The sequence below is a fragment of the Nesoenas mayeri genome, assembly GCF_963082525.1.
Source record: "Nesoenas mayeri genome assembly, chromosome: 4".
Lineage (NCBI taxonomy): Eukaryota > Metazoa > Chordata > Aves > Columbiformes > Columbidae > Nesoenas > Nesoenas mayeri.
Genome location: NC_137540.1, coordinates 11,692,780 through 11,836,958, shown reverse-complemented (window position 1 = coordinate 11,836,958; position 144,179 = coordinate 11,692,780). Strand labels below are relative to the sequence as shown.

The 144,179-nt window shown below is 38.3% G+C and overlaps 2 protein-coding genes across 2 annotated transcripts; both read left to right on the top strand.

Annotated features, from left to right (window-relative positions):
- Positions 1-4,510: 4,510 nt before the first annotated feature.
- On the top strand, positions 4,511-21,527 carry NDNF (neuron derived neurotrophic factor; the record flags this gene model as incomplete). The annotated part of the gene is given in 4 exon segments (XM_080343728.1): positions 4,511-4,576; positions 17,869-18,062; positions 19,093-19,217; positions 20,131-21,527. Coding segments are annotated over 4 exon segments (1,782 nt in total).
- Positions 21,528-51,199: 29,672 nt separating this feature from the next.
- Positions 51,200-133,362, top strand: PRDM5 (PR/SET domain 5; the record flags this gene model as incomplete). Its single annotated transcript, XM_080344311.1, has 14 exons — positions 51,200-51,292; positions 56,295-56,378; positions 64,190-64,312; positions 75,466-75,637; positions 76,340-76,514; positions 78,070-78,191; positions 81,974-82,053; positions 88,867-88,951; positions 90,257-90,414; positions 95,587-95,680; positions 99,809-99,969; positions 103,274-103,367; positions 117,053-117,138; positions 133,155-133,362. 14 exons carry the CDS (start codon positions 51,200-51,202, stop codon positions 133,317-133,319), a joined length of 1,692 nt encoding a protein of 563 aa, XP_080200437.1. The 3' UTR covers positions 133,320-133,362.
- Positions 133,363-144,179: the final 10,817 nt, after the last annotated feature.

Below are 144,179 nucleotides of genomic sequence, written 5' to 3'. Positions count from 1 at the left end.
GCTGCGGGAGTCGAGCTCAGAGGGGAGGCCAGTGTAAATACACGGATCTCCCTGGCCTGGCTGTCTGTCTGCGAACAGATACCAGGTGACATTCGGTGACACAAATGTGGCAGCCTGTCTCCATCAGGGCATCCTACAGCCGGGCTGTGTTGGCAGCCCCACCCAGAACTGTCTTCCGATGGGCTTCCAGCTTAAGTCCACTGTTTTCATGCTTGTTCAAACTGGTGGAGTTGTATCTGTGTAAAACCGGAAGAGAGGAGAGCAATTTGAGGGTGAATTCCTCCCTGGGCAGCTGATGGTGAGTGATTTATATGCTGGTAACCCTGGCAAGGCACTGCTGGCTTGGCTATAACCTGGTTTCCATAAAAATAGCACTTGGGCATTAGACATCCGCAGCACTCTTGGCCGTGCTGTAAGGCAGTGAGGAGAAAAACTTTATGATTCTACTCAGCCTACTTTGAAAATCGCTGATTCTTAGCTATTTTAGGAATGGCGTTTTGGATTGCTTCTTGTCAGGAATGCTTCATCCTCCTGGCCCCGCTCTCCTACCTTCATAGCAAAACACATATCTGCAAGAGGAGAGCTGCCCAGGTCAGCTTTCTAGTACCACTAAAAGTTTCTGTGAGTACTTAGAGTAATGTTGAGAATGTAAAGCTTGTTAATATTTGAAGGAGGAGAAGACTTTTTAAAAACACTGAGAGATTTTATGTTCTATTTTGACTGTAAAGAATGTGATGAAGCAACAATGTGCAGTGGTGTATCGTGTGTGTGTATTGTATGGATGTATTTGGGGTCCTCTGGCTGTGTGTCATCCTGTTGTGAGGAGAGCGATACCTTTTCCTTGCAGACTGACTTTCTGCATCAGCAGATAATGATCCCCTCTTAATTTAAAAGAGCTTTGCAATACATCTGAAAAACTACTTCAGCCTTGTCACATTTCTGTGATGAGGACTGTGGGTGCGTCACACTGTGCCTTTTCTGCATGGCCCCAGACAGAAAACCCATTGATTTTTCTGCTGTCGAGGGTGGGCACCTCAATGTGTTATTGCGATTCTGCCGGCAAGGTGAGGTGTGTGTCCTGCATCTGCCTGGGGATGCATCATGCTTTGAGGTGCCTGTGAGAGCAGCCAGTTCTTCCCTGGTGACAGGCAATGGCACACGTGTGACGTGCTGCTGGCACCATCAGCCCGCGGGTTACCTCGCACCACAGCCCACCGGGGGAGTTCAGGGTTTGGTGATCAGGTACATAATTTGAGAGGGAATTAGAATACCATGTAGGATGCTGACCAGCTACTCACGTGAATGATCCTGCAGAGATTAAAACGGGCCCCTTTTTTTCAGATTTTAAGTAGGTTGTCACAGAGGTCAGGCAGAGTTGTGCAGGATTGCCCTGCGTGCCTGTTTTGTTGTGGATAATTACTTTGGATACACCAAGGAAAAGAGTTTAGGTTTCTAAAATGTTTATGAATACAATATGGTGCAAACTGTCAAGCAAGCTGTTCAAAATCACGTAACGCCTATGCTGCCTTCCCTGTTCGGCTCGGATGCCTTCACCGCATACTCGGTGTTCACGCGACGTTTAAAGCTCTCAGCGTGCAGCTATGGCCCATCTGCCACAATTTGTCCAGCACGCCTCTCATCCTCCAGCGAGCTGGGCTGGGGATGCAGTGATGCAGGCAGGATCAGTGCCAGGGCTCTGCTTGTGCCGTAACCCGCTAATTGGAGCCCTGGGTCTTGTTGAGCACTGCGCTGCTCGGAGCCAGGCGGGCGAGAGCCCGGCTGCCCCAAAGCATCCCGGCTCATCAGCCAAAACTGCGTGTAGAGGCAGAAACGGCGTCTTTAAGTTCGTTTTGTCCTCAGCTGTGGTGTGGGCTTGCTGGAAGCTTTGAGGGTCATCTGTCTTGCCTTGCAATGTGAAAGGGTGATAGTTTATATTAAATTAAATTTAATTGGCATGTACAAAATGGGCGTGTAAAGCACCTTAGAAATCCTCATGAAACAAAGCAATAAGCCCTTTTCTGGGAGATGCCCTGAGAGCTAGAGCCAGTGTTGGGTGGGTTACTGGAGCTGGAGGAGCGGGGGCTCACTTTGGCTGCACAACGTGGTTCTGAGCCTCCCAGATGCACAGTGACTTTCCACTCCCCATCCCATGGCTTTGGTAGGGCTGGATGGAGCCTGCTTGCAGGACGTTCCACTCTGAAGTGTGCCAGGGTCTTCTGCCTAAATATGTAGAAAAGGATGAGATGTTTATTAAACTCAGACCCTGCTTTTTCTTATAAAATTTATGTTCCGAAAGGCTGGTAATAAACAGTTTATTAAAAAGAAATCCTGATTTATTTCTGCAAATGGTTACGTTTCAAGCTGGTATCAAATGGTTTTGTAGGAGACCACCTTTTATGCTTCCCATGGCAGTTTAAAATATTGCTAGAAAAATAATCCAGAACCTAAGTAGGTTTGGATAAAGGCAAGCCAGGACTGTACGTCAGGGTATGTGCTGCTTTCATGCAGCCGAGTGGCGGATTTTTACCAGAGAACATCTGGGTACTGGCTTCAGTTACAGCACGGATTTTAGTGGGATAACAAGTGTTGTTTGGCTTCGTGTTCATTTTGAAGTCACTAAACTTTATACGAATAATAAAACCGTAAGCCCATTACTTCACTGTTTTCAAGGGGCTATTTCAGTCCTTCTTCAGGGTCTTGCATCTTTCTAGAGCTTGTTTTATTTTGTGTTACTAAATGGGTTTTTATTTTTTCACTCCCCAGCTTTCCTTCACAGGAGAGAGATTTACCAATCGATACTGACGGCCACACTAGAGATGGCAGGTTTCTATTCGACCTTGCCGAACGTGCATGTTTTCTGCATTAAGGGCAGTCTAATGAAAACTGCACTTTTCTTATTCAAAGGGGCTGCTGATATTAATGTGGAAAACTATATAGCTGCTCTGGGCTACCAGTTCAACCACTTGTGATAGCTAAAATAATGGGAGATGTTTATGTTACAACCACGAATACACTACTTCTATGACAAAAATCTTCATTAAATCAAACGGGGATAGTTTCTGCCTGAGAAAATAACTCAAGCTAATTTGGATAGATGGAGCTTCGAAGGCTGAGGACATGTTAGGTTTGAAAACTTTAACAAGATGTCATTAGGAGAGAAAGTATTTGCCCTCACATTAGGAAACGGGTCAGGGTAATAAATCATAACTCCAGAAGAAAGTGCTTAAAGCTGGAAATAAACTAAGAGTAAATATTAAAAAGAAGTTTATTCCTTCAGAATTAATTTTCTAATTTGCAGTATATGAGGACACCCACTGAACTGGGGAAAGATAAATGCTAACACAGGGCTGTAATAAGAACCAACCAAAAATCTCATGACTGCATGGATAGCTTTGATTGCACCCCAGGGAGCATGTTGGTTGCACAGGACATGTCAGAAGCAGGCAAAGTGTTGTCTTTTTCAGTTCATGTGTGTGATAGCTGGTATTGTGACTTCACCAAAAATGCAATGATTGTCTCAGGGACATTTTGCTGGATAGGTTTTAAATGCTGTTTGAGTGATCGGGAACTCAAGAGCTCTGAGAACCCAGCCCCCAGTCCATGACTGCTCCAATAAACAAAAACGTACCTGTGTTATCAGAGGGACGGAGGTGAATCCTATGCCAGGTGTCTTTTGATGGGCTGTGTCCTTCCACCCGAGCAGGGGCGAACGCTCAGGTAATCACAGCATTTTCAGTGTTTTTCCCACGTTACTCAGGAGTGCACAGGATTGTTGGGGTTTTGGCCTGGATTTGGCCCATTGTGTTGCACACCAAATGAGACCGCTCTGGTTTTAGGGTAATTAAATTCAGTAGTTGGAGAGATGTTTGTTGCTTGCGTGACAGCTGAGATAAGAAGCAGTGGTACTTACTGCGAGCACCTGGAAACCTGAAAAACAAAAGGCAATAATTTATCTTTCCTACTTCATTCCCCCTCCACGGGTCCGGATATGAGTGCCCCTCCAGCGTGACCCTCGCACACTCACAACGTGACACACCACTGAGGCTGACACTTCCGCTGTGATTTACAGGGGAAAAGCATTGTTTTCCTAATTGAGCATATTACTTTTGTGTGTGTGTGTGTGTGTGTGTGTGTAAAAGTAACTTTAAAGCGGTTGAAACTTTATTAGGGTGTGAGAAAAATAATGCTTTTAATCTTTCTCACTTTTAACTTTTTTCAATATAAAAATAGAGCAGTGCTAGACCAGCTGCTGCTGCTGCTGCAGAGGCTGGCGGGGAGGCAGGAGGCACAATGGGATTGCAGACTCTTCGCACACGTCTGCAGGGACTGGCCAGGGTAGACGGCTTTTACAAATCAACCCGAATATCATGAAGACGTGAGCTCGCTCTCCCTCTCTCGCTACTTTGTTTAGATGCAGAAGATTTACCGCTAATGTGTTTATATTCAAACAGTCTCAGCATTTTGAAATCCAGAAACCTGATGGAAATTAAGCAGTTTACAGATCAAGATGATGATGGTACAGGAAAGCCAAGTATCTCAGAGCTGCCAGCTGGTCTCTGGATGCAAAGAAAAACATTAGTGAGCAGTGTTAACTGTTTCTAGTCCCCAGTCTTTCTCTTCCTCTGGCTACTAAATCTGCATTTAATTCCCCATGGGCTTTTTCTCCTGAGTAAGAATTACTTACTTGAGTATGATTTGCAGGGCTAATAGGATCTTATCCATATTTGGGGAAGACCCTAGGGGCTCTCAAACTGATTTTTCAGTAATGAGAAATAATGAATAAAAATCTAATAGTCCTAGGGGGTATGAAAGTTACAATTTTGTGGAGAAGATTTAAAGTCAATCGATTAAAACTTTTATAATCCTGTTATAGTACAATTGGTGAAAAAAATAATATCAGGAGAAAAGAGCAGGTCTTAAGAGCCTTTCATATCACATGAACAAGTTTTAATTTAACATTTGAATTAAGCGGGTATTTTAAAGCAGAGGATAAGAGACCTCTTGCAAGTGTGTGATAGCAGGGTGGTAGGCTCAGGGAAAGAATGGTGCTGTGTTAATTTATGGAGAATGTTCCAATTTCCACTCATTTAGGCAGAAGTAGTTGCAAGATGTTTATAAGAAAATCCAGGCAATTAGTGCTTGAACTAGAAAATGCAAAATTTGAACATGCCAGTGAGATGTTTTTCCAGGAGACCAAAACACGCCTCTGGCTCAACCTTTTGCTCACAGGGTTCATGGCTGTCCCCCAGTAGACATTATGGGCTCAGTGTGGTTTTGTGCAGCTGGAGACTGTGCAGACCCTGACTTGCGTCCCTTGGTGAAACACGTGTGCACAGAGAGAAGTGGGACCCAGGAACTTCATGTCCATGAGCAGAGACCCTGGCCCGGCTCCAGCCCAAACCCTTTGTGCTCACTGAAATGCCTTGATTGGTAAAACACCGAAAAGCTGATACTTTTCTGAATTTGCAGCTTTTTGGTCTTTACAATGCAATGTTAACAGTGATGTTGAAATGATACTTGGTGCTCTAATAGTAGCTTTTATCCAAGGATCTCACAGGCATTTCCAGTCACTAGTGAAGGGACAGCTCCAGAAGGCAGCACTGGGTCCCACACCACAGCTCTCCCACGTGTCCCTGCTTTGGGAAAGGCAATGCCATTGGCACATGTTTCAGCCATCTCTCAATGCAGAAATTCCTTGTTTTTCTCTTCTTTTCCCTGCTGCCAAGCAAGGAGGTATCATTACCATAAGAAGGTCTGAAGGCTTTGGGGTTGTTTGGATGTCCACTCACCCATAACAGTCTGACCTGTGTGCCTGTATGTGTTCCCTCTGCTTTTGTTCGCTGTAACTAGATAAAGGACTAACCTTTCACCTGCCAGTCTGGACAAATAAACACTGGCCCAGCAGTAGAGTGGAGCTGAAACCGACCCTTTCAATAATCTGATGTTTGAAATCCCTTACCACAGCTCAGCAGTTGACCCTGGCAGGTTTGAAACCCTTGCAGCAGTTCCCTTCAGAGCACCCATCTTTTCACACTTGGGAAATACTTTTCAGCTTTGTCATGCAGAAGTCCACCACTTAGAAATCCCCCAAAGTATTAGAAAGCCACCCTGCAGGCTGGCAGCTCCCAAATGCATTCTCATCCTGCTTCAATATGATGGGCTGGTGAGCTGTGCTTGGATTCATGGTGTCTTGTAAGCTCTTCAGACAGATGCATGTGTCGCTCTGACCATAGGCTCACCTGTGGCAGCAATCAATAAGAAGTTAATCTCTGTGGCCATACTTCACCATCTCTCTGCACATTTACGGTCTCGCCCTTTGGACACAAATCCTTTCTCAATTGTGTGGCTCATTCACTCTGGAGATGTTCAATGGTTCTGGCCTGCCATGGTTCTACCCTGCCATGCCTGCTGAGCAGCTCAGGGCAGGCACATGGGCTGTGTGGATCCGTAGCTCCTCCACTGCCTGGCCATGCTTGTCCCAAATCTGTCGTCTGCTTCTCGGCAGCTACAACAGCCTTGAGTAACATTGGGAGCCATCCCACACCATATGGATGCTCTCCTCCTGCAAGGGGCCCCACTCCCTCATCAACGTGGGGCACGCTCGCTACTGTCATTTGTCCCTGTGACTAGTGGGAGGATTAGGGAATTGGGGCCAGAGCCTCCGTGCACAGATTTGGGCAGGATGAATCCTGCCCATCTCTCTGTGCAAAGGTCAGGCTGTTGGGGGAAGCAGAAGTTCAGATTTTCTCTCAAGCTGGTGGGAAGTGGCAGGCACTGCAGGGGGGGTCACTGCAGGTAGCTGCATCGAGAAATTTGGAGCAGCTAGCATCTTTTGCTAACAATTTTTACTAATCTACTGAGTTGCCCTCTATAGGAATCTGTGTCTTTTAGATCAGGATGCTAAGGAAATAAATGCTGGTAGGCAAAATATAACTGGCATGAGCATTCCTGCTTTTTCCTTTTCCAACCCGCGTAGTGTATGGAAGTGAGTGTGTGAAAGAAATGATTTTCTCAGTGAGATTCAGAAGTCCTGGTGAGGCTGATCGTCCCACCGTGAAGTGGTTCACTTGCGGGGAGCCATCCTGTATTCTCAGCCACCACGGCCTCTGGGGAAGTCACCAAAGCTAATGCTGCGACTAAGGAACTGTGTGTGCCACTTTCTAGGAATGGTGGAGATCAGTGTGGGGGACGATACTCATGCTGGGTCTCAGGAAGTCTTTGGTGCTGTAATTGTGGATAAGGTCTGCTAGCTCTAACTCACAGTGTGCGAGTAGAAGTATGTAAATATCAATATCTTTAGCACTACATTTGATACTTTCAATTTTCAAACACTTGACAAATGTTTACATATTTTCAGCAACGCTTTTCCAACTAGGGAAAATTAGTCCCAACGTCTGTGAATTACTGTGCTACGTAACAAATCATTATGAGGGAGCACCTTAAGGGTTCATTAAGGACTTGTAGGGCCTAAGATTACGCTTGCATGCCTTCAAAGCTGAAGGCAGATAATGTTAAAACTGAATCTAATTTTGGACAATAAATTCAATCAGAAAAAGTTGGATTCTGATGATAATTAAGAAAGTGGAAATTTTAGGGGATCACTTGTCAGCATTACATGTATTACTGTGGTCATAGGTAACATGGACTAGACTCCTAATTCAGCAGAAAAAGACATAGCTCCTTTGAAGTCAGCTGAGGATCTGGTTTACATGATTTGGGTGTAACTGAAAGCAATGCAGGGGAAATAAGTGTAAGATCGAAGAAATATAGGAAAGAACAGAATACAACAGAAAAAAAAAAGTTTTTCCTCTATTTATATAAATTGTCTAGTTAACTACGAATGTTCCTGGATTGAAAAAGCCTAGAATCAAGCCTTACAATTGCATCTGGTGACGGATGTCTGCTAGTTTCTATGTGAGTTCCTGTTGCTGTATCTTTGCTCCGAGATATCTCCCAGCACTGTACGTGCCTGTGGGACACCCTCCTGCCAGCAGCGCAGGAATGGACTTAGAGATTTGCCTGTTGGGTGCAAATGCCATCATAGGGGTTGTTACTGGAGCAGCTGTCCTGCTTTGCTCACACAGCTGCAGTGCAGCTTTCTGGAGAGCTGCTATTACCTCTGTGATGCTGCAGGCTTTGGCAGTGGCGGTTGTTACTGGTTAGACTGGGAGCACTGAGAAAGCCTATACAGTATAAAGAAATATATGGTAAAATTGAGAATTTCTGAACACTCATTGTGGGAAAACTGTGTGTAGAGGTAGGGAAGCTGGTGTGAATACTAATGTATTTTGGCTGGCTGTAGCCTGTAATCCTATGTACATGTGTGGTGGTGTTTCTGACGCTGAAGAAAACTGCATGTCTGATGGAAGCTGAGGGAAACAGCCTCTGCGTGCTTAAAAGGGTTCCAGAGTAGTCAGCAATTTTCCCTTTTTCAGTTGTACACCAAAAAGCAAAAGGGAAGAAGCATGCAAGCAATTCCAGCATGCTCACAGCACAGCTTTCCACAGAATGTGCGTGCTGTGGTTGTTGCTGGGGCCACTGAGGGCTCGGCTCCCCCCTGCTCCTGCCTGTGCACAGGTGACCCGCAGCCCCTCGCCTGTTGCTTCCTCTTCCCCAGCTCCCTGCCCTGCGCCAGCCCCGGCTTTTCTCCTCTGTAACAAACACCTTGTCTGCCACAGGCAGCTGCCAGGCCCAGGGTATTCCCCAGGCCTTAGGAATTGCTCAAGCAACTTAAACTCTTGTGCTAGTTAATGCAGTTAATTACTTTGTTGTTATGTTTAGCACTTTCCAAAGGTCTTTCTGACCTCCAGCTGTAAGCTCTGGTGGTCTGAGGATGTGACAGCAGGATGCGAGGACCCCAATTCTGCTCTTACACCACTGTTCTGCTCTTCATCAGACCCTGACGCTTCAGTCATCCCTGTCCCTCGTGAGTTTTGGCAAGGGCAGTTGCTCATAATGTCATTCAGAAGTATTCCAGGGAAACAGTGGGAAACTTCGTAGCAAATACCAACATGCTTGTGTTGGTTGTAATTTCTGATTGTTCATACATTTTCCTCCCCGCTAATCCCCTTGCTGAAATTCATTATGGAGAGGGAGCAACACGCACTCAGAGAGCTGTGCTGAAGGCGGAGTGACTTGGCCGAGGAAAGTAGCTATTGTTTTATGATTAAAGGAAGGGATTATATTGGGATTTCCTTGAACAAGGAAAGTCGCTGCCCCACTTTTATTGCTTGTAACAAGGGGATAATAATTACTCTCCACTATAAAACACCTCCAGATCTTGTGATGAAAGATTTGTGGTAGAGCTGCGTGGCATTCAGGGTTGGTTATCTTAAACGGCCTGCAGTTGTGCAAACTAAGATTTCTCTGCCTTTTATCTTATTTCTCCTACTGGGGCTCAAACCCTGCTGAAACTATGGAAAACATTCCCCTTCTCTGAGCTGGGCTTTGAGTCAGGCATCTGAAATCAGTGTTTCCTGTGGTAGAGCTGAAACCAGTCACCCATGCTGTGACACTTGCCATCTCTATGAGCAATGTCCAGTCTCCCGGGGATTTTGTAGGGGCTTGGGAGGATGAGTTGGTATGATGGTAAGGACACAGGCCAGCCTGTGCCAGAGCAGTAGAGGGAGGCAGAGCACGGCATGGGGGATGAGCCGGCAGCTGGCTGCCACCCAGGGCTCCAGCGCATCATCCCTTCCCGTGCCACTGCCATCCCCTTGCAAGGAAAGGTACGAGAGAACAACTGAGCATTGTAACAGAGACCGCTGGGGGCTTGCTGTTTGTTTGGTTTTGACACTCACCGATGAGATGCATGGGTCGAGATGGCTGTGAAGGAGACAAGTGCTGGTGTGTGGTCTCTGATTTAAAGAAGAAAATCTACTTGGCATTTCCTCAAGTGTCCCAAATGGCATCTCCTGGCTCAGCTGCTTTTTTGAAGCATCCGGCTACCACCAGCTCCAGGATGGCCATTTCGGTGTAATCGGAGTTGAACCTGTTTCCACTAAAAGTAGAAAAATAAATAAGGCTCAGTTTAGAAAAAAAATAGTCCATGTAAAATTTGATTTTTGATACCATATCTCCCCAAGTATGTTTTCTTTTCAACATACACAACTTGAGATGGTTTTACATTTTACAACGTTATCCCTTCAAATTTAACCTCTCCCCTAAGTTGTACTTTGTTGCCACTGCTCGTCATTAAGATTTGGTAGAAATTCACCCTTATTTCTTCATACTGTCTTATTTTTACATAGTTGGATTTTTTCCCCATACTACTGAGATTTGATTTTCTAAAACAATACCCCCAGCAAGGAAAAATCGTGGGTTGAATTGGAATTGCAAGAGGCGGTCGGTTAATCCACAGATTACTGACATGGTGGACCTTAAAACTTCAAAGACACCATTATAGTCCATCGTGTCTGTGCGTATTTAGGGGGCTGTAATCCACAGATTACAGGCGTGACGGGGTATAAATGCTCCTGCCCTCCTAGTGTCTTGCCAGTGGGAGCTGCCATGTCAAACCAGCTGTGGTGCTACACCAAAATATTTCCTTAAAATCCACAGAGACAGCAAAACACACCTGTGTCCCTGTCGCAGCTACGTTCCTCCTCATCCCCGCTTTCCATAGGGAAAGGCTTTGGGCTGGTGTGGAGGGGCTACCCAGGCTCCTGGCGAGCTTCCCACAGCCGAGCGTGGTCCTTGTTTTTCCCCAGGCATGCTGCAGGACCAGACACCAAGTTTTCAAGAGGGCTGCAAGGCATACCAAATGTTTTCCAGATCCCTTAGGGAATATTAAGTATTAAATGGCAGACCTTCACTTTCCCCCTCTAGCCTCCCCCTAAACAAACAAACTGAGCAGCTCCTGGTAAATATGTAAAATTTCAAAGGCATTATTTTCACTTCTTTACATGTTAAAAATAACTAACTGTCTTACAGTTGAAATTGGAGGGTGCTTTCAAACTCCTCTGTTGCTGAGGTGATAACTCTATGCCAAGGTGCATATATTTGTGCTATGTATCCCCAGAAATGAAGGCTATGATGGAAAAGCTCACAGCTTCTTTACTTGTAGTGTTCCTATAGTAAGTCAAAGAAGTCACACAGTGCCGTTTTATTTCTGAAGCTGAACTTAAATCACATCAATAATTTTACAGACTTATTATGAGATGCAGCATAGGTAAAGTGAACAACGCAAAACCTCCCCAATAGACCAGAGTTTAAAAACAGGATGTAAAGAAGAAAAGAAGTTAACCATCCATACAGTAAAAATAGAAGACATCTAACACAAAAACACTGTCACAGGCAGTGCCTTGAAATTATCCTCACTAAATTACAGTCATGCACTTTCCACTCTCTGTAATTAAACATTAGGGTTTATTTATTCCAGATGCATTTGCTTCAAGTAAACCCAGATTTTTAAAAACTATTATTTTTTGTTATTGTAAATCCTTTACAGGTCTCTGTGACCAGCAGACAGCTGAGAAGTAGAGTAAATTATTTCCATAGATCAAGGCACTTGAAGATGACTTGTGAATAGTACTGGCATTGCGAGGGCTGAATCTAATATTTTTGCTTCCTTTTTACAGAGCGTGGGTATAATCAGTGATGTGGAGTCTGTGTGAGTACATGCCTCTGTGCATGAAATAAGTGCAGAATGAGATCTGAACAGGAGTACTCAACTCCTTGTTTTCCAAGCAGCCAAACAAAATGGATTCTCAACTTTCTGGGTGGGATTTCTGTGATGGGATGCGAGTGAGGGGGCTCGGTTATGTCATGGGGTGCACCCTGTGCAACTGCTGACAGGTCAGCTTCTTCTACTAAATTTAATTTATCATCCTTGGTGTACTATTTTGCTGGAAAAAAGCTGCTTGCTTAGAGTAGAGAGAAAATACCCAAGACTTGATTGGTAAAATAAAAATTAAGTTATTTTATCTCAAACAAAACAGAACTCCCAGGTATGTCTGTATGTATTGCTGGGCAGGTCTAATGGCAGCGTGCATAGGAAGTGCTGTGATGTGCTGGGGTGCTCCTGCCTGATGGCTGCTGCAGACCCTGCACCCCGCAGGCTGCCCTCTCCAAGGCCACCCCTTTTCTGGCTGTGATTGAGGGTTCACTCACCTCCCTGATCCCACATCCTGCGGGAGGAGGGTGCAAGGTGCTGCTGCAGCTCCAGCTGATTTGCCTGTCCCCCAGCTTGGAAACTAAGCAGGTTGCAAATGCCTTTCTATTCACCATTTCTCCTTATAATTGCAGCCACACAAAGGTCTTAAAGGCCGGACAGAGTGGTTGTGTACTTGGGATTTTGGAAGGGTCGGGAAGGCTCACTGCCCCAGTGTAAATCTTTCAGAAGGAAGGAATGAACTGCAATCATCATCAAATCTATGATCCAATTTAATGATAATTTTCACATACGCACTTATAGCTCAAATTTTAAAAATGTCCAGATCGCTGCTTTTGTTTATATTTTCTCAAGGACAAAACCAACTTCTGGCAAGGTGGTAAATTTTCAGGTGTTGAAAGTAATTTGTATCCCATTCCAAATGTACAGCATGCATTTTTGATCTGTTGATCTTCTTAGATGAATACAAGTAGGTTTATTAAGTAAACCTTTTCTGAAGTGTGTGCTGTTGCTACTGGTGTGTGTGTGCAGAGGAGCAATGCAGCCCAGGAGCTGCTCTCCTGGGGCAGTGCCACCACCTTCCAGGTTAAAATTATGGGAAACCCCGGCTGCTTGCCATGGCTGTTGCTGCCCCAGCATCACGCAGCCTGTCCAGGCTCAGCGGCCCTGTGCCCAGTGGGGCAAAACCAGGCGTCCTGTCCTGCTGGAAGCCAGCCTGGGAGCAGCCCTGCCTGGGAGGAGAGGGGGACCCCTGGGTGCTCCCTGCTCACAGCCTGGCTCCCTAAAGTGAGTCAGTCTATCTGCAAAGGGGGCGGAGGAGAAGGGGGAAAAAATAGAAAAAGTAGAAAAGGAAGAAAATAGAAACCTCTTTTTTCCTTTCTTTTTGAAATAGAAGAATATGCAAGCAAGTCATATTTTCTCAAGGATGTTTTTCAGTTTAGCCCTTGTTGCTGGTCGAGAGCTGCTGGTGCCTGCGGTGCCGTCCTGGGCTCTCCAAGCTGTGGTGGGTTTTTACCTTTCTCTTCGTGATGCGCTTGTGGTTGCTGCTGGGTATCTCCCTCCTCCTCAGTGGCACAGGGAAGGTCGCTCTCCTGGCACGGCCAGGCTGAGAAGTTGTCCCTCTCCCCATGCCAGGTGTCACCAGTAGCGCTGCCAGCTTTGTCCCTTACCCTCTGCTCTTCCCCCTCTCCTTACCCTGAAGCAAGCGCCAGCCTCACCCAGCAGGACAGGGCAGGAGGTTTGCCTTTGCCACTCAGGTTTAAGACTCTGTTTAGAGTTTGGGGAAAAAGTGAGAGGTAAAGATGTGCCATTAGAGGGCACTTTTGCAATCCTGGAGAAGGAAAACGGTGCTTATTATTTCACTTAGGACTGTTTACTTTGGCGCTCTCTAGAATTCAGTGATAAACAACAGGCAAATCCCTCCAGTCAGCAGGAATATATCAATAAAATATTGACTCTGAGTTTAAAAGAAAAGAAAACAAGACAAACTTGTAGAAAAGGGAGTAAAAGGCATTTAGGAGGTGGCACAGCCTGGAGAACAAAAAATCACACAGCATATTTCACGTAATTTGTATGGCTTTACAGCGCAGCGCTTAGGCCTCAGCTTGTACCTGGCTTCTAGAATAAAACCAGCTTGGACCACATCACGCTGAGACAACAAATCGCTTGTTCGAAGTTTCCGAAGGCTGGATGGGAGAGTATGAATTCATATGCTCCCACCCAGCCAGCAAGGGCATTTCTGGCAGACTCTGTCAAAGTCTTTGCCCAGAAAAGAACATGGGGCACATAAATTATTTTTTTTGCTTTCCTCTTGATGTTTTATGTGACTAGACTGTAGAGGATTTAGATTAAAATTCAGCCAAATTATAATCAGTGCACTGCAAAAAAAAAACCCCAAAAAACCTGTTTATTAATTGCTGTGAAAGGGTGTTGTGACACTGACAGCATGGTTTTCAAAACCTGTGAGTCAGTTTTAGATGCCTCTTTGCTGTCGAGGTGTCTCACTTTGGGAAGTGTCATGCATGAAAATTGGACCCATTTTAAGCCTCTGAGGTTGGATGTGTGAAAATGAAAACACTCAAAATCCTATTAATTCGTAAAGGAACAAGGATTATAAAACTTTTGTGTTAACGTCTGACAATTTTGCAAGCTGTTTAATGTATAGAGTGGGCTGGGGGTGCTGGGCAGGGATCTCAGAATAAACCTTAATGCATCTTTTGTGGTCATTTTTAAGCCTAATTGTTTTTACAATTAGATTCAGGAATCAGAGACAAATCCGTACCTTGTTGCTACACTGCAGTTGTTACTGGGGACAGAAATGCTGTAACAGGAGTTTTTAAAGTGGATTAGCTAGTGAAATTATTTAAGAAATGAACTTTAGCCTGGGTAGTCCCGTAATCAAAAATAGTTTATTTTAGTAGAGGTTACATCGTGCTGGACCAGACTATGGGAATATACAAGATTGCAGTTTCAAGGGGTTCATGTGGAGGACGCTGTCTGCTGAAAGTGTCAGTGCTTCTTACCTAACCAAATAATCTCCTGTAACTGTTGTGATTAAGTTGGAAAGAATTTCTTCCCTGTTGGCCAACAATAATACCTGAAGAGTCAATAAACATTGTGTTACAGCACACAAAACTCATCCTGCCTTGTGTGAGAGGAGGTTTCTGCTGATTTCAGTGACTCAAGTCGGCAAGTATTTTGACTTATGATCTTTGCTCCAAAAGGTCAAATGTCATTAACTTTGCTGATAAGTATCAACACTTCGGTCTGAATTTGAGGAAATATGCCTGTTGTCATCAAAAGCTAAGCCAGGACTTGGTTGGGATAAATTTTGACAAATGCTGGGAGAGCCAAGTCAGTATTTAACTAGCAATTGTGTATCTTAGGTAAATCCCTTTACTCCTTTCCCTTCCTTAGGGCAGAGCACTGCAGTAACCTGTTATTAAAGCATCCCAAACGCTGATGAAACGCACAATTTGAGACCTGTGAGTGCCCGATGTGAGGCATTACAAACCCTGTGAATGGGGGAATACGGCTGTGTGTTGCCGTTGCCAGGTTATTGCAGAATAAATAAGGATGCAGTCTTTTCCAACTGCAAAATAACTTTTGGAAGCCTCGGGCTTCCTCAGGAGACAGCAGAGCCAGGTGTGCTATGGGGACCAGTGAGCTGGCTGTGGGGCTCCCTGGCACACTTGCTGCTCACTCTCAGGGACATGGGGCTCCTCCACAGTCACCTGCCCACCTGAGACACGGCTGCAGGGGAAACTCTGCCAGATGAACCTCAGGCATTCGCTTCCATCTTTCCTGTGGTTTTCCACTCAGGAAGGGAAGGATCTGGATGCAAATGTGCAGTGAGTAAGGGAGTGAGAAAGCTCAGGAAGGTGCAGCAGCCCTTGTTGTGAGGGAAGGTGAGAGCAGAAGGAGGTGAAGATAAAATTGCATCCTAGCAAGGGAGTTTTCAGTATGTGTCACTGGTGGCTTATAGTTCTGTCAGGATTTGCTGCGTATTTTCTCTGCCCTCTTGCATTGCCAGTTTCTTGTTTGTGTGGGAAAATACAGAGCTGAAGGACAAGGGCCAAGCTGGACAGAAGATTGGGAGGAACCAGTCAAACGCGGGGTGGGAATGAACTGAGGTAACGGGGCCAGGGATGGCGGAGAGGAGGGAAGGGGGTGAGTGTGGGGGACCTGTCCCACTGATGGTAGAAGCAATTAAATAATGATGATGTTATAGGCAAAGGAAGAAATAGAGGGTGAAAATAGCTCTCAGTGGGCCTTGCTGGTGTCAGGAGACCTGCTGTCCTGCACCTGAACAGCTGTGTTTAGACATGTGGGGCGCAGGATGGGCTGCGGGACAGACAGATGCTGTGACCCCTTCTCTGCACACAGTGGAAGGGGAGCTGGAGACAGCAGAGGGGGGATTTGGGAATATTTTTGTCAGGAATTTGGGGTGAAAAAGTAGGTGGGACCCCATGCAGCGTATTCCCACGTTTGGAATACCAGCACCCACAGTGAGTTTTGGTGGGAACACAGTGATGATGAGAGGGGCAGGGGCTGGCAGGCTGCTGGCAACTTGCCCCCAGAAAGAAAAGGGTGTGAAAGAGCACATTGGAATTTTGTGGTTGCTGAGGAAGGGGTCTTGCTGCAAGATCCTGAAGGGCTGGAGGGCTTAAACTGGGGTGGGAAGGAAGGTCCCAACATGTGGCCACACTGGCTTCCAGCAGGTTGCTGCAGGTGGCTCCTATTGGGTTTTTGGAAGGTAAAGCCACAGGAAAGGGAAGGAGAACGCTGCTGGAGCTTCCCTCAGAGCACCTGGTTATATTTTCATGAGCTGCCTGAAGTGGAAGAGCAATTTTATTGTCTTATACTACATCATGCCACTTCTCAAGGAGCTTTCTATTTACTATTTCTACATAAAAGATTAGAGAAAGGTCAAGCAAAGTGGAAGATAAAACAAAGCCAACAATCTCAACAGCAGATTTAATCTTAAAGGTAGAAAGAAATGATTTGTTATAAAGCCATACTCAACTTACACTGCAGTATAAGGACTGGTGCATGACTTCACATTCAGCCAAGTAACAAGATAAAACTGTTCCTGCCAGCTAAGCTTTTATTGTGCTTCTCCTCAAAGCCAATGGCTAACACAGTTTAGGCAGTGGTCTTAAAATCGTTTTTCTAATTTTAAAAAATGTTATCATTTAGCAGTTTAAACTCACTATACTCATACCAGAAACAGGCTTTGTTTCCCTCCCAGCCCCCCCAGCTAGAGCCATTATGTATGAGATCATCTACTGTACTGAAAGGAGATTTCTAGCCTGTCCCACTGTATATCTTAGGGTAGTCATTACTGACCTAGTTGTAGACATAATAATGAAAGGTTGAGATTATGAATTATTATGCCTAATTTGTAAAGGATTCTCTGCTTTTGTGTTTTGCAATTCCCATCAGACTTGAGGATTAAACCCTGCTGAATTGCATGCTAATACCAATGTGCTTTGAATATGTGTGGGTTTATATCACATGTTTTCCTAATTCACTATCTTTTGTAAAGAACAATTTCACTGGAAATATTTACTTTTCAAAGGATTTTTGGAGGTCCAACCAAAATCTTCTTAGGAAAGTGAGGGCAATATAGCCTCCATCTGCTCTGTGCTTACTAGAGCTCCCATGTCCACCAAGTTCTATTAATATTCTGCTATGGCAAAACATCCAACTGTAGCTCTAGCAAAGTATGTGGAAAGCTTTTGCTCTTTGTTCATGAGAGGGAGAGATACCAATTTGAAACCAGGCTTGCTTTCAATTACAGTTCAAGATGGAAAAATCTTATTTACATACTTTGTGCATGTGCTGTGATGATGCAAACTTAGTCCTTATGTATTCCCAGTGCTTGTATGGCAGTACAGTGAAGGTGCCATACAAGCACAAAGTGCATGCTGTGTTATTGTAGTTATGACTGCATTTTGGTGGTGGAGCAGACTTACCAGGCTCCTATCTCCTTTCTAAACTGTCCCTGTGCTCTACAGCTTTGAAATGCATCTAGATATGAAGGTTTGCTGGAGGTGGTAGTAAGCCCTCCAGCAGCGGTAGATCAGTTGGCAGGAGCTTCACGAGTGTGCAGCCAGCCGAGTCAGTGACCATGGGTCACAAATAAGTGGGTGCTTGGCCAGGCTCTCGCCCACCAGCATGAGAGTGGCTGGTGGCAGCTCCTGCTGCCCACGGTGCAGCTCTCCTCAGGTGGGACTCCCTGTCGTTGCTGTAGGATGCTCCTGCTGCGCTGCCCACCACTGCCACTGCTGCTGCTGCTGCCGCTCAGCTCGAGGCCCCAGAAGTTACCTACCAGAGATGAGGAGCTCTTCCAAATGCAGATCCGGGACAAAGCGTTTTTTCATGATTCATCAGTCATCCCAGATGGAGCTGAAATTAGCAGCTACCTCTTCCGAGACACCCCTAAAAGGTATTTCTTTTTACATCAAGTGAAGAAGTTGTACTTCGAAAACAGTAGCTTTATTTACTGGGTGTTTTGAAGTCAATATTGGATCCATGTCACAAAAATACAAATGCCAGAGTTCTGTCTGGTGAAGTAAGTAATTATGTGAGTTTCCACCCCGATCTGGACTCTCTGACTGTGGGTCTATCCAATTTATTTAATTTATGGGATAAGCCCAGAGCTCCCAAAAACCACAGAAGTTCCCTGAAGTGGAGCCACTAACCATGTCTGGAATAAAAAGGAGCAGGAAGAAAATTAGAAACTATGGGTTTACCCCACCACACTTGTTTCTTTTCATTATTTCATATTGAGCTTTGAAGAAGCAGGGTAAGCCCATCTGTTTTGAACTCCCCACTTCCCAGCTTCAGCCTTGTGGGTCAGAAAGTACTGGGTTAGACTGGGGAAAAACCTGAGGCTCCAAAGAGTTCAGGGAAGACCACCATTACTGCCTTCCTTCTCATATCAGACACCTCCTTAAGTCTTCATTGTTGAGAAATATTTTGTAGTAAATAACGTGGGGAGCTTGGGTGTAAGTGGGGGGACAGTTGAATGTATATGTTTCTATATGTGCTTCTAGGGCCCTTACCTGGACATAACATAAAATGTGTGTCCTGCTTTGAAGTGCATACACTGGAATTCCAGGAAAGATCATGTTTCCCTCAAGGTTTACTTGGTGACCACTTGTACTGTATATTGTTAGTGTAGGGGTAAAAAGTGCAGCTGATGGAGGGGAGGGCAAGAGGCCAGAAACTCCTCTGCCATGTCTTGACAAGCAAAGCATGAACTCTGCAGCACTGTGTCAGTGGGTGGGTTTCCCTCACCTCCTTAGCTCTTGCCCACTGTCCTTTCCATGTTCCCTCTACACACGCTTGTCCGTAAGTGATACTTTTGTCCCTGTTGCCCCACTAGGATCAAACTTGATCATGTCAAGTCAGTCCCTGCTGGTTGGCTGCCATCAGGGTTTATTGATGTAACGGGTCTTTTAACTTTCCCCTAGGTATTTCTTTGTGGTTGAAGAGGATAACACTCCCTTAGCAGTGACAGTGACACCATGCGATGCCCCTCTGGAGTGGAAACTGAGTGTGCAAGAACTCCCAGAGGAAACCAGTGGAGAAGGTTCAGGTAACAAACCATCAATGAGTTTCCTTGCACCCCAGAGAACTGCTTTTCTCCTGGATTTGAAGCCCCTCAAACCCATCTCAGTGTGATGCCATCTTGCAGCAGGCCCATCTTTATGGCCTCATGCTGTTTGGATCTTCAGCCCCCGTCCTGCCTTTGTGCAGGAAACTGGCAGCAGATAGCGGTGTGAGAAGGAAAAGAGCTGGAAAGAAAATAAAAGCTGAGGTTATTGTTACAGATTGCAGTGAATGCTCCCACAACAAACTTCTTGCCCAGAGTAACTTGGCTTCGCGGAGGCTTTGCTGTGAGCTGTTTGTACAAGAACCGAAGAGACAGGGCTGGCATTGCAGCAGGGCTGAGCTTGCCCCTCTGAGAGGCCTCATCTGTAGATGTGGAGCTGATTTGGAAACAGCTGTATAATTGCTACTCAGGAGAGAAAAGGTCCCAGGATTCCACTGCTTGTCACAAGAGTGCTAAATGTCATACACACCACATGGGATTGTATACACACCTCTGGCCCTCACCCTGTTTAGGCACATGGCTTTGGAGGGACTTGGAGGACCAAAGCTAAGGGCCCAAGTCCAGAAACGGGCAGTGGGGTCAGTTCCCCTGGGGAACTGTATGGCATCCCCAAGCTGGATGCTTGAAGTAGTCTAGTGGAGGGTATTACCTACCATGCACAAGCCTCCCTTAATGCTGGCCAGGTGCAATTTCTTTTGCATTTCATTTTAACCTGAGTGCCAAACCAGTCACCCTCTCCAATTTGACAGAAGTATTGGTTACATCTTCCCCAGAAGATAAAACCTTGCTTTTTTGTCTCACTTTTGTATTTTATGTAGAAGTATCTGTTGGGATTTTATTTTCTCATATTGGCAGATTGTGTCTGTATAAATGCTTTTCTTTGCTTATAATCTAGGCGAACCAGAACCTCTTGAGCAACAGAAGCAGCAGATTACTAATGAGGAAGGCACAGAGCTGTTCTCTTACAAAGGCAATGATGTTGAGTATTTTGTGTCCTCTAGTTCCCCATCTGGTTTGTACCAACTTGATCTGCTGTCAACAGAGAAGGACACACATTTTAAAGTGTATGCAACCACTACTCCAGAATCGGACCAACCTTATCCTGAATTACCTTATGATCCCAGAATCGATGTCACTTCTCTGGGACGTACAACAGTGACACTGGCATGGAAGCCAAGTCCCACCGCCTCCTTACTGAAACAGCCAATTCAGTATTGCATTGTCATCAATAAAGAACACAATTTCAAAAGCCTCTGTGCTGTGGAAGCTAAGCTCAGTTCTGATGATGCCTTCATGATGGCTCCAAAACCAGGTCTGGATTTCAGTCCATTTGACTTTGCCCATTTTGGCTTCCCCTCAGACAACAACTCTGGCAAAGAACGTGGTTTCCTAAAATCATCATCATCAAAGTTTGGGAGGCAAACATCCTCAAAGCCGAGAGTTGATCTGCATAAAGTTTGTATGGGGAACAAGAACATATTCACAGTGTCTGATCTGAAGCCCGATACGCAGTACTACTTTGACATGTTTGCAGTAAACACCAACACTAACATGAGCACTGCGTACATTGGCACCTTTGCCAGAACGAAGGAGGAGGCTAAACAGAAAACAGTGGAACTGAAGGATGGCAGGGTTACAGATGTATTCATCAAGAGGAAAGGAGCCAAATTTCTGCGGTTTGCTCCTGTTTCATCTCACCAAAAAGTCACCTTCTCTGTTCATTCATGCCTGGATGCTGTTCAGATCCAAGTGAGGAGAGACGGAAAACTTGTCTTGTCTCAAAACGTGGAGGGTGTGCGGCAGTTCCAGCTTCGAGGAAAAGCAAAAGCTAAGTATCTCATTAGGCTGAAGGGAAGCAAAAAAGGTGCTTCTATGCTGAAGGTCCTGGCTACAACAAGGCCTAACAAACAGTCATTTCCTTCTCTTCCTGAAGATACACGAATCAAAGCCTTTGACAAGCTCCGCACATGTTCTTCAGTCACGGTGGCGTGGCTGGGGACACAGGAGAGAAACAAGTTCTGCATCTACAAAAGGGAAGTGGATGACAATTACAATGAAGAGCAGAAGAAGAGAGAGCAGAACCAGTGCTTGGGTCCAGATACGAGGAAGAAATCAGAAAAGGTTCTCTGTAAATACTTCCACAGCCAGAACATCCAGAAAGCAGTGACCACAGAGACAATCAGAGGCCTGCAGCCCGGCAAGTCCTACCTGCTGGACGTTTATGTGATAGGGCACGGTGGGCACTCCGTGAAATATCAGAGCAAACTGGTGAAAACAAGGAAGTTCTGTTAGTGCCCTTGTACATAGAAATATATGGAACTCTGGTCTGAACATTATCCTACTTCCAGGTATTGACTACTTGCACAGCTGAGAAGTTGTGACCTGTATTTGTACTGTGTAGAAAAGATATCAACTTGTATATTTATGTTTACATAAGTAATTGTTTGGAGGAACTGAGGTTGGTGCCCTCTGGTAGCGTCTGGCAATGGTGTTCTCATGTGTCCGGTGACTCACATGTGATGCTCAGTAGATGTCCAAGGTAGCAGGAAACCCCAAAGGAACTTGCACTCCTTTGTGTCCATATTGCATGAACTGCTTCTAAATTATTTTATACTTAAAAGGCTGAGATAAATTGTTCATCCACCTTGTTACTCACACACCAAGCACACAGACATACACCCTTTCACTCGGCATAGATGATAGGATTTCTGTAAATTATTTTATAGAGTCTTGTTTTAAATGTTTATGTTTCTATGATTGTAAACTATTAAAATCTGTCCCTGTTAAAATACAGATCTAAACTAAATATTAACTGGGCTGCACATGAAGCAGTTTCATTGCTAATGTAAATTCTTACCTAGCTGATTTTCATGTTTAAATACTGTATTATTTCATGTAAAAAGTTGCCATAATGTTATATTCCTGTATATAAAATTAAAAATGCTAGATTATATATTGTTTCCTTTTTTTTTTCCTTGACATTCTAAGGGGGCAAACAGACTTGGGAACAAAAGAGGCATTCTGAAACTTGAACTGAACGCAGCTAGAATGTGTGCCTTTTTTGTTCTTCATCTTTTTGGGTGAGGTAACTGAAGTCCAGTAGAATTACTGATGTTACTGAGTTAGTGGTTAAAATCTATGGGGGAATGCAGGCCACTGAAGGGGCATTATTTGGGGCACACTCTCGGTCTACAGTGATAAAAGCACCAAAGGAACAGGAGAGCACAGAGGAGCTTCGTTTGTCCCAGATGAGAAGCCATCTTTTTTGGTTGTGGCTGTGAGTGCCACCAGAGTTTTGCAAGGAGTTCACAGTCTGACTGAGGGAGACCACACAATTCAAACAAATAACACACCAGAGAGCCAGGTGGTTGGTTTTTTTTTTAGATTATTATTGAAAACATTTGCTTTCTAGATGCTGCTGGGTTTGATCACAGTAATAATAACCTGAGAGGATTATCTTTTTTCCATTGACAAGAACAGTAGTACTAAGAAAAAGCATGTACTTTAATGTAAATTACAGTTATTTCCATTGTGTAGATTTCTTTAAAATATTAAATGTCTGGATCTTATATTTTCTAAATTTTCTTATTTGTTTTTCCGTGTGTCACTTTCATTGACTCAAAAACTTGTATAAAGCTGCTTAATGGAAAACATGCTTCTGAGAAGTAACTAGACCAGCCCCATTGCAAGCAGCTAAGAACAGGATACACCCACCTCTGCCCCAATATTATAATGTAGGACCTCAGGACAGGTAAATGATACATTTTCTTCTTGGTCCCATCATACGTGTCAGTCTGTAGCACTTCAACTGTGGATGTCAGGACTGCTTAATCAAAGACAGTCTCTGTCTCTTCCTTAGGTGCCTGTCCACAAAACATCTCACTGCTGGGACTTTAGCACTTACAGCCCGCTCTGGGCTCTGATGATACATGTGAAGAAACAGGCATGGGGGAAATGGACCCAACCCACATAAAGGCAGAAAGCCGATTCCTCTTAGGTTGCTCACAGGGAAAAGAACTCTCCATCCCTGAAGAGCTGATCTCCAGTTTTCCTTGGGCCCATAGTGCTGAGCTCCCCAGAACTTCCCTTTGGCTGCCCCTTGCAAGTTTGGATTTGCAGCCTGCAGGATGGCAGTGGGGTTTTGTGGCTGCACAAACTCCCACATGGGGCATATGCTAAGTTCATTGTGAGAATTCTCCAAGAAAGAGACAGATATTTTGTGAAGACTGATCAGAAGGTGTCTGCTGTGTTGAATGCAATTGTTTAATAATAATTGAAATTTAGACGACTTTGAAGGTGATCTCCTATCCTTGTTTGAAAGCATCTCTCTGATATCTTAGAGCAAATGGCTTCAGTACGACATGCCTGCTAGATGACCATGCCAGGGTGTAGGTGAGCAGTGGATAACTACAGCCGGCAATCCCTCAAGAACAGGACTGTGGTACCAGTGCTAGATCACTGGGTGCCAGGGAGATACTTTCCCCATGTTTCACTGTCCAAAAAGCTATTGAATCCTTCAATTGAAGGCAGCACTTGCATTTTTAAGCATTTCTCTGTTCACTGGTGCTCTTTTTCTGGGGAATGGTATGCCTTCTATTGGCCTATTACAATGTTTACTTGAAAACATATGTTTTATAACCATTTGAGCTCTATTTGTTTCCTTTAGCCAGATTTCTCTGGATATTTGTCCAGCTCACTTAGCTTTTCTGTCTGCTGTCCAGTTATGTTTGCAGTACATCAGACACTGAAAAAATTACCCAAGATGCATTCGTCTTCTATTTCTGAACACTACATTTTCAATAAAAAATGTCACAATATTTGCCTTTATTCCCACTGGAATTCTTTTATTTCCCCAAACAACTACCTCTGTTTATTCTTCTGGATGAAGCTGAGACTATACTAGTATCACTTTTACTAATAATCCTGTTATTATTCAGGTCTTAATGGAGTCAGGTAGATCTGAGAGAAGTCTGAGAGATGTTCTTTTTTTTGAATGATGGAGTAAAAATGAGGGCACTAGCCTTTATATAGTGCAAATACGTCACCCTGAAGTGACAGGTGATTGAAGTGGGTATTAAAGTAGAATAGGTATTTACTGGGAAAGCTCCAGACTGTGTGTGAAGCACAGAGCCCATATAAATCATAGCATGGGTGACCGAAAGGCTTTCCCCATGCCCCATGACTGCCAGTCAGCCTGGCCACAAATGCAGTTCAGACTGTATGTGCCCTTCTCTGCTGGCTTACCTCATCAGTCATTTACAGCTTTCTGTCCACCAAGAAATAAAATGAACATATGGACTCATTTCACATTTCTACAATAACTTTGAACTGATGCCCTACCTTGGGTGTTAGCCACAGATCTGGATCCTGTTCTTAATCCACTGTCACATCTGTATCCCTAGTTTCACATCAAAACATATATGAAGAACTTCTTAAAGAATATAATAGATGGATATGTGGCATAAAAGATCAAAAAAATATATATAACATATAAAACCATTTTTAAGCACAGGGTTGGAGAGGTAATAACAATTGAAACATAAGCTTAGAAATAGAAGGTCAAATGGAGCTCAGCATTCTTATTGATATGTGTCCCACTGGGAAAAACACGCCACGCTGGAATACACAGCTGAGGAACATGCAGGGCCACAGGAAAGCAGTACAGGGTGGCCCACCCTGGTGGCAACTTCTCACTAAGGCGTTACCTACTGCAGGACTTACAGAAAAGGGATCTTACACAGATTTTTGTTTGTTTGTTTCAAAATGAGTTGAGTCATTGAGCCATTGCATACCATGGTGAGATAATCTTCAACACCATCAATCAAAGTGGAGCTTATCTAATTTTACTGATTTACTTACTGAGAAATCTGGCAGCAGCCTTACAACATAGGCTTCAAAGAGCCAAAAGGACAGAATGGTCCTTGAGTTACGGAACACAAAGTTATGATGGTAGCAAAACTTCAGACTCAATAAGTCAGTTATACACAGACATACAAGTTCACTTCATGAACTCACTTGTAAATACATGTATAGTCTCAGAGCCATGTTTGTTTGGGTTCTAAGTAGCAATTTTAAGACTGATAACATACCAGAGAGAAAGTAAAGCCTGATTTGGAACAGCAAACATATTCTTAGCACCTGGCACAAACTGCAATAGTTGTGGTTGCTCAAAGTCCTTTAAATATTTAGCTTTGAAATACATCATGTTTCAATACATTCAGTTAAATGGGATGTGAAAATGCATGTTGTCTCATTCACTACATAAACAATGATGAGCAACTCTGTACCAGGAACCTTGAACCTCTTCTTTCTTCCTCACTCTCTGTTTGGAAATGTATCTGTAAATCTTTGCGAAAGCAAAGATCAGCACTCAATTTTTGTGGCAATACACACATCTTTGGGCCAACTGACCACACAGAAGTTATCCCAGATCTGTACAGTGCTGCAAGTAATGTGGCTTCTCAGTACTACGTCTATTAATTCAAATTACTGTGACTTCAGAATTTTTTAGAAGTTTCTTTTATTTTTTTTCTTTTTATTTTTTTTTTCCAATAAAGCAAATAATTTACACTTACTTGTATTAAGTGAAGAACTTGAGGCTGAAGGCTGCTATATGCTATGAAAAGTTTTACTGTAGGTTAAAGACTGGCAGTCATCAGATGTTATTCATATACTAGTAAGATTTTTGTCCTTCACAAAGCCTTAGAAGTCAGTTTTCACCCACCCCTGTTTGACTAAGTTAGAGAAGCTATCTTTTCTGTTTTCCTCAAGAGGTACTCATTTCTATCTTGTCTTATAAAAAATATGCTGCTAATAATAAAACCAGCAACAAACCTTGTACTTGTGAGTGCAGTATTTAGTTTCAAATTCCAGTTGTCAGGCCATTCTACTAATCTGGCCAGCAAGCCTTCTCAGGTTTTAAAGCTACTTTCAACAAGTACGTCAGGTCAAAGAGTTGCTCCAGGGAGACCTTCTTTTTATGTCTCAGATAAAAGAATTCAAACCCATGGTTTAGGTATGAATGTGTATTTTATCTTCCTGCTTGGCCAGCACCAGGAACATAATTCATGTTTGAGAAGCGCGGCGTCTGCTTGCAGTGGTGCTTCTCTGCTTCAGAAGAGCAAGTCCATTTCCCAGAGAAGTCAAACTCACTCTTAGCTTAATGAATGGAATTAGCAAATGAAGAAATTATACTGGGAAGGGTAACTCCTCTGAAAGCACTGCATACTAGGTTTCAGTCCAAGGGACTACTCTCAAAGCGGTCGGTCTGGCAATTTCCCCTGGTTTGTGTATCAACTTAATTAGTGGCTACCTGGTACAACTAGTGTCAGTAGGGTCCCTGTCTCATAACATGATGGTGTGTGTCCACACAGGGACCTGTTGTGGCTGGAAGTCAGCATAGGGGCAGGGGTTCCCCTAAGCAGATCTCATTTCAGGATTTGGGCTTAAAACTATGAGGCCCTCTGGAGACTAGAAAGATCATGCAAATTGACAGCATTTGATAAATAATGTGTATAGACTAATTTAAATTATTTCTTTGGTCCAGAATATATTTAACTATTTGGGAAAGTGAGGTTGTTTGGCTTTTTTGTTTCCCCAGTAGTAATCTATATTCTTCTTAACTGCAAACTAATTGCTTGTGGTGGAAAGAAGTGGACAATTTAACTGTATATTTCTACACTTGTTCCCCTTTTGCAATTTCACTGTGCAAGCATTCCTGCAGGTCCAAGCTTAAACAAACAGATAAAGTCTTGGCATATGCAAAGAAAATATTTGATAAGATTCTGGATGCCAAAGTATACATGAAGTTTTTGCCCTAGCATGGAAAGTAAGGAAGGACCAGAGTACCCCTGAGGTATAACATTTTCTTTTATGTTGTCTTCCATTTCATAATGTTTGCTATTACTTAAAAAGTCTCCTGGCATCCCAGCGATGATAAAAGGAGGGTAGAGGAATGTGAATGTTTTTCTTGCCTGCTACACACCTTTTATTTTTTTGCCTGGTGCCTTCCAACCTGGTGTTCTATGATTATATGATTCTAGTCCCTGGTCTTCACTCAAACACATCTGCTTCAAACGTGCAGCAGAAGAAGATGCAGTTTTGTCCAATAAACAAACTCGGGACAATATCACTTCCTCTTCGGGGAGGCAACTAACAATGATCACGCTAAAAAAATGTGGGACTGCGGCATATCAGCAAAGCCACCTCTTAAGGTCATAGAAATCTGTGGAAAACCCTATAAAAATACCCTCTTTCTGCTGGCCTTCCCTCTTGCCTAAACATTTTATGGTGATATGAGTACCAAATAAACCACACCAAAGAAGAAGGCTTTTTCAATCTACTTTTACCTTGCTTTCTCTGATGGGAGTGGTTACAGAAAGTGTAAGCCAGTTCCACAGGGAAACATCAGCCTGTGGCTTCCTCCAGCCCCACAGAGCCAGGGAGGATGCAGCTGGGCTTCATTACCAGCCCCAGCCCTGGGGCCAGGTGACCTCATTGCCCTGAACAAGCCTATAAAAGATGTCTGTCCCTCTATGGGGGAGGGGAGGCTGAGCTGTTGGAGGTGGGTGAGTATGTCTTTGGCTTTTTTTTTATTTTTTTTTAAAAAACTTTTTGGGTATGTAGGACTTTAGTTTTGTGGCTTTGGCTCTATTAGAGAGTTTTTTTTAATTTTATTTTATTTTTTTAATTTCAGCCAGTTGTTTAAGAGCAATTTGTAAATGTGGCCCTATTAAAGAAAATATTTCTGCATTCTTCTCTCCTTTTGTCTGAAAAGTGCATGTACTTCTTACCTGTGTTGGGTTTTTTGAGCCAGCTAACTTCATGCATAAGAGATGTAATATAAATTATGATGTCTGCTTACTTTAGAACACAAATGAATTCTGGGAGTGTTTCTCTGCTCTCTGAGTAAACAATGAGGAAGTACTTTGTGTCATAAATGTGCCTTGATAATGCAATGGCAGAACTGGCTTATGTAGAGGAAATAATTGATTGCTGTTTAAGTTTTCTAATGCTCCATCTATATGCATCCTGGTTCTCCTTACCTGTTTTCTCTGCCACTGCTATGCTTGGACTTTAATTCTGGATTCAGATGGTAGTTTAGGCTCTCCTTATGTTGTAGCAAGGAGAGGCTGTAGGCTACTTAAGGCTACAGCTACTTAGAGGCTTAATTTATCTTGATCTGAATCGATATGAAGCATATCTGTGTTTGCATTGCTTCCTTGTTTAGTTACAATGCTAACTGTGTACCTAGTTCTTGAAATAAAACAGAAATATTTAAAGCAAATTTTCTTAAAAATATAAAATTTGTCTTAGTTTTTGCTGTATTGAGAACAGGTGTGAGCACTTTTCCCTGATGGTCTTTCAGCCTGTAAGTATTACTGGGAAACAATATCTTACTCCACACAGCTGAAGAGAAATCTTTCACCTTCTGAAGTCAATGTATTTTTTTCTTGACTAAATTAGTCTTGTATGTCTATAAATGGTTTTAGTGTAAGCAATCTATAAAGTCCATGTCTTAGATTCAGTGAATGTATCTACCCACTACAGCAAATTGTGTTTGGTATGTGTGGGCTAGTTTTACGTGAGGCTTTTCCAGAAGGTGTTAGTTCTCCTCAAGCTTAATTCTACTGATTTTTAATGATAGGAGTGTCTGGCCATTACTGAACACTTTTGAAAAACCTGCCCCAGGTACTCTGGATGTAAAGTAAGTGATGGCAGTTACAGAATTTGACAGAAGAGTTGACATGCTATTTGTGTCATGCTGTAAGGGAAATCTTTTGGTCATCAGTAATATGTAGTACAAGACCTGCTAGAAGTAAGCAGGCATGTACTTAGTCGTTTCACTTTATTAAGAGAAATGTGCATTTGTAGCAACAGGCAGCTGAAATAACTGTAAACTTCTGCTCCCATGGCTTAGCTTAAATGAATGTTGACAGGATTATTAACTATTAATCTTAGAATACATACCTTCCAAAAGTACCTTAATTCTCATTTTAGTTATGTCAAAGTTATTTTTCTAAGTCTAGCAAGTCTAGTAGTGAAGTGTCTGACCATGTGAAATCTGATCATAAGATGGGGTAGGACTGCTTCATTAAATCACTGTTGTGGTTTAACCTGAGCTAGCAATGTAACCATGAGAGCTGCTTGCTTGCTCTCCCCCACTCCCACCCCGAATAGAGGAGAGAATTGAAAGGGAAGGGAGAAACTCGTGGATTGAGATAAACACAATTAGATAAAATAACAAAACAATGCTGATATACTACTAATAATATGTCTAAAATGAAAATTGAATATAAATGCAAGATACTCAATGCAATTCCTCACAAACTCTGTCCACGCTGAGCAGCCAGTCCCAGGCAGCAGCACCTGGTCCCAAACAGCTGATCCTGGGGAGAAAAGAGAGAAAAAGGCAGAAAGGCCCAGAGGTCTCTGCAAAATGGCAGGATGGCGAATGGCCAAACTAGAGAGAGTCCCGAACAGGTCTGTCCACGCTCCATAAAAAAACCCCAACAAACTAACCGGAAGGTCCTGACTCTCTTTAAATATGAAGTGTGACACTAATGGCATGGAATATTTTTCTTGATCAGTCTGGATGTCAGTCAAGCTCTGCCCCATCCATGCCCCCCTTCCTTGCTGCCTCACACCTGTGGGCAGAGAGCTCAGAAGGTCCTCAGCTCTCAGACCAGAGCAATTAAGAACACAAACTCTTTTCAAAGTGTTATCTTGTTTGCAAACTAAATTCAAACAATGACCATGCTAGCTACAGAACAGAAAGGTTTCTAACTGTGTGAAGGGTAATTAACTCGTTTTCAGTAAAACCAGCACAGCATCACAAATGGGAAACACTGATTTAGCTTGCTTTGCTTCTAGAATGAGCAACCAGAAGTTATTCTGCTTATTCTTAAAAGCATGCATATTTCAAATGGTGGGAAAAAGATCACAGTGTCTGGATTAGAAAATGATCTCATGTCTGGTGCTCAGTGGTTTAACGTAATTTCTAATTCATACCTGTTTTATTTCCCTGTGCTGTATCACACCCTGGATTACACACTATTTCAGCTGAAACAGGGATATAGAAAAAAACCTGAGATGTAAATGTTTTGGAAAGCAAGACTTTAATTTCTTTTTTTTTTCTTGTCCTAATTGCTTTAAGTGTTAATGTTTATAGCACAAATTTCTATGTGCCTTTCCCATCCCCCTGCCCTTTCAAACTGCTGTTTTACAGATGTTGCAGTCTCCTGTTGAGTTTGCAGCTCAAGTTTCTGGCTGTGTAACTTAAACCTGTATGTAGAGGAGAAGATGGGCTTTTCAAATAATTTCCATATTAAACCTCTTCCCCACTAGCTCTGTGTTGTTGAGGAGAGTCTTTTTTGTGTGTGTGTATGTATTGGTGCTTTTATTAAGTACTGTATGGATTTTAGAGTTTCAGTGAAAGGCTACAATAGTAATCTAAGCAAGTGTCTAGACTTGTGGTAATAAACTTGTGGTATTAATTGTGTTGGAGATGCAAGTTCTTGCTTCATTTCAGCTGTTCAGTCATTCTAAAGTCTAGAGAAGTGATAAAAGCATTCTTCCAAAATCAAGTTGAGGTAATTAGTCATAATAATCCTAATTCTTGGCTTGTTTGGACAACCACTGCTGATATCGGGATATGTTGGTCATAGTCCCCGGACGTTTCTTTTTTTAAAGCCATTTCTTTTAAAGATAAATGTTTATAAATGCAAATTTATGTGGCCTGGTAACACTGATAGGTTTTTGAATACAGCTCCTTGGTACTTTCAGCATAACTTGCTGATTAGTTGTAGGTATCTGCCTGTTTGATAGAAAGGACCTATCTATTTCATAATAGATATGAGTGAATAATGAACACATAGCTGGCATTCTGATCTTGCAGCCATTGATTTACAATTTGATATCTGCCTGCTGAAAAGCACAGAGTTGAGGTACCTTTTGATGAACTGTTAGATAAATGTTTATCATTCACTTCAAAAAGCTACCATGTCCTCCTCTGAAGACTTTCCTTATGTTATTACTTGAATACATGTTGTTTATAGACACAAAATAATATGCCTGTTAAAAAGGGATGGTGCACTTCAAAACCGGATAACTTATCATTGGGGTGGAGGAGTATGATGGTGGTGGGAAGGTGTTTCCTTTCAGGAAGTTAAATGTGGTTCCTACTTTGCTGCTTGTTGGAATCAGGACTTAGTCATCCTCTGTGTCTAGGAATTAATTACTGCTTTGAGGACACAAGGATGAAGACCCTGCTGAGCATAGGCAGGACTTGCACATAGGCTGTGGTCATTGGTAGTTTTTCTCCCACACATGCATGCATATGCCAACAGCAATGTGGCCCTATTATTGTGTTTCTTCTCCTTAATCACCCATCACACAACTGGGAAGCTGAATGCAAAATAGACACAAATACATTCACTTCAAGTTGTTTTGGATCACTTTATAATTAGAAGCTGGAGACAACTCTCCCCCTTCATCATTCAGTAGCAAGGCATAGTTCCTCCTCTTGGTTTTTCTTTTGCTGAGTACTGTATCTTTGTAGCCATTCTTCCACAGATTAAAAGATTTTTTTCCAATGTGTGACATGTTTAAACTAATGGCCAGGCAAGCTACACTAATATATGTATTGTACTGTTCTAGACAACTGGTTTAGTCTGCCTTGAGAGCAGCAGTGGCTGCAGGCTGCCTGCAGATGTTGACTGGATGCACAGTTGCTCATGAGTGATTCCATTATGTTTCCTCAGATTCCTTTTTGAGTCATGTTGGGCAACTGCTCCTAAGCTCTAATGGCTTCCTTATGGTTTTTCACCCTCTCTTGTTTAAACTGTGTAGTCAGCTGCCAAGGAGGATGGCACATTGACAATGGCTGGTGCAACGCGGTTTGCAGGCAGATGACGCGTGGCAGCATATAGACAATAGTGTTTCTGCTTCCTCTGTAAGTGGTGACTGAGTGCCAGGTAATTTGGCTCACGCTCTCTCCAGAGGGTGGAGCAGATCTAAAGGACACAAAGGAAATGCAGTGCCTGCTGAATTGTTTTGAGCAGTAGGTTAAAGCAAGATACAACTATTTCTGGATCCTGTTTAGTTGCATATTGACTCTCAGTATTAACAATTGAGACTTCTTTTCTCATTGTGTTTTGGAGATGTTTTATCACTTTCTTCTAGTCTTGCTCAAGTGGCGTTATAGCTGATTGTATAATAACTCAGTCTGGCATTTATATTGTGCTTTGCAGGAGGCTTTGCCCAGAAGTTTTGATCAGCAGCTCCTAGTTTGGATGAAGGATGGGAGAAGTGGGGGAAAGTCTGAGAAGTTATGAAATGCTTTTTACCAGAACCTTATGCTGACTTTATGTCCAAGTGTGAGGGATTTACTTCCAAGATCATTGCTGTTTCTGAGCTCAGATTGTGTCCTCTTGTATAGCATGTGACGGTGCCACTTGCTTGCCCTTCTCTAAGACCTATGGCTTGACAAAGCCATTACTTACATGCCACACTTAGTAACTAAGTATTTGTCATCATAATTGAATGGAACACTAAAAGACCTCTATCATACAAAAACCCCAATATTTGCCCAGAGCTTTGAGGTAGGTCTGTCTAGACTTCTTCTCTCCAAGAGCTTTTAAACTCAGACCTCATTTTCTTTGAACAAGGCTTACATCAGACAAACCTCTTAAAACAGAGACAAGAGAGAGAAAAGACAGGCTAGACATGAGGAAGGGTTTATAAACAAATCTCCTGCTGCTCACTGTCCTTGCTTCCAGTCTTGGTTTCAGTCAGCTCTGTAGCTTTTGGGATTGAAGCAGACTGCGAGTTCACTCTAGTCCAGTATGAGGTTTTGTCCATTGCCACTTGGGTTTGTTTCCAGCTTCTTCTGCTGCTTTCTGCCATCTCCTGAGCTGTGTGCTCGTGTCTCCTTGCTATTTGCTTCTCCCCCCTTAAGCACACCCAGTAGGTGTGCTTCAAGTGAAGGTACTGTGTCCTTTCCCCTGTAGAGGGGTCCACTTGGCTCTGTTGTGCTCTTTTAAGGAACATAATATACCAACAGAAACAAATAAATTGGATGCTATTTACCCTGGCTCCTAACAGACATTTCTCTGGAAGAAGAAGGGTATGTTATGATAAATGTGAAATGTGCAATATAAATACTTAGCTACTGGTAACTGGAACTACTGGTTCCTCTTTTCTGACTATTTTTAAGAGCTGTTTGTGTGCATTCCTGTATGATTATTTTTTTTCATAATCTTTTCTATTCCAAAATACAAAAGGCAGGTTTTCATGAGTTCTCATAGAATGGAGAAAATGTACAGTTATCCACAGCTCCAGTTTGTGCAAAAGTCAGCTTGGTGGGGCAAGGTAGAGAGGTGGTGGTCTGTGTGCCTTGCACATCAGCTGGAATTTGGGCTTTTTATTTGGAGTCCTTAATTGCTGATCAGTGTTGTCTAAGCTGCTCATTTCTGCTAGTTCAGCAGGTGTCCTCATAATGAAGAAAAGAGGTTGAGTATTTGATGTATTTTTTGCATGGTATGAATAATTCTGCTTATGTTTGGTACTGTTGTAGTAAACCTGTATGAATGCAAGTGTAGGTGCATAGATCAGACTAAGATGATGTGCTGGGTAGTGATCTGAGAAGAAATTGCTGAGAAGTATAGCAAGTCTTCCTCTGCTAAAGTAATTCAGTTTTTACACTATTCTGCACAGCAAATGTGATTGCTTTTATTCTGCTCCAGTCCAAAAGTTCCTAATGAATTCAAAGAAGTTATTATGGTGGAAACATACCTATCTGTAAATTAACCGCTAATGTAATTAAAAGCTATACAAATTTATAATATCTAATCAGTTCCGTGACAACTATTGCTTCACATTATGATGACAAACAATTATACTGAGGAGGAACAGATGTAAAAGAAACAACCAAACAACAATAACAAGACTAGAGATGCATTTTTATTAAATGAAAACATCTTAAACAATGACCTTTCTGACAAACCACAGAAGCAGCAGACAAATAGCCTTTTTAATAGCAGATTCATACTGGATTTCTGCACACAAACCCCCTTGAAGCTTAATCCAGTCCAAATGTCTGTCCCTTGGACAGGGCCTGTGTGTATATGCTCTTTGATGGCTGAGTAAACAAGTGAGAGTTTGCAGGTTATTCAAACCTGCAGGGAATCCATGTTCCTGATTATCGTTCTCTCCATTTGAATGTGAATTTTGCTCATTTGATGTTTCCTTTATTGTTTTTTATGAGATAGAAGTGAGGGTGAGAGGGGAACAAAACTTTTAGTAAGTGATCTGTTGTAAAAGGTATGTGTAGTCTGGCAAAAATGACTTGCCTTTGAACTTAGTCCAAGACACTTCTCATTCCTACTGATGCTGGGCTGCTGTAGTGCTCATCAATGTCATACTGCATTCGAAACGGATAAATGTCTTGATTCATATGATGATGGGGGTTTTGGTTGCCTTGTCCCATTAGGCAGACAGTGTAAACTGGAAGTGATACAAAAATCAACAGGTCTTCCTTCCTGGACTTCTTAAAGCAGTAGATTTCTTATGGAGAAACTTATTCAGTTCTATTTTTCTTAGCTTATTGAAATAATTTTAATTCTCACTGCTTGCCAGCAGCTGTCATCTATGGGATCTATCAGGTCAAATAACCATCTACTTCTTTCATTGGTGTTTATTATGTGGCTTTAATGTGCCATAACAATATCAATAGCGTGTTTTCAAAAGCCAATTTGAGAGCATTAGAGATTAATTGCATTCAACAAAGCATAGACTATCAAGAGTTGAAATCTCTGCAATGGACAAATGCTTCACATATGCCTATTTAATATTTTGCTCCCAGCCTTCTGGGTTGTTTGGTTTTGTCCTATATCTTTTATCTTAGTTCCATGTTTATAATAAACATTCTCCAACCTTGAAAATTTCATTAGAAATTATTATTATGCCTACAGTCTACAAGTCTTTAAAGATGCAAAACACAGGCAAGTAAGCTACTACCATTCTGTCATGAGGATGGAGCCAGGCTCTTCTTGGTGACAACCAACGGCAGGACAAGGGGTAATGGGTTCAAACTGGAACACAAGAGGTTCCACTTAATTTTGAGAAGAAACTTCTTCTCAGTGAGGGTGTCAGAATACTGGAACAGGCCCCCCAGGTGGGTTTTAGAGTCTCCTACTCTGAAGACATTCAAAACCCACCTGGACACATTCCTGTGTAACCGTAACTAAGTGTTTCTGCTCCGGCAGGGGGATTGGACTAGATGATCTTTTGAGGTCCTTTCCAGTCCCTAACATTCTGTTATTGATTCTGTTGTGATCTATCAGAATTTCATCTTATATGTACCCACTAAATTTTACTGTAGTTTGTGAAGTAAATAGAAGTAATGCAGTGTCAACAATCATCACACAAATGGTAAAATTCAACAACTCTCAGTAGAAAAGATGGCTTCTTTCTAAGAAAGCATGAGAAGGGAAGTGGAGAAGTGGAGACTCCACTTGTGCTGTTTTTTGCAGGAAGCTCTGTGTGCATAAATGTGCATCTATGCTAGGAGCAGGTTGGGTGGGTTCCAGAAGTCACTGGTTAGACAGGTTGGTCTGCAGCGGCAGCAGGAGTGCTCTGCATCCCGCATCCTTCCTTCTCTCCCACTTCTCACTTGTGCTTCTTTCATACTGTACAAAGGATGCAGGTTGGCCACAGCTGTGTTGTGCAAGAAGAGTTAACTATGGCTACTTCTTGAGTGTAGACAGGACTTGATTCAGCCTTTCTATGATGGGTTATTATAGTCTGGGCAGACTTTCATATAGTTTCAGAAAGGGCATGTTAATGTCTTCTATCTCTTGCAAGACTGAAAAAGATGCAGCTGCATTGTATTTTCAGTCCATTCCTTTGCTGCTTTTATGAGAAAAGATGACTAACTCATTTACAGTAATACTGAGCAGTAATTGCTTTAAATTTATAGGGCACCCAGTGTCTAGGTGCCTTGGGTTGCCTGACAGGCTTTAACTTGAAATACAACTTTAAAAAACCCCAGAGAAACAGAAACCCTCTTGTGTGATGAATAGAATAGCATCCCACAAACAATATCAAACCGTCTGCAGCCTAACCCAGAGGGGTGCTGTTTTCTCTGAAATGTCAGAGAAGAGCATGCACTTGAGCTAAGAGAAAGCATTTATACAGGCAGGCTTCACACATGGTAAAACAGAAACAGCTACAGCTTTAGGCTGAGTGATAAGATTTGTTGGTCTTGTTAACCAAGGATGACTACTTCAGAAGGGCAGCAACACAGAGTGGCAGTCATATTTCACATGTCTTTCTATAGCTAATACTTTTACGTGAAAAGCATGCTTTTCAAAGTGTATTTATTCTCTTAATAATAATTAGATTAATATGTATGTATATATATACACATCTTGCCATTGGTCCCTCTTCTCTACCAGTTTCAGATAGTTATAGAACTCCAACGAATACTCCTTGCTGACATTAATTGGCTCTCAAAATTGTCTTCTGCCCTAAAGTGTGTCTTTATAGGCTTGTGTCCAGCTATTGTATTAGCCCCTGTTCTTGGTGAACAGTGGAAGTAGCTCCTGAGTGTGCCATGTGAGATCCTTTTCCCAATGATTCCAGTGTTTCCAGACATTGTCTCTGCTTTGTGAAGCTCTGTAGACTTGTAAAGCTTAAACAGAAGGCTTTGTCTGAGACAGTAAACTTGTTTGAATCATTCTACTGTCACTTGTAAGGAAGAACACATTTCTGTCCCAAGTTGGAAAAGATAAAAGTAATGAAGGTAATCAAAAGAAGTGATTTCAAAAGCGAGTAAGTTTACAGAGCAATGTTAAGCTGCACAGAATATCTGCAATAATGTAACTTAATATTTGAAATAACTATTGGCTTTCTTCATTTTTCTATCTGTTTGCTTGGTTTTCTAGTGTACATAAGTTATTTCACAGTTGACTCTCAGACCTTGGCATCATTATCTGAAAATCATTTGAACCAGAGTGATATACTCAAAGATTGCTGCTTCTGACATTTTTGAAGTCCAGCCTGACATCTTGTATAATAGAGACTTGGAAATAAGACTCCTATAGTTAAACAAATGATGCTACTAAGTATTGTGAAAGACTATCTTGTGTAACTTTTCTTTCCAGTAACAACAGGAGTACTATGTTTGTAGTTTTCTTATTTGATATTGTGACTGTTTGGAGGGAATGGTGGCGGGGGTGGGATTAAGCAGTCTCTCCAATCTGTCATAAAATTTCCTAAAGAATGCAGTTCACAATCTTATGTCTACCTCATGGCATCCCAGTTAATAAAGTTGGTGTGAAAAAACAGTGCCCCAAGAAATGCAGAAACTTGCATGTTATGGCATCAAAAATACTTCTATTTGTCTGATGGATGGTGAAATTTTAGATAGGTAACACTTAGTTTTAGATTGCAACTACAAAGATCAATAAAGGATATGAGAGAGTACAACTTACTACAGAAATTGATGCTATTGTGTGGGTGGTTGTAAATCAGAACAATTGTTATTGAAATCAGTTTTTCAGAATGTTATTACACTTGTGTATTGAAGAGATGGAAAAAATCTGGACAGGCTGGAGAGTTGGGTGGGGAATAACCTGATGAAATTTAACAAGGGAAAGTGTAGATTCCTGCATCTGGGCAGGAACAACCCCAGGTTCCAGTATAGGCTGAAGAATGACCTATTAGAAAGCAGTGTAGGGGAAAGGGACCTGGGGGTCCTGGTGGACAGCAGGATGACCATGTGCCAGCACTGTGCCCTTGTGTTCAGGAAGGCCAATGGTATCCTGGGGTGTATCAGAAGGGGGCTGGTTAGTAGATTGAGAGAGGTTCTCCTTCCCCTCTACTCTGCCCTGGTGAGACCCCATCTGGAGTATTGTGCCCAGTTCTGGGCCCCTCAGTTCAAGGAGGACAGGGAACTGCTGGAGAGAGTCCAGCGTAGGGCAACGAAGATGATTAAGGGAGTGGAGCATCTCCCTTATGAAGAAAGGCTGAGGGAGCTGGGGCTCTTTAGTTTGGAGGAGACTAAGGAGAGACCATATTAATGTCTATAAGTATATAAAAGGTGAGTGCCATGAGGATGGAGCCAGGCTCTTCTCAGTGGCAAACAATGATAGGACAAGGGGTAATGGGTTCAAACTGGAACACAAGAGGTTCCACTTAAATTTGAGAAGAAACTTCTTCACAGTGAGGGTGATGGAGCACTGGAACAGGCTGCCCAGGGAGGCTGTGGAGTCTCCTTCTCTGGAGACATTCAAAACCTACCTGGACATGTTCCTGTGTGACCTCATCTTAGGCGTTCCTGCTCTGACAGGGGGATTGGACTAGATGATCTTCTGAGGTCCCTTCCAATCCCAAACATACTGTGATTTTTTTGAAGTTGTTTCCTCTCTGCTTCCTTGAATTTTAAGGTGCTTCCTCTCTGTTTACTTGAAGTTCTGCAAAACTGTAGGCTATATGGAAAGATGTGTTGCTTTAAAACCAAAACAAATCCCACAAGCATATACAGGACATATGAACAGGTAAGTTGCAGCTTTCTCTGCTCCTGTATTTTCAGCTGACTTGGGAATACTGAACATTTAGGACAGCGTTGCTAATTACTCATGGAGAGTTGAACAGAATATTGTGAGGATTAGAGTTTTCAAATTGAAGCATTTAATGAAAAAAACACTTCCAAATATTTATCCTGCCTGTCATCCTTCCTGATTCTTCTTCTCCTGCCGCTTATTTGGAAGAGGGAGTAAGAAGATGGGGAAGAGAAAGGGAAGAGGGAAGTAAAGAGGGGGAAAAGTTCTGTAACTGTCTAGAAAGGGTGGGTAGAGCTCTGGCTTCTCTTTCAGAATGGGAATCAGGTGAAAACCCACACTGCACACCTAATGTGCTGAGGTGTCTGCAGCTGTGTTAAAGCAATTGGGGTTTCCTGTCCATCTGGAGGCATGTCCTACAGTGTTGAGAACTGAGAGACACTTCAGTGGAGGGTAAGCAGGAGACTGAAAACAAAGGATAGCACTGAGATATTTCTTTTGCCTTAAATTACTATATTTTCATTTTTATTTATTCTTAATATAAAAGTAATAAGAATAAACAAATACTAGAAATAATAAATAAATATAATAATAATAAATCAAATAATAAATAACAAATCAAAGATAAATATATAAACAACAAATTAAATATTTAAAAAATAAAATAAAAAAACAATACCTCTCATTTTGGTGTGTGGCATGTGGAAATATTCTTTGCACAGTCCACATAGCACTTCCAAATAGGCTTAGCACAATATTTATTCTATTTTGATTAAAAACAAAATGAACAAACAAAACCAACAAAAAAAACCCCAAACAAAGGCAAAAAACCCACACAGTTTATTTTGTCAAGACAAAATTCTATATTTTTAAATGGTTTGACAGGTTGGTGTGTCTTTTCCAAATATCCTATGACCTTGAAATTTATAGATGTTGTAGAACTACCAGAAATCAAACCTACTTCCAACTTTTTTTTCTTGGGGAAAAAAAATAAGAGGAGAGTATAGGAATGTGTTTCAGCTTATGGTAAAAGCAGATTTCAATACAAAAGTCATTTCTACATCACAGAAATAATTACATGATACAATCTTCCTTGCAACATTGTACTCTGCATAGGACTCTAAACCTCAAACTTTTCATTGCTGGGGCTGAATGCCCTGTTGCTGCTTGTAAGAGACACCTCAATTTCCTCTGTGCACTACTTCCAGTTTTTCTGAACAAACAAACTGAGGAAATAAAAAATCCTAGGTACTTGACCTCTGCAATCAAAGAGTTCTCCTTGCATTTCAAATCTGTTACCACCATCACTAATGGTTTAGCCGCTTGGGTTTTTCTCTTATCCCTCAGGCCAGATACCAATGATAGCTGTGAATCTTAGACTTCATAAAAGGAGTGGGAAAATCAAAATCCAGCGTCTCTAAATACTGGAGGCAAGTGCTAGGCCTTGAAACATAGGATCTCCTAAAATTCAAAATCTTGATCAACTGAGGTGATATTGGTGGTGAAACCAGTGGTGCAGCAAGGAAGATTCATGGAAAAAGAGTTTTGAGCTGTTTAAAGAGGAGACAGGGAAAGTATTTAGTGGATGAAAGTTGAGGGTGTATTCCCAGCAGAAAAGAATACTAGAAATGCCAAAATGAAACAGGAATGAAGACAAGATGTGAGTAAAGAGGCTGGAAAAGGCTTAGAAGGGAAAGTAGTGGATATGCCTGTTGCAGTGCAAGACAGTAAGATTTGACTGTGAGATCTGGTCTAAGGTGTCTAAGGCTCCCCAGTCAAGTGACGCAGAGCTATTGGTGTTCTCACTTCCTGAAGACCTTCAAGCAAAGTGTTTGCTGTGGCCAGGCTTCCTGACCAGGGGAATTACATTGCTTCAGCTCACAGTCTAGGGAGAGACTAGCAAGTATGTAGTGTGGAGAACCAGGAGATTGAAGGCCTGTGCTGGTGGTTCAGACACAGCTACATAGTATACCAAAAAGTAGAAGGTAGTGGACATGCATGCTGTTGAAAAGAGGGTAACCTATGTGCTGGTTTTCTGAGAATAGAAGAAATACAGTGAGGCCAAAGAGCACAATAATTAAGTGAAATATGCCATGAGACAAGTCCCCAAACAAAGGACAGCACAGACATTGAAAATATGCTTAGAGGGCCAAAATGAATTCTCCATAGCAAACAGTTCCAAGAAATACCTTCTGTGGGTGTGTATCTGTTCTCCCAGGATTTCAAAACATTTTGTGTAGCAGTTTTGATATCCTATGTAGTGGAGTGATAAAGGTTCATGGAGAAGTGAAAATACAAATATCCAACACCATGTGGCAAGCATGAAAGTTAGAAATCAGTAATGAGAATTGTCATTTGCCTGCTATAATCATATCAACCAACCAGTGTAAGTTCTTAGTATGGTATGGTCAGCTGTCGTCTTGCTATAGGAAAATCCAACATGGTGGTCCAGCTTTCATGTCCTGTTCAGGAATGGTGGAAAAATACTTCACAACATTAATGCTCTCTCAAGATTTTATAAAGAATTTAATGTGTGGTTGTAATGCCAAACAGTCTAAGTTAAATGATAGGCACAGAGTAGGTACTGAAAGGAAGCCTAATCTTAATGTTTTTGTCAACAAATATTATACAAATAGTTGCACAGAACAGGAATTGATTTAGTGACAAAGCTTGTATTACATGAAGATCCCTTTTAAGATCAGGTTGCAAGTAACAGAGGAAGTAGGTAAGTTTAAGACTTTGTGCTCTCAGGAGGAGCATATGGTCAAATCAGGGCAAGGTCTAATGGAAAATAGGACCCATAAAGTTATGACCTTTGTGTGCTGGGGCATGTATGTGAATGGTTAGGTTTGAAGGAACTAGCTCACCAGGGAGAGACTGGATCTGGAAAGTCAGCTTCAATTAATGAAGGGAAAAAATGGTGAGCTGGCCCTGAATGAGCTGACAGGAAAACCAGAGTGGGTGAGATCAGTTTAGGAAGTTACTCTCAAGCTGAAATAGGGTATTACTGAGCTGAGCAAGACATGTTAAGGATGTGGAAGGGTGTGGCACAGGAGTTTATTTGCTAATAGATGAAGTACTTCCACCAGTTCCTGTCACTGAAGAAAATAATGGAGATGGCTTACATTAAACGTTTGTAAATAAATATTTATGGACTTTTGGGCTCTGATTTTGGAACTTCCAAGATTTCTTAGGTTCATGCTTTCCTGCGTTCTTTTACATCAGAACATAACATGTGAGTATACCAGAGGTGGCTCTGTGGTACTGTCCAATAACAAGTGTCCAGGAGAAATTATCCAAAAGGCTCAGGTGTGCAGGGTATTGGCCCTGGGCGCTTGTCTAACCTTCAAGAGTTTGACACATGGGGACATTTTTAGCCAGGTATAGCTTCTATGAATGGAATAACCCTCAACTGACTTTCTTACATTAACCTGTTGAATGACCCTTTGAACTGCCAGAGCTATGAGGGGTTCAGACTTTTCTGTTTTTTTTCCAGCTGAAGCTGACCCACTGACTCCAACAATGGGGGATGGGTTAGAAAAAGCAACACTGTCAAACTGGAAAATCTGGAAAGCTGGGGCCTGAGGTCTTTGTGTATCAGAAAGCTACCTTTGATTTCTTCTTTATGTTACAACACTCATGTGTCAGTTGGCCATTGTTTTTTGCACATCCCACCCTAAACTAATACAATTACATTAAATAGGACTAGAAAAGAGCTCAGGAAATCATCTGGTGTAGGGCTATGTCTTGCAACGGCTCTGCCTTTGTCACTTCGTAGTCTTGCTTGGCCTGTTCTCAAAGACCTCTGTTGATGAAAGCTCAGTGACCTCTCTAGGCAGACTGTGCAAGTGTTTTACTCATTTAGAAAGTATTTCCAATGTCCAAATTCTTGCTTTAACTTGTTTATTCATTCTTCTTGTTTCCATAGTGGGCATTAAAGAAAACAGCTTTTTAAAGTTTTTCTTGAAAGTAGTTTTTAATTTATTTGAAGACTGTTATTACATATCCAAAAGTTGTTTGTTCTCTGGACACTTGAGTATCTTCAGTCTTTCTTCTGAGGCCAAATTCAGTAGGCTTTTGATCCATGTCTATGGTTATCATCTGGACTTCACTTCTGCTTTGTCTGCAAGGACTGTAACTGCAAAAGAAATAAGAGAAATCACATGAAGTATATCTAATTTAACAAAAATATGCTAGAACTCTTATCCGCTGTTCCACTTTTTTTCTAGAGATGTAATGCTTCAAAATGAATTTAATTCTCTAACTGAGGCTGAACCTGTACTGAAGATTACTTTATCTTCCGGTCTTTCATGCTGGCATCTATAAATAAGAGTACGTATTTAGATTTTTCACACCAGTATAAAAACTTTAATTTTGGGTCCATATGATGTGGGTTAATTAAGTGGTCATCACTATGAAGTCTGAATCACTGCCCTAATTTGATATTTATTCACTTGAACTTATATCCAAAGTTTTTTAAACCCCAATTTAAAAACTCCTGAAAAAAAAATAGGAGTGAACACTCAATATACAATCAGCTTGGGAATGGACGTGCAAATACGTGTACATATTATAATATTTTCAAAGGGAAGGAAGAAGTTTTTTATTCTGAAATCCTGGAGCTAACACACAGAACTTCAAATATTTGAGAAAGACATTTTGACAGTGCATGTACTCTGTACATGCAAGCAAAGAAAGAGGCTCATGTTAAAAACTAGTCTTACCATCTACTGCTTTGCATAACCTCGAGTATCATAACACAACCAGTCTGTATTGGTTTACAAGAAGAACCAAAAAACTAGCTGTGCATAGATTAGGAGACAGATTTGGTGGGGAAATGATTGTAGGTTGAAATGTTTACAGAATTAACAAAACCTCTGAAATAGTCATTGTAGAGGGGGGGAAAAAGGCAACAAACAAGAAAGGAGTCCTTAAAAGTATCTCTGAAAGGACTTTTTTTTTTTTTTCTGAGTAAATCTAAGTGCATTAAGGAACAAATAACTGAAGTTTTTGAGTTCACCAGAAAACAGACAAAACACAGACTTAGAACTGGACAAAAAATCATGAGATGCTGAGTAGATCTGGCTTATTATATTTGAAAAAGACATATTTAATTGTTTAGGAAAGCGGATTGTCTTAGATCCTAAGAGAGATTGAGTTTTCAGTTGGTAGTATAACATGAGGTTTAAGTTGACTCTGTGTCAACACAATTGGTTCCAGATACTTAATGTCACTGTGCCTGGTGATTACTAGCAGCAAGGCAGCCATTGTCCCTAAAGCAGGGCAGACTTTAAAGCCATGCACAGCTCTTGGTAAGCTCTGCTAGTTAATTTTCTGCTTCTGTTTCTAAAGCTTTTATTTGAGGGTATTACACTTGGATTTGTTTTCAGAAACAACAGAAGTTACTGTGTCTGCATGTGCTGGCATGCTGTGTGGACTGAAGCGCAATATGGTTTCATATTCAGCTTGTCAGCATTATATACCCAAGCTGCTGCTACTGGCTTTAAAGGAGGGAAGGATTATCCCCATATATCTTAGTTGGTTTCTTTGGGGAATGGAGTAGTAAAAAAAAAAAAAGTAATAATCTTAGGCTGAGCTTTGTACAACTGAAAACACAACAAAAAGACCCAAGAGCTCTATATGCTATTCTTCTTCCCATCTTCCCCTCAGATTCTGTCATTAGACAAGCTGACTATTTTGCTTCCTGAACACTCCAATGCAAAATGAGAAAGTTCAAAGCCCTTTTTCCATCTTGGTCTGGATACTGTGGTGTAGAAGGCCTGGGAAGGAATTTACAGTAAAAAGAGAACAATGATCCTATATAAAGTTAACAACTTCGTACCTAGTCAGTGAAATGGGCTTGGCAAATTCCGGGGGAATGTTGGACTGAAACCCTTGCATACCTGGTCAAAACTAAATGTTATCTGCACACTGGAAAATTTCACATACATATGAACAAAGAGGAAATAGTCTGATAATATTGTAAGGGTCCTGCAAAGGGAGTACAACCCAGGTTAGCCAAATATTTTTTTAAGTGCTGCTCCTGATTTTACCAGGTTCAAAGGAAGCAGATGGGTTGGAAGGGAGAGAGGTAGATCCTGGAAGAAACTCTTCAAATCAGTAGCTGCAAACTCAATCTGAAGGGGAGAATGTTTTATGGGAATGTGGAGTCATTATCATGAACAAGACCCCTTCTCAGATCTCTGTCATTCTGGTATCGCTACAGATGCTGCAACAGCTAATATTCTAACACTGAAGGATGCAAGGAACTATTAAAAGGATAAAACAGCATTTGTCTCTCTGATTTCAGTCCAACTGCCTAAGGGGCAGGAGAAGGACTGTCAAGTTCCTGAAAATGTTTTAAGGATGATACCATGTCATCCAAAGAAGGGATTAGCTATGAGAAGCCATTCTTTCTTCTGGAGAACACATGTTCTTTCTGAGCTGCTGGATACTTCAGTGGCTGGCATGTTTACTTCTGGAACCTCGAGGATCATATTTTTGCATTAAATCTTTTTGTTTCTTAGATTGTGACATGTTAATTTACCAAGTATGATCCTTAATAAACTGTTCTTTGGGTGGAGGGAGTATCATACTATGCTTCTGGTATGATGTTGCAACAAGTATTGTAACTTCAGACAAGCAACTCTTGTAATTATTTTGTTTGTCACCACATGTGGATTCCTGCCATGGAATTTCATTTGGGACATAGCAGCTCCCATGACTACATGAGAACTTTCTTCTCAAAATACCTCTTCCTCTTTCCAAAAAAGTTATGTAAACAGTTCCTGACACCATTAGGCTTCAAATCTGCAGGCTGCTGGATGCCCTGGTTTCTCCTCAGTGTTCTGTGTAGTTCTGAACAAGCAACTATAGAGCAACATAGAAACAGTGGTTCAACATCTTCAGTTTCTATCTGTGCTACACTGCAAATGAGTTATAGCTCAATGTTTGCTCTTTGAGGAGGGGCAAGATTTTTTTTCAACTGCTTGGCATTGTGCGGGCTGTGGGCCTGCCCTAGGATAGGCCATAGAAAGCTTTATAGCTCCATATTAACCAGAGCATAACTAGCTCCATGTATGACCAAGAAATTAAGGAAGTAAAAAGCAGAACAACAGGAAAGCAAGATATATGGAGAGTATCCTCTGTTAAGTTAGTTTGAAGTAGTTTGCAAAATAACATGTATTTGACCTACTATATAAATATTAAAGGTACCTTTTATTTAATAAAAGTAAGGTAGGAAGGAATTAAAAATATCAAACTTTTTTAGCATTTCTCTGTGTTAAGTTTAGAACAATTTAAAATGTGTGTTATGCCTCTTACATAATTTTCCTTGTTGCTTGTTTCGTTGTTTATTTACTATGTTACTTGTTTAACGTTACCACCAAAATGTGTTTTTTATTTAATGTATTACTTCAGAATACATTATTTTACTTGAGGTAAAATTACATGGTGCCCAACAATTCCTCTGACTGGCTTAGTTGAAATGAATGTTAAAACAATCAAAGCATTTTTCTTAAAAGAATTAGGCCAATAAAAACGGAGCCAGCTGTCCTCATGTATTCCTTTCCATGCTTTTTGGTACTTTGTAAATAGCAACTGGAGTACGTGAAGCTAGTTAAGAATTCAAACCAGAAGTGATTACCTTAATAATAGTAAGAAACAAAACACTACAGTTGCATACAGGAAATAATTAAAACTGTAATGAAGCAGATAAAGCAGAAACCCTGCAAGTGATAGAAGCAACATAGAAAGAATGATGAAACTTACCTCTAAGGTTTTTTTCAAAAGCCCTGTGCTGGTGTGATAGAAGCCACTGTTAGCTTAAAGGAGGAAATAAAACCCCAAACGAAGAGCCCCTACCTCCTGAAAAAAAAGGCTTGTTCAGTGACTGGTGCCAAGTTCCAAAAGTCCTTTATTCTAGCTTTAAACCTCCTAGTTGTGTTAGCTGAAATGTATTTTATGTATCTCACACAATGAATACGCTCATGTGTGTGCCAGTCTGCTTTTCTGATTTTCTAATGCAAGTGCATTATACACAGTAGAATTGAAAACATGAAACTTATCTGCTTGTGCATTTCCTTACAAACTCAATGTTCCCTCTGGAAGAAGGAAGGGACTTGCTGAGATTTCATACATTGGGGTTCTTGTAAGACTTCACAAAGAAACAGTAAAATTTTTCACTCTTTCCAAATAATTTTGAACTGTTATTTCAATAACCGTCTTTATTTGTTTTTAGATGCTCTGGATTAATTGCAGTTTGCATCACAAGGTAAAACCTGTGGGTGGGGGTTGGTTTTGGTTTTTTTTCTTCACATTCTGACTCTGCCACACACTGGATTGTCTTTACAATACATTTTCCAGGACCATGGCTAAAGACAAAATGAATATTTGAAATCTCTTAGGACCCTATTGGGTATGTGTACTGTTAGTTATGGGAACTAATAACTTTATCTTGTAGCATATCAAAGCTACTTTCCTCCTATTCTTGGAGCAACATCTCCTGCTGTTTAACCTGTTTGTGGTAGATCTGCTTTGCTGAATAATGACTGTGGTGTCATTATTCTGAGTGAAGGACTCTCAGACAAGCCATTTGTGTTTTCTCTGAGTGACTGTGGTTTCTGCATGTGATCTGCCCAAGTTGTACATGCAACCCAATTTTGTAGACATTGTTAGAGTGGGTACCACCCATCAATTCATTTAAGCCACGTAGACAGCACTGAGTAACTTTTGGCAATGAAACTGGTTGTTCCTGTGAGCACAAACACTTCTGGACTGATTATCACCCTCCCCTCAATTGTTTTAGTGCAAGTGCCAAGAAAATGAATACTTGAAAACAGAGCAGAGAAAATGACTTTGGCAGGTGTTTCTGTTGATCAGGAGTGTGGAACTTGAAGAAAGCAAGCCAGTAAGTGAGGGAAGAGTGGTGATTTAACTACATAGAACATATACTACTTGCTGAAATATTTAGTGAAAGACAACCTCTGTTTGGCAGTGACCTTCTGAGAAGAAATTGATGGGTCAATGTGGGTCATGATACAGAGACTAAAAACCTGTTGATGAGAATGCTTTTGGAAGGTGCATACAAACACATCTTTGTCAGTCTCTAGGAAAATGAGCTAGAAACAAGCTGACCAAGGTCTGTCCCGTATGTTGATCAGTAGAGCTTCTGCTTATAAAGTAGAAAGCTATTCACCTGCTCCATGTTATCTAGTGGCTCTTTGTATGTGTAGATGGACCCATGGAAGCACTTCATGTCCGGATGGTCTGGGTTTATGGTTCACAAATCTGAGACCTGGTGAGCACTATGATGTTCTGTCAGTGTAGTTGTGTTGCATGATATGACTTCATGCTCCCATGCTGCTGCCAGCTATGCCGGCAATCCCTGGTGTATCTGCAGTGATTGTAAGAAAAGTGTGTAGTCACTGTTTCAGTCGGTCACTTTAGAGATTAATTAGCTCTGTCAGCAAGAAAATTCCTTTAACTGGTGGTGATGGTGGAGTTGCTCTTTATGTGAGAGAGCAACTACAATGTATTGAGTACTGTCCAGGCATGGATGAGGAGTGAGTTGAGAGTCTATGGGTGAGAATTAAGGGGCAGGCTGGCAGGGGTGATAGTGTTGTGGGTGTCTATTACAGGCCACCAGATCAGGGTGAGGAAGTTCTTGAGGCCTCTACAGGCAGCTGAGAGCTCCAGAGGCACCTGTCAGCTTCATGCTCAACAAGTCTGACTTTATTCCCCTCAGTGGCCCTTGTATGAACCAGCAAGGACAAACACTGACATCAATGGAACATGAAGCCCATTTATAACACCTGATGTTATAAATTGATTAAATGATTGATTAAATTTTAATTTTAAAAAAAATGCTGGTGCAGGCAGTTGTGAATATCAGATTAATGCCACAACACCCATTACACTACAAAAGGGGAAACGGGTATGTGTTTTGTCCAATGTCACAGTAATTTTTTTTTTTGCTTAAACAGAATGAGATGTAAGTAACTGCATTTGATGTTGGAATAAGAATAGATGAAGTTTATAAATGAAAATAACTAGTCATGCCTACTTAATGAGTTTAAAACCAAAACATGTAAATGTATACCAAATTAAGCTGTACCACTTCTGTGAAGTTGAATGTGATCTTTTAAGCTTCAGAATGAAGCACCCTCCAATTCTTCTTTTGAAGAGAGAAATACCGAGTCCTTCATAAAGTAGAAAATAATTTAAAAATATTAATAGCCCTTGGAAAAGGTCAGAGACAGAGGAAAAATGATAACATTTTTATCTGATACATATTAAGACAATTTGCCTTCATTCAATAAAGTATTCTAGTCTAGAAAAATACTAAGTATGTTCAATTATGCATATGGATGCTTTGAAGCTGAATCTTAATTATAAGAATATTTAAATTTTGCTATTACTCTTAAAACTGAAGCAGTTGGTCTAGGCACCTTAATTCCTCTATTTTTGATATATCCATATTTTAGGTGTTAGTTATTACTTACATAGATTTAGATACTCCATTTTTATTAATGTTATTTTTTTACTGAATTAACTGTGCCCAGGCTATTAATCTAGGTGTAAAATCTGTGTGTATGATTGGTTTTATTCTGAGTCATTCTTCCAACCACATTATTGGATTCTCTCTTCCTTTTGTTCTGCTTGTCAAAGTGAGGTTCTCATCTAATTTACCAGAGCAGTTGATCATATATTTAATGACATCATGAAGCATTATATACAAATCTGTGTATATATACATGTATGTTGATGAGGATATAATTAGCTTTTAAAAAAAGCTTCGATATCTGCAGTATGATTATAGATACTAAATGCAAAATGGCATAGTGCACAATATACAAGGACACAATAAAGTAGTCAAAGGGAGGCTTATACACCAGCTAATCCTGGGTGGTGGTTTTGTTTGTTTGTTTGTCTGCCTATGGCAAAATCCAGTTGATCCAAAACAATTCACACTTTGATCTGTGCACTGTCATTCTGTAAATAAAATTCTTGACTTTTTTTCACTTCTTCCAACTGACAACAATACAACATTTTTTCTAATACTTTGGTGAGAAATAGAAACTTTTAATACTTTTACTATTTACCCATCCACTTAGGTCTCTAGGAGAATACTAAGAGAAAGGGGCAGTTACAATCCAGTGGTCTATTTATTAATGTTAGCAGCACAATTTAAAAATGTCTGTAAGTACAGCAATTTTTTCCATTTTTTTTTTGTGTGTTGTGGTTTTGTGTGTGTGTTTTGTTCTTCCTCCCTCCCCCCCTGCTTACCTCACATGCTTTGGGTACTTACTTTTAACTGCTTAACCAGATGGTAACAAGTCCCTTTTCAACTACCATGGTCACTACTTGACAATATGTATGAATGTATGATGTGGGCTGAAATCCCAACTGAAATAGATCAGCTTTCTAGAAGAAGTTCAAGGTTGGATCTTGCAGTTTTGTGGAAAAAAAAAAAAAAAAAACACAAAACAAAAGTAGTACTGGTGTCATGTTAAGAACCTGCTGAAGTGTAACTTGTTTCTCCCTGTGCTGTCCCCAAAACAGGGTTCTGTCACCCAGTGTGCAACATAAAGTCACACTGAAGCACTCAGAGATGAGATCCTGTTTATTAGAGTTGCACAAGCCTGGGTGCTGGAATGAAGCCAACAGCCCAGAAAGAAAAGTAATAACCATTCTATACAAAATCTTACCACTGGACAGGGCTGTCCTGAAGAGCCAAGTGCCTACACAGTTGCATGTTGCATTACATAATCCTTCTAGCATATACAGAGCAATATTCAGCTAAAGGATGCCTTATCCAACAGTCTCAAGATATGTGTTAAAACAAGACTCAACTAATTGTGCAGCCTTCAAAACGCCTAAAGCTGCAAGGCTGGTTGTCTCTGAGTGTTTTCTGATGAGGTGTTTGGCAAGTTACTCTTGTTAGAGCCGTAGGCTGACCAAAACTGAAGATTTATGTGTCTTTAGATTGGCAATTGCCCACAGGATACGTTCTCTTAGGTGATAACGACCACACCTGTTCCACCTAGATTGTGTTTAGTATCAGTCAGAGTAGGATGCCCCTGCTCAGTACGTTGTGAGAAGACAGAGTTTTATTTTTTTAGCCCAAACACGGTTATGATATGTTCATCTTTGTTCTCCTTTAGGGCTGCGCCTTATGCGCCGTGATTTCACGGAGCGGCCGCGCGCCCCCTGCCCCCGTCCCGTCCCGCCGCGGCTCCGCTGCCCGGCAGCGGCGGGGGCCCCGGCCTGGCTCCTCCCCTCTTCCTCGGGAGCCGGGAGAGCCCCGCAACCAGCCCCTCTTCCTGCCTGTTCCCCCGGTGCAATGGAAGTCTCCGGTAATCCGCCTCCCCCGTAGCAGGCGGCGGCCCGAGTCGGTGCAAAATGCTGGGCATGTACGTGCCGGACCGGTTCGCCCTGAAGTCGTCGCGGGTGCAGGACGGGATGGGGCTCTACACGGCTCGTAGAGTTAAAAAGGTGAGTGACGGCCGCGGGAAAGTGTGGGGGGGTTGGGTAACGGCCCGTCCCGGCGGGGAGCGGCTGCCACGTCGCACGGCGGAGAAGCGCAGAGCGGGGCGGCTCCTCCGCCCCCGCCGCCGGCCGGGCTGCCCCGCTCCAACTTCGGCGCTGGCTCCACTTCCGTCCGCCCGGGCTCCCGCGGGGGAGGCACCGGTCACCCCCTCCCAGTAAAAGGGAGTCGATCCCCGGCTGGGGCGCCGTGCCCGCGGCGCTGCCGCTCGGGACAGGAAAGGGTGCGGGCCGCAGCTGGGCCGCTGACACCGGCGGAGGGGCCGGGCCGCTGGCTGCCCTGTGGGGTCGGAGGACAGTTTTCCGTGTGGGTTTTCTTTTCCCTGTTTCTTTTGTGTTCCTGGCGCTGTCCCCAGGGTAGGGTTCCTCCGGATGGGGCTGCCTCCTTGGGGATCTGTTTTCGGCCCGTGGTGCTGCTCTGCAGTGCAAGAACTGTCCGTTGTGGGCTCCTGTTATCCCCTGCTCTTGGAGCTTGGTGGGATGGGTAATTTAATTAATCGTTTTGGGAATAATAAAGCCAGGCCTGTGAAAAATGTGGCTGAGTTGAACTGCAGGTCTCTCATATCCCAGCCAGGTCATGTCCCTTGACACCTTGTAGTTGAATTGAAAGTCTCTTGATTATCTGAAATCCCAATTACAACCATTCGGGTGGCTTGTTTGTACAGATATAGGTGCATCTAAAATTATGAACCCTACATTAGTATACACTTTTACAGGTTTTGTAGGTTTTGCTTTCTATCTTTCTCCTGGCTTTGGCTCTGAGTGGTTTGGGAGGGCTGCACAGTTTTTCAGTAGTTTTGCTGACAAGGCTTAGGCACCACAGGGCAGGGATCTCTCATTTTTAAAGTGTCCTTGAGTGTTAATAGGGAGTGGAAGGGGAACGATTTTTTTTTATCAGTTGACTTTAATGCTTTCCAATGAGGTTCTGAAGTTTCATTTGAAAACTCTGGGAGTTCACACAGAAAGGAAGGTTATATACTGCTGGCATACATTAATCCCTGTGACTCTGAAATAGACCAAGGTCTAGAGTGACGCTGAAACTGTCATCCATGTGTTAGTATCAATTCTGAAAGTCAATTAAGAGTTGAGCTAGGAATAACAGAGCATTTTTTTGCCTGAGTTACTCCACATTGCTTTTGAACTCTCTTTATACAGGCAAAGTATATGCTGTCAGATCTCTGCCTGTGCAGCTTTACCAGTGTGAGCATGTCATGCAGGATGCCCTAGCAAAACTGAAATGTTGTAAATGTGGCATGTTGCATGTGGAATGTGAAGGTAAAGGTGGTTGTAGTAAGATCTATTTGTAATTTCTGGTGACAGTGTTATAGGCTTGTCTTTTGTTGGGCAGTGAATTGTCTGTGCTGGGAGCACAGATAATTGTGGTGTGCAAGGCCTGGATCAGAAGTATGTGTCTGACAGACTTTGCAGTTTGGTAGGCTGAGGAACCAGCTCTTTAGTTGCACTGTGGGCAGTGGTTGAAATGGGTATTCCTAAAAATGGTTGGATACCTAAGCACTGTGTGTCACCACAGCTGTTCAGAGAAGGATGCTTGTATAAGTAACACAGATCATATGTTGAATATAGCCAGTCTGTGTGTTACTCTTTTCCATGAAAAGAAAAATCACATCTGAAGTGCTATCAACACATTTTCCTGTCCAGTAATGAAGCAGCAGTACTACATTGCAGGGCTATGACACATAATAGCTTAAGGCTGTTAGATTAATTCCTTGGAACTTTGGGATTTGGAGAAGATATTGAATATGATGCTTAATTGTGAAATAAGGTCTTTGTTCCTGAGTAGCAAATACTGCACCATTTTATCTCAATTGCTATCACAGAACTGCAGTTATCTTAACGGAAAGTAAAACACATTTCAGATAATCTTATAATCAGAAATTGCAGTACCAACTATACAATTGCTAAGTCATGATGAATTAGATCTATGAAAATTCTGCTATTAACAAAGTTTAGTTAATAATTTTGAACTGCTGTTGTCTGTCATCTGCTTTTGTACCTCTTGGCATTATGCTGTACTTCCAAGCTTTTGTCTAATCATAAAAGGTGGAAATGTTTTGTTTTGTTACCTTAACAGAAGCTGCGATTCTCCTGTAAATTTCTTTGCTCCAATAACTGGCCTTTGATTATAGCACCAGTATCATCAGACCCATTTCTTAGTGTTGTGCTGTGGTTGGAAGATTAGTCACTGCTGCTTTCCCAAAAGCAACTGTTGAAAATAGCTTTCTTGGCATTTGAATGATGTGCCTTTCATATCTTCAACAATTTCTGTGGTTGACTGTCTTGTATGCCTCACTTCTATTGTTCAGAGTAGAAGCTGAAGTCTTAGTATTTTTTTAATCAATATATGCTAGTATATGACAGTATGCTCATTAAGTATGACTAACAAATATATATATATATGAAGAAAATGCTCTTAAAGACTAAATAAATAACTACACATCCCCATAGACCTTTGTGTTTCAAGACATCAGATTTTGCTGTCTCTAATTTCTGCTTCCTCTTAAAATATGAGAGGCTATAAAAAGTGCTTCAAAGTCTGAATCACCTGTTCATGTTACATTTACTTTACTTTAGAGGTGGACATCTTGCCTTTTGCTTTTGTCATTGTTTTGAGCTTCTAGAAAGTCTTAAAAGTTTTGCAGTCGGGGTTTATTGGTTTGGAGTAGCTGAGGTAAGAATGATGCATGGTGTTTCTTGTTTTGAGTCATTATACAGGATTAAGCTGTTTCTGTGTTTTATCCCAGAGGTGATGTGTGCTTCAGTGATGGGTGGAAATAACCCTGTAGGTGCTTTATAAGGTACCTAGGGATCCTTGGGATTGTAAGGATGAAAGTATTACTGAGGTGAGTATTGTGGAAGCCTCCACGGTACTTAAGGAAGAAATTACTATCTTTATGCTGTCTTAAAGGTGTTATTCTGCCACTGAAGTGAGTGTGGAAAACTATTTTTTTCCAGGTTCCTAATTCATTGCATCTTCAAATAATTTCCATATTAAATTTACGGAGTTTGTTTTGTTTTCTTTCTATAGAAATAATCTAGATCATAGTCCCATAAACTTCTCATCTTGACAACTGCTATGAGTAATGAGGGAGTTTGTAGATACAATTATGCCCTCTCTTTGAGGTCAGCAGTTACAGTGAGCTGGTTTTCTTCTTCCACCAAAACTACCTGTTGCTTTCTAAGTGAATGGGAAATGCCAGTTCAGCCTGGCGGGAAGTGACTGCCCCAGAAAGGACCTGCCTTGTCTTTACTGAGGCTGGACAGGACCACGTGTTTCCAGAGCTCATTTCCTTCGCCACCACCTCAACTCTTCCACCTCCTTAACCTAAGCAAACAACGTGATCGAAGTGAATTGCCTCCCATGTGGTACCTGCGTGGCCCCTATCAGACAACAGTATGTTTGCTGGGGTGCTGCACACATGTAACTGTGTTGGCCTGTTTTCATCTTCATTGCTGATGAGGTAAAGGAAGAAGGGAAATTCCATTTGGGTATTAAATCCCAGGATTGGTAAAGCTGTCAGGGGAGGAACCCTGACTTTATTTGATTGGCAAAATGATGAAGGGCAATCCAGAGACCACTGAGATGTGAAGGACATGAAGTCCCATAGTGCCATTTTTTGTTATCACTGCCCACATCTGTGTCTCCATTACTACTCTGGGCTCCATTTGTCTTCTGCTGTTCTTGTGTTTTTACCTTCTGCTTTACTGCTCTTTCTCGTGAAGTCTTCATTGTGGACACTTTAAAATGTTGCTCCTCAATTCTGTTGCCTTATTACACAACACTAGTTTTCTTTTGTTTACTGCCTCTTCAGGTTTAATTTTAAATACAAGCATTTTTTTTTTTTTTTATGTATTATTATTATTATTTGGTGGGTTCTTTCTAAGAGGAATGATCCTGGAAGTTTTACATTCCACTTTTTCCTCTCCAGTCTACCTGTAGGCAGTCTGTCAAAACCAGGTGAGGGAAAACATGTAGCAGGCTGCGTCTAGAATTGTGGAATGTGCCTGGGGGAAGGGATGTGTGAACAAGATCGATACTTTTGTTAGCCAAGATACTGTTGTTTTCAAGAAATAACAATGTTGCTTTTCATTATATAGTTTTAATCTGTAATGCTTAAAAGAATATATAGCTTTTTGATCCCAGTACTGCCTAAAGGAACATAACATTCTGCATTCTGGTTTGTAGGACAGGAGAGGGGAAAAAAGATAGACCTGTGTAAAAAGAAAACACTAGTTAAATAATTTATGCTGCTGTTAATGTGACATCTGTGAAGGAAAAAAACCCACTGATACCCCAAACTTTTGGAAGAACATATCAATGGATGCTTTCACAGCATGTGTTATGACTAGCAGGTGGTATAACATTTTAATTTTGCTTATGAAGGCTTGATTTAATTCACAGACACGTGCATGCTCCCTGCGTATTTAAATGAATCTCTCTGTATGAACAAAACCTCAGTTATTCAGTGTTTTGATGTGGCACTTCAAAAAGTGGTGTTGCAAATAATCTTGCAAATAAATCTAATGTAAACTTTGTGCTTGCCAAATATTTTGTTTTAGTTGGATGTCTATTGCAAGGTACTTCCTGAAAATCTTACAAGAAATGTTAGAAATTTAACTTGTAAATTTCAGCCTTATTTAAAATGAAGAAAAACGCTGTTTCCCGAAGGGGACGTGAACATATAGAGGAAAGGTATGGTTTTAAGAGATTCTCCAAGCAATGAAAAGAATGGGAATGAGCTTGAAGTTGAACCCTAAAGGATGTACAACTTTTTGGCATATAGTAGAATGACAAAGAAAAACTCTCATTTTCCATTTGAAACTAAAAATCATAGCTCTGCTGGAGTTTGATGATTCACTTGCCCCTCCCCCCTTTTATATTTTCTTTCCTCCCCCCTCCACTGATTCTTTTTCTTTTGTTATTATTCCTTAGGGTGAAAAATTTGGCCCCTTTGCTGGGGAGAAGCGAATGCCGCAAGAACTGGATGATGACACAGACTGCAGGCTCATGTGGGAAGTGAGTAGTCTGGAGTGACATTGTTTTTGGTTTTTTTTTTGAGCTTAAAGATACTGTAACAAGATTTTGTACTTACTGATGCCTTTAAATAGGGGTTTTTGTGTGGAAGGTGATTGCATTCTTAAAAACAATGAAGAAATTGCAAAATATAGTTTCTAATCAATGAAGTGGGAAAAAAATGAAGAAAAACATAAAAATATAACAACATTGTGAAAAATTACTGAAAAATGTGAAAATAAAAAAGATTAAAATAATTTGAATGTGGGAAAATTATTGTAATTTACCGACATACTGATTTATGCTGATCAACAAATGTCGGCTCATAGCTTCTACCAACTGTAACATAAAACATTTGCTGCTGTGACACTTGTGCTAGGGTTTGGCAATTGTTTCAAAAGTGAAGGTTTTCAGATTTTAGTAACTTTGTAATGCAATGTGTAGTTGTGAAACCCTTAGCAAAATAAAATCTTACTGCTGTGAGCAGATGAGGGCACGACAAATCTCAGGGCTGTTCTGAGCTTTTTAATGTGTGTTAGGCAGCAATATTAGTTTATACACTAGAACTTGTAATTAAGTCCCTAACCCATCCTAGTTTCTGTCATAGCTGTCTTTGCATGTAGCAAAAATCTGAGTTTACCAGTTGAGGAGATTACACTAACTGAACAATACTTGTAATAACATTTCCAACTTACTATTAACATCTGTTTTTTAGTGCTTGTGTTCCATCTTGGTAATCTTTCTTTTCTGCTCTAGTTCTTAGAGCAGAATTGCCTTCCCCCTGCTAAACAGTTTGTGTTGAGTGCATATTTAGTCCTGTTTTACACTGAGAAGAGGGCTAATTTTCTACTTCTTCAGCTTGATATGATTAGAAGTGGAAGGATGACTATTACTTTTATGCTGCGTGGCACTATACAAAAGAAGCTTATGTTTGACATCTGGTTTAAGGCACTATCTGTGCATTTGTTTGAAAAACACTCCAGCATTAACATTGTTGAGCAGCTTATAGAGAGAGTATAGTTTTGATATGGTCTTAGAAGAGCTATAAATAGATTCTACAAACTGGTCCAATGAGTGAGAGAATGCTAAAAGCCCATCTCATTAAACCCAAATTCAATATAAATACAGTGACTGGCAAAATATTACTAGATGACAACTCAAGTATGTGGATCCCTGTACCTTTATTTTTCCCCTTCTGCCCACCCCCACTTTGGTTTGTTTTTTCTTTTTTAATCTAGGAGTGTGCCCAGATGAGCCTTTTCCAGAGAGGGGGTGTAGACAATTCGGTCCCCTATCTCCTTTGGTTATGTACTCGGAACAACTGGTTTAATCTTTGTTCTTAGCTGAAAACAAAACAATACAAACATTACAACGTGCTTTTATTACAAATGTTTGCTGAATATAGTACATGTTAATGTGCCCTGGCTCACTTGCCTTTTCATGATGTTTCTGCAGGTTATTTTAAATCAATAAAATACTTGAGCTGGAACAAGGTTTTCAGAAGGGATGGTAGGTGGATTATAGCAGTGAGAAGGTCTTTAGGCCTCATTGCTGATGATTAAATGAGATTTATCTGTTTCTGTAAGATAGAAAACAAAAGGCAAATACATGTATTTACTGATGACACTAATATGACCCCATTGACAGCAAAACAGAAAATGAGTTTTTTATGAGCTCTTCTAAACCCATTTGATAATATCTTCTTGTAACCTAGTTTTGACAACCTGTAAAATACTCCTGCATACCAAATTTTATGACTTCCTGATGATTTGAACCCAAGTTGTTAATGTCTACTGAAGTTGATCTGAATGTGAGCTTTTATAATGCAATTTAAATCATGTTGAGAGTAGTCTGAAGTTGAAAATCAAGACCAGGAATGCAGAAAGTAAAAAGTTGAACAGTCCAAGTAGATGGTTATTCCAGAAACTGTGGGAGGCAGTCACAGCAGCCAGCCAAGTTTGTGCATAGTCAGCTGTACCAAATGTTACAAATAATTAATTGAAGGCTATTGGATGAAGTCACACTAAAGCCTGACCTCACAGTCCGATGAGAGTTAAAAAAACATGTTTTCGGAGAGGTCACCTTTAGAAAGAAGGCTATATAGGAGAGGCTTTTCACAAGTCAAGTAAAAATGAACATTTGTGGAATGTTTCTTTTCTTGGTATGTGATGCTTGGCATCTGAGCTTCCATTTTGTGGAATAGTTTTCTGTAAGGCAGTTTACCACATGCATTTCTAGTTGTGCAGATGTGGTCTCTTTTGATCAAACTATTCTTTTTTCTGTGAGACCAGCATTGCAAGTTGCCATCTTTAAGACAGCACATTGAGAGAGAATTGTACACATTATGTTTTCTTTTGGAAAAGATGAAACCCAGAATAATTTATTTGGTCCAGTGATTTTATTTAATAAAATTCTGAGTATATTAGAGTTTGTGTTTAAATTCAGTATAGCAGAATGCCATTAGTCTGCCTGTACCTTGCATAGTTTTGAAAAAATCAAAGGTTTACACTTGCTCATTCCAGAGGATTGGAGGGAAAGGGGAGCATCCTGGATCTTCCTATTATCTTTGTAAAGAGCTACATGCTAAAACATTTTATTCACAAGTGATATGAAAGAGGGGGCAGGGAGGAGGAAACCAAACCTGTGGTAACCATATAGTTATAGGTAATAATAATAAAAAGTCAAGAAAGCGTCCAAATGGCTTTGTGCTCTTCAATTCTGTCAAAAAACAACCTCCCCATTATCCCCCAAACCCTGTGACATTATCTCTTAGACTGAATTGCATGTTGTACTAGTTATGCACACAGCTAGTTGCTGTTGATGAATTGTGGGGTTTGCTCTTATTCTTAGTATCCCACTAACTCTTACTTTAAATGCTGCCTTGTTAGTCTGTTAGTATACTTGGCACAGCATTTTTAAATTATATGTATTTGCTGGAATAGCAAGTGCTTTAGGGCAAGAACAGAATAATTTTTAGGTATTAAAGTTCACAGAAGCTTTTGCCTCTGGAGGCTCAGATGTTCCTTTGCAAAGGGAAGATACTAGTTCAGTTTATTTTCTTTATTGTTGGCAACCAAGAAAGTGACGTTCATTTCACTACTATTTTATTGTGGCAAGCATATACTTTTGGTGATGACTTTGACAAATGTTAAAACAGGGAAGGCTGGAAAGACTTAGTACTTCCTCAAATAATCTGAGATACCATAAAGAAATATTGGTCGAGATTGGATGGCATGTAATACGCTGTGTAGCACTCAATGTTACATATTTCAGGTTTGGTTTCTGTCTATTTGCCAAGATTGTTTTATTCATTGTTATATTAAAACCAAGAAGAACAGAAACATGCCAGAAATCAGTCTTTCAATGGAAGGTAAACTTCATGTTTATTTATATTAGGAAATGAAATGAATGTATGTTTCTACTACTTTACTCTCAACGCTTTTGCAGTTAAATAAACCTACCTGAAAGCTAGTGAAGGCAACTAAAAAATCTGCTATCGACTACAACCACTTTTGGATTAGAGCTTTAATGTCTAGGACTGAGGTATGAGAAGTCAAGCATTTTAATCTAATGGTGAGGTGTTTTGCCTGTAGATGTGATTCTGGCATAGGAAGGTTTTTACATATAAGGTATTAAGACAAATAATATTCTGAGTCTCATGATGAAGTAAATCTTAATTTGAGGAATTCATTGCTTGCTCTCAAGATGAATGTAATATTAGAAATCTAGTTCTTAGCAATGTAGGTTGTGGTTGGTTGGTTTATTTGTTTTTCCATATGAAGACTACCTTCCCAGTCATTACTCTTCAGGTAGAACTTACATTTAAAATTGTTTGCTTTTAATGTTTTTTCACATGAATCTTTGTTTAATTTTTAGATTTTTTTTTTTTTCTAATTTCTTAGACAAATGTATCTGGATGCATTTTAAGTAACTTGCATTGAGAATAACTTTTGCTGCATACAACAGTCAGATATTGATAGTAGAATTTCCAGTGACTTTGCTCTATCTCAGTTGCAAATCTGCATCCTAGATTTTCAGGTTTTTTTCAATTAATCTCCACTGGGATAGATAGGTGACCAAAATATTTATTAATATTCTTACCGGTTCATTTATTTAGCTACATTTTATTAATCAGCTCTTTTAAAACTTGATTTAGTAATCTTTATTCAGGTCAATTGTATGACTTTGTATTATACTGATGTTAGTGGCTTTTGGAACAGGTACCCTAGTGATATTCTGGTTTTGTCGATGAGAAGAATCTACTCCTGAAAGTGACTGGGCATGTTAGCCTCACATCTTCAGTTATATGATTTATTTAAGGTGTTAGAAAGTACTTGTTGATGGGTTTGAGGCACTAGTATTCTAATCTGAATTTGCAGAAGATCAGACACAATTTGCATAAGGAGATTTAGGAAATTTGGATATCCTTCCAGTGAACATGAAGTTCAATTCTTCTTGTGAAAGCTCCACAAAATGTTAGCAGAAGTCTAGGAATGAGTTTTCTGAACCATTCTGTCTCTGACAAGGTCAAACAACACTGTACCAGCAGGAGCTTCATTAACATGGAAAACTTTTGTTCTATATTTTGGCTGGAAAGAAATGTACCATGTTGTCAATGTCCCAATACTTCTTTGAGAGTAAGCAAATCAACAGTTGCTGTCTTGGGTTTCTTTTGCAAGTGTTTTTTTAATGCTTTCTACAGCACGTTAAAAGGTGCATTTCTACTCTGTAGTGAGCTCTGTGACGGAGTCTGAAACTGAGGATGCAGAAGTATTGAATGTAGCTGTTCTATTCTATTAACAATAAAAATCATATTTTCAGCTAATCGAAAAAATGCAGTGCAGAAAACAATGCTTTTCTTTACATGACTGTTTGAATGAACACAGATTTTGAAATTTCTAAGGGTTTAGAAAATGTTTTCCAGAAAGCAGGCAGTGTGTTTACTGCCTTCAGCAAAGACAACCATCTGCTTATTTTCAGTGATTTTTCTTTTTATTATTTTCTTGCCAGGTGTGCAAGGTAGAATGTTTGAAATTGCACTTGTGAGCATTTTGAAGCAGCATACATGACAACTTTGGATCTATTTTTAAAATCTGGATGTAATTTCATTGGAGAGAAAAAGGCTAGCATATGGGGTAGTACGTGTTGTTAATGGGCATTACAAGCAGCTTAGACATTATCTAGGCCTGCATAGAGTTTCATATGGTAGCTTATATGATGAATAGGGGCTCATTTTTTTTTCTGAATACTTGAATAGTGACATGGTATTCATTAATGTGGCATAATTCAATGATGTCCTGATTGATCTTGAGGTAAAACCACCCATGCAATAACAGTGAATGTCAAGTATTACATCTTACTGTGAAGCCATTTGACTAAATTAGTTCAGTGACAACTTTTGTGTTTATTCACAATAAAATAGTTCTTAGACACATCAGTCTGAGGTGTTCTCATGTCTGGTACATGCTTTGGATATGTGTATGCATCTTAGGTTTGTTTGCTGTAGTGGCTGACAATTAATTAAAGGTGGTGTAAAATGGGGCAACTTCTTGCCATGGGGTTATCAGGCATAAATCTGAATCAGCCTTGTTCTCTGTTCATGCCAAAGTCTGTCTATACTTAGGTATAAAACAAATTGCTACTTAATTACTTGCCATGGGAAACCAAAGGTGACTGCCTGTCTGGTCATATTACTCACTGGTAGTAGAAACTCCAAGGTGACTCCATTGGTTACAAAAGCTGCAGGAACATTTTGGTCTCAGTGGTTGAAAGGACCTCAGCAATAGGTGGGTCCTAGACTAGGATGGTTGATTGAACTACAGCAGGCAGCCTCAACTCTTGTGGATTTACTCCTTTATTTAGAGGAAACAGGGATAAGGTCCTATTTTCTCTTTTTAAACAAAACAAGACATTATAGTATGTTTTCAGTTACTGGTGGCTAGGCTTTTGAGGACTATTTGTAGGTCTTTCACTATGTTGACTATAGGTATATCATACACTTCTTTTAGGTCTCTGATCTATAAAGAAGACCAAATCCTTTATTATTTAGCAGTGGATTTTGCTTAGTTGAGGTAATATCAACTGTATAGAAATTTTTCTACTTTAGTTTGTGATATGCAAAAGTATGTTTAATTTCTTCTCCCAGAAAGAATACAATATATTCAAGTGAACTGTAAAATAGGATGTATGGAATTGATAAAAGCAGGTGTATTGGTCCTTAATCTGAAGATGGATCTCCATCCAAGGACAAGACGGATTTTGCCCTTGCTAAATGGAAAAAAAAAAAGGGCAAAACCCAACCAAACAAAAACCCCAACCAACCAAACAGAGAAAAAAAAGAAACAACCAAAAAACAAAAAACCCAAAAAACCAAAACAACAAAGACACCCAAAAAACCAAACAACAAAACAAAAACCAATAAACCACAAACAAACAAAAAACATAACTAAAATAACCCATAGAATGTTTGAAAAAGAAATGAGGAATATAGTTTCAAAATGTGTTTTATAAGTTTCTGGGATATTTAGGATTGATATGGTGCAGTAAGAGTTAACAATAATGAAAGCATATCTACTGAATTTGGAATTTGTATGAAAAATAAAAGTTACATTTGGTGATAAAGAAGCAAAAAGAAGATTTAGTGATGAGTAGGGGGATGGGAATGGGGACAGAAATGATAATTCAGATTGGGCTTGGAAGCTGGCTGAACAACTGGTGAGATTATAGAAGAGAGAAGCAGCAAATGTGGTGGAAAAATGGAATTCAGATATAGACATACTCTATTTGTGATGGTTGTCAGCTAAGGTTGAGATGCTTCTGGAGATGTGAAACTAGCAGAAATAGATGGATTTAGGAACTGGCCGTAGAGGGTGAATCATGTCTCCTAGAGAGAGAATGTCATGAGCAAAGTACAAATGAGCCTAGAAAATATCAAGTATGAAAAAATAAAGTGAAGGACGAAGAACCATCAAGGCAAAGACCAGTGAATGACCATGGGTAGTTGCAGGAATATGGAAACTCACAAATGAGCCTGAACTCTTTGGTGTTGGAACCAAATGGTGGTTGGAATAGCACAAGATTAGAGAATGTTCTATCCCTTTTGTTCTGAACAAAGTTACTGTTGACCTTGTCTCTTGTGACAGCACAAGAGAAATGGAAATTGAGGATTGAGTTGGAGAACATGTAGGCTACAGAAGAAAATGGTTCACTCTTGGACAGTGTGTTGGAGGAAGAAGATGGAGCAATAAAAATAGGTTGTGAGGAAAAGGAGTTTGGAGAAAGTGATGAGAGACAGACTGAATGACCCAAGATAGAAAAGTATGAGAAGGATTGGGTAGACTGTAGGAGTAAAATGCTGGCATCAGAACAAGTGAAAGAGGAGAACTCGGAAAGGAAATCTGGAAAAGGGGTAATAGGATTGGAATGGGGAAGGACCTCTGGGTTGCCTCAGTTTCTGGTGAGGTCATAAGGAAAAACAGGACTTGAAGAAAAAAAGAGAGAGGAAAGAACAAGAGCACCAGTGACCATACTGTCAGATTAGAGAGACCCAGAAGCCAGTCATAATGCTTGTTTGCCAAAGGAAAGGCTAGGAAAAGAGAGGAGGAGCTCAACAAAGGAAGCTGACACCAGTTGCTGGATTTAAGCTGCCCCTCTGTTCTGAAGTCAATAAAGGTACTTATAGAAAAAGATGAATGCACCACAGTTCCTTGTAACCATTGAATGCAAGATTCACTTGCAGAGCACAAACATGCCTTAGTGTTTTACATGTTTGTATGTATTTAGTAAACAATTTTAATTGTGCTTATATGTTTCAGGTTCGTGGGAGTAAAGGTGAAGTCCTTTATATCTTGGATGCAAGCAATCCACGGCATTCTAATTGGCTGCGTTTTGTCCATGAGGCTCCATCACAGGACCAGAAGAACCTGGCAGCCATCCAGGTAGATTGGGTGGATTCCTACTGTTTGCTTCCTGTCACTAATTTACTAATTTGATCTCCTCTTTGGTCTTTCTCTTGTAATAAAATTGCAAGAAATTCTTGCATATCTGTGCTTAAATATAGTACCATAAATAAAAGATTGATAGGATGAAAGATCAAAGAGATCCTTAGAATCTGATATACTTTGAAGGGTTTATATTAATCCACTGTAATAGAATTGCACTAGATCACTTATGTGAACTATTTCTCCTACCTTAAAGTAATATGAACAGTTTACATTGGGGAGGGAGAGAAGAAAAAAAGGAGTAATTTCCAGACTAGTTAACTCACTACTTTAACAAAGTTTAATTTTCTTACTGCAGTGAGCTTTTGCCTGAATGCAGTTGTTTTCTTGTCACTGTGGAAACTAAAATGATAGCTAGGTAACTATATACCTGGCTGAATCAGAACTAATGATTGAGAGGCCTAGATGTGTTTTATGCCAAACTCGAGTATGGACTTCGATGTAAGGAAAGCAGAATCATGCATTTGCTTAATATTTTAAAATTAAATATAAAAATGTGACAGGTTTGAAAGCAAGCATGGTGCTTAAAATATTACAGGAGAAAACAGAGAATTGAAGGATGTAATTATCTCATAGGATGATCAGGCAGTGCTTGAGGATGAGTTAATAAAAAAGATAATTTCATTTTTCTAGTCTTGGCTGTGGATCTGAATTTATCCAGATTATTTTTCCATTTTTATATTTGCCATTTGCAGCATTTTGTGGTAATGAGTTCCACTGTTTTAATTACACATTATGTTGAAACATGCTTCTGTTTTTCTTCTAGAAATTTCTTGACTTGATTCCCTAGTCCTCATATAACAGTGAATAGTTGATTTTATAGAACTCTATTATATCCTTTCCCTCTTATTTGACAACTCTTTTCTCAAGCTGGAGACTCTTGGTCTGTTCAATCTCTCGTTTTTGGAAGCATTCTGTGATTTAGCAGAATACAACAAAGTGGTATTTCTTTAGTTACAGCTATTGTTCTTCTGGAGATTATGAAAGAAATGACCTATCAAACTATCAGCTCAGTTTTACAGTAAAATCATTTCCAGTTGCACATAAGTAAGAATTACACAGCTGTGTTATATTTTTTTGTTCAAAATGTATACTTTCCAAAATGCTATTTCAGGTCAACCCAAGGTATTTGCGAATGTAGTCCAAATTCTCCTTTTTTTTTTTTTTTTTTAATTTAGAAAAGGGAAATACTAGGAAAAGGAGAATTATTTATCAGTATTTCTTAAAATTATTATTATGCTTTTTCATCATGAAATGACCTTTTTCTAGTATTTGCCTGCAGATCCTTAAGGAAAAAAATGGAAAACATGGTTTATTTTGAAACTAAGAAAAGAAATTTTAAAATATTTTTCCTTGTCGAGAAAACAAAGTTTATTTCTGATGAAATAAAAGGGGAAAAGAATACTAAGTAGTAAAAGAATACTAATAAAACTCTAGCATGTAGTTTGGTGAAAGATGCGTTGCTGCTGTTTTCTTCCTCCATCCCTTCCCCTCTATTTTTACTCAGGGGTACTCAAAACTCATAATTTTAATTTCTGTGTTGATGACCTGTCCAACTACTTAAATTTGCTACTCACCAGAGGGGCTCTTTGCTTCTTTGGATCTTAATCAAGCACTGCCCTGTGAGACTGCTGCTGTCAGCTCCTCTGCAGACCTGGTACCAACCTCCTTCTTCATGTCCCAGTTGTGAGCTTTTCTGGTAGTTCCATTCCACTGTTGTGTCTCCTACTACACCTCTTCTGCTTGGCCTTTCTGCCCGCATCATGGCAGTTGAATGCTACTGTCAGCAGTGGTAGCACATTGAGAAACCTGACCGGTTATCTGCCGGGCTTCTCTCGATTTGTACCTTCTACTTTCCAAAGTTCTGGTTAAATGAGTGTCAGTCTGGGGTGTACGTCTGCAATTTTTTTTCCAGGTGATCTTATGAGCAAATGTGAATTCAAGGATGATCTGTAGAAACTGAACAGCTACTTCTTTCTTAAAGACCAATCTGTTTTTCTCCAAATTAAACTTCATTAGTCTCTGACATTCCATCACATATTGCTGGCTGAGCAGGACTGTGATTTTCATTGCTCATATTGTTTCCTTGGACCTTGTTGCTGTTCCTGTTTTAGGTCATTGTGGACAGCTTGATCATCTGGTTTTCCTCTAGGCCTGTACTCTAGGTTGTCATCTTTGGCTCAGACCTCGTGAGTTCTTCAACATCCAGGCTACAGTTGAATTTTGAGTAACATATAAGAAAGAGCATTCACTATTCATCCATTGAGCAAAAGCTCTTGTCAGGACTGACCTGAATGACTGCTTTATTATGCTTTTCCTGATGTCTGTGACGAGTCAATGATTAACTTAGTATGACCACTGCCTATGCAATTATTTCTGTATATTTTCCTTCTGTCTTTGCCTCCCAGTTATACCAAGACTTTGCATATTAAGTTCTATTAAAAGATTTGTTGTCCTGCTTATAGTACCAAATATGAAAGATTCTTGTACGTGAGGAGTCCTAGGCATTGCTCAGTGATGAGCATGTCACCAATGCATAGGCAGTGTGACAGCAAATTATGGTCAATGTTAGCAAATGCAAAGAAAGATGCATAAGAAGGAGCAGTGTGAACCATTAATGTTCATTACTGTATTTTAAATAAAACAGTAAAATAATCTGAACTTCTGAATAGAAGTTTTAATGGAATATCCAATGTGTACCAGTGCCTGCTTGCCACCAAGATTATAGAATGATGTCTTACGAAGAGGAAAAATTTATGAATTACATCAGTAGAAGCAGCAAGCAGCAAAAGGTAAACTGATTAGTGCTCAATATTAAAAGAAGATGAAGTGAATGCTTCTGCCCATGTATACAAATAAAGTAAACCACATCCTGGCTTGATTGCAAAATAAGATGAACTAATCATAGCTTCATTCTACACAATGATCACGTTTAGACTCTGTGCAAAATGATTCCTGTGGTGAAAAAGCAACTTAGAGGGCATGGGAGTTTTTAAAGTAAGTTTGAGGGGTGGGAGGGTGTGGTGGTTGTTTCTTTGTTTGTTTTTAATGAGGGAAGGGGTGTGTGTGTGCTTGGTGGTGGGATTTTTTATGTTTTTTTTTCTTTAATAATTATTTTTCCAGTAATGCTACATATTAGTAGAACTCTGGTTCTGGCTGCAGCTCTTGGTGTTGGTGTGGGGACCATCCTGGGCAGTGAGTTCTGCCCTATTCCTGAGTGGAGCTGTGGTCTTTGGGCCATCTTTGATTGGGAATGTACAGGAAACATTTTTAACAGCTGTGCCCTGAGTAATACCATCGTGTGACTGCTAGAGAAGGATGGAAAAAGTCGGAGAGTACCTGTGTATGTACCAATTGCTTTTCTGAACATTTTGAATAGCCAAATTGCTCGAGGCTTCTCTAACTTATTTCAAGTAGTAAATGAATGATTAAATCCTCTACTATATTTAAAGCAGTTTTAGAATTACAACTTTTGCAATAAGAGAAACCATGTGAACTGTAATCTATTTTGCCCTGGGCTTTCCCAAACTATTTACTTATAAACATGACTTCTGATATGTAGCTAAACTGCATTGTAATTATCATAATCAAAAGGAAATGGCTTCTATAAAAAATCTCCCAAATCCCACAGTTTTGACGGTGTGGGTTTGTTTTTTTTTTTTTTTTTTTTTTTTAGTTTTCAGACTAGTAGAGAATGTTATTTTCAGTTTTCTTTTATCCAGAATGAATAAGTTTATCTGTTTGTCAGTTGCAATTTTATAAACACTCTCTGCTGGAGATTACTATACAAAACAGATCCTGTTACTAACATTGGAACTGTTTGATAAACAGAATTGCAGCCAGATAGAGCTTTAAATCAAAATATTTTTTTCATTAGCAGGCAAACACTGATATGGTCTGCTATAGCTTAGAAAACAGTGAGTTAGAATAATGAATAGCAAAAGCTGTAGAGGTGAAGGAGGATATTTAGTGTGAAGTGGTAGAGTGGTTTAAAATCTTATTTCACAAATGTGTGTTTGTTAGCATGACATGATTCAGTGATGTCTTGGTTTATCTTGAGGTAAAAAACCTCTGTCCAGTAACAGTGAATGTCTTCAGATGAAGTTTATGATGTAAGAGACAGTGCTGTAAGAAGTGTAGTAAAACTAGACTATCTAAAAGACAAGAGTGAGGGGAGGAGACAAAGGCAAGCAAGCACAAACTCTGTTAGGCTGCTTAATAAATTTTCCTGTTGTAGTGCAATTCTGTGACTATTTGAAACTTACTGGTGGCTTGAGTGCTACTAAGGAAATATTAATTTATTGTGCAATGTAAGAAGTAACACACACATAGTTCTTGGCTTCTCTCATGGTCAGAGGGGAGAATTAGAAACCTACTTGATTCTTGATTATTTTGGTAGGAAAAAGGATTTTTTAAATTTCAGAATTTTCAGAATTTTTAAATTTCAGGGTCATATACCTTTATCTGTCATTGCTTGCATACTAGTGCTGCTCAGATATTCTGTTATTCAATAATTTAAAGTGAGAAGTTTCTGAAGAGTGAAATACGTGGTTTTTTTTCTGTGAGATTCCTTAAACTATACCTGTTACATTTTTGATATTTGTAATAAGAAATTCAGTAATACCAAGCAACTGTGAGTGTAAAAATAATTCAGACCCTTATTGACACTGAGATTACAGAATCTTTTTAAATCTAAAAGTAGCCCATTTCTGATTTTAGGCACTCTTAATACTAAAGAGCAGCATAGCGTGGTTTGAAAAAGATCTGCTATTCTTACCTCTCTGTGGATTTCTAAGAGTATCTCTTCCCAAGTTTTGCTCTCACTAAGTGCTTTATCTCGCTGAAATACTGTGCTATGAGGTAAATTTTGGAATATGACATTTGTCATGAGCACTACAAATTTTTCTTAAATGTCTGGGAAGGAAAGAGTAAGTGTTTTAGCATTATAGGATAAACAGTAGCTTTTAAAGTAAATGTAGTTGTCATCTACATGTGTTATTTTGGATGGGGAGCCTGGTGGGAGAGAGGCACGTGAAGGGAGGAAGGAAATCCCTGCAGGAATCAAACTCTTGTTGTTTCAGGACATTGAGCTGCAGGATTGTCTAGGAGTGTAGGCAGTTGTAAGAAAGACAGCGATAAGGAAGAGTCATGTGTTGGAGTACATAAAGGAAGATGTGTGTGCTCATGTTACTTGCCAAGACAAAAGGGTGTTTACTTTTTTCCAAAGAAGACAGGGCCTTCAAGAGGCTGCGTTATTGGTCATCTAGAGCATCCTGGTGATTAGATCCTCCTCATGCTTGCTAATTACTCTGACCCTGGCTACTTCCATTTTCACCTTCAAATATTCCTGTTTGCTATGGGGAATGATTTTGTTATATTAGATGTCAACAGAGGTATTTTCACTGGATTTGGAAGGTTTTAAATCTAAGTTGCTTGTTCAAAAACTTGCTAAAAAGCACCTGGAGGTGTTGAGCAACTTCAAGTGTGTGGACTGTGCAAGTTAACAGAGAATACTTGGCATCTCTTAGAGCATATCATGCTGTACAGGATGGTTCACTGCTGTTGAAAGCTTGTCCAGTTGCTGACTTCAATGGTTACTTGTGGCAGTGAAGGTCACATGTGAGCTTCTGTACATGCTTTAAGTTTTACTAAGCCAGCATTTTCTGAAGCAGACAAATGCCACTTTAGTTAAAGATAGATTCGGAGTGGAACACCAAGTCTGGACATGTGTAAACTTTGAGAAAAATTGGGATTTTGATCCAAAGTGGAAGCTGATGCCTATGGCTTGGGCTTCCTTCTCTTTTTGAGTTGAAAAAGGGAAAGAAATAAGAATTAAGCTTTCTCAAAAATCACAAAAAGTGCAGAGTCACTCTTGTGATGCTTTGAAAATTAAGAATGGAAGGAGCATTGGTATCACTGCTAGAGTGGTTAACATCTTCTGCAACAGATACATGCTGAAAGCAGTATTCTCTAGCTAGAACTGTACAAGAGTGTCATGGACTAGTTGAAGAGAGCACAGATGAGAAGAGGAATGTTCTGGATGATGGGGCAGGGTGTATCTTCAGCAAGTTTGCTGATGACACAAAACTGGTAAGAGTGGCTCATAAATTAGATGGCTGTGCTGCCATTCAGAGGGACCTTGAGAAGAAATGAGGAGAAATGGACCAACAGTAACGTCACACAGCTCATCAAAGGGATGTGCAGTATCCTGCACCTGGGGAAGAGAAATGTCGTGTACCTTTTTTACATGCTGGGGCTCAACCAGCTGGAAAGCAGATTTGCAGAAAGGGATCTGGGGGTTTTGGTGCCCAGTACCAGCATGAGAGGAAATGGGCACAAACTGAAACTCAGGAGGTCCCCTCTGAATGTCAAAACCCACTTTTTAAACTGTGAGGTTGACTGAGTACTGGTACAGGTTCCTTGTAGATGTTGTGGATGCTCCTTCCTTAAAGATCTTCAAAAGTTGTCTGGACATGGTCCTGGGCAACCTGCTGTGACGGTCCTGCTTTGTGCAGGGGAGTTGGATGATGTGACCTTCAGAGGTTCCTTCATTTTGAAAGAAAGGTATAACTGAGGCAGGGAAACTTGTATATTTCCACTGTAAAACCTCTGTAAAAGGAAGGATGTAAACACATTGCTCAAATCTGAGCAAATGAATTTTTTGTAATTGAAGATTTGTATTTTCCACAGAGCCTCTAAAGGAGGCTTTCAAGTGTAAGTTGCAGTGCCTCAGTTCAGCATCCCATAGATTCATTAATATCTGCCAGTACTGGAAGGGGTGCTATACTGGGCACGTACAGAGCATATGCCATTAAAATGTGCTATCAACCTTCCCAAGGCAGGGAAAAAAAGAAGTATTTTACTTTTCATAACAAAAACTTTCAGCAAGAAAAAGAATCAAAAGTTTTGGTGCTTCTCTATAGAGCCACCAGAATTGTGATCTTGCTGGAATTAGTGTTTTGTATTCCCTGCAGAGAAACAAGGATCTTTTTAAGCTGGAAGATTGGAAAATGTATACTGAATTGAGATGTACAGTGAAGGGTTGGAGGAATCCTTTTTGACAGGGGAAAAATATTCTTCCAGCTCTCATTTGAATTATAGTTGTACATATCATTCAAATTCTTGAGGAGTTTAACTGCAAGATTTGGGTATGTAGTATCATTACTGCAGTAAAACATTATTCTGCAGATGGGAAAATAAAAGGAATGGCTTATAATTTAATGCAAGATAATAACTGTGATCAAAGAATAAAGAAGAAAAAAGTCTATCATAATGCTGAATATTCAGCTGGAAAAATATTCTAACCTTAGGAGCTATCACTAAAAACTTCTATATTCTGTAAGAAGGCAGGGGAATTGTAGGAACTGCCATGCTAGTTTAGCCTTGTACTCTGTTTAATCTCATGTTCATGTCTCAAAGGTTGTCACCTTAGCATGCAATACAGCACAATAGGAATAGATCAGTAGGTACAGCTGAGGCTTTGGTGTCTCCTTTGTGTGGCTCAGGTGCTGTACTTCAGATTAGATACAGTTTGGGTCCCTGGGCTGAATGTCTCCATTACATGTGTGTTAAAGGTGGTGCGGTATTTTGTTGTTTTTTGAAGAGAAGTCTCCCCAGGATCCATCTGCTTGCTGACTGCTGAAAGGCACAAACACCATGCATGCCCAGGAGCAGCTGAAGTGGGAGAGGAATAAGTACCTCAAACACTCAGGCTGCTGCTTTTTTTTTTTTTTTTTTTTTTTTTTTTTTGTTTAAATGTGTGACCTAGTGTGAAAAAGAGAAAAGCCTCCCCCAGTATCTTTGTGTCATCCCTTTCTCCATCCTTGCTGGAAAGGGACAAGGGTCTCTTGGTCCCCAGCAGCACCTCTGGAAGGCTGTCTTGCTTCACCCACTTTCCTTCAGGAACACCTGATCTACTCTCACTCTGAGGAAGGAATCCTTACTTTGATCATGCCTTTCCTGGCACCACATGCCTTTTTCTGACCTTTCCTGTGCCTGAATTTGTGGCTCAGTGTTCTGCCACAGCTGCAAAAAAATCACCTCCACACATTTCCTGGATTGAGGATTCTGTCCTCACAGGCCTTGCCAAGATTGGTTTTACTCTGGCAAACGTGATACCCTGGAGCTGCAGGCAAAGATCAGGAAAGGCAGTACACTTGTTTGGGGAGTCAGCAAAAGAGAACAGGCAGAACAAGTAGGCTGAAGAACTGGCTTGATGCTGGCGAGTTGGGTGTAGAGGGAAACGAGGTTGTGCTTCAAGAGGAGTGGTTGTGGGCACAAGGGGAAGCATGGTAAGGATTCCAAAGGCTAGGTCTGAGCCAGCTGACTAAGCTCTGGAGTGTGGAAAAGCCCTACTTTCCCTCTGGCAACACAAGGCTATCTACTTCCTCCTCCTCCTGTGCTTTCACTCTTGAAAGCTGATGATGCATCCGTGTTGCAGTTTTGGATGAAAGTGTGATGAATGCTTCTTGGCCCATGTTCCCTGCCTGCCTCCCCTCTTAGAAAGCACCCACGAAGGTGTGTGTGGCTGTATGAAAAAGCCAAGAATCTGAATGGGAGAAGTACCTGTAGTGGAGTGAAAACAGGACAGCAAGAGCTGTTGAAACAGGGAAACTGTATTTGCTGGGAGGGTTAGTGTGGCTCACAGCTTAAAAGATCATGGTCAAGGCAGGGAGTGAGAGAAGCAAAGTGGAGTAGTGAACCCAGAATAGGATGAAGGGAAGTTGTGATGCCATCATGACCAGCACTTTGAGTTTTCTCCAAAGGACCATTGTGGCCAGGTGCAGATGAATGTTGTTAACAAAACATTCAGCATGCCCTTAGCAGATGAGCAGTTGGAACAACTGCAGGTATGTCCTTCCTAAATGGGAGGATTATTAAAATAGTTCAAAATATTTTTTTTTTTTTTTTTTTACTGCATTCACTGTATTTAAGTCTTCATGCATGTAGATAAATGTGTTTCATGCAGGTGCTGGTGGGAGACACTTAAATTCCTCTGTGGTTTCTGGAGAACTTCCATTGGTTTGACGGGAAATGCTGCCTGAGGAACTACTGCAGTGTGGGTATATCTGCATTAATTAGCACTTGGAGTACCTGACTATTAGCATTTATTTGGCTGGAAAAGCCAAACAAATTAGCCTCGGAGGATGAATGAGTTTGAGCTCTGTTTTGTTTTGGGTTGGCACTGAAGTTAATTTCTTTTCAATGCAAATGCTGCCAAGATCACTCAAGCATTGAGAGCCCTTAGTATTTATTCGATTAATCATCTTACTAACCAGAAGAGCACAAATGGAAAAAGATCCTTTTAGACACAAAGAACTATAAAATAAAACCCAGATGCACAGAAAGGAAGTACAGAGATGGTGAGGATGCAGCAGTATTGACAAGATCTTGGTTGTTGGGATTCATGCTTTTTGGTCTGGGTTAACCTGAATAATTAGTTCTGGATGCCGTTCTTCTGGATTTGCTGTGTGGTGTAAGATGTGTCACATATGATCTAATTGAAAGGTGCACTATTTAGGTTGTGGTGTGTTTATTTTTTTGGCAAACCAGCAATAGGTATGTGCTTCATTTATAAGGTTGTCTTGCTTTTAGATAAGGTTGTCCTAAACAGTGAAATACTTATTGGAGGTTTATCCCAGTGGTTTTATCCTGTCTAAGTGGAGATTGAATGTAGAAACACCTCTTACTCATGTCACAGAGTACATTATTTGTTTTGTGTTTAGACTGTGGGTCTCTGCAACTTGATAGAGGCATATGAAAACCAGCATCTTCTAGATGTATGCAGAAGTGAGGGTGGCATACTGATATCTGGATTGCAGAATATATCTTAAAAAAAAAAAAAAAAGGCATAATCTGCTTTGTTTTCAAATGCTGCTGTTGAGATAAGGTCAGAAAAGTGGTGTGTCCTTGAAAGCAGCAGCTGTATCAAGTCTACTGAATTAAATAGGTTTCACTCCTGTGTGAGAACATCTTGTGTAATATATAACAGACCTTCTAAAGCTCAAGGAATAATACATCCCTGTTGACAGTTTAATCCTAATATATTACAAAAATTAAAAACCATTATCTTGTTCTATGAAGCTTGTTACAAAATATGTAGCTAGATGTAGTGTAAAGAAGCTTCAGTTAACTTTTCTGGATGTTAATCAGATAAACTTTAAGATTTATAATAGAACTTGGAAGTCTTCATTGCATAGAAATGGATCTCCTTTGGAGCTTCAGGTAGTACTTAATGTAGTTGGTTCACATACAGCAAAAAAAAGCAGCTTTGTATATCAGTGTAGGAGACAGCTGGTTTTCCTATAGCTCTCTCCTGCCCTGTGCCAACCTTGGTAACTCTAAGCAGTGTCAAAGACCAAAATTATTAGCCTATGTATGTATTTGGAAGCTTGTTTATTCATTGTGGAGGAGGTTTTGGAGCTTGTTGTTCTGTAGTTTTTCCTCTCATGCAGAATCTAGGTTGAATCTTTGGCCTTGTCTGGGTCTGTGTATCTACGCTGACATAAACCAGCAGAGGGTTTTGATCTAGTGGTTTAAAGTGCATTTACAGATGTGCCTGCAAACTTGATAATGAAGATAACTGACCAGGCTTGAAAGCTGGCTTGTGAAGAAGGCTGGGAATCTTGAAAAGAGAGAAAAGTATAACACTATGTGAACACACTACTGAAAGCTGGATTATAATTCATGCGGGCAACAGTGGACAGAGCTAAAGCTGTACTGGTGATTTACATTTTGTTGTTTTTCTAAAACTTGAATGTTTCATTTATATACCCTGAAGTTCTTGTCAGACAGAGTGTGGCAGGAGAAGAGGACTTCAACATCACCTTCGTCTTGGTCTAGGCCACAGTGCAAATTGGAAAAGCCTCACAGGTGAGGCAGGGGCAGGTTTCCAGAATATAAGGACACTTCATCCATGCAGCCACGCTGGGAAAGAAGTCTCAGAAAGGTTGTTCCAGCATTGTGTTCACTGAAGAATGCAGCCAGACCATCCATAGTTGAGGATTAAGATTAGTTCATGGTCCCATTTAGGGTCTCTAGAATTTGCTTTTTCTGACACAGTTATTGCCTCTACTTACTGTTTGCAACAGGAAGGGGAAAATATATTCTATCTGGCTGTGGAAGATATTGAAACAGACACAGAACTTCTGATTGGGTACTTGGACAGCGACATGGAAGAAGAGGAGGAGGAAGAAGTAACTGTTATCCCAGAAGATGAAGACAGTGGCGGCAATAAAGAAGTGCAACCAGCTGGTCAAAAAAGTGCAGGTGAGCAATATGTAAAAATAGGATAACTTGGGAGCTTAAAAGTGGTAACAAAGAAGAAAGAGAAAACTAACTCTATAGGATTGGGCAACTGGAAGACTCACGAGGTTTAGCCCGAGATTTTGTATGATTTTTCTCTCTTTATTTTGGTTTGAGTTTCCTTTCTTTGCCTAATAAGAAGCAGCCAGTCCTGCGCACTACTGAGCGAAAGAATGAGCCGTAAGAAGTTACCATCAATTTTTGAACTGAAAATGGAGTTAATTTCACTTGACTATGGTCTTATGAAAGCTGTTTTTGTCTATAGAAGAGGGGTAGCTTCTGTCTTACTTAGATAGAAGAGAAACAAACCTTTTCATAAAGCTGTTCAGCCAATCCTAAAGTAAGATGTCTAAGAAGAGGTAGGTGACCTGAGCTGTCTGGTGAATTCTCAGCATCATTATCAAAGTAGAGACAACTTGAATGACTAATTTAGGTTAACAGTGGAAGTCACACCAAACTTAATCCTTTTCATCTGTCTTCAATAATGCTGATGGCAATCCACTCAAGATAGGCTGTCTATAATCCATTGAGTGACAATGTGTTTTATGAAATTTGTGATGCCGTTTTGCATAATCTTTTCCTGGCAGACAGTGTCTCTTAATGTAATCAGAATATGCCCTGAAAACTATTTCTTTACTGGTTTTGCCTCCAATCATGCAGATCCCCTCACCTGTAAAGAGGATCATGCATGCCCAAACTGTGAATCCAGTTTTGCCAGCCAGGAGATTCTGGCTGAGCATCTTCAGACTTTGCACCAAAAACCCAGTGAGGAAAAGGAGTTTAAGTGCCGAAACTGTGGAAAGAAATTCCCTGTTAAACAAGCTCTACAAAGACAGTGAGTAGAAACAAGAGTTTTTTGGTTTTTTTTTTTCAGGGATCATTTAAATGAATTTAATTAAATCATTTATTTCTCTTGGCTTAATCACAATTTAAGCTTTAAATGGTATGTATTTGTACCCTTGTCCTTTACATTAGTCTTTTAATAGATTTATTTTTTATATTTGTTGGAGGCTTCAATTTGAATCACAAAAATATCTGTAATTTAAGTTTCAAAATTGTACACTGTAGACTGGATCGGATGTGCTTTTTGGTGCAAACCCCTCCATCAGGGGACTATTTAGTAGTTTAGGAGATGTAATATTTTTTTTTTGCTGTGAGTGTCATTACAGGATCAGCATAAGATTTAGAAGAAAGTGAAATATTATCTAGAACAACAAAAAAAAGGAAAAATAATGCTTCACACGTGCTCAATTAAATATTTATATGATAGGAAAAAATAAGAACATAAGACATCGGATTTAGCAGCACATCTTTACTGTCCTTGATAGTGTAAATATGCAGTTTTGTCACTCAAGTCATAACCTTACAATTACACTTTTTACAAAACCATAATTGATTTCTGTCTTTTGTTGCTTATATATTTTGGGTTTTTTTTTGCTTGCAATTAAACAAATATATTAATCGTTATTATACATTTAATTAGAGGTAGTACATTAAGTGCCTAAGTATAATTATAGATAGTACATTTAATCTGACTCTCTCATATTGGAAAGAAACACACATTATACAGAATGTGCTTTAGGCTGCTCTTGTAATAAATTGATCTTTCTTACATCTAAATAGTGTGAACATTCCTAGAACTGGTAGCTGTGTATGAGCTCTTTATACTTTCACGGAAATAAATAAAATTATATAGCAGAGAAATATTTAGTGGAAGTGATTAAATGTTTTCTCTTGAATGTATACTTGTTTCTTCTAGTCTATAGCAGAAGTTGGATTTGTGCTGTGTAGCTAGTTAAGTATATTTTTACATAATGCAAAGTAAGATTAGTCTATGTGAGGATACAGCAGTATGATCCTGAATCTTTCTGTTTGTGTGTTTGATTGGTCCCACTAAATTCCAGGAGACTTCACCTATCACCTACTTAAACCTTTGTAGAGCTGTATGAATGTTTTTAGCTACAGTAAGCTTGTGTAAGTTGTAGGATGTTACCCTTATTTTTTGTTTTATTTGTTTTCTTTAGTGTACTTCAGTGCACAGAGAGTATCAGCCCAGGAGACTCTTCCAGAAGTTTTCAGTGCTCTGTTTGCAATACTTCCTTCAGCTCAGAATCGAGGTTTTGTGTCTGAGTTACTGGACTGCTGTCATATCATTGCTGGCCTCCCTTTGCATGTTAGCTTTCAAGCTGGTTAGTTTATGTGAATCCTAACAGTGAAAGAAGTCAAATGCTTTCATTCCTATTTGCTGTAAGTAATGCATGAGATGGCCTTAGAACTCTGTAGTGCAGCATGTGTTAAGCTCAGAGTACTTGGTACATGTCGGGTTTCTGTAGATACTGCTTCATGTGTTTGTGGTGTGTGTTTGTTTTTTTTCTGGTCATCCTGTATAGTTATGAACAACACAAGGAGGCATGCAGAGGGGATGCCAGATTCATATGCAAGGCAGATAGCTGCGGGAAGAGGTTCAAGAGTAAGGATGCCCTGAAAAAGCATAAAGAAAATGTTCACAGTGGTAAGAAAGAGTTTAATGTTTCTTCTGAAAACAAAAACCAAACCAAACCTGTCTAACATGTTCTTAGGCTTAAATTTGCAAATCAGAGTAAACATTATCTTTGGTTTCTTTTTTGATGGATTCATTTGTATCAGAAGAAAATTAAGAAGTTACCAATTGCAAGAATAAGTATTCCTGATCCCCCAGCGAGAAATCGCTGTATACCAGATGAATCATTAGCCTACTGCAGAAAATGTAATAGGAATCTGGGGAAGTTTAAAGCAGGCAAATAATAGATAAGCAAAACATTTCAGTAGTGTGGAAAATCAACCACTGGCAGAAACTGCTACAGGAAGTGGTGAGTTCTTGATCTTTTGGTGTTGTCAAGACACAAGGGGATGTCTTTCTGGAAGACATGCTTCACAAATGATTAAGCTTGATGAGGGTATTGCATAAAATTCTATAGCCTCTGTTGTGCAGGAAGCCAGACCAGACAATCCACTATTCCCTTTAGACTCTGGTGGTTTTTAATATCTGTGCACCATGAATCAACAGTTTTCAATCAAACTTCGCTCTGTTTTCATGAAAGGGCAGAATACTGCCCTCAGGTTCACAATGGAGATCTCAGTTCTGGCATTCTGCTCTCTCTGCATGTCCCTTCTCCATGTCAATGGACAATCAGTATGTGTGGGGACAGCAGAATACCAGAGTGCAAAGAAAACAGTCTTTAGTTGATGATGACAGCACTGAGATGCTTTGTAAGATTTTCATTACATGAAATCCCTTCCTTCTGCCAAACTGTTAGAGAGTACAGAAACCCTTCCATAACCATTCTTATAGAATAACATCTCCTTTTGTCAGTATCAGTAAGATTTTTTTTTTTTTCATCCATGAGCATTGTAACATTTTGGCTTAACTTTGGTCAGTAATGTACAGGTATACAGATTCCACAATTCTCTTGAATGATCACCCCAGGCATGACTGAGATCAGACACGTAGAAGATATTTTTGCTCTGCCTGCACAATGAACAGAGCTTTTATTTTAGCAGTTCAGAGTCACAGAAATCACAACTGGTTTAAGTGCAGGAGGGAAAATAACTTACTGCTTTGGAAGGACACTTCTAAAATTCCTTCATCTCTTGTGGTACTTGAAGGCAAGGGAAAGTAGAAAGAATCATTACATGTGTTGCCTGTTATGCAAAACTATGAATGGGTATTTGCTATCACCTTTCTCTCCTCTGAAAAGCTCTTTTTCATGTTCTTATAAGTCAAAGTACCAAGTGTATTCATGTATTTATGTGTATATCAGTATATATCAATACTTACATGCATTTACTGTTAAAAATTTATTATGTGAGATTAGGTACTTTCTTAATACTACAAATTAAGGTATTGAACCACTCAATTGACAGGGTATGTTGTAGTAGGAAGTATACCTTGTGTCAGGCTTTCAGTCTTCTTGCTACATGTAGGCAATCTTCCTCAGGATTAATTCCCTTTTCAGGAAGACTTATCCGTTGTGACAGTATGACCTAATTTGGGCGTACTGAGTTTACATTCAAAGTCTTTGCAATTCTGTATGTTCTTAAAACCTAGTATTAGATTATTTCATTTCTTTGTACAAACTGTGCATTGGAAATACTTTTTTTTTTTTATTTGGAAATAAAACTGGACAATAAAATGGTCTCAAAATGAAGAAAGATTCTACACAAATTCCTCTGTTATGGTGCATCACTATGAAATATGTAGGCAGGCTATGGTATATAACTATGACATATGTAGTTTAGCTATGTGTTTTCTAGCTTAGCTACTTTAGTTTTATCCTGATCAAGTCTTTGCAGAATGGAAACACTGAAGATTAAGACATGTTTAGCTAAATGTAGTCACCATGGGCTAAGAAATGCTAGTGTTTCTAGTTGGAGGCCACTGTGGATCATTTGACACTAGAAGTAATTTTGACATGTTTTAGCAAAATATAATTATATATTTTTGTACTTTTTTTTTAAAGTATTAATATAATTAATAAATAAGTCTTGTTATTGTTGCCATTTGAAAGATAGTACTTCTGCATGAGAAATTACTTTTACAAATGTTAAACAGAAGTGCTCTTTCTGGAATTGCAGTGTTTACACTCAGGCACAGGCTCTTGGCATCAACAGGTGGAAAAAGATACCCATTAGGAACATGTTTTAATCACAGTTAGTCATAAGATCTAGCTTACTACTTATGTTAGGATACAAAAGGAATGACAAATCTGCTTATATCGTGTGCTAACAAAACGTAGTAAAGCACAGCATTTGTGGTCTTAAGTGAACCTAGGAAGATCAGATCCCTGTTTGTGGCAATTCCTGCTGTTCTGGGTGATTTTTCCTTCGGCAGCTTTAGGAGCCACTCAGTGACTTCTTTTTAATTATGTTAGTGAGTAAAAATTCAGTGTGCAGACTGACTTGTTGCGGCTAGACAGCTGGTGTGGTTGCCTTATTTTACTTCATGCACCAAAGTTCAGAGTGTATCTTATGCCTTCTTGAGGCATCTTCAGATGAGGGCTCTCAGGACCAGCTTTTTGGTTTTTTTTGTCTATATTAATGTTTTACTGTATAGTTTAGAGTAGCAATTGAAATCTTATAGGGCTGTTTTAATACTAAAACAGATATATGGGCTTTGGAGGATTGTCATAGTGATTACTTTTGTTTTTTCTCCAAAATGTGAAGCTTAATTAAATAAGTCTGGGCTTAAATAGTCTTTGGAAAATTACTCCCAAGAAAGAAATGGGAAAACCAAATAATCAGAATCATCATAATATGAATTCTTTAGGACAGCAAGATCAGGAAAGATATAGGATGCTGAGAGTTTGAAAAATTGAGCTGGAAGCTCTCTGATGAGCTTGTTTTTGATCTATACTTCCTCTCTGCTTGACTATAACAATACTCACCTCCTCTTGGGTTCTGTGTCCGTTCTCTTTAGTGTTCATTGTAATATGAACATTGTTTACATAAGCTAGGAAATTTCTTGCATGTAATTATAAAAAAAGACTTAGGTTTATGGTGACTTTGCCTTATAATAAGATGGCTTTGTGGGTTACTCAGATTTCAAAAGGTAAATAATACATAAGCCCAATTAAATGCTCTGTCACTTTTTAGAGCAACTGTGAAAAGGGAAGAAAAATACATCTGGTAGCTGATCTGTAGCTTGTTTTGTAATTTACATTTTAGATGAGATTTGATTTCATGATCTGGTGTTAATACGAATTCCTCATCTTGTTTAGTTAAAGACCACAAATGATATGTTACTTTATATAGTAGAATTCTTAATGTTTTCTGAATAAAGAAAAATGGGAAATGGTGGTTTTTACTTCAGTTTGAGATTTTTTTTAAATTATTTCTACACTACTTCCTTTCAGGAATGTTTCTATTAAAGGTCTAGTATAAAGTTTTTTAAGATATTAATTTTATTGACTTGGGAAGAAATAAACTCTACAGTCATAAAGTGATTTGTTCTTAGTTGTGAATTGTGCTTTTCATATTAGATTGGTAGTGTGTGATACCATCTATTTGGAGTTTGTTTGGGGTTTTTTTTGTTTTCTTTATGGTTCTAGTTTTCTTGATTTACATTCCATCAGTGACTGGTTTGTTGGACACCCACAGAGCGCTCCTGATAAGGAACACTTTGAAGATGGGATACAAATGTAAAAATCTTATGTCAGTCAAATGACCTGTGAAAAGTCAGAAATTCAGTGGAAATATTTAGGTTCTTTCTTAGTGCTTCCCTTTTAAGATGTCGGTGTTATTTTGTTTCTGTTTCAGGAAATTCTAGGAAGAAGCTGATGTGTTCAGTGTGCAATAAGAAGTGTTCCTCAACAACAAATCTCCAAGAGCATCGAAAGGTCAGTGAGATGAAGGCTAACCCACAGCAGGATTTGACTTCACTAAGATGTGAGACTGCGATGCTTAGGTCACTTGAAAGCTGCTGTAATGCAAACCTTTGAGTAATCTCTTTCATGGTTACAAAGCCAATGTATTTTATTGTGGGTATTTATTTTTGTAATCGCAGTTGGTTAAATGAAAAGTTTTAATGTATCTTTTACCAAATACAAGGAAGTTTGTGCTTGTATCATTTATGCATTCCAACATTAAGTTGAAGTTGCCTGCTGTTCTTCAGCATTCTTAAACACTAAGCTAAACGTAAAGCTATGTTATGTAATGATACAATACATACAGAGCATAAAACAGGTTCATGAACCTTCAGTTTTTGTACAAAATGCAATCAGTCTTTCTTATTTGTGACATACCAGAAAGGGTGTTACTGTAATGTAGTTTAGCAGCAGTAATTTTTTTTCCTTAAAAGCAAATTCTTTGTCTTTTTGTTTATGTGTATAATGTTTTATAACCAGAACAGGAGGGGTTAACAGTGTGGAAAGCAACTCTTGAAAATAAAGGAGTTTGTATAGAAATACAGATGGACTATGAATATGAGATTCTGAATCCATTATACCCAAAGGAAGTCCCTGCAAGATTAATTTGATAAATCACTAAAACCCAGGAGATTCTGTTTTTGCAAAAAGCTACATTGTTCTGTTTATCAGTTTAACTGTAAGTCTTTACTAATGCCCTGGTTATAACCTGAATCCGTTGAGGACATAGATTATATCAATTAAAATATGTTGTTGCAAAGGAAATGGTGGGGCCCCTTCTTTTAAATTTGTTTTTCTTCTTGCATGTTTTATTATGCCCTGCATTTCTAACAGGCTATAAGACTGAATCATGGTATGCCTTACCACATGTAGTTACAATACTTGCACATCAATGCACCTTACAGAGGCCCTGAAAATGCAAAATATTAATGATTAGCGTGTCCATTTTATCAAGTTATTTGTTTCATTTTAGTAGCTGTAATTCTGTGCCGACACTATGACACTGACAAGCTCTTCAAGTAGCATTGATGATGATAGGCCAGTTGAGCACATATTCATCTTGAGAATCATCATGAAGATTTTGTGCATAAACCTTTATTTACTCTTCTCAATTGACTCATCTTTTAAGACATCCACAAAATAGGTATTCCAGGTTCTTGTACATACATCAGATAGTGAAGGAGATTGCATATAGGACTCATGCCTTCTGTACTTTGCTTTTGTAGGAAGTGGTGAGGGAGGGGAGTGGGTGGAATCCATCACCAACATTGCCAAAAGTATTTAGACAGGCAATAAAAATGGTAACAAAATAGTAGGTTAATCAGGGAGGAAAGATTTTTTTTTTTCACCTATTTGTCAATGTAAAGAAATAAAACTAAATAATAGAAAGGTAAAGAAAAGCCCAGACAACAGAAAGAGAGAAATGTGACAAACACAGAGAAAGGAGGTGAAGAGGATGGCGATGGGGGGATTAAGAGAACTATTTACTCTCTGAAGACGTGGTCATTCAGATCTGTAGCTTTCATGTGGCCTTTTATTTAAACCCATTTTTAGCTTTGTGTGTCTTGTGGGTTGTTTCTTCCTTAAATGTCTAAAGATAAGCCCTTTCTTAGCCATGCACCATTAAACTTTGAGGTCCCTTAGTCTTACCCTCTTGTTTTCCAGACTGTTGCTTGTACCATGCTAATTATTTCTGGTAATGACTTTTTTTTTAATTTTTATTTTTTTTAAAAATGTTTTAGTTTATCTCAATGAATTAAAGGAAATGTAGGGCTGACAGAGACCTTAGGAGGTTTTCTAGCCCATTGTATTTTAGAGTGAGGAGTAAGCATGGACCTAAATCTTTCTAAACATGCACCATCTCATGTCCTGAAAAGTTCCACTCAAGAAAATTCTACTGTCTCCACAGATGCCTTTCTGTATTGACTCACAACTTTAGTGCCATCAACATTTTTGAATATGCTTATTAATCCTGTGTTTTGTTTGTTTTGATGTCCTACTTAAATCTTCTTCTTTACTGCAAAATGAATTAATTTCTCTGTCTTATCTGAGAGAATGCCAAGAAAATTTCACTACTGTTGTCTTTATAACAAGTAGCATATTGCAAAGGTGGTATGAACTTGATTTGCAATTTCTAGGCTGTACAAACACAGTTACCTCATCCTTCATGCATCTGTTTTTCCAAACTAGTTTTTCTTTTAGTAAACTTTTTCTTCTTGTGGATTCTCTCTTTTTCACCTACATGCTTCTTGAAGTCAGCTGCCCAAACAAGAAGAGCCATGATGCTTAGTTGAGACTTTGATAGTGCCAGGTATAGTAGAATGATTGTCCTGAGTTTATTAATACAGACAATATATCTATTAATACATCTCTGAACAACAGTGCTTTCTAACGGCAATGCCAGTCTTGTTATTCATGTTTTGTTTGGAATTCATTAATGTTTTCTGTCGTGGTGCTATGTAAACTGTTGGTCATCATGTAGCACTCATACATTTTATTTCTCTTCCCTAAATATTGAGTGCTTTGGAACTGCATTTAGAGTGTGGATTCTGACCTTGCCTTTTTTAGTGATTGCAGTACTACCCAGGATAGTCCCAGCTATATTTTTTTATATTCGATTTCCGAAACTACTTACCATAATACAAGCTGCCTCTTGCATGATACCTATGAAACTTTAGCAAGTTATGCTGTTGATCCGCTGATATTACTGTTTTTTGTGGTGATCAGTAGATTTTTTTTCCCCCATTCTGTCTATATCCACCTCTTCTCTTTCGTCTTATCCTCCAATTATAAAGTGACGTTCTTCTGATACTTGTAGTAGTCCGTGGTTTAGGTTGCTATGTGACATAGTAGTAAAAAAAGATAAATAGTAATAATAAAATTCCCAGCAAACACAACTCAGCAAATGCTGTTTAAGAGCTTATAGAACACTGGATAATAGAATGAATAAGTTTGCTGTAAAATCTCTCCTCTGCAGGTTTGTCATGTCTTCTGCCAAAGCAAATGAACCACCATCTGAATAATATTCTGACACTAAGTCCTGAAGTTTAGTAAAATGCAAAATTCTGTTATTCAACAATGTTAATAGTGAGCACGTGAGAGGAATGTTGTCTTGATGCAGATTCTTCCTGAAAGTTTCTTTTTTACCTTTGAATATAAATGTCTCGTGTTTGGATTTGAATTGCTCACAGGAACATAAACTTAAAAGTGAGCATATACATGTGAACAGCGGTTTGCCAGGTGTCTGCACTGAGGCTCTACTCTTCTGTAAGTGGAAAGGGAAGAAAAATTCAAACAAATCCCAGCACTGCTGTTTTATTTTCCTGGGATGATGCGGTCAGAATTAATTGATAGTGCTGCACTTTCAGTACTTGTAGTTAGGCTGGGGAAATGTCTGGGCATACAGCTATGGGATGAGTTTGGTGTTTGTTGTAGGCAGGGGTCTTCAATGGTAGAAGAGCTAATTCTCCTGTTCAGAAAGAAGATTGAGAACACCTTTGAGCGTAAGGCAGTAAAACTTTTGACTTTGGAAAATACCATGAAACAAATGCGTGTATGAAATGCAGGATTGCACTTCACTGGTAAGACTTGCTTTGATGTTGCACTTCTGGATTTCTTAGTAAATTTCTTATATGAGGCTCTAAGATTCCTTTAAGAGACAGGCTGTAGTACAGTCTGCTAGAGAGAAAATGACAGAGCCAAGAAGGATCCTACTCATCATTTGTTCTAAGATATTTTTTATTGTTTATGAAAAATCCTTGATTCCTTAGCTTTCTTCGCTATGGAGCTGAACTTTCTGAAAATTTATGGTGAGGAGAAACACTCTTAAACATCATCTGTGATCTTTTCATCTCCTCTCCTCACCTTTTTTTTCACCTACCCCTTCCAAGTGTATCTATGTTGTTTGTTTTTTTTTCCCTGTCCTATGTTCAACACTGGGCAGTGTTTTGTTTTACTGGGCAATCTTTATTTTTCGTGATCGCTATGAAAGCTGTAGAAAGGTAGAGGAAATGAAATTTTAAATGCCACTTTAAAGTTGTCGATAACATTTAATAATTTCAATTGCATGCAACATTTTCGTACACTTTCTTTCTCAAAGCACTACCTTCCAACAGACAAGAGTCTCATCCAGTTCTTGGGGTGGTATTAATAGATTGAAATACAAATTAGTTTTTGGAAGAGCTGATCTTAGATACGTCTTCAAAGTTTTAGCTCAGTTTCACTCCCAAAGCTCTTTTGAATGCCATTTTACTTTTCAATAGAAAATTTTGACGTTGTCGCTTCTGCAAGTGAAGTGTATTTTACCTGAGTATATATTAATCTTGCTCAGATGTTTTGTATAGCACTTAGCAAGTTGTTACGTGAAGGTGTGGCTCTCCTAATGCCTGTGAAACAATCGTAGGTATGTTCTGACTTTAATGTAACAGAGGTTTATGTTAATATGGACCCCTCATGAGACTAATTTTATTATGCAAATAAATCATTGCAAGACCCCTTCTCTGTGGTATTAGAGCCTGTGTAGTCATAGAACATGTTACTTCACAAGTCTTCTTAAAACAAAAATCTATTTAAATATTGTTATTCATAAAAACATTTGCTGTATTTTATTATTGTTGTTATACCATGTAATTGTGCACTTTTCTAAAGAACTGGTAGAGTGCCAGCTATAGAATATATGCCCGATAGCTACAGTTATTTAATGCATGTGTACACAAGTCTGTGTCTGATTATTTTCTAATGAGTTGATTAAGGAGTACCAGCTATAGAATATATATTTGATAGCTGTAGCTTTTTAACGCACATGCATGCAAGTCTCTGTTTCAATGCAAATATATTCAATGAGACTCTTTATTAAACAATGCTCGTAAGTTGAAATCAGGCTGTTTAATAGCATTAAAACACAATCTGTGTTCTTATGTACTAAATACTATGTTTAAGAATACCTTAGAAGTTATTTCATATTGTTGTGGTGATGGGGATTTGGAGAGTACTTGTTTACAGAATTACATAAACTTCAGTCAACAATCTAAGTAAAAATTTAGATCTTTTGGGAAAGGACAATGTAGTAGATTGTATGCATGTATATATAAGATTAGTTATTCTGAAATGCAGCGCTGTAAACAGGATATTTGGAATGAATGATCTTCATTTGAACTTACGACCTGATTCTGTCTGAGCACTTTGTTAAACATCACTGTCCAAAGCGTGTGACTTTGCAGAGATTGTAGGAAATAGCGTAACCATTTTTTTAGTTCATTAAAACATTTAATTTGCTCTAAAGTTAGTTTGGGAATAGCAGCATAAAAACACAGTGAAGCAGAATTCTTATGGAGACTCTCTTTTTGGTTGTGTGGTGTTTTTTTTTTTTTTTTATTTATTATTATTAGTAGTAGTAGTAGCTTTAAGTGGAACTCTTAGTTGGGCTTTTTTCCTATGCTGTCTGCAAATGCTTTGCATTAAAGGATTGTGTTGAACCTTTGATATTTGTTATGTTTAGCTGCTAGATTCTCCTACAGGAAGTCTATAGAGCTCTCCAAAAAACCTTTATGAAATGTGATCTCCATCCAGAAGTTCTGCTGTCTGATGCTGCAGCTATAAGAAGCTGCAATTCCTGTTCAACTGCACTGTGACTAGGTTGAGGGGAGGCTGCTGATGACAAATGTAATACAGAGCAGAAGGTGAATCATGACAGGTGGAGATCTATGCATGTGTTGTGATTTTGGGGTACAGTAAATAACACAGGATGTTTTTTTTTTTTTAATTGAGCATGAGAAGCCGCAGTTCTCAACTGCCTCCCCTAGTCCTTGATAACATGTGCTGTGATGTTGAAAATCCTGCTAATGCTTACTGCATTTACAGTTCAAGTGACAGTGCTGCCCCTCCACTGTCTTGCCTCTAAAAGCTTTTAAGAGAAACATTAACTGATGTGTCATCATCCTTTGCTTCACTCCGGAAACGATTTGCCATCATACAAATCTCCTTTGCTACATGAGTTACCTCTATTCACCAGGATAAATAATGGAAACAGTGAAATAATTTCTTTTCCCGGTATAATTACACTGACATTGACTTTTGTTAGAAATTACATTTTTGCTGTATTCCTTAACTGACAGTAGATATTGCGAACAAATGGGTACATGGTGCCTAGCTATTCTTGTTTATATCCTTCCTGGCAGGATACATGTGCAGCCTATGCATAAGTGTTATATTTGGAAGTGGAAATATACTGAAGAGAATGAAAATAGGACCTGCTATATCCTAAATAAAAGTTTCCCTAAGTGGTTTGATGGAACGTAATTGTTTTCATACCGTACCTCCAGTTAATCAGATTCTCTTTCTGTGAATAGAATTAAATCTTGAAAGAGTTTGGTAGTACTTGTTTTTGAAAATCCTTACAGTAGTTATGAAGTAGTCACTGTCTTATTTTTACTTATGTCTTATTGATTAGAAGAAAATGCTCTGAAAAGGTAACCTGCGTCTGTTTTTTTTCTCTTTTAATGTTTTCATAATAATGTTATTTTAAATTGATCTGGTATTACAAATTTACATAACTTGGGTTTCTAAATATAGTTTTAGTGTTAATTTTTTGTTCATGATTTTGAATCTTTATTTTTTGCGAGATACTGGTGTTCACCTGGGGACTAGCAAGGAGGAAATCACAGAATATCCATGAGTATTAGTATAGCTGCTAAGAACTAGTTTCAGTCTGTTTGAGAATTTCTGTATGTGTAAGATGTGTGGTCTTATTTGAGACACATCTTTAATTATCATAAAACACTTTTTCAGGTCCATGAGATCTTTGAGTGTCAGGAATGTGACAAGAAATTTATTTCGGCTAACCAGCTAAAACGCCATATGATAACTCATTCAGGTAATGTACAAAAATAGTACAAACCTATATATATGTGTGTATATATTAACTTATATTGAATTTTACCTGAATTCTTTTCTTATAGAAGGCTTGATGAATTCTGTGTTGTCCCAAGCTATTCAAGCAAATCTCAGGTTTCAAGGAAACCTGCTAAATTATCATTTCTAAGCCTTCCAAATAATACAAATGTAATGTTATATTCTTCCTACTGCTGCTTTGTCAAGCTGTTTTTTTCACACGAGATGGGGTAGATGATACCAGTTAGCTGGGATGGAGCAGAAGATTATTACTTGGCTTGTAGAGGAGGTGAAGAAGTGCTGGTTGAAATGTCAAGTTGAAGAGAACGGGAGCTGGTGTACACTGTCAGAGATTGATGATAAAAAGGGAAACATTCATTCATTCATTCATACATATAAATATATATATATAAAAGTGGACCTGTGTGTGCATAGTTTCCAGTCAGAGGAAAGAAGCTCATACTCCACACCATTTTGTAGACCACACATCAATGTTTGGTTGTGCCTGCCCTTGGCCAGAACAGGTCACTGTGTGGGGAGACTGGGATGTGGCCTGTCTGTAGGTTTGGCAGCCTGACAAATTTGCTCTGCCAGGATTTCTGATCACTGCAATCTAGCATTTGTGTGTTTTTCACCAGTGATTAGAAACACCAACCAACACAATAGAGACACAAACATTGTTCTGTCAAATACATTAGCATTTTTAAAAATGCAGGTTTTTACAGCTACACAAGCTTACAATTGAACTATTTTCTCAGTATCAGTCCACACCAAAAGCTCATTTCTTGTAAAATAATCTATATCTCAGAGGCTCCTAGCTTTGTTTTGACACTTTTGGATAAGCATTAATGTAGTTAAGTTGCAGTCACCAGTTGGAGCATAAAGGCTTTTTGCATAGGAACTTTTGGGTTTGGAAGCTAATATGTATATTGTTAATTAAGTTTTAAAACGTTTAAACTGTCATGCCCTCTTTCACATTTGTAATCTGGAAACAGGGTTTTCCTCTTTGAAGTCATTCTCTTTTGATTTAAGCTAATTAATCAGTATTTAGTTTTAGCAATGATTATTGCAAAGAATGTGCCAATTTCTTGAGATACACCATGGCTCATCTTTTGTGAAGTGACTTAACTGTCTAACATAAAGGGCATTAGATGTCTTTCTAATTGGTTTAATCTTAATTGGGTTGACTTAATTGCAAAAATCTCTCTGAGGAGATGACTGTCTCTGCCTTTCATCTTCTCCCCCTGTATAAACAGGAGATTAAATGTCCCCCACTCATTTTCTACAGAAAAACGCCCCTACACCTGCGAGGTTTGCAATAAGTCCTTCAAACGACTTGATCAAGTGACTGCACACAAAATAATACACAGTGAAGATAAACCTTATAAATGCAAGCTTTGTGGAAAGGGATTTGCCCACAGAAATGTTTACAAGAATCACAAGAAGGTAAAGCACTCTGCTGTTGTTGTTTGCAGGTCTGCCAGCCTCAAATTTGCATATTTTTTTATTTCGAAGTGGTTCATCATTAAGCTCCAGCATGCTTAGAAACTTGGGATTAAAGTATTGGAGAATGTATTTTTAATGTTCTTTGTTATAACCAAAATCTCAAAATATGAAATGACTTCTAATTTTTTTTTTTAAAAAAAGTGAAATAAGCAGAAGAAAATCACAGCTGCTTGGTTAAAAGTATCAAATAAATCCCCATTTTTATTTTTTGTGTGTTTTTTTTTTTAATATTGGGTTATATAGTTAAAAAATTTACTAAATATCTTCACTTTCTTTTTCTTTTAAAATATCAAAATTGAATAAAACTAAGTGCAGTCATGTTGCAGTCATTGTTGGACTTGGCAGCAGATGCTTTCAAACGATACTGGATTTGCACTGAGTAGTGCTCATGCAGTAAAGCATCAGAAGAAACATTACCTGAGAAAGAGGCTTATGAAGAGATGCTCTGCTTCTGTTGATTTAAGCTCAAATCTGCTTGGCCTAATTTCTATAATGCTTCTCATTATTTTTAACCTGAGGTTACGCCTTTAATGGCAAGGCTATATCCATGACTGCTGTTTTAGAACTACAAGACTGTAAAAAAAGAAAGAAAGAAAAAATTACCGGTCTGGTTTTGTGCCCAGTATTTGGAACCCATTGCCTTTTATTTATTTTTTTCCCTTTACATTTTTTTAAATACTCCCTCTTTCTTTCCCCCTTTTGATGAAACTGATATGCCCATAATTACAAGCCTCTTGCAGTTTGGCTCATCTTGTATGCCATCTGGGAATTTGGCACAGGATCTTTGCACCATCTCTTGCCCTTTCAGCCATAAATCATATGAGAGTAATAATAATGCCTCTCATAGGATGAAATGGTCATGACTATCTGAAACATAAAGCATGCAGAAGCCTGTTGAAGGACAAGCTAGCTCACATAAATGCTGTGATTGCATCTTGTGTTTTAATTTTAATGAAGAAAATGGGGCAGAATCTCAAAAATCTGATATATTCTAAGGAAAAATGTATAAAGTACTATCTAGAAAGATATTCCTGTTTCTTAAATGAAGACTTTTTACATGTTTACTTATGTTAGTTTCCAGTTGACTGTAAGGGAGTTTGGGCTGAAAATGGTCTTCAGGATTAAGTATGAACAAATAAACACTTTGACCCAATTCTCTGTTCAAAGCAGCAGCACCACGAGCATAAGCAAGGATTAGAGGCTCCACTTAATGGGAAAAATATTAAAATTTAGACAGATTTAGTCAGTACCTAATTTGACAGAATTTCTTAAAGCTTGTTGGAATACTTATTTCCTGAATCTGTTTGCAGATAATACTGACTGTACATCAACCCCGTCCTATAATAAACTTATACCTGTGTTTACATTAAGTTTACCCAAACAGCTGTGAATGTTCATGCATCAACATTTAGGTCTCTAATTTTACTTGCTAAATGAAGAGATGAGCATGAGAAACAGGGGATTGACATAGATGTCCTGAATTGCTTTTTTTAGATACACCTGTGTCCATTGAGTACACAGTGTAAGCAAGGAGAGGTAGTAGATAATGGAGGGGAGTATGGATGTGTATACATAAAACCAATCACAAGGTCTAAGTCAGGAGTTTGGTCATTTGGGATGACATAAGAATTTTAAGTGCCATGGTTCTGGGAGGGCTGCACTACTACTAGGGGAAGAGGACAACAGTTCTTTTGCTTCTTTACAGGAATGTCAATTCAGTAACAGTGGAATATTAAACCTTTGTTGCATGTTGTGCTCCTATGTATTTCTTCAGCTTGGGTTTTTATGATTCTTGAGGTGTGTATTCCTTTAAGAAGTCATGCTAGGTTTCATTTTCCTTTGGAAGAAAAGGAAGAAAAGTTGGTCTCTGAATAATTTCACATGGCTTTTTTTGAGCTCCAAGATGCAGTTACTATGCTAGTAGCAGGGAGCTGCAGTAGAGGTGATGGGTATAGTAGTTAAAAACAGTTAAATCAGCAGCATTTAGCAGAAAACATGCTTTCAAGTTGGATAGCAACACACTTGAAAAAACATCTTTGGATTTTACAGCAGATCTACATACTTTATGAGAAGAAACAGGATACCTATATATTTTGTACCCCTGAGTTCTTGTTTTGTATTTTAGATGGAAAATTGCTGTTCCTGTTTTTTTGGTAATTCCTTTGTGGGGGTTATTTAATCTTTATTTTTTTAATTGGAAGTATGACAATAAAAATGGCTCTCAGAGCATGTGCTTTTAAACATCTTCCAGATGTGGGTGGACGTTGAGTCATTTCTAAGGTGCAGAAGATTACTTCCTCACTTTTCACAGGATTTCACTGGAAGATAAACATTGGAGATGCTAAGAGTATACCTGCTCAGTGGAGCGTTGTGATGTGAACCCCAGCTTTGTACTCATTACACCCTTATAGCTACAGATGGGAGAAGCAGGAACTGTTAGTCTTGCCCTGGTAGCTCTCTGATGTGCTGCTTCTGTACACAAGTGCTACGCTGCTCTGCGGAGGTGCCTGTGCAAGCTTGCTTTGTCGCTTGTTGGAGCGGTCAGCACTGAGAAGTGTTATGCCATGTGGAACTCACTAAACTGGGATGTCTTTTGAAAAGCTCAGACTAAATAATTGAGTAATTGTATGAAGAATATGGTTCCACTTTTGTGACAAGGGAATTTATTTATTACTCTGAAATTAAGAGGCAAATGTAGTATTGGATTGTACTACAGATAAAAGTAGTCACCTTTCATCCAGGTTAGATTGGGTGAAGGTGCATGTTCTGTGCCATATAATGCAGATTACTTCCATACAGGAGAAACCGAAGATTTTGTTACATCTTCTTTGTTGTGATCTGTAGAGGATGAGTTCAGAGAATAAAATATTGATGATATGATGATGAGCAGAAATAGGTCAGCAGACACAGGATTTTAAAGGGTTTATGGTTAATCCAGGGTTATCTTGGGGAGCATAATGGATTGAAACAAACTGTATTCCCTCAGTTTCTCTATTGGGAATTTCTCTTATTGGGAAAAAGTAGCCTTAGGCTGGGTTTAAACCTCCACAAATGCCACGGTAGGAAAGGCTGCCATGAAATATTACATAAGAGCCCATCCTTGGTTGCTTTGATTGTATGACTGTCCGCTGCTCTGACTAAATGGAAGCTGTCTCTGATCTGAAACTTATTAGTAGGACAAAAAAGGACAGTATTTGGGGGGATGCCTTTTCTTATTAAGATTTGCATGGCTTTTTGTGATCTAGCTTGTTTCTGGATCATTCACAAAAAGGATCTGTGTATCCTTGCATGCAGGTATGCCTAGTTAGGTGGTTTTCTTTTTAGTGAAGTTAAAGATTGCAGATGAGTATTTGTATTTTGGTCAAAAGACTAAGGAGACCTGTCAGGGAGATGCTAAGAAGGACTTCTGTACAAATCACTGTGATCTTCAGAACTATCACTCAAGTGGTGAGTGTCCTAAATCAGGGCGTTTTTTTAAACAAGCAACATGAATTTTGCTCTCGTGAAAGGTGCCAGATTGACAGCCCTAGAGACTGAACCCTTCTATTTATCCACAGAACAGGTACAGCACAGACAGCAGCACTGCGAGCTTCCCCACAGTGTCTCGTCAGTATGTCTCAACCCTGTTCTGGAGGAACCACCTGTTGAGGTGAGAAGGTAGTTCAGTCTCTTCATGTCCTGTCAATCCTTGGCCTGACTGCTGATCCTGCCAAGTAGGGTGTCAATTAATGCAAAATGTTATGTAAATCTGTAGAAGCTGGACTGAAACATACAGCAAATTTTATATAACATTTGATATATTCCACACATTTGATGGTGCTCCAGTTGCCTTTATGCTTTAAATGACATAGGCTGAGGTCAAGGAATTGACTTTGAATCCAAAGTGTCTGTATAGCATTGCAAGTACTCCAAAGTTCTGGTGCTGTTATGAATGTGAGTGAACATTTGTGTTAAAATCAATCTGGATTAAAGGCCTTGTGTTTACATCTAAATAATTATGCTGACTCCCCATGGTCCCTTCTGTCTCCCCGGTTTAAGGGATAGCTATAGATGTTGTATGGTATTATAAGCAGCAGAAATGGACTATGCCAATATGTACTATGCTTATATTTACCCTTAGTCTACAGAATCAACTAATTTACATAATATTGTGTAAGTTATAAAACACTTACTGTCCATCCCCTTATCCTCTTGGCACTGCAGCTTCTATTTAAGGTCCTTGTAAGCCAATAAAATATTTAGACATTGATGCTTTCAAAACTTGTTTTCCTTTGCAAAAATAGTAGGAAATTGGGTAGATAATAAATTGTACAGATTAATTTACACAATCTACAGTGGGACAGCACTTAAGAACATTAGAAAATAAGGAAAAGTGCTTTGAAATGCACAAAAGCATAGTGAAGCTGGATGTTTCCCAAGCTCCAGAAAAGAAGTCTGCTTCAGCAACTGTGAAGTTTGTTTCAGAGGTTCATCCAAGCTTAGCTTTTTATTTTATTTACGGCTTTAAAGCTGTTTCTCAGCTATGATGAATTTTTACTACAGCAAACAAAAATCTTAGTACTGATGCTTCTATTTTTAGTGGGTTTTGTATTTTTTTTTCTTTCAATACAGGAAGCTGAAACAAATATATGTAAGGGTAGTCTCATAATTTGAGAAGTTTTCTTTGCCAAAATTTAGATACTATTCTGAGATAATCAGATCAGCTTCACCTTCAAACTTAAGAGAAAAAGGGGCTTTTGTACATATGCTTAATTTTAAAACATTTATTCTTATTAGTAAGTACTTAAGGTCAGTGTTAGTACTGATGAAGCATTGCAGCTGAACTTGTAGGTTTTTTTCCCTGATCATTCTATATTTTTGTTTCTGTTTATGTGCACATCTCATGTAACACTTCTGAGGACTGGGATGATATGTTTATTTAGTAGCTGCTACGCTGGCTTTCAGGATTCTGGATAACGACAGAATGACTGTTTTAATTCTTTGTCCCTGATGTTTCAAAATGCAGTGATATCCCCTCCAGAATCCAGTCTAGAAAATGAGCTATAATTACTATAATGAGAATTAATTGATTTCCTTCAGCCTTTCCTCTGACATGTTGTCTTTCATCTGCAGACTCATTCTGAAGAGAGACCATTCCAGTGTGAGGAATGCAAAGCTTTATTCCGAACCCCATTCTCTCTACAAAGACATCTGCTAATCCATAACAGTAAGTACTAAGCCAGAAAGGAAAAAGAACTTCCTCAGTTCTCATATTTGACTGAAAAACAGATATATGGCACCTTGATCCAGCTTGCTATGTTAAATTAGTATTAAGATTCAACTCTAACCCAAGGGAGTTAGAAATTCAGAGCCAAATTCAAACCTTGTCTTTAAATACACTTAAATGAAAACCCACATATGCTGTAGGAAATCTAGCAGTGATTTGAGGTCTGGTGACAAGAGATTTCTGCATTAAGTGCGACAGTGTTACCTCCATTTTAAGAAAGGTGAAATAGAAGCAAAGATTACTTGGCAGAGTACTCAGCTTTTGTAGTTAATCCAGTTTAGAGCTTGAAACAGAGATCTTTTTTTCTCCTGTGCCAGTCCAGGCTAATATTTCCTGCCTCTAGCATAGAACTAGCAGCCCAGAGGAATGCTGTGGCCATTTTCCCTCATGAGTAACTTGTTCTTGGCATTCTGCACTGTTTCTAATTGACTGATTTTTTTATTTTTTTTTTTAAATGGAATTTTCTGTCTTCAATATTTAGAGAGCCCCAGAGTACCACTCAACCACGTGAATATCAGCATCTAAAATCCTTGTAGCTTAGAAGGTAGTACTTTGATTTGGGGAATATTTCTGTTGTTATAATGAAAAAAGACCCCACAAACCTTTCTTTTTTTAATCCAGTATAAGTGTTTCTGTTAGATGAACTATTAGACTTGCGTGTTTAGTTTGTTCTTTTACAATTATCTTTCAAACCTTCTGCAATTTCATAAAGCATTGAATTTTGTAAAATCTTTTTCTAATATTAAATGTTAAAAATGATAGGGGGAAAAAATTAAAAACCTGTTCAGTAATGTATGTTCTAATGAACCAAATATTTGCAGGATATCCAAAAGCAGTAATTCACAGTAAAGGTCCATCAAAACATTGAGCTCTTTTTTTCAAAAGGATGGATGCTCAGAACATTTGAGGGCTTTGAGTTAGGCTTGTGATTTGTGGCAGGTTTGGCTGTTTCTGAACCACCAACATTTAAGCAAATATTAAATATAACAAACTGTGAATTGCAGTGGCACAGACATTGTCTAGTCATTCTTGATGCTAAAGGAAACGTCTTCCTGAGAGACACAATAGGTGGCTGAAAGTGGTCACTTATGCCATTTTAGCTAAAGCTGTGTCTAAAATGAATGAAAGCCTTAAACCAGTCATATTTGGTATTTTTACTAATCACAAAAGATTTTTAAACCTTTTTTTTTTTTTTTCCCTTACTTTGGTTAAAAAAACCACCACCAAACAACAGCTGACCGATTTGACAAAGAGGCCTTAATACAGCACAATATAAGCAAAGCTTTTATAGTCATACTGCATCTTTGTTGTCTGTAGTCCTATACAAGAAGTGTTGACAGACCAATAGAGAAGTGAGAAGTGAAAGTTATTACTAGGACGAACTGAAGAATAAACAGTTTTCAGTTCAAGTCTGTTATCAAAACAAGGGGCTCTGCTGTTTTCTGAGAAGAACTCGTGTTCCAAGTGAAGAAATGTAGAACTCTTCCCCCATGAGCTGACTCTGAGACTGACAAGTTGTGCTGCCATGATAATGAGTTTCTCATATTTGAAATAACTCAGAATTATAGGCATTGTCCTGCTACAACTGGATGGTCGTCACTCTCATAGCACAGAAATACACGTCTTGCTATAAAGAAAAGAAAGAAAAAGGCATCTCTAGATGTATTTAGCTGGTTTTACTGTTCTTTGTTGTAGGAAAGGAAAAGTTGTTTCTAAAGCTTGAAACTTCTAGCAAAAATTGAAGTTCAGCCTACATCATGTATTCTTTTATATTCAGAATCCCCTTGTCATTTTACAAGGAAGCACTCTGCAGGGTGATGTAGAATGACTTAAATTTATTTTACAAACTTAATTTACTGGGAAAAAAAGGTATATTAATTAAACTCACTACTCAGGTTTTTCTGTTTTGAAAGTGGATAAGGTGTCATGGCTATAACTTTCAAATGGGTATAACTTTCAAAATTCAAGATAAATTTGTCTAAGCTCATTTATTTATTTATTTATTTGTTTATTTTCTCCTTCCAGATTCTGGCTGTGTAAACATAACTTGTCTTCTGAGAGTCAGACAAGCTTTTTCTCTTAGGCATGCTGCTGATAATACATTTTAGTATCTGTTTTCATTATGCCATTAGCAGTGCTGAAGCGAACCCTTTATTCTCAGCTGTAGTGGTTAGGGAGGATATATGGTACATGAGAAGTGTGTGTGGTGGCTTATGCTTGGCTGATACTGGCTCAGGAGGCTGTAAGAGATCTGACTAACAAGAATGATTAACCCTTAACATTTTCACTTGGATCATTCACTTGTCTAGGATTGTAGAGGCATGCATGAACAGAATTTCATTTATTGAGAAGGAGGTGATTCTTTTTATATATTTGCTTTCTAGAGTAAAAATCTGTATGCAAAGTGTTTGTTAGTAAGAGAAATACTAATTAGCTTCTTCTACAGGAGTCAGCACAAGTGGGCACTGAATATTGCTCATTTCAAGTAAAGTACAAACAGCCTCAACTTTCATTATCTTTTGTCATAATGAGAGCACATCAGTGGAGTAGATAAAGCCAGTCCCAAGACAGACACTCACATTATGTTTTGTATTTCTGGGGGAAAACACTGTAGGACAAATCTATGTCAGTTTCATTTCCATCTTCAAAGACATTTATGGATATTGATACAATAGTTTCACATCAAGTACTCTGAAAACGTTTCCCTTCTTCCATATTTTCAAGAGCTGCAGTCAATGACATACTTTGTTGTTTACTTCCATTCTTCAGAGTGCCTAGGCCTGAAGAGAATATATATTTTGCTTTTTCTTTTTTTAACAAACCTCTAAATCTAGCACAGTGCAAACCTGTTGATTGAAAATACAAAATGGAAATTCTTTGTTCATTTCTTATCCATTGATAATAGAAACTGATTTGGTAACTTTCATAGTTATGCTTGTCCACCAAAGGCATTGGAAGGAGTTTTGGCTTTTGGCAGAGATAGTTCTTAAGCAACAGATATATTCTTACATGTACCATGTGAAATCTGGTGGCTGTTTATCACAGCAATGAGGTGTCATGAAATAGGTTATGTAGCTCTATTTTTTTCCTGCAGCCTTTTACAAGAGGATTTCCAAAGCTGCTCAGGGTATTATAATGCTTGAATCTTGTTGCAAGTACTTCAGGCTTTTGCTTTATGCTGTTGAGGAACCTTCCAAAACTTTTTCCGTAGTTTTGTAGTAAAAATAGAAAAGACATAAAGACTGTTCATTGGGGCACCTGTGAGTGGGGACAGTGTTCTGATGGCTCTTCTATAATGAGTTACAGGCTTTCTGCTAAATAAGGAAGCTGCTGAGAAACACTTATTTGCCTTCATTCACAATAATATATGAAAAAAATTCCCCAATTCTAGACTTCCCATAACTTAGCATGCTGAAAAATGTTGCTAAACTTGAGAACTTGACTAAATACATACTTGGCATTGCAACTATATGTTTGAAGACTATTATAATGTGTATACACAGAGGAGGTTCAATTGAACAGTGTGCTAGTTCTGAAAACTGGTTGAAAATTTACTCTATCCCAACCAAAACCAGCACAAGCTTTAAAGTTATTTTATCTTTGTCATGTGAGTTTGCCTTTATTGATGTGAATGAGATAGGTTACTCAAAACAAATATTTATTGTTTTGAGAATTATTTTACATTGAGGAAGATGTCTCTTATCATTTAAGCTTCAAAAGATGAAAGCTATTTAATATTTTCCCCTTGTTGCCTTAAAGAGAGTCTGTTATTTGGAGGTGCTGATAAAACTTGTGCTCCTTTCCACAGGAAGCCGGTTCTACTGGTTGCCATTTCATCTTTATAGAGTTTAATCTCACCTTTTTGGCTAGGTTGTTGTCAGGACTACTTCATACTTTCTTAATTTTCCAATGATGTTTTTATTTGATGTGATATTAATTTTCTTTCTGTCATCATGGCCCAGCTTTTTGTTTGTCTTTCTTGCTTTTATTAATTTTTCTGAAATAATAAGCATTAGTGTGTTTCACAAAAATCTAGTATCTTTAAACTTTGTTTTCTCCTTGTATAAGGTGAGAGGACCTTCAAGTGTGATCACTGTGATGCTACTTTCAAAAGAAAGGATACCTTAAATGTCCATATTCAAGTAGTACATGATGGGCATAAGAAATACAAGTGTGATCTCTGTGATAAGGCTTTTGTGACACCCTCAGTCCTGAAGAGTCATAAAAAAGTAAGTAGAATCAATTCTATCATATTCATTCCTCTTGTGTCCTTAAGTTTGGGACTAAACATAAAATCCTCACGTACTTCTGTATTTCTGTTTTTTCAGTAGAAATCTCTGATGCTGCTTAACATCCTAAAATGCTCATTGCAGTAGTGGGGTTATTGGTGTCATGCAGAATGTGCAAAGGGTACATATGTGTAAATCCAGTGTAGGTACTCCAGCATCAGGTGTGTAGCAGGATGGGACTTGCTGCATTGCTCTTACCATGCTTCATCTCTGCAATGAAATTGGAGTAAACCTTAGATTACTTGCTCACTAGTTTGACATGAGGTAAGATTTATATTACAGGGAAGAAATGTGAAGAAAATAATTCATTAAAAACTGATTAACTGAGGAAAATCAGCTTGGGTGTCGCCACCAAATGCAGAATGTTAGTGTTTGTTGCAAAGCATTATGCATATGTTATTTGCCATATAGCATGCACTTCATGTGTGTATGTAAAATTGTAATAACAAAATTGGGATACTTGGTACAATGTTATCGGCACATGATTATGGTGAGTACTGTACAATACAACATGGGTCTACATTTAAAAGTGAGGAAAAAGTGTAAAGGGAGTCTTTCAATGTCTCTCCAATGCTACCTTGTCTTACAGATGTGGGAACTAGCACGTCTTTGGAGCCTAATTCAAGTTATTGGTATATAGCAAACTATTGAATTCTCTCATGTAATGGACAGCACTGCATCCTGAATTTGTTCTTGATTTTTAACACATGTACAGATTGCAAAAATTAATGGAACCAACTAGGAACAATGCTGCTTTGGTTTCTTTTACGGTCTTTTAAAGGTCTTGATCTTCCATTAAATGTATGCTAATGCATTTGCCATCTGTGTTTGGTCTGTTCTAAATGCTGCTTGTCTCATATTTAATATGCATTAAATTACTTAGTAATGATAAGTGCAGAAAATAAAGTTTCCTGTGACTGAGTGAAATAACTGTGTAACCAAGATGTATTTCTCCAAGATATGCTTAGTGGAAGATTTTCACCTGTACTTTAGGAGAAGTAGAATGACATGGGGATGCCTTGTTTGTAGATTTCAGGACAGGTACCATAAGATAACTGAGATTCAAATAACGTGATTAATCAGTTGTTGTCCAGCCTGAGAACTCAGCTGATTTTTACTGTAATAAATGGAGAACTTCAGATCATAGGATACTCTTCTTTTCTTATATGACTTTTAGAATAAGGAATGTTAAAGCACACTTGTTTTCTAAGCCCAAATATGTCGGTCTAAGGAACTACAAAATAAAGGGTATAAAAAATAAACTTGTGATTTGTTTCTGGTTATGTTGTTATGGAGCAAGACTTCAGGAAGACACAGTATCTTTTATTAGACAGGCTGATTTGCTTGGAAAAAACAGACTGCTTTTTGAACACAAAGTCCTTTTCATCCTTATCTACTTGTTTTAATCACTCGAGTAACAGACTTAACCTGTAATACTGATAAATTGACTTCAGATTTTTTTTTTTTCTTTCTGTGTGGAGGATCTTGCCAAGATGAATCATAAGATCCCAAAATTAAAAAAAAAAAAAAAAGAAATATTATGTGGATTCATTGAGATTTGCAAAAATTCTTAAACTTTTGTCCCTCGGTCTTCTTTCTACAAAAATCAGTGTGACTTTCTATTTCCTGTTAAAAATAGCCATAAACATAGATATATTTTTACTTTATTGGGAAGCAACTACCATTTGTTGTTTATCCCTGTTCTTTCTTTGGCACTCCTTCATTGTAATTGCTATTGCTTTGTGCTAGCTATATGTTTGTGAGCCTTTAAGTTGTAATACATTGCTCCTGGAAATCCTATGTTTTTTTGGTTGTTTGGAATGAATTAGTAGCTGGCTGTCTGGTATCCCACGATGTTGCTGTTACAGATATAAGTGATTTCCAAAGAGCTCCATCCTAATCAAGAGGGATTTAATGTTCATATCCCTAATGTCAGGGAATGAAAACTATGCAAGTGTGTCTGGGATTGAAATGAGATCTCGTTTACTCTTCCTTCAGCTGCATAATATACATAATGCGAGCTAAGGTTTTTTATGATGTAATGAAGAATTTTATATCACTTCAGTATCTTTCAGAAAACAAAGAATTAATTTCTCTTTCCGAAGAGAGTTGTGTGCAAAGTTTGAAACCCAAATTGTCAGCTGTACATATAATGTAATGTGTTATCTTTCCTATCTCACTGAGATTAACACTTATAAATGAAGTAATCAAAAATTCTCCACTAAAAGAGCAGTCACAGTCTTAAGAAAAATAATCAATAGGCTGATAAGTCTTCAGTTCAGAATTGGGCATTGAGAGTACAGTCTGAAAAATGACAGGAACCCGTGTATGTAACTTACTTCAAGGTGATCTTGCTATTGACTGTATAGGTCGGATAGGAGAGCTTGTCATTTTTGTTTTTTTCCTTTTTGAAATAATTCTTCGTGTCATCAAGGTGTTCTAAGCTTAAAAGCTTGATTTCAAAAGATAAGCTCAGTGTATGATTTAGTGTTAGTGACAATTACAACATAGTTCTCCTTATCAATTCTCTAAATACAATCTGATAGCATCCAGTATGCAATCTGCATTGACAAAAATCACTGACAGTTTGCACTTTGAAGGATTGCTGTCTGTGATACTCAAGTTGAACTGATATCTATGTTTCATTCATATGACATCAAGTTGAACTGATGTCTATGTTTCATTCATATGACACAGAAATCATATGTGCAAATTCTCATAGAGGCCTTTTAAAGCTCCAGTTCAAGTTTGCAACAGGAAAAATTATACTAGGTTAGTTAAACTCTTTTCACTATATTTCATAATGTAATAAAAGTATGTGAAATTGTAAGCTTTCAAAAATAGTCCCATTTATTGAGATTAATTTTATTAGGTAATGTAATTATTGTTTGCTGGTTTAGAAATCACTGTCATAGATATGAAACTGACAACTAGGTGTGTTATTCTTGCAATCATGAAAATACACAAAGGTGAATTGTAATAGAGACTATTTAGGAAATAGTAAACTTCTGAACTGAAAAGCCAGTTTACTTTGCCATCAATCATGAAATTGGTTTAGAAATTTTAGAAGAAAATTGAAAGAACACCTATAGCTAATTCCTTAGAATCTCTGCGTGATGTGATGTTACAAAATATATAATGGACATAACAGTTGTCAATGCCAATACAATTGAACTATTCCATATTTCATTTCTTTTAAAACTATGCTGAAGCTTTCATTCCTTTCTTTCCCCACCACATTTAGACTCACACAGGAGAAAAAGAGAAGATTTGCCCATATTGTGGACAGAAGTTTGCAAGCAATGGAACACTGAGAGTTCATATCAGAAGCCACACAGGTACAGTTTTGTTTTTTGTAGTGAACAGAGCAGACTTTCTGAATATATAACAAGATATGTGTTAATATGTCCACAATTGCTTTATGTATCTGCAAACAGAAATGCAAATTTAGAGGTAGGCCTAACACAGCATTTTTTTAGATATTTTATCTTAATGTATGAAAACAGATTCTATTCTCAACTGTAATTTTATATGAACATATATATATATATAGATATTTATATGTATATATAAGCTCATTAATTTCACTGGCTGCTAAGGCTATTGCATATGTGACTCATTCTGCTGATCTCATAATATTCCTGTGTTTGAATTATGTAACGTATTTTATATTGCCACCCAGATTGCACTTCTGTTTCCCTATTATGTTATCATGGGTGCTTCTGAAAATACACTGCAAATAAATTAGTTATATTGTTAGGTTTCATTTTGTGAGCTTATGTATTCATTTCAAATAAGTGGCAGACCACTGACAGGGGTTTCTTTGTGATAATTCGTTTCTAACATAAAATGGTATAGATTTGCTTTTGGCAGTCAAAGCATCAGTTAACAAACAGCCGTCCTATGACATTCCGTTTGCTTCGCATAAGCAAGTTCGGTTTGCGGGAAGATGACAGAATCAGTGTTTTTAATAATTTTACTTTCTACTAAGTTTGGAAAAGTCTTAAAGTCTTCAGTCTGTCAAGACCACCTGTTAAGATTAGAGATTTTACAAGTCTTTGTATTTTCTGATTTTTGGATATGACTGCTACAGACATTATCAAATTTTTATCGCAGTCCTGCAGTCAGTATGAAAGACTGAAATTGGCTTTCATCTTTAGGTCTTATTCTTTGTTAAATTCCATGTTTGGAACATTTATGCACCATAGCAGCTGTATAAAACCATATACATGTAAGCATGTGTATGTGCATTCTGCTCAGGTGGTTTGTGTATACTGTAGTCATAGACAAAAGACACTGAAGGTCAAAGCTGGCAAGACCCACAATGGCAATACAGCAGTTCTGTCCATTCTTCCATTCTTGTTCTTTTGTCTACAACTTCAACTTATCAACTCCTTTCAATGTCCTTCCTGCACAATATCTCAATATCTCCTTCTCTGTCTTTTCAGTCTTCTGTCTCTGAAGCTGTTTTCTCTTCTTTCTTGATTTATTTCACATCCTGAAGATGCAGAGAAGAGGAACAAAACAAACAAACAACAAACCAGCACTCATCAAGCACGTAGCCTGAGGATTTAGGAAACCCTTGGAGACTTTGCCTTTTGGAAGGACCCACCACTTACCCACTTGGGCTGTACTTTAATGTCTTAGGTAGACAGGACCAAAAGGAAGCAATGCAATAATATTGTTAGTTACTCAGTACATCAATCCAGGCTTCTAGAAATAGGACTCTCCCCATTTCCAATGTGTGTTAACTTTCTTCATGAAGTTATTTTTCTGCTTTAATTATGGATATTTCTTTACCTTCACCTTGTTGTCATATGAGAAACTATATTACCATTTAATTTTCTGGTGTGTTGGCATACTAGACTTTCAGGAAAATTGGGACTTCTATAGATTATTATTTTTTTCCAGTGCTTACTGGAATGTCAAAATGTTAATCTAATGCTTCATTAAAATATCTGGATTCACATTCCAATTTTTTTTTTGCAGGCAAGTCTGCTTTATTGCCTTTAGTAGTGGGGTCCTTTTTTCCTTGTTTCTTAGGCCTTTTTCTTAAACTTTGTATGTTTGCTGTGTACTATCAGCATTATACTTCAGTCTGCACAAAGTAGAAAGCCTCTAGTTTTTCAAGCTGACAGTACAGATAGCTGTTAGGAAAATGCTTTGTAGCTGAGTGAAAGTGCTTTTCAAAACATGTGCTGCTACAAGTTACTTTTAATGCTTCAGCTGTCTCAAGCAGGCTTTCCTAAATTTAGGAGTGAGGCTAAGGTGAGTTTCATGAAACCACACACCAGAGACCTCTAACTTTGGCTATAGAGCCTTGCTAAATTTGTAGCTGTTATTATATCAGAAATAGTAAACCATGACATTTTGAACTCACTCGAAGTAGAAAGGCACTTAAGATTTCCAGTACATTTGTAAATTAAATATGGTGAGAGAAGCTGACTTTTCAGGAGATCATGCAGGTTGGAATTAAGGGAATACAAAATGTGAAAACAATTTATGAAAGAATAATACTGCAGAAGGAGGGAAACTTTCAAGGCTTCTTCCTTTACCTAAAAAGCTAGAAGTGCTCATATTGAAAAGATGGACTAATTCAGGAAAAATGCTTTGCTAAATTCATTTATAATGAGCTGTGATAAATAAACTCCGATCCTTTCCTCTTCCAGTCTAGCTGCTATTGTGATGTCAGTCACATTTTTGAAAGAGGGTTTTGTGATTCACATCCTTCACTGTGAAAATTATCTGAAATACTTTTTCACGATTGTTTTTGATGTCATTCTGTTATGATTCCTGTTCATGTCTTGATTATCCTGATGAAACGTGGTGGGGGTAAAAGAGGAGGGTGGAGTTGGTGCTAAGTTCTTACTTGTGGTTTAAAAAAAAAAAATCTGTTAAGTTCTATGGTGAAATGTATTATGTGAGGTTTAGTAAGAAAATGCAATAGTTAGATTCTTGTTGTTCATGACTGTAATACATGCAGACTAACCACAGGAGGAAATTGTTGTCCAATGTTCAGTGGGCCCGAGGAAACAGCTTTCTGAGGAATAGCTCACATCATTTTCAAAGAAAGTAAGGGTAGTTGGAGGTAATCTGTGTCAACTGCAAACAGTACAAAAAAGCTGAGTACTCATTTGATCACTTTTACTAGTAAAGTTCACTGTATCTTGACAATCCTTGACAACTTTTCAGGGATTTTCTGAGCAGTAAGTAATTTTCAGTTCATCAAACAGTGGAGTCACAGACTTATGTTATTCAGTAATGGATGCCTGGTTTCTACATGTTACAGTCTTGAATATTTCATCATCTTGGTATCTATTAAATTCAGTGGTTTTGAATTAATCAATCTGAAACTGTGCCCCCCTCCCCTTTATTTTTTTTGGCTAGACTTCAAAGTATCACTTTTTATTCTGAGCTAAAAGAGAACCAGCCAGCCACTGTCCATTTTCAAGGGATGATTCATCTTTGTGAATAAGTCTTCAGCTGGGGCTAAGCTTTAATTTCAACTAAGCAGTACACCATAAGTGTAAATATCGCAGAGATCTTCATGTCTTAGTGATTACAGCTGATTAGGTTTGAGGTCCTGGTGCAGACATTTGTGTTATCCCATTTTCTGTGCACGTGGCCAGCTAGACTTCATTTTATTAGCTACTTAGTATAAGAGGCTTTGTTCTGTATTTGCAAAACAAACCCAGGCAGAATTCTTTCACAAGAGAGTTGTATATAGTTGTTTTTTTTTTTTTTTTTTTTAGTTTATAAAGCTGTTCTTTATAAAAGCTGAGGTTCTTGGGTATCCTCCTGGTTTTGCTTTGGAATTGTATTTTTTATGTGCTTAATAATTGATAAACAAAAATATAGACTTAGTGGGTTTTTGGCTTTTATTTTGTATGCAGCACATGTTCTTAAATGTTGTTATTCAGAGATTCAGGCATACTTCCTCAATAAGCAATTTTCTTCCCTCTTTTATCTTAAAGTAAAGCTCTGTAAATGAGCCCTAACAATACTTGGCCTTTTGCAGAAACTGTGCTGGTTTGGGTTGAGTGAACATGTCTGCATGTGCATGTATAGAGGGAAGGGGTTGATGTTTGCATCTGAACCTCACATATTGCTCTGTAATTCATCATCTGGGTTTCCAGCCTTGCAATGACAGAGACAGCGCTCTGCAGGTCAGCTGAAACACTATAGCACATTCTCCCTCTGCTGTATCCTGTTGGTTTATGACTTCTCAGGGTCAGAGGGAGCTGGGGTTAATTCAGCAAAAGAATCCTCTGACTGTGATATAAATTCCTTGGCTTGTTCATAAATTACAAAAGAAATTCTATGGACTGCTCCTTGGGCTTGAAAACTCAGAGCCAAGAGGTTAATTACTTCCCTAAAGTTTCAAGCAACTTCCAGCCTTAACAGTCACTGGCTGTGGTTTGTGCAGCTTGGCAGTCGCCTTATGCATAGGTATTTAAATCTGTTAATTGCTGTCTTATCTGTGCGTATTTGTGTGTATACATATTTGTATGCCTATGTAATATATATATACACACACATTTTGTCTGATATTTATACTGTTGCTTTGCTAATTAGTTGTATCCTAATCCTTTCCATCTTTGGATGTAGCGCATAAGTTGTGGAACAATAAATGTTGTTGTGAGGTGGCTTATATTTGCAGGTTAATTGATTTTTGAGTGAAGAGTATTGAGTGTCTTTAACTGTAATTGTGTCCTTTCTATGATTTTACCCATGTTACATAGGGACTCTAGTGAGAGACAACTAATGACCATATGTGTCTTCCAGAAACTGCTTATATATGCAAATGTAGGTTAAAATGTAACCTTATTTTCCCTTTTCCATCACAGTTAGTCAAAATCTTGATAAAAAGCCAGTAGGATAATGATGACTTTACATCTGTCTTAGATGTTTTCTCAAAAGATTAACGTTTCTATTCTATGCCATTTAAAAGCTGTCACTTAATGTAGCATTCTCACATATTATATTCTCTGGTATTTGGAAAAAAGCAGCTTTATTTCATAAGCATGAGTTGAGAAGGTTCTTTGTAAATTTGCTTCCATATACGTGAATAAAAGATAATACCAGAGATTACATTAAAATAGCGAAAAGCATTCAGACCGCAGTCTTCCATATCCTTTGTGTCAACACAGTTAAGCTTAGCTTTTTCAATTTCCATAATCAAAAACTGTATTATAAGCTTGTGAAAACATTTCATCATACTTGTCTCCTATAAATTTAGGTGCTGATCGCCTTCTTGAGATGTCTGTCATCCTCTGCATTGAAAGCCTGATGTAATGGTGCTAACTTTGTCACTGTAGTCACATTTCTACAATTTGATTATCTAGGCATTTAAGCATATTTAAAACCTTATTCAAGGTCCAACTCTATAAAAATCTAGGTCCAGATTTTGTGCTTACATGTAAAAATTCTTGAGTAACCAAGCAGAATATTAGTTGTGGAGCTGTAATAAAAATCTTTGGTTATTAACAGTAGTTCTGTCATCTGTGAACAAAAAAGACTGCAAAGTAGTTGATGGAAGTAATGAGTTGAAGGACAGTGTAACTTTGTTTTATTACTGTGTAAAATATGTCTCCAAAGTTTAATAGCGAAACAGGCAATGTATGTAAGAAATAAGGTACAGCCAGGATTCTCATTCTAGCAAACCTCACAGATTACCGTATAAATAATTTATATTTTCTATCATGAAAAAAAAAAAGATAAAAGACAAGCTTGAAGGAACTTCCTCTCATATCACAATGAAGTATGTGAAAAAATGTCTATGTCTAGCCAGTGAACAGCTTGCAAATGTCTACCGATAGGTTGTTTCTATTCAATGACTTATAAATGATCTCTCTTTTATCTACCAAATTTAAAAAGGAGCTTGCAGAAGGCCTCAAAGGTAAGGATTCTGCATTTCTAAACCTTTCAGTTTATACATCATTGTCCTGTTTATCTCCAGACAACAGTTAAATCTTTAAAAGTACCTGTAAAGTTTCATGCAGCTGTCAGCTTCTTCTTTGCTTCCATGAATGAAGAAATGTTATATAAGGGATAGATTATTTGAATGCTAGTGACATCTTTAGATCAAATTAATTATTGATTGTTTAATGCACATACTTTAAAAGGTTTTGTTGACCATTGGGTTCACTGAAGTCATAGATGTTAATGCTTCATTTGTAGGGAAACCAAATTGCTTAATTCCACTGATAGATGGAAAGAATGAAACTGGTTTATTCTTTAAAGTGTGTGTGGTTTTAATTTGTGAATAAAATCTTAATGCCACAGTAGAATGGATGAAAGTCTGTAAGTAATTAATAATGGTGGTTCATACTTGGTTGTACAGATTCAGATAGCCTTTTTATTTTGTAGGATCCTTTACTTGTATTTAGATTTCATTTTGTTACAAATACCTAAAACTCAAATTATATTATCATAATTTTGATGGACCAGATAGGAAAAACATTTTGACTATTTGCCTTAACTACAGGTAATCTGAATTCTCTGAGTAAGCCCAAATCTTTGCAGAAAACAAACCTTGTCATCTGTGAAAATACCACTTCCATGCCTCAAAGAACAAGGAATGTCAAAGTACTTACAAGAAAATATTGACAGGGAGAAAAAATGGTTAAAGCAACCTGATTTTCCCTTGTTTTGAAAAGAACAACATTCAAGTTTTTTTCTTGTTAAATATGTGACCATTTTTAGTGAATGGGAACTGCGCTCGATTGACTCACATAAAAGCAATTCTAGTTCTCCCTTGTGCCTGAAAAATACACAAATATTGACACTTTGTTAGAAAGCATTCACAAATACACAGGCTTAATGTTGTTAATCATTGGTGGTGGAAAACAAGCAAACAGATCGCACAAACAACAACAAAAAATCTCAAACAAAATGAAATGAGAATATTTAACCTCTTGTCTTCAGAGCCAAGTTTGAAAGTCGATTAAAATGAAGAAGGTGTAAGAAATGTTGCTAATTGGCCCATACCTGAGTATTGTTTTTCCATTTCTCTCAGGCGACAGGTTTGTTCTCCTCACAGCAGTCAAAGAAGCTATCCCTTTCTTTACCTGGCTGACTATGTGTAGAATTACATGTGTATTTGCTGTTCCTGGGTCTTGTCTCAGCTGACGTCCACAAGTATTTTATCTTTCGAATAATGAAGTTGTTTGGTCCTTGGCACAAGAATGCTACTTCTGTGCAGGTACTTCTGTACCTTCTAAAGTGCTAAATTTTGAGTGTTTAAAGGCTGAAAAACAGGCAGGCCAGAATTTTGTCTAGGCCAGATCACTGTTTTTGTCGTTTAGTTCAGATTAAGACTGGTCCAGGTGTGGTTCATCAAGAGAGCAACTAGCTACTGCAGCTGGCCAAGCTTCATGATTATTCTCCTGTTATTTTTCCCTTCCTAGAATCTCTGGAAAAAATTATAAAAATGCTTAAGAGACCTAGGGTATTAAATGCTTTTGAATTTGCTACTTGGTATCTATAAAACTGCTACTTCTGCACAAGAGGAAATCTGTTATTTTGATGTGTTGTCTTAAAGGCCATTTGACATGCTATACAAGGCCAATGTGGTGAAATTTACTGAGTCTTTTCTTAAAGTGTAAATACTTAATCTTCAGCCAATAATTTTTTTCTCGCATTTTCTGATTTAAGTTCTAATGAAATCATGTGGTTCCTTCAGTTGCTACTTAACTTAATTTTAATTCCTGATTAAGTTATTTTCATGTGAAAGAGATTCAGTTCTGTGTATCTTAGGTTCTTTTGTGTGTTAAGTGTTTGTAAAATACATTAACTGAATTCTGTACAGTTAAGGACATGAACTTCCTTTCTAACTTGATGTGAACATGATATACACAGTAACAGCAGCTGAGGATGAATGTGTAAAGCTGTCAAGTGCTCTGTATGAACAGATAATGTTCTAAAGCATATGTCACAGGTTATAATTTAGTTATATACATTAACCTTTTGCCCATCCTTACTTGCTGTTGAATGCTGTCATCATCCCAGATTCTCTCTCACTGAAAAAGCCCTATTGCAATTCCCATTCTGGGCTGCCCTGTTGATCACCTGGTATGGAGTGTTGCATGTGTGATCCAGATGGCCCCCTTGCCTCCAAATTCCTCCCCAGGTGAACTGCCTTCTTTCCACCACAGTTGCGTGATAGTGGAGTCTTCAGGTATTAAAAAAACCCTGGATAATATCACTGTATTCAAATCCTTCATTCCTTAATACAGCAGTTTAGTTCTAATAGAGACAGAGAGTCAGAGAATTCGTACATAAAGGGTAACATACGCACCTGAGAATTGCATACATGTGCCCAAGCAAGCCACATGGGGATGGGGAGAGTAGATAGAACTCCAAATTATACAGACATTACTTCTATTTCATTCTGTTAATGGTTTGAAAAAGCTCTGTGAGGCTGCTTCAAACACTGAATGTAGTAGTTTACTGAATGCACGCTCTTGTATGCTGTTGACCATCTTCTCTGTGCCTCTCCTTTTTGTTTGACTGGTCCCTTCAGACACTTCTGTTTTGCTGGTCTGTTCAGGTTAGGACTATTTCTCTGTTGCCATGTTTCATTTGCCGTATTTGTTGGGAATATGTTTGTTACCGGTAAAGTACATACTTGGTTGATCTTACCTGAAGTCTTTCTTTCAAAATAATCAATAACATCAGGTTCCTACCTGATTTTTTGTAATTAGCGTTTTGTTGTTGGTTTTTTTTTGGTTTTTTTTTTTGTGGCTAAATTGACTACAGGGAATGCAAAATACAACATGAAATTGTCAGTGCATATGACTACTTTGAAATTGTACGTCTCAAAGTCTTTATTAAATGTCTAGCTTTAGCCACCGAAATGTTGAAGATTTTATGTGTATTTGGTTTTGTTTCTTAATTGTTTTGCTCCCAGGGGTATCTGAGTTTGGGAAATCTGGGTGCTAAACTCACTGTAAATACTGTCTTATGGCACTTTTGATTGCAAATGGTTCATAGAAAATAGTCCATCTTGACTGGAACTGGAACGGAAGAATCTAATGCTTTAATTTAACTTTTTATGCTACTTATGGTCCACTACATATTGTGATCTCGAGCTAGAGATGTGCACACTTGCGGGGAAAAAAGGTATCAATTCTATTGTGACATGTTTTCAGACCAAAATCCCATATGGTTTTCAATCCTGGAATTGTTTTTTTGTAATCCTTGTATTAGGGTTACATTTATTTTTATTATGTTAAAAGCTTTGTTTTTATTCATACAAAATCTGGAAGTAGAATGTCTAGACTTTGAATTATAGTAAATCCACTGCAATTTATCCAAGGATTATTTATTTGGGGTTATTTGTACAGAAGTGCCATTAATGTGTTGAGCAGTTTGTTCTTGGACAGCAGGGACAAGACAGTCAGCTGTAACTTGAGGGTAAACACAGCAATTATTATTTCTGTCTGCCTTGACTCTTTTGCTAATTGAATGGTAACAATTATTCTTAGTTATTGTTGCATTCACATTACTTCTGGGCATGAGTGGGCAAGCTGTCCAATTAAGATGTGTTTAATATACCTACTGGATTTTGATACTGAATTAAAGTAGAAAGCCTGGTGAAATGTTTCAGTGACAAGTGCAGATCATAGTCTCAATTGTGGTTTAATGGCAGAGTTGCAAACAATAACATAGGTCAAGACTTTTTTTCAGATATTTTCCAGATGTGAAGTTTTAGGACTAAGGCTTGGTAGTATATTTGGAAGTTAATAGATTTATTTTCTCCACATTATTCATATTTTTTAATAAATTAAAAAATCTCCAAACAAGCAGCCATCTTCACTTTGTGAAAGAATACCTTTGAAAGCTTACCCTACAATAGTAGACTGCAACAAAAAGTTATTACATTTAAAACAATGGTGCACTGATGTGCTTTAATATGATGTCCCTGGTAAGGATTTATAATTGCCCCTGAACATAAATATATTACTGTATCTTTATATATATGTATCTTGTATATATATGTACAAATATATTTATATTAAAAATACAGAGGGCAAATGGCATAATTGTTGATCAGCATCAATGAGTTTAGACATATCTCACAAGCATGCTTCCAGCAGTAAATCTAAGAAGAAATGCGAGTTTGTCACAGGGGAAACAGCTTTCTTTCATTTTCATATTGAGTAACTCCTTTTTATGAAGGTGAGAGAGATAGATACAGGACTTGAGCAGGTATCAGAGAATGCAAGACCATTCCATTTGCTTGTCTTAGTCATTTTTCTTTTAAATCTTTTCCTCAAATGTAGCAGATCCATTCCTTTTCTGCACTGAGATGTTTTAGTTTTAGTGATGATTCTAAACTTTGAAGCACAAAATCCTCTCATTTGTGGACACTTGCAATGGTTTGTATGAGACATTGCACTTCATGGGTGAGAGGAGTATATTTAGTGTTCATTCATTCATAGTGTTCACTCATGGTGAGTGCCACGAGGATGGAGCCAGGCTCTTCTTCGTGGCAAACAATGATAGGACAAGGGGTAATGGGATCAAGCTGGAACACAAGAGGTTCCACTTAAATTTGAGAAGAAACTTCTTCTCATTGAGGGTGACAGACACTGGAACAGGCTGCCCAGGGAGGTTGTGGAGTCTCCTTCACTGGAGACATTCAAAACCCGCCTGGACATGTTCCTGTGTGACCTCACCTAGGCGTTCCTGCTCCAGCAGGGGGATTGGACTAGATGTTCTTTTGAGGTCCCTTCCAATCCCAAACATACTGTGCTACTGTGATTTCTTCAAATCTGTCTGGTTTTTATCTGTCATCATCTTACGCTTTTTGCATATTGCAGAAAGGAACTGCAGCTCCTGTTTATCTTACGTGGCTTAATGAGAGAGGACTTCCATTGGGGAGCATCTACTTTCCAATTAGTCTCCTTGATGAATCTGTTATTGGGGTCATTCTTACAAGCAACTGACTGGTAGCATGAATTTGGTTTGTCAAGTCTAGTTCAGGAGGAGGGAATTTAATTTTTACCAGAGATAGAGAAGTTAATAAGTCAGATTGTATTCATATTGCCAAAATCTCCTGTTCATAAGTTTGGACGTCTAATCTGAATTTGTTGCCTAGGCTTCTGGTACAGCAAATAGAGAAAAAAGACAGATTGACTGAGGGCAATTCATTCAGTTCTCAGGCAGCAGAGTTAAGCCCTTTCCAGAGAGCAATTCATCCTAACTTTCTTTTACCCTTCATTTCACTGGGATTCAGAACTAGTTGACATTGAACACCATGTTTTCATCATGGCTGGTGTCAAATGAGAGGACTCTTGTTCACAGATCAAATAATCTTCAATATGAGTAATTTTTATTAAAAAATAGAGATATCCATGTATTTCTTATACAGTGGCACAAACGCAACTTTGGACTGGTTACAGAGAGACTAAAAAAATTATTCTAAGAAACCTGGCGTTTGCAAGCACATATTTGTTTGAAGTGGCCCACAGTTAATCTTGTAAATCCTAGAACTCTTTGAGGTGGAAGATAAATTACACATGTAAAAGATGTGTAAGCACAAGGGAAACAGTATTTTACATAAGTGCAAGGGCACTTGTGTATATTTTGGACATACAGACTACAAAGATTAGGTGAAAGGAAATAACATAAACAAAATAAAAGCCACAGTAAAATTACTTGGATGTCATCTTTTGTTTTAATGACAGTCACTAATGACATAAGTGCATGAGAAGTTGTTCGTATAATTTAGAAAAATAGGATGTCACCAAGCATCAATAAGTCAGAGCTTGCAGTCTATGTTACATAGTAAAGTCAATTTTTGAAACAGTGGAGATTTTTGAAAATTTACAGTACACAACAGCTGCTTGAAACCAGTCTGCTTCAGGTGGAACATGTTGAGGTCACACTGTTGTCCTCTACTGGCATCTGCTGAAAGCTCTTAGGCCCTTACCAAGTACCGTGATCTCCATTGTTAATTTGTGAAGGACACTATTAATCCATTCCAGACAAACTCAAAGCCATCCTTTGAAAGAAAAGTCTTTAAAGAGACTTGAGGATGGGGGAGAGGAAGGAGGGATACATCACTTACCTATCCATGCTCATCTGCTTACAAGCTGCTGAAAGCTTTAACTTCTACATTCAAAAACCCTAAAACATAAAAATGTCAGCTGAATTAATTAAATATTTGAGTACTGACAACTGTTGCAGTATCTGAGTTTTGGAGACATGAATTAAAGACATCAAGGGTCATGAGAGAGAGTATCATATTTCAAACTACTCAATAAAAACACAGTTAAAACACAGTGATTGTTGTCATCATTCTAAAAAAAAAAAAAAGCCAAATTCATACAATTGTGCTTTCTGAGAGATTGCAGAGTACAAGAGGGAAAAATGTTTGTGTTTCACAAGTACTTCACTACAGCTTTTTCCTATGGTCATTAACAGAGTTATCTAAACAGTAACAGAAGACAGAAAATAACAGAATATTCTGTCTACTGAATTTTTTCATCCCCTTGTATAATCATCTAATCTCAGCTGCTCCCAAATCTCTGCACACCCAGTGATTATATGGGGATTTTATGTAAAAAAGTGACTCTCAGTTGATCAGCTGTGCTATATTCAGTCAGTCCTTCTGAAGAGCTATTTCTTTAAGCTGTCTCCATTATGTACTTTTTGTGAAACTTTGACATCTTGTTCTCAAGAAATAAAACATCCAGTATATTCCCTTTGAGCAATCATGGAGGAACACCTCATGCAGAGAAAACATGAGAAGAGGCATGAGGCTTCTTTTCTTCATGTTGAGACAAATATCCCTGGTATGAGGGACTGTAGAGCTTTAAATGCTTATCTCTGTACTGCCACTCTCTTACACTCTGATCTTTTGCATGTTAGTGAAATAGGTAAGACTCTTTTTTTTTACCCTGTAAAATGTAGTTAATCTTACCTATTTTCCAGGATTGAGTATGAGTATTAAGATTTTTTTGGCATTTAGACTATGTTAAATCTCTCTATATGTGCAACGACTCTTTAGTGAGTGGAAATCTGTGCATTGACTTAGTAGAATAGGCTTTGCTTAACTTGTATTTTCAAATAAAGATTTGTCACACCTTCAGCATTATGATTGCGCAGAACAAATTCAATTTTGATAATAGAAAAGTAGTTGTATTATTTTAATTCATTTAACTATGTTTTTATACTAGAAACAGTCTTATAATTGCTTTTAAAGTGTCATGTACAGGAGAAGCAGAAAATACACTCAGATTCCAGTGCATCACCTCAAAAGTAAAAACTTAAAATACCTTTGGGGAATTATAAAGCTTTATCAGTTCTTCCAAATTATGGAGCTAGTTTAGAAACTCTTCACCCTTTGATTCTGAATAGCTCAGTATCCACATTACACTAATGTAGTTGGAGAAAATTAATGCTAAATGACATCCGTTTAATGGAGCATTAAACTAAATACCTCTAAGATACGGGATGCTGCAAAAGAGATGTGAAGATCTTTCTGCTTCCATTTCAACTACAAATTGTGACACAAAAATTGCAGAAACTTTTGATTAACTAGCTTCTAACACAGTTCAGATACAGCGTTAAAAAGGAATAGATTTTATATTTCATTGGGATTCTGACACCTAGAGGGCTCTAATAATGACCAGATGTGAAACAGAAGAAATATTTGGGAGCAGTTAATGACTGACCGTAGAAGTGACCATGTGTTAGTCACTGTAGAATGTGGTTTGGGCAATGGTAGTAGGTGTGTGATTGTACTTTTTTTTCCCCCTGAGAGCTCCCTGTGTGTATTCATATATTACTAGAACAAGACTAAGCAGCAAAGAGTAATATTTTGATCCAGCCCTGCATCCTGCTTAGGTAGACCTTTATTTGTAATTTTCCTAGTGCTTAGGTATCTTCTTGTTTGAACTGAGTGTGAGGGCAAGGCCAGAAAAAAGTACCTCAGTTTGACAAATAACTGTGCTGCAAGACCTTCATATATTGAGGCCATATTTGTGGATTCTGATACTTTTCTTCTTTTCAGGTGAGCGTCCTTACCAGTGTCCTTACTGTGACAAAGCTTTCAGTAAGAACGATGGCTTGAAGATGCATATTCGCACCCACACAAGGGTAAGTCCCAGAAAAGAGTTAAGAGTAGCTCAGATTTATGGTTACTTGAGGATGGTCTATGAATCATGTCTGACAAAAAGTAAATAGTTACTGTTTATGTAGAGATTAGGCTGTATCAACCAAGATATTTTATACTTATCAAAATAAGAGGCAAAGATTTAAGTCATTAACTGTTAAATTCTAATTATGTCTCCCTTACTGACCTTCTATTTTTTCCACAGTCAATTTCTTCTGTGTTGAAATAATAACACTACTATCTTCTTCCCATAACCTGTGGTTATTTATAGATATAAATTACTGGTTTTAGTTGTTTACTGAGTAAACAATTCTCTAAAGGCATCACTGTTCTTGACACTTCAAAATCCAGTGTTTTGACTCTTACTGTCTCCTTAAAATCCTGTCACTGTGAGCCTTTGTAGAGACCGTACTTCACTAACTCATGACAAATATTAAGCTGCAAACCAACTTTAACTTTTATTTAATGGAAGGCAAAATAAAGGGAGAATTGCAGGTGTTTCCAAGGTTATTTTTGAACTTTGAGTCTCAGCACAATGGTTGTCTGTTTCAGAGAAAAGTCTTGTCACTTCTGTACGTTTTTTAGAGGACAAATGATTGATCTTGGCTTCACGCAGCCGGCAAGGAGATGGAGAGCTGTCTTCAAACAGCCACATGTGAATTCCCTTAGTAAAGAGAGATCTCCAGGTGAAGTTAAGCTGGCCTAGCACTCCATATGCTGTGTGCCTCTGGCCTCCCCATCCATCATAAGAAAACAAGCAAAATGTTTAGAAGTAAGTTGTAACTTTTACTAGTAAGCCCTTGGGACCTGTTACTGCTTATAGAAGTCAAGTCAGCCTTGAGGCCAAACTGAGAAAGTTCCTTATCTATTAGGAAATAGAGAAGGTCATAGTTATTAGTCTCCATATGCAAATCTGCACACAGAATAGCTTTTTAAATGAATAAAGATAACATCAAAGCTGTTTGCTTAATTTTCTACTATCCTACCCAGATCTTGAGGGTCCTATATAAAGGACTTATGTACCCCAAACTTTAGTTTAGAAACTATCAGTAGTCTGTGCAATGCTTCCTGGTGGTTCATTTGGAGCAGGCTAGTGCCATGTTGTTTGTTGTTTCTACTCCTTTTCAGCTGTTAAGTCACTTTAAGAAGTGCTATAAAGTGTTTTCTGATATTACAGTCCCACATTTCTGTTTTTGCACCAGGAGAAATTTCATTATATTCCACATGGATGTGAGTGGGAGGAATGGTAAACAAGACCAGTTCTATAACAGTTTAATTTTTTCCTAATTTGTCATACAGTTTGAGTGAAAACAACAAAACCTCCAGCCTCTATAGGGGAAAAAGGCCCAAACAACAACAACCATACAGACAAATTCCCTCAAACAAACAAACCAAAACCAAACCAAAACCCACAACAACAGAAACCTAGAAAAATATTATACAGGAAACAAAACACCCCCACTTCAGTAGCAAAACCAGCTCGTTAGTATGTAGATTGTGTAACAGTTTTGTAATATCAAGATCACCTGCACCGAAGTTTCTCTGCACACAGAGATTCTAGCAATGTTTAAATCTGTGCACTGAGATGCAGAACTCTTTGACAGTTTCTGCCATGTACTTTAAGACCAGGCAGGTCTGTCGTTACTGTCGGTGGCCTTCTCTCTTTTTAGTTGAACCTCCATCTCTGAGCTTTTCAGATCTTTAATCAAGAGCAATATAAGCTGAACTAGAAGTTCTGAGCTATTCAGGTGTAAGTATTTTTTTGAAGTGAACGCATACTTTCACATAGGTAGCATCTCTCTGGTCTCAGGGTAGGTGTGATCTAAGCCTTCATTCCAGAAATGAGAGATTATGTATATGTTAACAAGTAGTGCAATGCAGTAGTAGGTGTGTAAAGTGAAACAGTTGGTGCTGAGGACCTGACGTATATATTGCATATGTTTCAGGGATTTTATTGCAGATTTTGTGTAATCTGGTCCTATAGGCTGAATGCACACTAGTCCTCCTTGGAACGCACCTTCTTGTTTATTTTTTTCCAAAAGCAATTCAAGTCATGCAGTCCAAACCATTTCGGAAGTTTGCACTGAAGCACAGTAAGAGGGAACATTGGGAAAGTGTTGTTCAAAAGCACACACCTGATATTAATGTAAAGACTAAAGGACATTCATTCTAACTGTACTGTGTAAGAACTTAGCCAGTAAAGAAGGAGTCTTTCTGCAGAAATAGCTTGAAATTCCTCTGTGTGATACTAATTCACTGTAAGTTGTTCTGTGATCCTAGAGCATTTAAAGAAAGACAAAACTAAAGATTAGCTAATTAAAAAATAATGTATCTGTCAATATGTGTCAGTTCCAAGAACAAGAAAACCAGGAAGTCAGGCTTGAAATTTGTCTCTTCAGGCATTCAATGTGTTGGCTTTTCGAGACAAAAGGTTGTATGAATGTTGACTATTCCTTTTCTTATCCTTTCCTATGCATAAGTTTTACTCTGAAATTTATTCTTGCATGCTTGCTGCAAAATAGTTATATATGACACTCAACAAGGAAAAATGTCATTGTGGAGATTAAATCTAGATATATTTTACCAGTGGGATTAAGTGCCAAACCTGATCCTGTGGAACATGGAAGGCTGCTGGAAAAATCATTGTAGAAAGTTGATTAAGGTCTGGCAGCTGCTAAACTGAGTAAAACCTGGGTGGCCGCAGGTGTCAGCTCAAACCCTGGAGTAAACAGAGAAGTTAAGCCAAAACCCCTACTGACTGTGTAAGGAGAAGAAAATACCAACCACCTAATATTAACATGTCACCTGAACACTGATTTGTTTCTATAAAAGTAGATGTGTTTGGTTTATGCTTTTTTGTTTGTCTGGGTGTTTTGTTTTGGTTTTGTCCATTTGTTTGTTGTTGTTGTTTGGTTTTTTTGTTGTAATAATAATAATAATAAATATAGCAGCCAAAGAAAACATAAATGAAGAACTTATTGAAGTTCTTGATGAAATGAATTTACAGATCATATTAGTTTTGAGTAAATATACACATGCTTCCAGCCCTCACAGTGCGGTAAACTTCAGCTCATCCCTAAAGCTTTATTCAGCGCCTGACATAGTATTACAAAGTTTCAGCTTAAACATATAGAGAAATTATTGTATCTTACTGCAATATAATTATTGATATTTGGAAAAATGATCATTGATAGGTGTCCAGAGTTATTGTCATGTCAAATTGATGTTTTCATTACTTCTGAAAATGGTGTTTTTATTACAGTTTGTTTCAGTGAAATACGTGGGAGTAATGGAAAACAGAAGTAGAAGCCATTTGCAAAATCTTTTTCATCACTTGCTTTGAATAGTTCACATTTATACTTTGAAGGTGTAACAGATGCATGTGATCCTTACGGCTTGTTTAAAAATCTGATTTCTAGTGGTGGGAAGGCTGCTGGCTGTAATGCTCACATTGTACATTTCTGAGTTAATATTTAAAAATTAGAGAAATTACAATACATTATTAGGTACATTTCTTTGTTTTATGTGTAAGTACCTACCATTTAAAAATGCAATAATATTTAAGTATGTTTATAAAAAAGCACCTGATGTTCAGAGATTATACTGTAAGAAACAGAAAAAATTAAGTGATAAGCAGATTTTTCTAACTCTTCAACTAACTTTATTCATCCACACTTGAAATAACTTGGGCAGTATACTTGTACACACACACACTCATGTATATACAAATATATATACACATATACATACCTATACATGTTGCATGGAATGGGTCAATAGATTGCAGTTGATCTTATATACCTTCTGGCTACTAAAGCCATCAGTACTCACTGTTTAGGAAGCTTTGTCTCCCATTCTTTCTTGTTCATTTGAAGCTAGGCAGCTTGGATACTGTTAGTATGATCTAGTGGCCTGAGTATCAGGTCTGCTTTGAAGTCAACTCTTGAGCTTTTTAATCTCATAGCGAGTTCGTTAGTGGTGGTGTTAAGTCTGAAGCTTTTATGAATACGGATGCATATTCTGCTGAAGTCACGCAAGTGACTTCAATGCAAAGATATCTTTAGAAGCTAAGGCCCGATGCAGTATATGAAAAACTTAGACAACCTTGAGTTAATGTCAAGTTTCATTTATGATTTTAATGATTTTAATAAATCATGAGAAGTATGGAAGCCAGACAGCCTCCTATCGAGGTGTTCTCTTCAAGTCAGCATTTCAGCTTGCTGCCGGGACAGCTTGAGAAGCAAACTGTCCTCATCCTGGCCCTGAGTTAAACAGTCTTTCCAAGGCACTCATATGGAACTTTAAACAACCCCCTCCATTTTTTTTTTAACTCAGAGACTATTAAAATAAAATAATGAAATAAAATTCTAGAACAATTATGACATAATTTCTCTCATTCTGCATTTCCCAGGAAATACTTGGGCTTAAGAAAGTTTTTAAAAAGGTCATATGTTCTAGAAACAGCATACCATGCTATTGACAGATATATATATATCTATATTACATTGGTTACTAAATATATTCTCATGTACACATGACAGTGTGTAATCAAATATTATGAGGTGTTGACTGAATCTTGAGGTTTTTTTCAATATTAGATATTCTCTATATTTCCCCATTGGTGAGACATGAGTGAGTTCTCAAACATCTGTCTGAGGATGATGACTTTGCCAGTGCCGTGGCTTCCTTGCCTGTAGAATCTGTGCTTGTATACAGAATATAAAAGGTTTGAATCCCACTGCACCTATATTTTCACACTCCTTTTTTATGTAATGTTGGCTGACGATGATCTTTTCCTGGTATAATGATTTTTATTTTTTTTTAATATATAGATACTGGGTTTTTTTCCAAGAGCAGATCAACATCTGTTGAGTTTTCATCATGGCTGATTATATAAACCATCCTTCACTACATCTTAGGGGCAGGAGCTACTTCAGCAGTTTGGAAAAAAAAAAAAGAAACAAAAACTTTACAGATTGCAGGTAGCAAATAGGCAGAATAACTGTGGAAAATGGGAAGTTAATAGTACAGTAAAGTCCAAATAGAGCTTTGGGGTTCTGGACTGGATTCACCATCTTTGATACATGTTATGTACAACTGGCTAAAGAGATCCTGAACGTGGTTTGAGGGACACAGGGGCATTAAAAATTAGTAATAATTGAAACAAAATGTTACCAGTATTAGGAGAAGGTTTAAAACACACAAAGCAAAAGGTTTATGTGAAATACACGAGTATCTTAAACTCAGCATCGTTCCCTCAGTGTCTAAGATGCCCTTTAGAAAATGCTTCCTGAAATCTGTATTTGTCACTGTCCTCCTGGTTTATAAGCAGATAACACCACTTTCTTTTCTGCATTTTCAGGTTGGCAAAGCTATAAGAAAGATTTTCAGGATTCTGTTGGAGAGGTCAGCTCTTGGTGGCTGCCAGCCTAGCTAGTATATTTTAATGTCTGGCTGGTTATGTTTGTTCATTCTATGCCACATTTTTCCATTCTTGCTAATTTTTTTCAAAAGTTTTTTTTGTTTTTTACTAACCACATGTTCAAGTGATAATGCAAATAGATATAGGAGCAAATTATATTTATTAAGAGTAATAGAAATATTTTCCAAGTCTCCATATAATATTTGAAAGCAGATAGTGTTATTGTATCTACATCTCACACATAGACTTTATAAGACTTTCTCATTGGGACCAAAGGAAAGCTCTTTGGTTCAGAACAATGAAAACAATTAAAAAAAAGAAAAAAGGTGAACCAAAGGATGATCTATGTATTTATAAATATTTTGCTCTCAAAAATACAAGCTGATTTTTTTTTTTTTTTAGCTCTGTGTTTCCTCTAGTGAGCATAAATCTCACTCCAAAAAGTTCCTTACCCGCTGTTTACCAAGGAGCTCAGGTTGAAATCTTCTCAGGCTTATCCAGGTTTTACGAAGAAACTTCATGTATGTACTGACCCTTACTGCTAATTTTTCTAAAATACATCTTCTTTATCTCCAGATCTGAATATTGTATGTCTCAAGAAGAAAAAAAAAAAAAGTGTTTTTTGTTTTTTTTTGTCCTGTATCATCATTATTATTTATGTCTGGCAATTTTCACACTCATGTCACAAGTGTAAATGTTTACTTGTAATATAAGATTGTGTTTAAATGTTTACAAGTAATATAAGATCTGTTCTCTGAACTTCATTGAATGCTTAGTTTTCAGCATGTAGAAAATTCAAATCCACCAGGTTGGTAGTCATGTGAAATTTAAAATGGTCAGTATGTATTACTCCAAGATGCTAGTAATTCTAATGTATGCTTAGATGTTTGAACCTGGTCTACAAGAAGAAATATGCAATATGTGAAATTCTGAAGTAAATCTGCTGTATTCAGTAGGATATTAAAAAAAAGAAAGAGCATAAGTGAGAAGATTAGATCCTAGATAGTTCTGGGATTTTAAGTATGCTCTGAATGTCGATTAAAATCTGAGTGTTAAAAGAACTATTGAGTAAAATTTCTATATTCAACAAGTTCACTTTCTGAGTGATCTGCATTCATTGTAGTAAATTAATTTAACTAAAAAAGTAAAGAATAAGGTCTCTTAAGTGTGGATTCAGCCCAACTTTAGCTTGCACCTACCGCCTTGGAAAGACTACTTAACTCTCATTTATTTGAATCTTGAATTTTTATTTATTTGGACATAGCAGTGTCTAGATGGTGTTTTGCTCTGCTGATGAGCTCAGGTAATAGTTCTAAATTCAGATTTAAAAAGTTATTTGGAAATAGTCCTACCAAAGTCATTCAGGCTTTACCTGTGTAATCAATTTTTCCAGGTTTACAGAAACAACAACATGTGCTAGTGCTAAACAAATACATGTAATGAATTTATATTTCTTAAGGGAGTAACAGTCAACTACAGCAGCAGTTAGGAGTTCGGATACTCTACATTTAACTGCTTCCATCTGCTGTGGTTGCAGGATACTGTGTACACATGTTCTATCAATCTGTTAAAGGTGGCATCACATGGCCCTGTGAATTTGTTGTGTTCGGACTTCTTTCTAATGCAAATCACAATTTGCGTAGAATCCAAGGTGATAATTTCTGACTCAGCTATCTAAAGACAGGAAATGTGTATTGCAGGCACTGTTTTATTTGTCATAGCTGTTGAAATGTTGAATTCCTCTCCATTTTAATGTAGTGAAGTGAAAATCATCGCAGCTTTTGGGTTAGCCTACCATTCTTACGGTGAAGCACATTCCAGAATACCATTTGGGCTCTCCTTGGCCTTTCTTTGTTTAGATGCTTGGTTATGAAGGTTATGAATCTTGATCTACATAGTTCTACCTGATATAGTTGAAAATGTAATATTAAATCACTGCAGTATCAGCCACATCCAGTCTCTCTCAATCTCCCTGCTCCTTTCCTCATTTGTATCATCCATAAGAGAAAACACATGTAATCTTTTGGCTTTGCTGCCACCATAGCCATGGCCTGGCAGATGCTTCTTGAGAAGAGGAGGGATTTATAGTACTACCAGTTGCTGGCTGCTCTGAAGTCAGACTTACATGATCTTTCCAATGATCTCCTCCTTTGCTGACAGTTACCAGGGTGCTTGATGTTTTAAATTTGTCCAGCTTTCTTCTTATTTCATCATTGGTCCTCATTGTTCTTCAGTGATGGCATTAACTTTCTTTCAGACTTATTACTGTGGTTTTTATCTTAGGTGGTGGGTGGTGTTTGTTTTTTCTGTACGTGTTTATAGCAGTGGTGGTTATGCCAAGCCAACATCACCTTTTCTGTATTACAAATGTTGCCTTCTTGAACTATTGCTCAATGGAAATTTGATATGAGGGGAAGAAAAGGGACAGAAAAAAGAAAAAGGACAGAACACGATGTTTTGAAGAAATTAGTCTCTGAGAATGTAGTCTTTGAAACCAATGAAGAGGTCTTTTTCTCTGGAGAGAAACTTAGGTCCAAGTTTTGCTCTGACAACACTACCACCTTTACTGAAATGGACACAAATGTGAATGATGAGTTGCTTAGCTTAGTGGAGAGGGGGCTGGTGTGAATCAGAATTGTGTCTGCTGAAGTCACTGGAATATACAGATGTAAGGGATCTAAAATTAGATCAAAGACAGCTTTGGATGTGTTTCATCCACTACATATGTGCATTTGGATACAAACGCCTAGGGGATACTGAGATATACCCTTTTTGCCATAGAGAATAACACAAATAGCCACACATAACTCTGGGTAAGATATTCTGGTCCAAGTTTGTGACTCTAGCTTCCTAGACTTTATAAGAGCTCTTTCTCTGAAAAGAAACCTAGGCGCCTCTGAAGTCCATTTAACTCTGAAATGAATAAGATGATCATAATAGATTTAACTCTTCAGGTGCCTGTAAAACAAGATGATAAAAAGGGAGCAAGCACACCTGGTACAGTTTGCAATAATGAGTGTTTTCATAGGTGTTTAAGATGTACATATCATATGCTTTGCACTTTCTGTGCAAAATCTACACAGAGAAAGGCTGTATTCAGACAACTCACAGAAAACGTGGTTTATGTTAACCACAATGGAAAACCAATTAAGAGTGTGTTTCAGAAACCTGCTTTTCATATGGCTTATACATACATTTCCGTAAAAATTACAGGCCTGTTCTGTGAAGCCTTTTGTCAGTCTAGCAGAATTCCTTGTGAGATAAAGTTTTTGGTCTATATGTTTTTGTTTTTTTTTTTTTTTTTAATATCAGCTCACATATTTTTTAGCTAATTTATTATGTTTTACTCTATACTGAAGATTCATGGAAATTACGAAATCAAGAATGTGATTAAAAAAATATATTAATATGTAAGGAGAGTCTTACACGGAAAAGCTCATCAGTAGCTTCCCTTTAGGCCAGTTTGACTATATGAAGTTCAGCCACGTACTCAACCTGTGTCAGAAGAAAGATTTGTCTTGCCTCCTACTAAAATGTACTTGACTTATTCATGATTTACTCATACTTGAAGCTGAAATTCTGATTAAATACTTTTCCCTGTCTACACAGCTTATGATCTGGTTGTGATGCACTAGAGGATTCCTGCTACTACAAGTTGAGATATATCTGTCCGTGATATTGTCTTTTCTAGGAAACCTCATGGGAGGGTACTCCATCACAACTTTCAAAATCAGGACCCCAGTCTTCACCCTCTCTGAGATCTCTGTACCTTCAAAGAGCCCCAAAGAGAGAGCTTGGAACTTACCCAGAACATCACTGATTTATAGTCCACTGTGTATCACTTGTATGGTTTAAGCTGTCAGGATTCAGCAATATATGGAGACCTGTTTGTCCCCTACCTGTGCAGAACAGGCATTCAATAACCAGAGAATTTATTCACTTTGTAGCTTCAACACCTAACCTGAGTTGTTTCTTCCAGCTTATCCTTGAATCTCACATCATCTCCCAGAAGACAAGCTTACTGCCTATTATCTCTTAATTCGTGGACTTAGCATTTTTATTGCTTATTGATTTTAGTCTTGATTTTCAGTTTAATTTAGTAAAAAAAGTTTACTATGTTGCCTAAAATACTCATCTTTAGAACTTGAGCAACACAGAATTGGGAACCAGAGAAAAAAGTAGGATGAAAGTGAAATAAGTACAATTATTTGATTTAGAATAATGGTGTTTCTAGAGCATCAAAATTTTAGTGAGGCAATGTGAAGTGCCATAATACTAACTTTCACATTTAATTAATTTATTTGTGTTGTTTTTCATATAGTTCTTTTGTAACTTTAGTAGAATAAAAGAGGAATTATACCCTATATAAAAGTGTCTATGTTAAGAAAGAACTTCAAAGAAGAAAATATTTATATACGTGGTTTTCCACACATATCTCCAATTATCTATTTGAGGTCAGTGAGCTTGCAACTTTTATAATGTCTTGTGTTACAGTAGCTGCTAACCAATACTTCTAATAAAATTACAGATGGCTTGGTTGCCATCTGCACTTCTTTTGAGATTCAACAATGAATATGTGATTAACCTTCTGTCACCACTTCTCAAAATAAGTTTTTTCTCCACCACAGGCTTTCCTTGTACCTCCAATTCCTCTCCTCACCTCTTCTCCTGCTTGGAAACCTGAAGTTTTTATAATCTTACTTGTCTTTAAGCTTTTGTGGAGGATAAAGGAAAGTACATTGGAGTTTTATGGTTTTTGTACCTTTCACATTACAAAAAGCAGACTCCCAAAATGGCTGAGTTTGAAAGACTGGAACAGATAATTAATTCATAAGTGGGTGTTGAAGTGGAAACTGTCAGGCCACAGCTTTCCCAGCTTTCACTTAATCATTTGAAAATAGTTTTCTGTTGTTTTCACTGACTGTAATCCCTTGGAGAGAACATAAAACTTGCACCATCCAGCATGGAATTCCACTCCTTTAATGACTTGGGCTCTGCATTAACTCACTTTCACTCACTTTCACTCACTGTTGTCATTTCATACAGGAAAAGCCGTACCAGTGTTCAGAGTGTAACAAGGCTTTCAGTCAAAAGCGAGGCCTGGATGAGCACATGAGAACCCATACCGGAGAGAAGCCATTTCAGTGTGATGTGAGTTGATCTGTCCCTTTGCCTTCTTCACTTCAGTCCAGCCGCAGGACTTAATTGCAGTGAGAATTTGGCCTTGCACCTATTGACTGTGGCATCAAGTTACACTTCATGTGGTCTTTCGTTGCCTAATGAAAGACCATTCAGGGAATTTTATGCACCCTCTTCAGTTGCCAAGAGCATTGCACACCCTTTTATTTTATAGTTTTGAATCCCTTAAGAGTTATTTTCACCATTCTTACTGCAGTTTGTATGTTGAGAGTTACAAATTCATGTTGGTTGGATTATAATTGTATGACAGGTTAATGGTTGCATATTAGCTTATACAGGAAAATGTATTTAATTCATGACATGGAATCCGGATGCTTCTGATGTTATTGAATAACAGAAATATGAATTCAGAATTTCCAATTTCTATTTAGTGAAATCTGGTTTGATATTTTCAATGTGTACTCATGGGTCTCATAGTTATTTTGTTGTGGTGTTTTTTTGTTTTGTTTTGTTTTTTTGGTATTGTTCAGTGAAGAAATCATGGGTGCTGTGTATGCTTGCAGCGCTGAAATGCAGCATATCATGTTCCAGTTCATACATCACTCTCAAGTACCTTTCATTTAGCATACCCCATCCTGTATATAACACATCTCACAGCTTTTAGAAGTATGTGGGGAAGCTGAATGTACAGCAGCCATTGGAAAATAATGTCTTTCAAAATTATCAAATGCCAAAATGTAAGTTCTTGCTCAAGGATTTAGAGAAGCGCATCAGAATAGGCTATAGAATTAGTATACATGCTTTGTTTTTTGGTAATAGCTCTTAATGAATTAGTTACAAGTGAAACACCAGTTTTTAGTTATATCGTAGATGACTCAGCCTGAACAGTTGTAAATTTGTTCACAAATTTCTAAAATTAGATGCAAAATGAAAGTAATTGCTTGACATGAAAGTTGCTGAGGGTCTGATAATTGATCTGGCTTTTAATAATAATCTGGCAAAATTTAATTGAGAATAAAATGTATTAATTTAAATAAAAATTTCAGCTACACTATTTTACTGATGTCTGCAGGTCAGGACATTTGCTGTATTCTCAGCTTGGTTCTAGATAGTACTTTAGAGAATTTCTTGAACTCCAAATCATGGTTGATACTGTTTTCAGCTTTCAGATTGCTGTACTTTTTATCAGCTCTTGGCTAGCTTGCAGTGTAAATGCAATTTTTCCCACATTGTGGATGTAAGATTCACTGGTCTTGGATTCGCAGTGTGCTTTTCCAGACCCATTTAGAGTGGTGGCTGTACTTTGTTCTTTTTTTCTTTAATTGAAAATCTGACCTCCCTGAAAGCATACTTTCCTGCTTCAGCTGTTCCTTCAGTTTCCCTCATTGACCAGACAGAACTGTATTTTCCCAAATCATGGTATTTCTAGAAAAAGCTGTAATCTGTGCCTCGTCCGGTCCTTCTCCGAGAATTTTTATGTACCTTCATTTACTGGAGATTTTTTTAATGCTTTAAATTACTGCCACATTTCACCAAAATTATTCTTCAGCACTAGTCTTCTGCTAGCTGCACATCGCAGGGGCTGCTGACTTTTTGGGTTTTGGACATAAACTGCAGCTGACTCTACTATTCATTCATACGCTATTCAGTTGCCCAGGTGCCTACCATGGTCTGCTGATTAATGTACACTTGGAGGGTGTTGAAAGTTTTGTTTTCGTTACTTACTCCTTATTTCATGCAGACTCCACTTCTGCAGATGCTGGGGACATAGTAAAAGTCACCAGAGCAGACCATTCCTCCAGAGCTGTCTGGCGCATTGTATATTCCCAGATATTTCAGCAGAAGTTACAAGAAAAACAGTAGTGGACAGTTACAGAAAAATGTACCTATGGGAGACGTTTATTGTGGCCTCCCCAATACTAAAGATTGCTTATTACATTAAAATATTCTCATCTACAATTTTTTATCCTGCTAAAGAAGCTGTAGATGTTCTCATTATTTTTTATGATCACTTGACTATGGCAATTTATGGCAACAGCTTCCACAAATTCTTAACTGTGGAAGGAGATTTTGGGAAGCGGGGAAGTGTGTTAGGTTACCGCAATGACATTTCAGTAACTGCCTTTTAGTTCTCTCATAGCTATTCCAGTAATTGTTTAGTTGACTTCTCTGAAGTTGTTTCACTTTCCACTACTTTGCATGATGATTTCCCCTGTTCATAATTGTTTCTGTTACTATTTTCTGATTTATTTTTTTTTTTACAATTTCCCTTGCATGTTTTAAGGCCTGAAGGCATACTATTGGGATGCCCCTACTCAGTAAAGCATTTGGAAAAGTCCATTAAGTCCAATGCCCAGACCTACTAAGAATCATTTAAAGGTGAAAAATAGACCGTTTATTAAATGGTGAGCATATTTATAAATGTAATCATACACGTAGCCACACTGAAATCCAAAAGTCTTAAGTGGAATGAGCATTTGGGTGTTGTTTCCTACCTGGCATTAGATGCAGTCATAGAAACTATTCAGCTCTTTCATCTAAGTAATATGTTAACATATGCTGCCAGAATTTTCATATTTCTTAGTATAGTACGATCAGTATTTACAAACAGTAATTGCTTCCAGTGCCAAAGAACTGAAGAAAGAAAAGTTTTGGCTGTTGAAAGAAAATGTATATTTTATGGCCTCAAGAAAAGGCATCACTTGACATTGCACCTCTCCCCACCAAATGTAGACTAATACACACCAATTTTTTTAGACTGCATTTCTGCTTAACATAGAATTTTCTTTCAGAGTCAAAAATTAAAGCCATGTCTTCTCTTCCTCTCTCACGCTCCACTCTCTCAGGCATATGTTACAGACATTACAGTACAGGCTTGTGCTAATGTGAAAGTAATCCGTGTACTGTATTCGGTAAAGGTGCTACAGTTTATTTATGTGGCTGTTTCTGAGTCTTATCAGCCAACAACAGCATTTTCAGAACTTACTGTTAATAGTTCAAAGCTCTCACATCTCACTGATAGTAGTGGAAATTGAATACTGCCATTTTAAGGTGAAAATTCTAGTATATATCACATAGGAAAGTGAAAATAACTGATATACGGAAATACAAAGTGCTTTTTCTCCTAATATATTAGATTTTTGTCCTCTGAAGACCAACCTGTTTTTTACTGGAAGGCCAATTGAACTTCATTTGCCTCAGAGACAACAGATTATTCTTTGGGGGCAGAAAGGTCAGGTACTGCTTGTCCTGGTTTCTTTCCAGTAAAGTATTTCCCTCCACCCTGCCTTTAGCTGACCCTGCACTTACTTCCAAATGTCAGTCTTTTCCATCCTCCCTATTTGAGCAAAACTTTGATCATTTTGAAGAGGTTCATTAGAGTTCAAGTGCACATTAGCAAGCATGGCTGTAAATCTATAAAATGTCAGTCTTGCTTATAAAATTTAAACATGAAGCAAACTCTCTCTCAAAAGAAATAAAACAACTTTTATGCATAAGCACAGCACAAGATGTATCATATCTTCAGGTAATGATTCTCTGCATTCCACGTTATTTTTGAAGACATTGGGTGGCAGAACATACTAGAGCCTTAACAGAACTGCAGGCTACATTCTACTGGTTGTTACATGAGCATTATAGATGAAAATAATGCACTTTAGGACTGTGTTATAAGCTGTTCACTTTAAAAATAGAGGTGTGTGCAAGATGCACAGAACACAGACTTATCTTGTGTATGTGTGTATCCTTGATTGGCTTCCTGACTTCAAAGAAATGTGTTTACAAGTATATGTTACTTTAAACATGTTGAGACTTGTGAGCAATCATGATGTTTATGATTAGATAAATATCATGAGATCACTTTGTGTGTTCTGTGGAAGAGGAATAGAAAATGGTATTTGGCAAAAGCAATATTAAGATCTGACCAGTGGATGTTGTAAGTGACATTCACTGTTGCATAACAAAAGGGTGACTGTTGCTTGGGTCTGAAAGAGGTGATTATAGATTTAGGGAAAAAAGTTGAAGTGTTACAGCTGCTGTATAAAATTCCTCAGTATTACATCATGTCATAAATTCAGAAGTGTTCCATTGCAACAGCACATACAGTGTTCTTGTCTGGGCATAAATTATTTTGGGTACAAAACTTGCCTCTGGCAGTTGCCCTTTTTATGGTCATTGTATGGTTTTGCCTTAGGTGGCATAAAATACATATACTGCAGGTCAAGATTATCTACTTAGATAGTCAGCTCTGTTCATCTGTCTTGAGTTCAAAAGGAGTCAGTAATCATTCAGCATTTTCATTACTAGGTTGATAGAAATATGAATTTAAAGCTTCCTTTTGCTAAAGAGGGATTGTGCTCAGTTCCCTGAGTTTCCGCTGCATGGAAGACATTTTTGTCTGGAATGAACCTGGAATTGTTAGATTGAAAGCCTTCATTCTTATTTAATTCTATGACTCTTGTGCCTATTGTATTTGTCAAATCAGGAGCATGCTTTTTTTTTCCAGGGATATTCACGTATGTAATACATACCTCTATGGAAGTTGAATGTGACAGTATAATGGCATGATTTCAGTTGACTGCATGTCTTACCTACAGATTCTTAACTCTTCATTCTAATTTCTCTTGACTGAACTTATTCTTAACCTTACATTTTTACTTCAGTGCAGGAATTTTTATAAGCAGTAATGGTTTTAGCATGGCGAAGTCCCTCATCCCTTTATCGATTTATTCAAGTGGCAGAATGAACTGGATTGCTTGGAGCCCAGTGGAGGAAGGGAAATAGCGTGCCAGACAACATAGCAAAGGAATTGCACCTTCATTTGCAAGATGTCTTCTGTTTTCCCAGCCAGGCAGAGGAACAATGAGGTTTCTTCTGTAACAATTATTAACCTTTCTTGCGGTCTTCAGAGCCTCTTTTTTTCTTACTCCTCTCTCCTTGTAAATGAGCAATTTGAATTTATGTTTTTAGGAACCCACAGATGTCATGCTAGAGGCCAGGAAGGAAATATTTCATTTGAGGTTAAATTGACAGAGGCCTGTGATGCTTTGTCATAATTTTTGCTGCATCCCAGATAGAATAACAGTTTTTGAAAAAGATCATAATGTCACTGGGACACCTCAGTATGTTGATATTTTGAAGATTAGGTTATTTTCCCTCTCTGTCTGTCTGTCTATCTATCTATCTATCTATCATCTATTTTTTTTTGTTAATTTATTTTTTTTACTGTGTTACCACTTTTGGTGTATGGCATTGAAAGATACCAGAAAGAGTAATAATCTTTAAGTTGCTCTCTAAAGGAGTTATTCCTCCAAAGACAAACTCATTAATAGGTGTTGCAGGTATGTGTGTCTGTGGTCTCGGGGATGTAGCATACAGAGCATTATAGATGCTTGAATTTTTAAGGCTTCATTAGTCTTTGTCTTTTCTTCACTGCCTTAGGTTTGTGATCTGTCCTTCAGCCTGAAGAAGATGCTAATCCGACACAAGCTGACTCACAACCCCAATCGACCGATGGCAGAATGTCAGCTTTGCCACAAGAAGTTTACAAGAAACGACTACCTCAAAGTGCACATGGAAAATGTCCATGGTGAAACCGACAGCTAAGGAGGGTGTGGGTGAGAAGAGTGGATCTCACCTTCCAAAGTGCTCTATCTGTACCTATACAAACTCCAGACTTCTCATCTGACTAGTAAGCACAGTCAGGAGAAAAAAAAACTGCAATGTGTTCACACGGTAATATTCCCCCTGTCCCTTCTGTGTCCCCCCCCCCTTTTTTTTTAAATATATGTATACTGGCAAGATAAAAACCAAAGAAGAAAATTCACCTGAAGTTGAAGATAAAAGAACTTTGGGAAAATTTTGTAGTCATTAAAAATAAATAAATAAAAGGAAAGAAAAAAAAAATCATTTAAACAACCTTCACCTTCTCAGTTACAGCCTTAGAAACTTAAGTACTGGTGGCGTTATGTGAAAATCCCTGGACATTTGGTACTGAACCCTCGGATGTCTGCAACTGTATTTCTGTATCTAAGCTTCAAAATTCCATTAAATTTCTTTGAAACCATGCAGAACTTTTCATTGTGATTGGCTGCTGATTGCATCAAGGAGTATTTAATTCGGACCTTAATTCTACATTTAGTTGTAATGTCGTTTTGTCTCATTTTATTTAGAACTTTATTTATTAGTAGATGAAATTTGTATTTACTTTATTTATTAGTAGATGAAATTCGTGGACTTGAATTGGTTGAGATGCTAAAATGTATGGGTACAGAAACTGGAAATTTGTCACGTGAAGTATTTCTGTATGAGTCTTGAGGATATATTTCTTTAGGTTATATGAAACCATGCACAAGTGAAAACTTCGAGCAATTTAGTTTAAGTAGTGTATTCATACTCATTGTGACTGGCAAGGCAAGTGGAGAGACATCTTAATAGAGTGGCTTGAGCAGCTACAGTTGCCTTATTAACATATATTTGATTTCCTGGTGAACAGTTGGTTCCTAGAGTGTTTTTTCCTGCTTAATCAGATGCCCTGGATTACTCCATTTAACTACCTCTGTTTTCTTAATCCTGTTCTAATGAGTGCTGGGAAAAATACTGGTTTATAACTAAATAACAACCAAAGTCTTCCAGGTATCAGATTGAGTTGTATACTGCAGTGAAACTCTTGAAAGGATTTCCCACAGACCCTCTTGTACCACAGCTATAACAGACAACCAAGAAATGTTTATCTACAAGGACATTAACTGTAAATTCAGAGGATGATTGCATGTGGAATTCCTGAGTTATCAGCAGTTAGTATGAAGGCTCTGTCATTAGTAAACTGTTCATATTCGTTTTGGACCCACCAATGTTTTGTAAACTGAACTTGCATTGGGACATCTTTCTCCTAGTTTTCATGGGAAAAGAATTCATCTTCCTTTTGAACTGCAATGGGGATGATAATGCTGAAATGAACAGCATAATTCTTTACCTCATGATAGAGTCTCTACTCAAATCTGTTTATCACATGGTAGATTTTCTAAGCAGAAAGCAAAAAAGAAATAGCAACAGTACTATTTCTAGCAATAGAAATAGCTAGAAGTAGAAAATGTTGATATATCTACTGATTAACACTTCCTTCCCTCCTAATAGTTTGGATCCCATTCTTCTGCATGGACGTCTGTATGTTACATGTTCAGTTTTGAGACCCAGTACTGGATCCCAATAGTCATCATTTCTAAAGTCATAACTTTTCTCCAAAAAATAAGCAGAAGACACTGTGTTTCTCTCAGAACTGAAGAAGGCCTGCCATTGGGGTAATTCTAATTACAGGGTCTATATCAGAGTGACTTAGTTTTTTTCCTAGGAAGCCTCCTGTTTTGTTATGACACAGCTGATCCTCAACCTCCTTTCTTTTCATTTGGAAGCCTATAATACTCCATGACAAAGATATAACAATTTTACAGGTGTCCTTCCCATTTACAAGGAAGTTGTAAACTCAAGTTTACAGGTTCCCTTTCTAAATGAAACCAGGTGACTTGCTGGTGGCAATTCTAACAAAGTTGATCAGGGACAAGCAGGAACTGTCACTGTTTTCAACATGATAGAAAAGTGCGAAGTGATGTCTTCCTGTTTATTTCAAGGGTCCTCAGCTTGACTTACATATGATAGGCTTGAATAAGAACCACTTGCAAGGTTTCTGCAGGCAAAGGAAAGGGGCAACCTTCCGCTGTATCTGCAGATTTGAACTTGGAGTCCAGTATCTCCTAGGTTGATCTGAATTGGAGAGAGAGTAAAGCATAGTAAGGCAATAGAAATATGATCTGCACAGCAGTTACACTGATGTAAATTCATTTGAAAAGGATCCTGGAGAAGACCTGCATATGGACAACCCAATTTCATATAATGTTGTTCTGAAATGTATTGGTTCAGTGTGGAAACAAGTGACTTAGGTGTTACACTGGTGTATGATGGAAAAATGTATCACTGTATGTATATTTTGTGTAATTTTCTGTTATAACCTCTATGCCCTTTTAAATTTTAATTAGATACAGAACTTGTTTTCCTATATTTTTAGAAGTTTTTCACAGCATTAGTTTTGAATACAAACTGTGCGGTTGATGATTCATGAATTATAATTATTCAGTGACACTTGATTATTTTATAGCATTCAGTTCACGTGTTGAAATGCACATGCTTCATTGTTCCTAAATTGTGTAGGATTCCTGCAGATTTTGAAGGAGAAGTGTAATTATGAGTATTTCACTTGTTCGTGGCACTTGCCAATGTGTAAAAGCATACTAATTCTCCTTCATGCCCTCTTTGGTACCTGAGAGGTATGTGAAACTCAGAATCTTTGCCAGTTTCATACAAATAATTTTTTCATATAAATCACATATATTGAAAATACAAGTAGGCATTATAAGTTTGAGTAAAGAATACTTCCTCTCCTTATTTGGAGAGATTTGTTAAAGCTAGTGTCAAACTAGTGTATTTCTAGGTCCAGAGCACTTTAACTTATTGCTACTGTTATTATAAAAAGTAATATAGTTAAACTAATCAGGTAGCAAAATCAATCAGTACTGTATAGTGAGATGCATGATGATGTTTTAACTATATGTTCTTAGTTATCTGCAAGGAGAATTAGGTTGATGACTTTTTTTGACATGTCTGGGGTGGGAGGACATTGCAAAGGTGACTTTATTTTTTGTGTGTTTGCCTTTTTGACAAAAAAATCGAGAATTTAGTTACAGAAAAAATGAGCTTATATCTTTTTATAGTTTTTTTTTTTGCTTTATATTTTCCCTTCTTCCATTTCACCAATGGAAATTAAGGCACAGAGAACAGCAGAAGGAAAAGAACTCAAAGAAACCCCCACAAAAACCAAAACCACACCACAAAAAAAAAAAAAAATTAAAAAAAATTAAAAAGTGAGGATTTTATTTAAAAAAAAGAATTATTTGTTTTGGGGAAAAAAAAAGAGGATAAGTTATTATATTTTATATGTTTTCATAGGGTTTTTGCCAGAGATCTTTGCTGCAAAGTTGTGTTACATGTTCAGGATTAATAACTGTATGTGAGAAAAAATGCTAGTTTCTGGAAGTTGGTATGTGAAAAGGAAAATGTACTTTTTTTTAATTGTTGCTGGATAAATTACAATGTACATATTAAGATTAATCATAATGTATGTAATCAATAGCAGCAGTCACCTAACTGAAGCTTTGATCTTGCTAATGTCTTCAGTAGAACAAGGGATAGACAAGAGTCAATGTGTGAGTGAAAGACATTCATGGGAAGCAGAAGTAGGTACAGGAGGTTAGATTCCAGCTTCCAGTGATGACTCTTTGGTTGTGTCCTCCAGGAACTTTCCCTTTGGGCTCAAGCAGATACAGATCTGCCTGAGCTCCAACAGAGCCAGCGCCTGGCTCGACAGCTGCAGGTGTTTCAATGGCAAGAGCTGCCCTCTTATTTCCATGAGATGCTTGAATTTTACACGGTCAGAGGTAATATGAACTAGGTTACTGAATTCATGGTGGTGAACTGTATAATTGAGTTTATATGCAGACTTACCGTTATACATCATATTCTTATTTGGTCTTATCTTTCTGAAACAAAAACAACCCCAAGAAAACTTCTTCTTTGAGTAGAAAAATAAATTGATGGTCCTCTACTTGGTATCACCTTTGGAAAAGAGAGAGAACATTCCCTTCAGCTGATTTTGAGAAATGGGAAATTGAAACCTGTTGATTTTAAAGGTAGCTGTTGATTTTTTTTTTCTTTTTGCCTGTGTCTAGTATGACAAAATGGCAAAATTCATCATTAGTCAAAATACTGACTTTTCTGTGATAAGTTGTGTCATGCAGAATGGCATGAAAAGCTAGTGTTCTTCCTGAAATGTGTAGTCACTGCAGTTTTAGAAGGCTGTGATTTTCTTCTCCCCCTTACATTGTATAATTTTCTGCAAATCATAACATCATAGCATTCAATTTATTCTCTGTTTTTTCCATTAGAGTTAACTCCTCCAGGAAAGAATTCCATCTCTGATGTTAGGAATAGCAAACTCACTTGTTCCTTTTGCTTTCCATTCTGATCAAATGTAAGGCCAAAAGCTGATACAAATAATTAATACAATAGCATTAGCAAGCACAAAGGACATTTAGAATTCTGTTTTGTCTGTATGGTTGTGAAGGATTAGATGCATCCTTCAGTTTACACTAGCAAGTCCTAATTAGAAATCAGAAAAAGGAAAAAATAGTGCGAATTAACAGGGGTGCTGGGCATTTTATATCATATTTGAATGAACAGATATGGTGTAGTCAAAGCAATTTGAGTTATTTTGTGATGTTTTCATAAGAACATGTTTCTGTCTGGTTTTTTTGAATCAGAACTCTTAATGCTCTGCATTTGTGTCAATAGGTACCAGTGCTGTTATTCTTCAAAGATCTCTGGCTATAGCTTAACTTACAAGAGTTATTGACACTTCATAAAAATAATTTTTTGGGGGGCTGATGCCATAACTTGCAGTTATGTATATTGATCTCAAGGTCTGAAGAAATTATATCAAAGAACTGTTACGGTGAGGGTTGTTTACGAGCGCTAGCCTCACTATCTCAAGCTCTATTTAAACAAACAGAAAAACCTACCGTAAACCAACCATCCTGTTTACTCTGCCTCACTTCTTTCTTCTCACCAATAGTTTCAGAACGTGAACAAGTTTTAGGGATGAAATCCTTTCCAACCAAGGAAGAATGTTCTGATCTGCTGAGAAGACAAATGTTTCTTTCTAGTAGTTTGAGAAAAGTAAATGAACTGTCTCAATCTGAAACTGGAAATTATTAATTTACTTCTACTCTTTTGAGTTAAAAATGGGGAGAAATGTCTCTTGCTGTTGCTATCTGCTCTGTCAGCTTATAAAGTTGCTGTGCCATTGAACACACATGCCAGTGGAGGATTTCAGCTCTATGTAGTTGAAATCCAGTAGTCCAGCCTGGAGTTCAAATACTGGTTTATAAGACATGGCTTCTTTGCAAGGGTAATTGGAGACCCATTGGTCTGTTGTGTTTGGTTTAAATATTGTTCACGAATGCACCTTAACCTGTTAGCTGTGTTGTCAGCCACTCCTGGCAATTTCCCCTTAAAAGAGATAGCGTAACAGTCCCTCTAAAGCATCACTTTTAGAGGAGAAGCAGCCCAATGTGCTTTGGTGTGTCAATGTATGACCAGGTGATACCAAAACATTTTAAGTTCAGTTAGGTAAATACTTGTTGCACAAAAATATAGAGATTCCCTTCGCAGTGAAAGTTTAACTCTGCCTGTTGTTTTTTTAAAAATGTAATTTCCTTTACCAAAAAATAAAGAATACTCAAGTAATTTCTGAGAAAACAGAAGTGTGTAGACTCTTCTACATTCATTTATGCACTTACCTAGGAGAGAGGGCTCAAGTGTGTCCCAAACAGGTAGAAAGCTTTGAAATGCATACCTGTCCAAGACAGAAGGAATGCAAATACCATCTTCTGCTGGCCAAAGGTGACCAGTAATGCTGCGCATAGGTGTCATTCTCCTGAATATGTTATGATCTTTTGGCTATGTAATCTTGCTAATGGGTTATCAGGAAGCCAGTGCTGGTTTTCAGGCTACTGCTAGCTCAGCATATGATAGCAGTTACAGCTGCAAAGCTGTATTCTTGAACACATTTGAGTTCTGACAGTTTATTTTTGTCTCTTGTACAGAATTGTGGCACATCAGGTTGGAGTAATTTAAGGATGTGCGGTAACATCTGAAAAGATTTCAGCTGTTTCCTTGACCTGAAAAATTATCAGTTGAAAGTTTCAACCTGGGACTACCAGTCTTTATTTAATAGGGTTTTTTGGTTTGTTTGTTTGTTTATTTTTTGTCTATTTTATCTCCCATTCCCTTGTAAGTTGGTACTGGATCTGTAATATTCTGTGAACAGGGCAGACAGGATACTGGTAAACTCAGTGTTTGCAAAGCATTTGCTGATATGCTGCATTGCTTTCACTGAGCCCTCATTGTTGTGTTCAAGTAGCATGTATCTTTGAGTTTGCTAACCTCAGCTTTGTCTCATGTTACAACAGGAGTGTGATCAGAGGCTGTGCATGACACATAAACTGTCATCACCCTCCAGTGACAAAAGAAAATGGGACAAACAACCACTTATGTCACAAGTGGAAGAGAGACTTGGTGATCCATTTGTCTCCATGGATGCCAGCTGAGGTAGGCAAGAAAATATTCTTGGATCTCCATCACTGCATGTGTCCTGGGCCTCATCACCTCAGAAAAATCTAAATAGCAAGATGCAGGAACCAAACCAAAGCTACTTAGTGTTTCACTTATCGGTAGAAATGTGCACAGGGGTATGTTTTGATGCCCCCTTTGAAAGTGGTGGCAAATGCTGTGTAGGTTAAACAAACAAACAAAACCCTTTGAGTGTGTGGCCAGAGTGGGCAAGAAGGATGTTATTGAGAAGCATGTTAATTTAAAAGTGGAAATTTCATGACTTCTATTGAAATTTTGTTTAAAGCAGTCATTCTGCACTGACCATGATCAGTTGCAACCAGAGTCAACTGAGTCTTGAGAGGATTTTCACCGCTCTTAGTCTTCGTGTGTCCTGAGTGGAATGGGATTTTGTTAAGTCAATTAAACAGTATATCTTAGAAATGTACATGAGATGCATTGCACATATATACTGAAACTGTTTAATTCAAGTAAATAATGGAGATGTCTACCACTTCTCTGCTATTAACTACTGCAATCTCAGGTAAGATGTTTCTGAAGGAAGGAAACAAAACCTCATGATGTTAGTCTGTCACACCATGAGTTTCTTCCAACAACTAACCCAAAGAAAACTTGAAGATGGCATTATTCTTCAATTTAATAACAAGAAAAGTAGTAGGTTTTTTAAATAGTATGATTTCATGAGCATTTCAGACAGATACACATACACATAAACTGTTATATAGGTCAGATATATAAAAGACAATATAGCCTGAAAAGATCACAGTATGTAGAGCTCTGAAGCCTGGTTCTGTGTGTCCTCCTGGAAATGAGCGGAATGTAAGTCAATTTCGGAATTTGGTTGCCTTAAGGATTTTCTTAATAGAATGTCGAGGTAAGCAGGAACTTGGTTCTGTACATACACAAGCATGGATGGAAAACAGTTCCTCTTTGAGTCAACAGAGTCATTTGAGTGCAAGTGAGAACAGAGCTGAAATCTTTGTTTAAAAATGAAACCAATTGCTATGAACACATTTTAATAGAGCTTCTGAGACCTTTTCACTTTCTGGAACAAGTATGAGGCCCATGATAGAAGGTGTCTGAGGAACTCCAAAGCATGTAGGTATTATATTCCAGATCTGCTTGATGACTATCTGCCACTTGGACAAACTGCTAGATCTCTCTGTTTTCCTTTCTCTGTCATCACTGCTTTCTTCCTGATTACCCTCTGAGCTCTTCAAGACAGAATATCTCTCTTCTGTTTATATAGCCACTTGCACTTGCCTTTGCTTAGTTATGATGCTGAATGTAGTACTAATAATAAGAGCATTGCTTGATAATTGCTGACAGGGTAGTAGGACATTGTGGGAAACCATTGTTTGAGGACTGTGAATTTAATGTGGCCACAAAAAATCAGGAAATATCCTAGTTCTAATTTGCTATTTCTTTTGTTTAAAATAAAAAAAAAAAAAAAAGAGAACAACAATCTGACAAAGTTGTAGCCTTTTATTAATATGCTGGTTCTATGTAACATTAATTTCCTATAAGACATACACATCTTGTATCATGAGCAACTACATGGTTAGGTATGGTGTTTCAGTTGTTGAGCAATACAGTTAATTAACTTAAGGAGCTATACTTCAAATATTATTGGTCATATCTTCATACCCTTTAGCTATAAAATCCCTGAAGTCATGAAAGTGACCCTCAGCATCAGGTAGATCTTACAAGTAGCAAACTGTGAATAACTGGTTCAAAATTTTCTCCTTCCATTTGCTAAACAGCAAAACAAACATGTTGTTTGATGAATAATAATTGAAGAGAGGCCATTTTCACTTCTGTTTTTCTTTGTTTTCAAAGAAAGGGACAATTATTAATAATAAAAGTTGTTTGGAGTTTGTGGGTTTTGGTGTTGATTAATAATAAACATTGTTTGGGGTTTGTGGGTTTTGGTGTTGTGGTGGGTTTTTTTGTTATCTTTCTGCAAGGGAAAGACTGTAAGACCTTAAATCCACAAGTTCATTTCCAGTTTAACAGCTGTTCAAACAAAACTGGGAGGAAAGAGCTACAACAGGTAATGTTGCTGCTGGATTAGAGACCTTCATTGCAGCATTATCGAGATTAACTCTTTGGTACTAATAGTGTGGTCATCTTCTACCACTGTCACACTTCACACTTTAAAAAAATGGTTTAACAAACTTTACCTGCCAAATTCAATGTAGATCATAAATTCACTTTACTAGTCAAGAAGCATCAAGATTGTTCCATGATATGGAATCTTTTTTCTAGATACTTTGTCTTTTTTTTTTTTTTTTTGCATATGTGTATTCTGATATTGTTAACATAGGTCATTTATACTGTAATAAAACTCAGAAGGATTCTTCTCTACTTCATTCTGTACATCTGTATGTAATTTTTTTTCAGCCTTATAGTAGGTCGACTGGGGATTGAGTCTGCTGAGGTGAAATAATAAAAGCTGTTTGGGCAGGGATGAAAAAACCTGTGATTACAGATCATGCTTTTGCTTTTTCTTCCTTTTAGTCTGTCACTTAGAACTGAATTATAAAAAAAAATTGACTAATAAAACCGTGGTTGAAAATATCTAATCAAATTCAATCTGGCAAATGGTAGAGGAGGGTGAATTATTCAGGCAAAACTACACTAATCTTTACAAAAAGACCAGGTACACTTTTTGTGTGTTTGTTTATTGGAGTTCACTGTTTCTAACCAAGGCTACTTGCTGCCTTTCCTTCTAGTTTTCGGCAGTTTAGTTTACGACAACTAAATCATGTCAAATGGCACTGATAGCTTATGTAGAGGACATTTTCTGCTGGTTTACATCAAGGAAAAGGTTGCTGGATTACTCGGTTATTCTGAGTAAAGGGTGCCAAGGCCTGAGCTTTCCTATCCTTTCTTGAGATCTGAGCAGCCTTGAGTCATGTAATAACACTTTCTGTTAAATCTCTTCCTATACTTTTGTTTTAAAACTTGCTTGGTGTGTCTGAGAGAAAATCCTGTGGTTATTTTTAGTGATCTGGCCTAAGAGTCTTTCTCAAAGGGGTGCAATGGAAAGTTTCTTCTGCCTCTTCTGCCTTGAAGGAAGTTGTCAGGAAGCCAAACAGGTGAGGTTATTCCATTCTAAGCTATCTCCTCATGCAGGTCCAAAATATTTGTGTGGGATGATAGGGCTAGACTTAGCCCTTCAGTATAGAGAACGAGTATAAGATCAACAAGCCCTTTGTTAGAGCTACATATGAGGCCAATTGTACTGACCTGCAAAACAAAGCTGCTATAAATTCTTTTGTCAGCTCCTTTACAGTGCAGCAAAGATGGCTGGAAAGCAGTGATTTATTCTCCTTCCTTTGATAATTTTCATCAGCTTAGCAAATACAGTAAGACAGCTAAGGTTTGAATATGGCCTTAGAATTCAAATCAGGATTGAAGTGGAAAAAAACTGTGAAAGTAATGATTTGGACTTCTAAAAATCAGTCTGTGGAAAGCAGGCCTTCTATGCCACCATGAAACTCTGAACATCATTCAGCTAATCAATGGAGAGATGGCAAAAGGGGCTGCCTTCAAGTATGCAGGTTTAATGGTTTCTTTTTAAACTTAAAAAATTAAGAACTCATCAGAAGGAAAATAAAAAGTGTGGGTTTTCTCTAGTATAAATCAGCATGTTTGCTTTGTACCAAAATGGTACCTTTCTACTATTTATTTCAATGAAAATACGAATTATCTACCCTCTCAGCTAAGGCTGTCTAATTTTATTTTAAATTGAAAAGTCTAGCAAAGAATCATCTTAGATATCAGTCTACTAGCTATCAGTCATGTGATTGCTTGCTATGGATGACAAGAAGGGTTCTGTTTTCTGAGGCCTTTATTAGTATAACATCTTTATCTTTTAGGATTAGCTGATGGTTTGATTTCTTTATAAAAGATTAATAGCATAAGGTGATATTTTCCCACTCAAACATGTACATATTCATCCAGATTAAAATGCCATCAGTAAGCAGAAATAAAGCTCTTTGTCAGTAAAACTACTAGTTCCAGTCAAATGTTACAAGACATTTCCAGAAAAAGAAAATTAATAGAATGTGGAGTCCTTAGTCATGATTGTAAATTGTTACTTCTAAACATAGCACTAATTGTTACAGCAAGTTATTAGTAAGGTGAATAAATACATTAAACCCAAGAAAGCTTAAAATGTATGTTTTTCCTAGCAGACCTCTTTCATAGTTGCTGGTAACT